The sequence below is a fragment of the Pholis gunnellus genome (genome assembly GCF_910591455.1).
Source record: "Pholis gunnellus genome assembly, chromosome: 3".
NCBI lineage: Eukaryota > Metazoa > Chordata > Actinopteri > Perciformes > Pholidae > Pholis > Pholis gunnellus.
In genome coordinates, this window is record NC_136529.1 from 24632705 (window position 1) to 24746113 (window position 113409).

The 113409-nt window shown below is 40.5% G+C and overlaps 7 protein-coding genes across 7 annotated transcripts in view; 3 read left to right on the forward strand and 4 right to left on the reverse strand.

The window, feature by feature from the left end:
* Window positions 1-1514, forward strand: part of rem1 (RAS (RAD and GEM)-like GTP-binding 1) — a 7112-nt gene extending 5598 nt beyond the window's left edge. Inside the window, exons 3-5 of the mRNA XM_079157151.1 lie at window positions 1-46; window positions 533-743; window positions 847-1514. The exon at window positions 1-46 is cut by the window's left edge and continues 37 nt beyond it. Of these exons, the coding sequence (XP_079013277.1) occupies window positions 1-46; window positions 533-743; window positions 847-1124 (535 nt within the window). The 3' untranslated portion in view covers window positions 1125-1514. The remainder of the gene's footprint in view (window positions 47-532; window positions 744-846) is intronic.
* Window positions 1515-5939: 4425 nt separating this feature from the next.
* LOC306715955 (protein SSUH2 homolog) lies at window positions 5940-17917 on the forward strand. The gene is made up of 12 exons (XM_079186461.1): window positions 5940-6038; window positions 8179-8256; window positions 8336-8411; window positions 8544-8673; window positions 9644-9704; window positions 10241-10362; window positions 11665-11727; window positions 11868-11947; window positions 12811-12903; window positions 13545-13647; window positions 14048-14155; window positions 15229-17917. The coding sequence occupies exons 1-12, from the start codon at window positions 6026-6028 to the stop codon at window positions 15367-15369; spliced, it is 1068 nt and encodes a 355-aa protein (XP_079042587.1). The 5' UTR covers window positions 5940-6025; the 3' UTR covers window positions 15370-17917.
* Window positions 17918-22396: 4479 nt separating this feature from the next.
* st3gal8 (ST3 beta-galactoside alpha-2,3-sialyltransferase 8) lies at window positions 22397-44639 on the forward strand. Its single transcript, XM_079157128.1, has 9 exons — window positions 22397-22426; window positions 33923-34324; window positions 35502-35613; window positions 35705-35843; window positions 38075-38268; window positions 38354-38533; window positions 39533-39578; window positions 40258-40377; window positions 40693-44639. The coding sequence occupies exons 2-9, from the start codon at window positions 34174-34176 to the stop codon at window positions 40858-40860; spliced, it is 1110 nt and encodes a 369-aa protein (XP_079013254.1). The 5' UTR covers window positions 22397-22426; window positions 33923-34173; the 3' UTR covers window positions 40861-44639.
* Window positions 44640-45769: 1130 nt separating this feature from the next.
* On the reverse strand, window positions 45770-62769 carry unm_sa1614 (un-named sa1614; the record flags this gene model as incomplete). Its single annotated transcript, XM_079157065.1, has 28 exons — window positions 45770-45844; window positions 46123-46248; window positions 46646-46800; window positions 47660-47703; window positions 49227-49290; window positions 49394-49561; window positions 49995-50268; window positions 50811-50918; window positions 51009-51076; window positions 51323-51438; window positions 51525-51610; window positions 52120-52306; window positions 52403-52494; window positions 53467-53600; window positions 54092-54264; window positions 54370-54418; window positions 54866-54953; window positions 55067-55136; window positions 55257-55354; window positions 55486-55566; window positions 56089-56164; window positions 56289-56374; window positions 56971-57100; window positions 57591-57640; window positions 57807-57881; window positions 58706-58851; window positions 58950-59022; window positions 62644-62769. The coding sequence occupies 28 exons, from the start codon at window positions 62767-62769 to the stop codon at window positions 45770-45772; spliced, it is 3018 nt and encodes a 1005-aa protein (XP_079013191.1).
* A 2031-nt stretch (window positions 62770-64800) lies between these two features.
* Window positions 64801-95537, reverse strand: fer1l4 (fer-1 like family member 4). The gene is made up of 49 exons (XM_079186438.1): window positions 95344-95537; window positions 93742-93797; window positions 91486-91574; window positions 91292-91391; window positions 91112-91206; window positions 90109-90153; window positions 89747-89911; window positions 89584-89644; window positions 89244-89375; window positions 88191-88253; window positions 88015-88099; window positions 87763-87931; window positions 86721-86901; window positions 86188-86374; window positions 85545-85624; window positions 84390-84515; window positions 84137-84209; window positions 83452-83555; window positions 82990-83098; window positions 81760-81967; window positions 80627-80759; window positions 80429-80529; window positions 80228-80315; window positions 80009-80125; window positions 79763-79915; window positions 79460-79655; window positions 78695-78819; window positions 78040-78174; window positions 77768-77941; window positions 77057-77167; window positions 76542-76703; window positions 76223-76397; window positions 75724-75836; window positions 75496-75633; window positions 74964-75003; window positions 74293-74393; window positions 73592-73726; window positions 73398-73517; window positions 72939-73066; window positions 72675-72845; window positions 71753-71907; window positions 71264-71445; window positions 70036-70121; window positions 69614-69712; window positions 69098-69215; window positions 68176-68299; window positions 67382-67683; window positions 66896-66996; window positions 64801-65559 (listed from the first exon to the last, which is right to left on the reverse strand). The coding sequence occupies exons 1-49, from the start codon at window positions 95420-95422 to the stop codon at window positions 65379-65381; spliced, it is 6171 nt and encodes a 2056-aa protein (XP_079042564.1). The 5' UTR covers window positions 95423-95537; the 3' UTR covers window positions 64801-65378.
* A 3464-nt stretch (window positions 95538-99001) lies between these two features.
* On the reverse strand, window positions 99002-99570 carry LOC306694308 (uncharacterized protein; the record flags this gene model as incomplete). The annotated part of the gene is made up of 2 exons (XM_079157094.1): window positions 99002-99334; window positions 99448-99570. The coding sequence occupies 2 exons, from the start codon at window positions 99568-99570 to the stop codon at window positions 99002-99004; spliced, it is 456 nt and encodes a 151-aa protein (XP_079013220.1).
* A 2774-nt stretch (window positions 99571-102344) lies between these two features.
* LOC306715884 (nuclear factor 7, ovary-like) lies at window positions 102345-103664 on the reverse strand (the record flags this gene model as incomplete). The annotated part of the gene is made up of 1 exon (XM_079186363.1): window positions 102345-103664. The coding sequence occupies one exon, from the start codon at window positions 103662-103664 to the stop codon at window positions 102345-102347; it is 1320 nt and encodes a 439-aa protein (XP_079042489.1).
* Between the last annotated feature and the right edge of the window lie 9745 nt (window positions 103665-113409).

Below are 113409 nucleotides of genomic sequence, written 5' to 3' on the forward strand. Positions count from 1 at the left end.
GGAATCCACACTCATCGTCATGGATACCTGGGAGAACGACAAACTGGTACTGTGTGTGTGTGTGTGTGTGTGTGTGTGTGTGTGTGTGTGTGTGTTGATGAAGTACAGCTGTGGACCAAGAGGAGGTCAGTTGTGAGGCAGAGGATTATGGGTACATGGCGTCCTGCAAAGGGACCTCATGGTGGATTTCAATTAGATTCTCTGCTTTGAATAATTACGTTACATCATCATCAGAAAAAAGGATCCCAGGAACATAAGCTTGTTTTGTTGAGATCACAACATAAAAACGAGTGTCGGGGATGCATTCGCTCAAGTGTTTGTCAAGTGATTACATCACCCAATGTGTCCAAATGTTGAAGAGGATCATTATTGACTATTTCGCTCGGTTGCTAACCTGTTTGATTAATTGCTCCTTCACAATAAATCCTTCAAAGAACAGGAACATAGAAGAACCAGCTGTTGAAAATCTGGATTTTAAAACTCAGATGTTTCTTTCCCTCCATCTTTGTGTCCACGACTCTCTACCTGTCAGGAGGAGGAAGAGGACGACTCCTCTCAAGACGACTGTCTGAAGGTCGGGAGTGCTTACGTCATCGTCTACTCCGTCACCGACCGCGCCAGCTTCGACGCCGCCGCTGAGCTCCGTATCACGCTGCGACGCACGCGCCAGGCCGAAAACCTTCCCATCATACTCGTGGGCAACAAGAGCGACCTGGTGCGATCCAGAGAAGTCGCTGTGGAAGGTGGGGGTCAAAGGTCACAAGGTGTAGATAAATACAAAATACAGGTACAACGTTTGATGGATTCTATTTTGATCATTTGTTCTCTTTCACGCGCGTTTCCCAGAGGGCCGAGCGTGTGCGGTGGTGTTTGACTGTAAGTTCATCGAGACGTCGGCGTCTTTGCAGCACAACGTGACCGAGCTGTTCGAGGGCGTGATCCGGCAGATCCGCCTCCGTCGAGACGACGCCGAGGCCCTCCAGCGCCGAGGCTCCGCGTACAAGCGCAAAGAGAGCCTCAGCCAGAAGGCTCGGCGCTTCCTGGACCGACTGGTGGCACGCAACAACCAGCGCATGGCGGTCAAAGTGCGCTCCAAGAGCTGCCACGACCTGGCCGTCCTCTGAAGACACGTATCCACCAGGAGCGTCACGTTTAGACCTTCTTTGACTCGCTGAAGTTTTTCCTCTGGCTGTGATGTCGTGGACGACGGCGTCTGCAGGTTATCCTCACGTTCAGAGAGTCGACAACAAAAATGATCAACAGCGAACGGAGTCAGCGGACGGTTACGTACGCCGCTGTGAACAACTCCGTTTCCTGTTTGGTCTGAACGTTTTTGTGACTTTTCCTTCAGATGACTTAAAGAACCAGACTGTGAAGGATCATCATTGATGGGTTAAACGTTGGATGACTGTGTGTGTGTGCGTGCGTGCGTGCGTGCGTGTGTGTATGTTTGTGTGAGAACAGGTGATGTCCTGTAGTTTCCATTGTGTCCACTGTGCTGTTCTCCTGAGGTTTCTACTGTTTTCACTTGCAGAATAAAGTCTAAAAGAAACAGACTCAAAATCATCTTTTAGCAGACGTCTAAAACAGATGACCACCACTATGATGAAACATCGTTTTATTACTTTTACTTTCTCTCTTTTGATTTTATTATTTACAAGAGCCGGGGATCGAACCACCGAAGATCGAAGGACGACCCTGCTCTCCACTTGGCCACAGTCGCCCACCCTTACTATCTATAATTTACATTTCCCTGTTCTGCTATTGTTTTTGTTTGTTTATCATGTGATTTAATGTAAAAATACTCATCAAAACTTTCCTTTCTTTAGTTGTAATCTCCTTCGATCGCCGGGCCATTGCTGGATGTTTACTGTTGCCATGGTGACGCGTGGTCCTTAGCCACAGTTGAAGAAGAGGCGGTTTTACTGAGCGGTCGTCATGGTGTCAGGGTTGCATGCTGAACTCCACTGTAGGGTTGACAAAACACAGGCCGAGTGTTTGGCTGATGGATGAGACAGTGTCTCTTATTGGGACTTTCCTGCCCTGAGTTTAGCCTCTCAGGCTGCTTACAGTACAAAGTGCTGCAGCAATGAGTCCTGAAACGTGAAATGTGTAACATTTTTGCACTACCGGTTCCCTCTTCTTGAAGTCAATGAGTTTTTATAATAGGTAAATAAGGTATGTGGTTACCACAAGCTTAAGATATGTGTCTTGAAAAGCTACATGCTAACAAGTGGCTAAATGAGACGACGTCGTGCCGAACATTATAGTCCGCGTTTAGCTTTGTGGTGGTGGTGACTGTGGTGTAGTTTGTTTACAGCCTAACGTTAAGCTTTCTACTTCTGATGAGTGCACTCACGCTTCAGAAATCATAAAAGTGGTGTTCATTTGTGGAGATTGTCTTGCTGAACAAAACGTGTAAGTATCATAAACTTGTGTTTGCCACGGAGTTTATTTTCTGCAATATACCATAATCCAATAGAAAATCCTGTTGGCAGCGACTCTATTGGCTTAAATATAAGAATGTTTAATTCTGAAAGTTACATTTGAGCCAGTCTAAAAGTCTTCAGTCTACAGGCCGCACTTTAGGCACAGCGGTGCTTTGAGATAAATGTATATTGACCACGTTCACCATCTTTATTTAGCGTTTGAAGTCATCAACCAAACTATTGGACTTATTCATTTTAAAGAAAATTCAATCGTGACCCGAATCTCTGTTTTACATTTCATGATATTTCACTCAAAGCCACAAATCTCAACCTGTCAGTGGAAACGTTAGACCACAGTCATTTCTTTAAATATAGAATCTGAGCTGCCGTGAAATGACACCAAAAATCAGCAGCAGTTTATCTGGAAACCACATCAGGCACACTGGTTGTCCCAGTTTTTACTGATCAAATATGCTATCTACTTATTGATCAGGCGTTTTGGTCACACACACACATACCGTGGTTGTACAGGGGCAGATGGAGGAGGAGTGTTTAACATTGATTTGATGAGGGTAATGGAAAAAATGCATGACTCTGCTTGACCCGGATGACACACGCACACACACGCACGCACACACACACACACACACACACACACACACACACACACACACACACACACACACACACAGAGTGATGTGTAAACATCCTCTCAGTGGAGGAGGACCAGAGGCTCAGAGCTGTGAGTTCAACTCCCTCCTGAATCTGTTAAGAATAGAAACATCAGAAGATCCTCCTCAGTGTTTTCTCTCTGCGATGTAAAACTTTTGATTTGATGACACCTGATTGGACCTGCATTTTATTTCCAGTGGGTGTGATGAAGCGCCAGCATTTGCATTTTGGCTGATTTTGTTGAGAAGTAGGTCCGGTTATCAGCTTTTGGCTAATGGGTACACGGGGACAGAGTTTAAACCTGTTACACAATATCAAATTTAGGATTGATTTCTATTAATCTGGTGTGACTCTAAGGTTAGCAGTGGAGTATATATTTTAGTAATTTAGCTAACGGGAGAAAAGGCCCAATCGGAGGATTCATTTACAGGAGGAGGTGCGTGGGCCTTTTCCATGGAAGACGTTTTGATTTGTCATAGTTGGAAAAGCACAGGTGTCGCTAACAATGGCTCTGTTCTATTCAAGTGATAAAGTGAAGTGAAGAAAGAAATGAATACGAAAATAGATAAACGTCTCGCCACAGCAAGGCGATTAATGACCAATGGCCAAAAGAATATGTGCCATAATAGCTGATGTTGCACTGCCAGGCTTTGTGAACAGAAGATGTTGGATTGGATTTTCTAACACAAAGTTACTTCACAGTAATAAATCATACAATCCATTACAGACCCAGGCTGAATGCGCATGACTCGTGACACAAGAACAAATTCTAAAGAATTAACGAATCTGTTGTTACGAGTTGTTCTTGCATGAGGCCCATTGTGTCTTCTTTGTCTCTTGCTTTGGACCAAAAAAAACAAACTACAGGTGTGAAAGTGACATTTGATGATGCAAAGTAAGGAACATAGAACAAAACAAAAAAACAGGAACTGATTTTTCTCCTCCTTATAGTGACGTTAGAAAACATTGTAAACAGCAGCTGCAAAGAAACCTGAAAGCTTCACACAGACTGAGAGAAACTCTCTGCAGCGTCACGGACCTGAACCTTATTCTAAAGGTCATTTCAAACATTTCAAACCCTTTGAGGTGCGTTTGATTTACAGCGAGAGAGCAGAGAACACAGATAACCAAACACCCCTCAGTGTTTATTTGCACAGTTTCCTCTCTGTCTGTCTGTGGTTCAGTGTAAGAACCTCAGCACTGTACTCGGCCTCTTTACTCAACACACGTACGCACTCTGACGCTGCCGTGAGAAACAGGAATGTAAACTGAGGCCTCTTTGCCAGCAGCAGTGTGTGTGTTTGAGTGTGTGAGAGACTCTGGCTCCCCCTGCTGGCTGGAGACGAACTACTCTTATTTGTATTATTTAAAATTAAAATAATGATACATTACATTAACGAACATAAAAAGTACATTTAAATTCATTTAAATAACAATGATACGTGAATCCAACAAAAATAACAGGTGATGAGCAAAAAATAAAACAAAATGACAATAAGTGTTTTAATTGCAAGACAAAAAAATCAAAGGAGAACCAGTTTCCATAATGTATGTGGTCTTTTTTTCTCTGAAGATTTTTAACCCACAATCAATGCATGTGCATTCATTCAACGCATACTTTTCAAGTCAGAGTATGATGGGGTGATGCCTTAAGGCACCTGGTGGATATAAACCCAGACCTGACAGAACACGCCTTACTCTGCACCCACGCACTGAAAAATGCTGTCAACAAACATGAGTACGTGTAGCACAGGAAATAATAAATACACAACGCACCTGATACAAGCCTTAAAGTGGGTCAAGCTTTATTACCTGAGCTCCTTCATTACTTCGTGCTGCATTTTGCTAAATTGATGTAATAAATCAAATCACCACACATTTAACATGGAGTCTGGTAGATGTTCAGGTGTAGAGCAGAAGAAAAGGTGGTAGGGGGGGCGGGGTCTCCGATGACCTGTGAAATATTTACCCCCAGGATACACAAACCGTCCAAACACGCCCGAGACAGAGAGAGCAGCTCAGGACCTGTTGCAATGATGCTGAAGAAACAATCGGAGCTCTTATTAAACACTCATGTGTTGGAACTGATCATTGAGTCAGATCAGTTTCAACCCCATGTTGAGTTCACAGATGCTGATGCTAAAGCGACACAACACATCTCCACACACAACATTTCTGTCTCAGCAGCAGTTCAATGAATAAAACAATGTTCAGTAAATTCCTCTAATGTTCAGTTTGCAGGTGTTCATATTGTTTATTTAGTCGACATACCTGCAGAATCAGTGGCGTCGAGTTACCGGAGCGAAAATCACAGAGGGTACCGTCCGTGTCCTTCAAAATAAAAGCCTGCAGTAATTTCAAATATTGACTCAGTAACCTTTATGTACAGAAGGTGGTCCAGTGTGCACTGTGTGTCCAAGATAATAGATTCTGAGATAATACGTATTGTGATTTGGAGTACAAACAGTACATTTAATAGAGGTGTTATTTCGTATGATTTAAACTAAAGGGCAGTTGTCTCTTTTAGCATTATTATAGTAATATGCATGTAGTTTGCAACATCAGTGGTAATAATGATGCACCTTTCTGTCTTGTAATGTGGAACTCTAACTGCTTTATTTATTTAACTTTGAATGGTGGGATGTAAGCCTGTTTCTATTTTTACAATATTTAATTTTTTTATATATGAGCATATTGGGTACAAAAAAAAAGTCTGTATGGTTACACGTCTGTGTTACTTAAGTAGTAAAAAATTGGGGTAAAACTAAAAACTGGTCAAGTTAGTTAGACTTTTATTTTTAAAGGATTCACCGGACGCAGTGTTTTAATTTTCGCTGTCTGGACTGCAGCGTTAAAGGGCGCTGTGAAGCTGACGGAGATATTATCTGGATTCATTGATACTTTACTGGTCAGACAGCAGCAGGATGAGCAACCCAGGTATGATCCGACACACACGACAGAACACAACATTACACGGGTCACCAAACTGACCACAACACCACACAGCTGCTGCAGGACTCTGGCTGAGAACCAGACACGCACGCAGACCATGCGTCAAACTATTTTTTTAAAATAAATAAACGAACGTCTTTTCACACAACTTCAACACAGTTTTAATACGATTTTAGTTTCTCAGAGTAAATCTAAACCTGGATTTAACGAGTCTGAGTGCATCAGGTTTTTCTTTAGACCTGGAGACATGGTCTACCACTCATAACTGGGGTTAAACCCCTTATAGAAATTCAGTTTTAGATTTTAAACCGACTGAAGACTGTTGCTACAAATAATACATTTTGAATAATGAAGACATGTCAGTTTATTAACTGAACTAAATTAATTAAGTTATCTTAAAATCATTATTCAGGTCAGAGAAATCCTTCATTCAAACTGTCATTACTAGTTATTTTAAATTTGTAGGGGTTTGTGATTTCATTTTTTAATTGACAGCTTTATTGATGGTTACATTGAAATAATGAAAGTCCATTGAAGATTGATTAGAGCATCTTCCTCTGGACAGTTAAATAAACCCTCTACGACTGCAATGTGTAATGCTTGTAATGAAAAAAAGACCCCTTCTTTACTTTCTCCACTCCTTCTCTAACCCATATTTAACTTTCCTACTTACGCCACACCTCCTCTAATCTCTCTTCTCCTTCTTTGTCTTCTTTCCCTCTTTAGTATTTACCTCCACCTATCCTTCTCTGCCTCCTCTTTTCTTTCCTCTCCTTTCTGCTTTTGTTATATATATTGTTTTATTGGTGAAACACAGGCAGAGCACAAATGTTCTGTATTCAACATTTTCAGCGATAATGACAGAATAAAATAGGAGGAAATAAAACGAGAAAAAGAAACGTACCATGCACCCTCCACCTATAAAGTATAGGTTTGAAATTAGTTTAAGATGTAAAATAAAATTAGGTCTAGTAAAACTGAGTATCAGTCGTCATTTGAGTCGAGGTTAACTCCTTTTCCTCCTATGTTTCCTTTCCTACATCTTTTCTTTCCACTCCTTCTCTACCTCCTACTTCTCTTCTCCAATTACTTATTTACCATCTCTTTTGTCTAGCTCCTTCTTTCCTTTCCTATCCCTTTCTTACCTTCATTACTGCCTCCTTTCCTAAACCCTCCTTTCCTTAGGCTAGCTGTTTCCCCCTGTTTCCATTCTTTGTGCTAAACTAAGCTAACTGGCTCCAGCATTTAACGTACAGATACGAGAGCGGTATCTATCTTCTCTCTGCAAGAAAATATATTTCCCAAAATGTTGACTATTCGTTTAAAGCAGGGGTCTCAAACTCAAGGCCCGCGGGCCGAATCCGGCCCGCCACGTCATTTTATGTGGCCCGCGAATCCGCCAGCAAAAAAAAAAGAAAAGTTAGTTTTTTTTTTTTTTAATTAAAAGTTAGACTTGATAATAAAAATAGCCCCATAGTCGAAATAATCAGATAGAAAGTCGAAGTTATGAGATAGAAAGTCATAATTATGAGATGGAAAGTCAAAATGATGAGATACTTAAACACAGTCATAGAAGCAGCTCTTTGGCCAGTTACTCTACATTTGACATATAAATGGATTGTGAGTACATTAAAGACTACTTTAAACGTGGCTTTACAACACATGAAATACTTCACGTGGGATTGTGCAAACGCACCCTTGAAAGGATTTTAAGCTTTGAACAAAGTTATTGTAATAACTTGTGTTTGTTATTTGTCTTTGCTATTTTCTTTAAAAGTTTGAAAGAGTAATGTGGGTTTCTTAACCCTAAATTAAAAGGATTTAAGTTATAATAACAGAAATGTGCTTAAATATATTTTTACATTTATATAACTGCATGTACAATATTATATTTGTACACTTAAATAAACAATAATCAAATGCAGAGACAGTTATTTACCAATATGTTAGGAGTAGTTACATTTACACAGTCTTACATTTACAACCGGCCCTTTGAGGGAAACCGTAATGCTGATGTGGCCCAGAGTGAAAATGAGTTTGAGACCCCTGGTTTAAAGGCATTGCACACTCTTGCCCCAACCTACATTGGTGTTTTCACTTATGGACTGTTTCCTGTTTATTCCAGCAGTGTATCCTCCTCCCACCGCCCCTGGGGCCAACATGTTTGGTAACATGCCCGGCTATGAAGGCATGGTTGCAGGAGGTAAGAGGAATCCAACCCACAAAATTCTTCCAATTTAATTCATGATGTTGCTACTTAAAGTATGTCATTGTTGCTGCAGGCGGTTATCTGCCCCCTCCTGTGCCTTTGGAGCCTGTAGCCCCGCCCCAACCCGGCCCTGATCCTGAGGAATGGACGTAAGATGTGACATCACCTTTCTCACCGGCCAATCACGTGACACTCAGGCTGGCCTGTGGCTAGATGAGAAAAAAAGGCTGCATTCAGAGAATATTTGGATTAAACTCATGATGTGTTTGTGTGTGTTGTAGCATCCCCACTCTGCCGGAGGATATAGCTCGTGAGTCGTTCAGGAGCTTTGTGTCCACTCACTCCTGCTACAGTAAAAGCCCTGTAACCGACGGAGTCATCACCAACATGGAGCCGTTCAACACATACAGGGTGACGTGATGTTCACACACACTCCTTATGATGCTGTTAACTGGTCGTTTACTGGCGTGCTTGTTAAAGTGTGTTATTTTTTTAAATAAATGTTGGTTAAGTCACTACCTATCAGTGGCGGTAACACAATGGTGATTGAGCCAATGGCCCACTGATGAAAGCATTGAGATATTTATATATTATTATTATTATTATTACAAACTGGGTGACTGTGTTGACATTCCCAGAATATTTTTTTCAATTTTGGACGCCGTCAAAGACTACAGACTGCTAAACTCTGACCACAATTCCTTTTGTTCACACTCAAATCAGATAATCAACCAGGACTGAAAGCTGCTGCTGTGATACTTTCACTACACAGACCATATTGTTTTAAACCAAAGGTTTTTCAAAGTGTGACACGCCAACAGCCCTCTATAATACCCCTCCCCGTGTTGTTCTTTGTTTTACTTCTATTTGAGGGATAATCAAGCTCTAAATTCTGGATTTACATTCCTGAAAATGCTTTTTGCATTGAGTCAGTTAAGTTGCAATGGGCTTCAACTTGAGCTGAATTAACTAACTGTTAGCAGTTCTTGTTTGCCACTAACTCATGGATGTACTGACAACTATCACTAGGTTACTTTGATACTGAAGAAAACTTAAAATGTTCTCATTCTCAGGCAAGTTCTGAAGTTAAGAAGACCGTCTTTCTCTGTGTTCTAAGTGCATTTACGGACATTTATCTGGAGATACTGATATCCTAAAATAATATTCAGTGCGAGAATCAGACTTCTTCTGATACAGTTTCCTAAATCTTTCGATTTGAATACAACCATCGCTGTGATTATTACTAATTAGTGTTTGTAATGTTATATTATTGCTGTTACTCTTTTATATTCATACCACTGCTGTCTCTGTCAGCTGAAATGTTATTAACACTGCACACACATGCGGCGTCTCTTGTTGAAGTGTGTTTTCTGCTCTGTAGTATCGACTGGAGACGTTCACTGAGAACAGGAAAACTGAACAGGCCGAAAAACCTTATGAAGGTAAACAAACACAGACATTTGTGCAGAGTGAACCTAATTCTGAGCTTAAAAGGTCCACTTCACGTTATTTCATTCATGTAAGTGTGGTGACTTTATTGGTACCCTTGCCATAATGTTTTCCAGGAAGTTAAGCTGCCAGTTTCATGGGGTCTCTAAGCCTTAAACTAAGTCTGAACCCTAAAACAGCCCTTTGTTTGTGTGAATTTGATTGTTTCTTGTAATAAAAAGGTTCCCTTCAATAACCAGATCTCACACCCTGGTTGTCGGAGTGTCCTATAGTCCCTACTACAGAACTTCAAAACACTGACTCCTGCATTTCCCATAATGCAGCTGGAGGGTGTCTGTTATTAGACCCTCTCAGCCTGTTACACACCTCTTGTAGACTTCACACCTGCTTTGTAGTGCAAGTTTTCTGTTATACATCGTCAGTGTCCGAGCCCAAACTGAGATAACTCTTATGACACCACTGAGCCAGCAGGCGTCAGGTGTTTTTTGATTGACAGTTCGCTGTGACGTCTCTTTTGTGTGACTGACAGGTGAGCAGGCTGACTTCTACACCCAGCCGGCCCCCCAGCCCTGGGACATCCCGGCCACGACTCCCAGCTTCTTCACCGACCACAAAGAGAAGATCCGCGTGCCCTTCACCTCCTCCATCAAGGTGACTGGTGAACAGAAGTTGTCCGTCTGAAGTTACCTGCAGTTGATTCTACCTTATAATTTACAAACATACAGCTGACAGCCAATCAGAGAGCAGGATTCACTGAGCTTAGAGTATGAATATTTTTGAGGAGGTTGGAGAGGTCTTTGAGAAGGTTCCAGAGATTCAAGGGTTCACTTTGAGGATTTTACAGGCTTTTGAACAGGTTCCAGGAGTCCTTGAGAAGATTTAAATGGTGCTTGATGAGGTTCAGGGGTCCTTTATAAATGGTCCAAAAGTTCTGAAAGCTGCCTCACTAGAGTCTAGAATCACAGATTATCAACTAAGATTTATCAATTCTGACCCCCAACAACACAGCTAGATGACATTTTTTGAAGTGGAACTTTAGCCCACTACTCTGAGCTGATTCATGTTTGCCTCCAGTCTTTCCTTTGTTTTGCCGCCAGCTAACACTGTGACGTAATCATGACGTCAGCTGTTAAAGAGTCTATAGGAAATCCCTTTCTCTGAAATGATCTGTGATTGACCAAAATCTCCTGTCGCGGGGCAGATTTTCTAGTCTGAAAACAGAATCAAGAGGAGGTGCAGAAGAGTAGTTATCTGGCTCAGACCGTTTGAATTACAAAATTCTGAAAAGTTATTGTAGAATTTTTGCCCAATGACGGCACAAAACAATTGCCAACCCCAGCTTTAACTCAAACATAAACTTAACAGCAATTCATTAACACAATATGAAGTTATTATTAGCTGTGCTTTATGTTACTTTCGCCCACCTGGAAGGAAAAATAAGAGATGAAATGAGATGGCTGGTAAAAGGTGGCGTTACTGGTGTTCTACTGCCAACCAACCGACGGAACCAGCAGCACCCAACAGTTGTCCTCCTGCCTTGTGTAACATTATAGGCTACTCAAATAGAAATGTTTAGAAAATCAACGCAGGGCAGGGCGTCTGTAAAGCATAGGAACTTGTGCCATGCCTATATATTTATAGCGACCTTTTCTCAAAATAGTTTCTGAGGTGTTGGAATTTCAAATAACGTTGCTCAATTAGAAATGTATAGAAAATAAATCGTGGTATCTGTAATATAAGCTTACAAAAATGCTGCCTAAATAGAACCAGCAGTATTTTAGGAAAAAGTCGCTGTGGTGTTGGCATTTCAAAACCGATGCCTGTATAGTGCAACATGAGCAGCAACTGAAGCATGTGTCAAATGAGGCGCGTCAATTATCACTTCTGCCACTTCAGTGTGACTCCAACAGACACTACAGTTATTTTGAACTGTGTGTGTATTTCTGTGTTCAGCAATGCATCGCCTGCAACGCTTTGGGGACGGTTCGGTGTGAAGAGTGCAATGGAAATGGAACAGTAAGAAGTATCAGTCAATTGATCAATCAGTAATAATGAACCGCATAATAATTGCAGTTTACAGATAAAGTTAGTCAGAGTTAATTTAATGTGGATTGACAATGAAAATGTTAATATTATTCATGTGTGTGTCTTTGTAGAAACCATGCCATCTGTGTGACGGCTCTGGGCGGCGCGATGATGAAGGCTGCTCTAGCTGTGATGCTACAGGCAAAACAAGGTCCTGAAGGGGGGGCCGGGGAGTCCTGGTTCTCCAGGGCCGTGACTCGTAACATTTTTGTGGCGTGTGCTAAAAGAGGTTGTGAACCACTGACCTAGAGGTTTAACGCTGCTACTTTCTCAGAAATGCAACAGAAGAGCAGCTGCATATCTGAAGTCAAGTAATAATGTTCAGCTAGCTGGACCACGGCGCAGATTCATAGGCTACTTACTCATAGGTAACTCATTTGATAGACAATATTGATATTTAAATTATTTTATTGATTCAAAAATTATAGTTTTTTTCCTATAAAAAACAGTGCTCTTACTGTGTACGGAGATCCAAAATGCGCCGATAGCAACGGTCTTCATAGCACGGTATAAAGAAATAATAGACTGTAGAATGCAGTGGTTCACCAATCAGAATAAAGTATTCAACAACTCCGTGTAACAATCAATAATAATTGCAGCTGCAATAGGATTTCATGTGGAGGGAGCAGTTTTGCTCATGGCGCTCCTTTTTACTAAGTTAAAAGACAGGAAAACGTCACACAACTGTAACAGAAACTCCCAAAAGTTTATTTTGATTTCCAATTAAAGGAATGGTTGAATAAATGAAGGAAATCAATTTAAAAAGTGATTTTGATACTTTTTCAAATGTTTAGCAGAATATGAAGATAATAAACTATCTAACATTAAAAACAGCGGTATGGCCCTTTAAATCACACTGTACAGTGAGTACCCACTGGATCAGATCACAGTAGAATGTGAAACATGTATCATGTCTGACTGAGTGTGCGTGTGTGTGCGTGTGTGTGTGTGTGTGTGTGTGTGTGTGTGTGTGTGTGTGTGTGTGTGTGTGTGTGTGTGTGTGTGTGTGTGTAGGTGTACCAAGTGTGATGCTCGGGGAAACATGGACTGTGAAACCTGTGAAGGAAAACGACAAATGCTGTCTTACATCAAGCTCAAAGTGAAGTGGTGAGTATAGGCTGCTGATACTACAGCTGTTACAGTGGTCCTTGCGGAGGTTCCTGGGATCTTTAAGGGGCTTTCAGTGGTCCTTGAGTAGGTTCCCTGAGTCCTTGAAGTTGTTTCAGTGGTCCTGGAAAATATAACATTGGTCGTTGAAGAGGAATCATGGGGCCTTAGCTTCCAGAGGTCACCTGGGGTTCCAGATCTCCTCGAAGGCGTACAACTTTGAGGAGGTTCAAAGGGTTTCCAAGGCTCTAATAGGCCTTGAGGAGGGTCCAAAAGTTATTGAAGATGATCCTTGAGGGTGTTCAACACCTGATCAGAAGTCTGACCCAGTGACTCTGAGACTGATTGGCTGAAAGCAGCACACACTGAATCATTTTCTACGGAATTTCTTCAAACAATAATGACATCAAAACAATTTTAATATGATCTAATGGTTAACATTCTTCAAACAGTGGCTTTAATGTCGTTTCATATCAAATGGATTCAGTGGACAGTGGTGTTATGGATCAAATCATTCACCTCTGGTGGCATAAAGATAAACTGCATGATGGGAATTTAAATTCATACAAATACGTCTGTACACTGTTTCCAATTTAAATAACTGTGTGTGTGTGTGTGTGTGTGTATATATTTGTGTTTAGGACTAACCATGTGGAGGACCACGTGGTGCAGCAGAACTCTGGTCTGAAGATCGATCTTAAGTCAGTGAGCGGGAAGGAGCTGTTCAAGAACAGCCAGAGCCTGGTACACACACACACACACACACACACACACACACACACTAGAAAACTTCACTTAAATACTCAGTGGTGGTAAACACTGCTCATCATTACCAATAGAATTAATAGAATATAATCCCTTTATTAAATATATGATTTTTACTGTGTGGTTTTGCTCCACTGTCTGTTCTCCCTCAATTAAAAGACACATTTATATTATATAAAATGTCTTCCAATGTAAAGGCACTATTTATTTCAGGCGAGTTGCAGCACCTCCATTATAATATGCTGCAGGACTCTCCTCCGTTTGTTATGTTCCTGAAATAAAACGTTGTGTTTTGGGGTAATTAAAGGACGTTGCTAATGTTAGCCATCTGTTTTATTGCCAGTACTTTGTGTTAGACTCTCGGTCTGTCTCTCCACAGCTCTACCCGCTGATCGGGTTCCCAAACCCGGCCATCTCCGAGGCCTCTGAGCGTCTGATCAAAGATCACCAAACCAAGTACGCCCAGACCTCCAGGATCCTGCAGCAGGTGAGTCAATCAGACAGATGCATGACTGACGGATTCAAGAGAAACTCAAAGACAGGATAAGCATCGCTGTAGCTACCGTTAAGGCCCTTTCTGTTTTCTCTGTTTTGGTCGTTTTTGTAAATGAAAGCGATTTTTGTAGCTTAAATAACCTAACTAATAATTTTAAGTGCTTGTGGAGAAATGCAGATATCAAGTCATGGAACATGACTAGGGATGTCAATATATAACATTTTGATATCACGATTACTGTCTTGCGGTTTTCAGAATACTTATAGGCCTCTAGCTTATGTACTAAATATTTATCATTATCATCAACTGTTTCCTTTTACTTTGTTATTAGTCACCTATAGTGGTAATTTGTATGAAACACACACAATTAAAATGATAAGGAAATAAAAATGTTGACAATGGCAGTTTTAATGAAGTATTTTAAGCTTCTTAGAGGTAGTGTGAGGAGGTTAAATTTCCTCTCTAATATCTATTTTACAATGCTGTGAAAACATCTCTTTCAAACAACTGGATTTATTCAAGTTGTTCACCAAATCTACAAATTAAAAGATGACATTTGAACACATCATCAACACAAACGTTGTGCTGCGATACTGCAAGTATGTCAAAACAAGCATCGTTTTCCCTATCTGCTATTTGTTATTGACTTCAGTCGTGGTAACGAGGGAGAAGCAAGTGCTGCTTTTTCATTTTCCCCATCCTGCTGGTCTCTGTCACAAGCTCGCTTCTCTTTGATGTAATACATATGGTGTTTGTATACAGTAGTCAGGGCAACCAGCCGCAATAAAAATAAAAATAAAACCAGTTTATCAAAAAGTATAAGCACTAAAAGCAGTTGTAATATGATAAGTGAGAGCAGTTGAAGAGTCAGTTGAGGGTGAGCTTTAGAAGTGTCGGCTGGTGTTTCTTTGAACATTGGACAGAGTCAGGCTAGCTGTTTCCCCCTGCCTCCAGTCTTTATGCTAAGCTAGGCTAACCACATCCTGAAAGAGAAAGAGAGAATAAGTGTTTCCCAAAATGTTGAAACTATTCCTTTAACATTTCTCTTTCTCTCTCTCTCTCAGAGGCAGACGGTCGAGTTGATCCCAATCACTAAAGTGAACTACAAGTGGAAGGGCGACACTCACCTCTACTACGTCTACGGCAACGAGAACGAAGTCAGCGCCGACAATTACCCGGCAACCTGCTGCTGTGTCATCCTGTAGAGAGAGAGAGACACACACACACACACACACACACACACACACACACACACACACACACACACACAGACGTGACCTAAACTGTTCTTTTGTGTCGTTTGTTTTTTATGCTATATCCTCCCTTCAGGTTAAGTAGACGGAGAGTGGTTCCCACGAGTAACCGGTTCCCACTTTGGCAGATAAACGTGTATCTCATGTGTACTTAAACAGAAACAGTTTTATTTTTTTTATAAAGAATTAATTTATATTTTCTGAAGTTAACAAAAAACTGAAACATTTTACATACTTAAGTTTCAGTTTTGTAACAAATAGCTTTCATAGTACTGGCATACAAGTATTTGTCTTAATTAGCAGTTAAAATTAAAAAGTGTTCGACATTAACTGAACAATTCTGGAGGGACTCGATTTATCTGTTTGTCTTTTTCTTTCCAAAACTGTCCCCTCAGTTCAGACTCTACCTAATAGATAAATAAATAATACATACATACATAAATACATTTTATCGAGATACATTTTTAATCTTTCACATCAATAACTGAATATTTGATGTCCACATTTAAGAATGAAAAATGTATATATGTTATGGTTGAACCGGATGGTTTTCTCCCATTATTCTCTCTATGTGGACAAAATGACCATTTAATGGAGATATTTTTTCTGTTACGAAACACTTTTACTGATCCCACATAATGCTGATAAGTTCCATTTGCACTATAAGAAGTCACAGGACTTCTTATAGCTAACGGGCACATTCAGGTTTTGGTTGGTGTTTTTTTCCAGTCAGCTGTATTGTTCATCAGGGTATTGACTGTTAAACCAAAAGTAATTCATAAGTCATAACGCGTAGCAGGATGTCTTCAAACATGTGCTGTTTCAGGACTTTATGAGATCGAGGGCGAGAAAACAGATTTTGTTTTTGTTTCTGTGGATTTATGCTCATGAATTTAGCAGGATTTCGGTATGTGTAGCAGCTTTAATGCTGGAACTGTAGTTGTGTTCCTGTAAACTCCTCTGCGTATCTTCACCTAGAAGGGTGTTATGGGTGTGACTGTAGGTCGCAGACGACCCAACGAACACACCACCTGCAGCCTCGACAATGCATTGTGTAGCCCTGCACATGAAAGATTTGTTAATCCATCCTCTGAATTTTGTATACCAAAAAAATATACCAAAAAAAAGAAACTATGGGCTTGTACATAATCACAACATAGCTACTGACTTAAAAAAAAACTCATGGCCTACGTAGATCAGAAGACGCAAATTAGAGTTACTGCTCTTGTCCTCTTGAAAATATGAACGTAAAAAACACTTATGTTGTGTTTACAGCTGAATTTAGTTTCTGCAGTTTCACCTTACAAGACAAAAATAAACTACCCTTTGCCTTTTAACTGCACGTCTGCAGTACAGCTGAGCTCCAGTAGAGGGCGCTCTGGTGTTTAACACAATGCTGACTTCCTTCAGTACAACATGCGTATCTGTGACAAACGGGAAAAAGCCACTTTAGATTTGTAAGTTTTACTGTTTGTGTGTAAATGACAATATTATATATGTATATTAGTCCATACTTTCCATTCTGCATTTCATAATATCACTGGTGTATCACTGGTACTTCCCCTTGTGAGTCTGTGTGTCATCTTGGTAAAATGTGGTCATCGAGGCGGCCACTGTAACGGGAAGTATGACACATGTTTTCGACAGCTGTGGCGGGTCTTTATATTTCTGTCTGTACACAGGTGTAAACTATGCAAAGGTGTCTCACCTGTGCAAGATGCAGTCACGAAACTTTACAGATGTTTAGTTGAGATCAAAAAAGAAGGTTGAGTTTGAAGATGGCCATGGTCCGAGCAAGGGCACCACAAGGAGGAGGGGAGGAAGTAGGGAAGGGTTCATTGCCCCTCCTATAACTTTACGCCCTTGGTCCGATTAGGCGTCGCAGCTGTTGTGATCCCATCGCAAGATGGTCTCAGTTTAAGTTCCATTTGTTTCTAGCCTTAACAATAGTAAAACACTGTTCAGCAGTCAGCTGTTTGCTAAATGTTCTTGAAAAACAACAATAATGTTAATTTGCAGTTTATTGTCTCAAACTAAAGTGATGTATGCTGGAACGGGATTGGTTGCATTATCTGCCATGTAAATGCCTTGAAACCGGGGTTGTCAAAGTCGGAGACTGTGGGCCGCTCACCCCTCTGAGTTTACTTTTATTTTTCATGACTGTTATTTGATCACATAGACAACAATTGAGCCAAGATAGCCTAAAATGTGTTGTTTGAGATAACTTCAGACTACACCAAATACATTTTTAAAAGGTTTGTCCTAAAGCATTTATTAGTTTCTGACTCTAGGAATGTGGGATAAGTTCCCCAACTGTTCAACCAAATCACACACATTCTTTGATCTTGTTTTGATATCTAATGTAATACATTTTCGCTTCCATTCACTGAGCCTCCCCAGAATCTGTTAGGAGCGCCTCGCCTCCCACTTTGAAAAACTCTGCCTTAAAACAATACTAACAACCATCTCTGCTACTAACCTGAGGGACCTGCTGGTGATATTACTCTGTGATACTCGATAGATTATTAATCGCTTGTTATCCTGTTGAAGCTGAAAATAAACTCTGAGACTCACCTGCTTCTGTCACATCGCTTCTGTTTACAACTGAAAACAGTATGGAGCCACAAAAATGTATCAGACAAGTCAAAATATCATTAAATATGAACAAATATTACTTAATTAAAATGTGAAAAATGCATTAAAACTTAATTAATTTTACTTTATTATGTATCTTCCACTAGCTCTTTATTTTTAACCCCTTCATATTCCATTCTGTGAACTTCCAAGTAGTATTAGCTAATGTTTTTGGCGTTAGCTTGCCTGATAGTAAGAAGAACATTTAGTTAAAGTGGTTTAATCTGTTTTATTTGACTTAACTGATTGGTGGTGAAGAGGAAAAATATTTGAAAAATAAATAGATATTTGCTTTTTTTTTATTTAACCACCTGACTGTAGGTTAAAGGGAAAGTATGAAGCCTTATATGTAGCCTTTCTTTACTTGGAGTCTAAATAATGGAATCCCAATCTAATTTTCTCAGTTTTTATGTTATTGCTTTGTTATTGTTGCTGTTGGGCCCTCATGGCCTGGACGAGGCCTTCACCATGTGCTCTGAAACAAAGGGATCTGATTTAGGCCTGCTTGTTCAACAAAAGGCCTGATCTGCGTTTGAGATAAAAGCAAGCTCCAAGGAATGTTTCACATGGCCTTAGATGCGAAAGCAATAAAACACTGCGACCCCGTCGGACAAATAGCCACAGACACCCCAGGACCCCCTGTGGCTCAGCCCTGCTTTCCCTGAAACTACAAAACTCTGCTTCACCCCCAGCTCTCTGCCATTCCACCCAATTCAATTCGCAAGTAAGGAGGCAAGAACAACTTTGCTTTCAAAAGAACATAGCTTTGCTGCTTTTCAAAGAAAACCCGAGGGCAGTCTAACATTTGCTGGACGAATAAAGACTGTTTTGTTTTGTTTTTGGATCCTGAGGCAGAGAACCGATAACTTTCTATGCCCGTTAACGTCAACGTCGACTTTGTGCCGGGTATAAGGCCCGAGAATCCCTTTGACTTCCGAAGAAATTCTCTGCCACAGAGAGAGTTTATCGCGCACAGCTTGTAGCTGCCCAGCCTGAGTTTAAGAGAGAAACTCAGAAGGACCACCAAGAAGTCATCTCACCGTAACACGTTTAGGTTGGTGTCTGGGCTTAGTTAGGTCATAGTGTTTATTACCTTGTTTGTGTTTTGTTATAAGTTACTGTATTGTTATAAATGTGACTTTGTCATTTAAAAGACCACAACCGTCGGTTTCTGTGAGATAAGTCAATGGTTTCCGTATTCAACGGCTGCAGTGAGGCTCTGTGAAACTACCCCTCCCTTTTATTTGTTCATCCTCTTTCACTAACACACACACACACACACATTCTATTATTGTCACTCATTTAGTGTTCTTATTTGCTGATAACTCAAACACGCTCCTTTTCGTTCCCAACATTGCTATATTTTGAAACACAAGTGGTATATATGTACATGAATGTGCATGTTAGATTGGTAAGAGACATTCATTGACACATATATGTCTTTTAAATATATGGCCTTACAAACACACAGACAAAAGAAAATAAGATAAGGAGCTATACTGAAGTGGCACTGTAAGTGTTAACGTTTGAAGGATAAGAGATAATTCACCCTGATCTGAAGTTTCTCAGGAAGCTGAAAAAATGTTCAGAATGTCGACGTGTTGGAGACTCGAGGAGGAAGCAGATATCGGCTGTCCGTGAAGGAGGAAGTGCAGAGGAGAGACGTACTTTCATTTTTCAGTTTGTTTTTATTCTCCATGTGTTGTAGATTACACAGCAGGTTTCATTTCTCAATTCTCAATAATGAAGTCATTTTATTTGCAAATACATTTTATTTAATTCGTTTTTTAGAGACGACTCGTGTAACAGATGTATTTTGTGTTGTTCAGGGTTGCGATTAAACTCTTTCTGAGCATTAATTTAGCAGCAAAGAACTTCATCTATGTAAAGATATAGTGGATTAATGAGTCAGGAATGAAGTCACTCTGTGGTTATCTGAGCTTCTCTGTGCTTTGTTGAAATAGTCAGGCAAACAGGTGCGCACATGTTAGGCCATGTTAGCGTGCCCCATGTCAGCACTGTTGCCGTTGTTTGCGCTGTTAGCGACGTTAGCTGCGGGCCGACGACTCAGCTGTCACAATGTTACGAGCCGTGTGGAGGAAACAGATATGCTGTGAATTTCAAATTGAGCACCTTTAAAGTATCAAAAGTCAAAGTAAACAATATGCAGAATGGCTCCTTTAAACAATGCTGTATTATTATAGGATATGATGCTATTTTAATGTCTCTGGTGGTTTGTTTTTTATAACATACAGGAAATGTAGAGAATAAGGATGAAAGGTGAGCTGATTCTCATCTCTGTGTGTCTCTGTTATCTCTTCTCTTCCTGTCTCTGTGCGGTCTGACATTCTGCGGATGTCACCATCAGATCACTCTGAGATGTCCTTTGTGTCTGCAGCCCATCCCAGCATGCACTGCAGCAACAGTTTGTTGGAGATAAACTACATCATGGTCCTCTTCTCTTATGGTAATTTTCTGCCTGTGCATTGTTTCTCCTCCCTCTGGCTGCTGAAGGCGAGCGGATGAGTCACGTTTCCTGGCAGATAACGAAGATGTGTGTCTCAACTGATCTCTGAGGCTGTTAACGTGTTCACATTTGTCAGATGAAGAACTACTTTTCATCCATCCTGCGTTTCACAACAAGTCCAATTATCACTGATTTAATTACCCCTGCAAGAAATAGTTGTTCATGTAATTCCCTCATATCTTTGTAAATGTTCAAGTGTTCTGCCTTCAATCTGGCAGATGACAATGAAGACAGAAATACTGTATGAGATACTGTATCAGACGGCAGCAGCTTTGCTGTAATAGTAGATTTGGGGAAGTTTACGCTGCTGCAACCCCAGCCAATGTTACCCAAGACTATACTTTACTAAAGTAGTTCTAATCCTCAAAGGCTTTTCTAACATTAAACGTGAAACAAACTGTCAAACAGGATGATGTTCAAACTAAATTAAATTTAGATTTTTCCTTGTCATGCAATAATACTAGGACAAACTAAGTTTTTGCTTGGGGCTCGTTAGTTTTAGCTTTTAGCTTCTGTCTTTTAGTACAATATTCTGTTTGCTTTAGCTTTTGCCTGTTTGGAAATATTAAAAAGTCAGCGAGAGACCGCATTTTCAATCACGCATGTTGCTAACGTTAGCCTAATTAGCCTGCTAGCTATTCAATTCAAATTTAAAAAATGTATGAGTTTTTAAATCATCCAGTTTAATATCAGTCTGCATTAATTTATGTTGGAAAGTCTTTATTTATGTAAAGGAAAACACTAAATTCAGGTGCCAGATGACAATTACAAATATAATGGGACATAATGCAGTGAGACTCTCAAGCATTCTGTATTGCTTTCAAATATTTATTCTCCTTCAGAACAACTTTTCTCATTTAATGTTATCTCTGCTGAGTTAACACACCTGTAGGCATTTTTGTGTCTTTAAACCTCTTTAAATGTTCTTGTGGCACCTGTTGACCTCAACGATCAATTAAATTAATCTTTTTTTTTAATCTATAAAGCTCTGGAATTTAATAGCTCATATGTGTTTCAGCAAGATTCAAGCTCATGTTTAAAACATTCTTTGCATTCCAAAAACATATCCCACATATCTGTGTTTTCTGGGAAATCAGGACATATTTCTGGGGAAAAACTTTGTTAATGTTATGAGAATAAAGTCAGAAAAAAAACTCGTCCTGCACTATTAAACCCAAACTAACAGAAAATTCTGTCTCTGTGAGCCACATCGGTGAGCTCATAGCTGGCTATGTAGTGTCTGCGCCTCTCTCGTTCTCTCTGTTGTGTAGTTCCACTTTAATAAAGATAATGCATACGTTATATGAGAAATCTGCTCAAATATTGGTACAGGGACATGTCCCATACCGTCCATCTGCAGACCGATACGCCCTCGTGTGAGTTTGAATCCCAACTGAAGGCGAGGCTCATCTACAGTACAGTGATGATCAGTTCATTGAGAGGTTTGACGAACCAAAATCATTTCCATATGTCATCCAGTTTTTATTTGTTTATTTATTTATTTCAGTTGATTGACGGTTGTGATTTATCGTAAACTGCCGTGAGGCTCGATTTAAAACTGTTTTGGAAATCTGCCATTTTTTCTTCTTGGCTGAATTGTTTGTCATTAAATTTGATTTATTCATTTTTGAATACGATTGCGAAACACATGTACACATCTGTAGGCTACTCCCCCCTCTTCCTCCTCCCCCACATTGTGCCTCCTCTTGCCCCCCCCCCCCCCCCCCCCCCCCTTTCCTCTCCCCCCCGGTGGGCGGGGCCTCTCAGCTCTGCATCATCATCATGCCCCCACAACTCTGCAGCTTCACAAAGAGAAGAAGAAAAACCATCCGGACGCTGCGTCTTCATGTGAGTCCTCCTCGGTTTGTTCTGAACGAAGCTTTGTGCCGTTAAACCGGCTGTTTACAAGGTCACTGTGTGTCTGTGTCTCTGTCTGTGTATGTATGTGTGTGTGTGTGTGTGGACCCGGGTACAGCTCAAAGTGTGTATGTGTGTGTGTGGTGGAAACTTAAAGACTTGAAAACTTCGGGGAAGTTTCCACCAAACTTCATGCAGATTTCAGCTGATGTTGCAGCGGGTCGTTCTCGGCTTTGCTCCTGTCTTGTTTTGTCGTTGGTTGCTGTGAATGTTGTGTGTTAAAGATAAATAAGGTGGAGACCGATAAGAAAAGAGAGAGAGAGAGAGAGAGAGAGAGAGAGAGAGAGAGAGAGAGAGAGGGGGGGGGGGGGGGGGGGGGGGGGGGCGTCACAAATTGTTGTCAGACTTTCTGTCTCTCTGGCGTTACTTTCTCTAAACGTCACATGCTGTAATGTGTTTCTACAGTTTGTCTGTTGGGTCTTTGGTGTATAGTTTCTATACGAAGTGAGACTACCACCCGCACACTGCACACAGTGCTCTTATGATTATCTGTTACTTCTACAGTTCCTAAGTACCCGTTAGCTGGTAGCCTGTAATTGCTTTATTGGAGCTTATGCATAGCGGAGGCTACAGTTTGTTGTAGCCTATTCAGTCTATTTTAACTTTATTTAACTCCTGTAATGATTAGTCAGTCAGTTGTTATTCATCATATTTAAATATATATATTTATCATTTATTTGAGCAGGGTGGACACACTGAGACATAAATCGTTTGTTCATTCGATCACTTTTATTTTGTATTTATTTTCATATCGTTCAATCGTGGTCTTTTGAAATAATACAGTTAAAGTCACGTGGATAAACATGTATAAAAGAGTATGAACATTTTATTTAATAATATCTTAACATATATTAGCAATGTTTCCTCTATTTAAACAGCGACTCCCTCTTTAAAGTCTGTGCTTTGTGCAACAATATCATCTTTAATATCACAATCCAAATCATGACCATGGCTGTACTGAATTATACGAGATAAAATAGATATATTCCTTTATATAACGTCAGGAAAAAAATACATTTACGGCATCACTGGTCGTCAATCAAAAATAATTTGCATTATATTTGCATATGCATCAGGAGGTGGCACTGGTGTCTGTCTAACAATAGACTTCCACATTCAGGTGGCACCTGCCTTCAGGAAACGGTATATGCCGTCGGAAAGGAAGTGGCATACCACTCCAGATATCGGTATGTACCGCTGAACAACAGTAACATACCACTCCAGATATCGGTATGTACCGCTGAACAACAGTAACATACCAGTCCAGATATCGGTATGTACTGCTGAACAACAGTAACATACCACTCCAGATATCGGTATGTACCGTTGAACAACAGTAACATACCAGTTCAGATATCGGTATGTACCGCTGAACAACAGTAACATACCACTCCAGATATCGGTATGTACCGCTGAACAACAGTAACATACCACTCCAGATATCGGTATGTACCGCTGAACAACAGTAACATACCAGTTCAAATATCGGTATGTACCGCTGAACAACAGTAACATACCACTCCAGATATCGGTATGTACCGCTGAACAACAGTAACATACCACTCAAGTCCCAGAAATAATTCACAAGTTAAAAAAATGTGTTACCAGATGTACAATCAGAGGAGCGGCAAATTGTAAAAGACTATGGTATAGTTGATCCTAACCAACTGGCAACCTTTGGTGCTGAAAAATTAAGACAACACTGAAGTGCAATAAACTGCAGTTCCTCAAATGGCCACTTGAGGCTGGCTCCAAAAGCGAGTCAATCCCCATAGACCGCCATGTTAAAATGCCTAACTTCACAGCAGAAATAAACATGTTCACAGCCTGGTACAACATTTTTTTTTTATCTCTGTCGATTATATCCTCGTTCATGACCACTGTATGGGGCAGATTTTTAGTTATAACTCACTTGTGTTTACTAACTACAGTAGCATGGTTTGAGTTCTTAAAATATTTCAAGCCGATATGAAATGATGATGAAGGACGTCGCTCATTTCTTGTTTGTGAGATTTCAGATGATCATTTGAGAAAAAGCGTTGAGGCAGAGACGAGGCAGGATTGAGGTTCAATGACTTCACTGTTTTCCATACATTAGCTGGATTACCTTCACTATCAGTTAAAGAAATAATGCAATAATTAGATTTTGCTTTCCTTATCGAGAAAGAACATTTATTTCTCGGCTGTCTAAAATATTCCGTTAATGAGTCAGTTTCTCAGGCTCGTTAATAAATGCCTGTCCACAAATGTTTGAAATTCCTTTTTAGTGATAAAACAAGATAAAGCTTGAATTGTTTTTCATTCCTAATGCAGCCAATGAACACTGGCTGCTTGACCAGCCCAAAAAAAAGGTTATCCATAGTTTGTCTTCTACACTTTTTTTCCGACAGAAACACTTAAGATAAGATCAAACTATTGATCTTAAGAACTGTTACAACAGCAGCACAAGAAAAAAAGGCCGTCGCAGTAAACCTTTACAGACATTTCTAGAAAACATCTTCAGTATTTGTTCTGTTTGTTGTACCCAGCTGCTGACAATGGTTAATCTATCTATCTATCTATCTATCTATCTATCTATCTATCTATCTATCTATCTATCTATCTATCTATCTATCTATCTATCTATCTATCTATCTATCTATCTATCTATCTATCTATCTATCTATCTATCTATCTATCTATCTATCTATTTGTACTTTTATATATTACAGTTTCTCTGTACTCCTCAGCTGCTCTGTTTAGATTTTATTGTATGTTTTTGTAATTTAATCTCCGACACATTTCCTACAAAAACACTTAAGATAAAATGTATTGATTCCCTGATAAGATGAAGTGTATCGATTCACAGTTAAGATCAAACTTTATTGATCCCAATGAGGTTGCAATTCAACATTACAGCCGCACAACAAACAGCAGAGCAGAGAGGTATTACATATTTACAGTACTTGTATAATAATTCTTCAGTATTCCCATGATATTTATTTTGCAGCTTAATATGCTTCCCTGTTGTCTCCTGTAATATTGTTAAAGTGTTCGTATAGAATCACATTCTGTAAAATACTAATAATGAAACTGGTAACATTTCCATCGTCTGTAGGGTCAATTTTGACTTAACTCTACTCTAACATTTATCTTGTATAACATCTATCTTTTTAATATTTTCTGATAATATTGTTTTATAATATCGTAAGCTTGTATAGTTATCTCACTGTAAACCTCATGCCATCTACTGTTTACTGATATATTTACAGTCTCAGATTAATCTGTCAATTACTTTCTTTAATTAAATGACAAATCGCTTCGTCTATAAAATATTTAAGAAATAGACAAACGTGTCCATCACAGTCCAAGGTGACGTCCTCTTGTTTTGTCCAACCAAAAGTCTAAAAGTCAAAGATTTTTTTTAATCGCAAACAACAGAAAAAACTACAAATCGTCACATTAGTGAAGCTGAAATCTGAATGTTTGTTTGAAAAATGATTTAAACAATGACTTGATTATTAAAAGAGTTACAAATGTAATGTTTTTATCCATCCAAGGTAATCAATTAATTATCTAAAATAATTATTGCAGCTCTAGTCTAACACAAGACAACATCTTTGGTCTATTTTGATATTATTACATTTGACTATATCATAATACTTATATAATACTTGGTCTCTGGAACATTTTAAACTTATTGTACTTCACTGTACTTTTCCATTGTAATACTTTTGTATATTTATCTCTGTTGGGTCTGTTTTCATCTTATTGACCCCATTTTCTTCTTCCGTACTCTTATCGTGCATTCCTCTCCAATGAATAGTGACTTTGTTTTGTATTTAATTGTATCTACTCTTACAGTCTGTAATGTTCCCATGATTGCTATCTTGCTTTGTGGTGAATATTTTATCACTTCTGTTTCATGTCCTGTAGTGTTTATGTAGAAGTGTATTTCTGGTCCTGAGTGATGAATTTAGACTATACAGTATGTATTTTGCTGTGAGTCTGCAAACATATTTGATTGCTTCCTTGTGTGTTAACAGTAGTCCTGAAGTACTTGATGTGAGGTCTGACGCTGTGTTTATGAAACCGAATACATGACATAATTATAGATAGAGAGGCTGTGTGGTGGGCTGAGAGTCAAACCGCCTCCTCTCTATTTGGAAAGAGATATAATTAAAGAGAGCCTGAATCTAAATCTGAACGACAGAAACTGATTGTTAAAAGAAGTCAGTTTTTATTTCTACAGCTCACAATCACAGAGTTCATTCAGAGCATATGACCCTTTTTTTTTAAATCTCTAGAAATCGATTCACGGTATTTAAAAAGTCTACAAAAAACCTTTTTAATAGTGGAAAAAAAGTGAAGCGTCAGAGGAGCAGCAGAGGAGGGATCCCTCAGACAGGAAGTGGGTGTCGTCTTTACAGAGCAGACAGCTGGACCATGAGGACACTCTAATAAAGTAGAGCAAATATATATTACAGAGGCTCAGACAGCGTACGAGTCTGACTGTCTGTCTGAGTCAGTATTGTAACTGGAAGTGGAGTGTGTTTCTGTGTGTATTTAAAAGTGTGTGTGTGTGTGTGTGTGTGTGTGTGTGTGTGTTACATTTACCCGTTCGCAGCTCCACTTGAAGCTTTAAGCTCGACACATTTTCCATTCGACGTCTGGTCAGCGACACTCAACAGAAATAACAATGTCCTGTTTCTGCCGTCTTCGTGGAAACTAAAACATTCATCCGTGTTAAGAATTAAACCTGAAGTCTGCCTGGATAGAAAGACGGGGCTGTGGTTTTTGCTTTTGTGTTGTTGTTGTTTTGTTCACTGTTGAACAGGGTGGAGTGATTTAGTCATATCCTTTATACCGAGGTGATGTCTCTTCCTTAATATTCAGTTCAATTTAAAAGGCGTTTTATTGACATGAAAGTTTCAAGAACATGTCAGAACATTTTCATATTCTTGGCATAAGTTGCTCTTACTGTTTTTTAATGCGGTGGGCTCGTACAAGTGTGCCACGTCAGATTCATTCATCAAAAGGTCATAACTTCAGATAACTGTTTGATCATGAATCCATCTGTGATTAAATGAGCGTGTTCTCATGAGAATTGTATATTCTCATGAATATGCCTGGGGCGTCCTATAGTCCAGCTCGATCCATAAAGGAAAGTCTATCATTTATTAACAGCGTCGGCGGCAGAATTAAGAGACCAGTAATTGGGGAAATAACAAAGGAAATAACGACTATTGTGATATCATGTTACTTTGTACAGACATTCACGTTCCCCAGAGGATGAATCCTAACCTGGTGATGAAGTGTCTTGATTTGTATTTCATTCGCCGAATTAGCAGAAAACAAATCTATTTTATCCATAAACAATTTCTCAATAAATTTACAAAATGTTTATGTAGAACAAGTCTTCTTCATGACACCATGATCTATTGTTGGCTGGTAACGGTTTATGTGATTTGCAGGTGCACAGAATGTTTTTAGACGTCCTTATTTCATACAGTATCATCTCTGCAGTTCTTCAGCGAACAGTTCCTAAAACCCAACTTGTTTTAAACATATTTCCGTTTTTTCTACGTACCAAAACTAGTCTGTCTGTTGTTGTTTTGCTCTTTACTGCCCTTTTTTTCTAATGGACATGCTTGACTGTTCTGTGCTTTCACAGCTCATCAAACATGACCTTCCCCCCACTGTGGGTATTTATCAAGTATCTCACGATCCAGTGACATTTATCCATTTGTGTTTCATCGTGAGTCTTACTCTGATTGCTCCTTCTAGAGACGTTGTTGCTGTTTTTTTCCACCCATTCAGCTGCAAAGTGTTTCCTGACAACTTTAGCTTGTTATATAAACAAGTTTAAATGTCTGTAACCTTTTTATGTAAAGTCTGTCTCCTCAGGACTTTTCTGTGATCACGTCCTTCATGGCTCAGTGTGGAGGATGTGCAGAGTAGAGTCACACTAAATATCCTGTAGATTACAGTGTTAATGTACAAATGTGTTCTGTCGATCAGCAACTGAACAGTTATGGTGACGTTGAAACGCTTGCCCAGGAGGGCAAAAGATTTTCTAATAGTTTAGATATAATATCTGAGTTTAAGTATCAACACCAAACAAAGAACAAGGTCGAAGCATGAACCAATCACGTTGTGTGGAACGAACGTATTAAACATGTACACTACAACAACACGGAGGCTCTGTAGTCCGAACCAAGTGGGCAAACTTTATTACTCCTTTCATCCTTGACAAGGACAACTTGTACCAGATCCACTTACCTTTCACAATAAAAGCCCTAGACACTGTGTAAGTGTTTACCGGAGGGAACTCAAATTCATTTAAGAGTACGTATTTAGCTAAAAGGACACTCAATAAAATAGCCTACTGTAGTTTAGGCTGTATAACGACTTACCTCAGACAGAGTGCCAGACTCTGCTCGGGCACAATAGGATCTCTGTTGGTCGTCTGTCTGCAAACCTTTTTTAGAACTGTCATACATTTTCATCACGGCCGGTATGAATAGTTCCGGTTTGGGTCGTTTGTTCATCACGTCCTGTGTGTAAAGGCCTAAAAAAAGCATGTTTTAATCATGAACGATGTGATCATAGAACAAAGCAACATGTTAAGGATTTGACAATTATTAATAGTCATTTGGGTTGGTGTCAAAAAAGTGCTTAAGTTTGTTAAGGCAAATAAAGAATAATAATAAAACTAACAGTCTAACAGACAGCAGAGGCTAATTATCGTCTCATCAGACTGTGGGCAGGTCTAACTATGTAAGTTGGTTAAAAATAGGTTTTGATGTGGTGCATAGCGTGAGAACTGACACCATTCTTCTTCTGTGGCGTCGTTATTTTCCACCTCGTTGCTGTACTCCCATCAGCTGGAGCAGCTGGTTTCCATTCTGGTGTCAACACAGGTCAAAGGTCACAGAGACAGAGAGAGAGGAAGAAGTCACTGCTTGGTACTTGGCTTTCTCTGTACAGGAAACCATGTGGCCTTTAACACCCCCCCCCCCCCCTGCAAAACCCTAAAATAACATACAGACACTGTGACTCGGCAGACAGATAACCCTCCTCTGTCCTCTAAACTCTACTCGTCTCTTAACACTTAACACTCACTACGTTTACATGAACACTAATATTCCGCTGTTGTACCTTTTTGTCTTTTTAATCAAACAACTACATATTTTCTAACACGGTTGTTTATCTTTTGTTCTCATGATTCGTGTCCATCCGAGCTTTAAAGTCCTCCGTAGTCCCGCTCAGACATGTGTTCTTTTAATACTCTTTGTACCTCGGTGCCAAATGTTTAATACTATTTAAGTGCATTCTTTTGATAACATAGCCTGAGAATCCATTTTGTTTTTCATTTTTATGTGCGGTTTTATTTTAAAAGGGTGTACTTGCATTTTTATACTTTTATATTATCATTGTATCAGCGGCCTACAATAATATCATCCATCGTAATTACTCCTGGGGCAATATATACAGGGATAATCTGACAATCTAACATTTCTGTACCACTTTAAATACGGCACAAGTTAACTTGATTCCACTATATTATCTTAAAACTAGTCAAACTTCTCAAGAGGTGAAGGAATTTGAATAACGCACAGTAAACTCATATGTTGACGCCTCGTGGAAAAAGCAGTTTGAACTTAAAAACTGGTTTGAGGTGCGCGCACGTCTTCGTTTGTCTGATTACGTTCTCGGTACGACAGCTTTGCTCAAAGAAAAGAAAACATCTGTTCAATAAACCAGGAAACGCTGAATGAGCCGATTCGACCCTCGCAGCGACCAGCCGTCTCCCTCCTTCATATTGTCAGCTTTCATTCAAGCCACCTGCCTGGATGAACACATGAATATTCAGCATTGCGCTGTAGATGCAGCGTGTGAGCAAACGGGGTTGTCTTGTTTCGTCCATGCATTCACTAGAATGAGGACATTCGAGTCGACTCTCTGACGAATTTTGTTTTTACGATTTTGAGATGAGAAAGAAGTTCAGCGCTCTTCTGTGTACAATGACAGTAAAAAACCAAAAGCATTAAGTGATTCAACTAAAATGGGAGTCTCTACTCATGATTTAATCATATTCTGTCAAAAAAAAGCTAAAGGGAACATTTTAAAATCACCGGAATCCATGCCTCCAGCGATGAGTCTGATGAGTGTGTGTGTGTGCTTAGAGAGTTCATTCTAATGCCAAGGTCGCCTAACTACTTCTTAGTCGAAACTGTTATTTTGTACCAGGCAGTGGCAAGACCGGGGAGTACCTGACTCCTGTTTTGTATTAGATAATGAGGGGGCCCTACGCAGGTGGAATACACTGCCTCATTCTGACTTTACACTTAGAGACATATTATGATTACTGCACATAGCATATGGTTTAAGCTTCACTAAATGTGTTTACGAATATATAGCAGTGTTTACAAATATATAAAAGTGTTTTCAAACATATAAAAGTGTTTTCAAATATATAGCATATTGTTTAAGCTTCACTAAATGTGTTTACGAATATATAGAAGTGTTTACAAATATATAGCAGTGTTTACAAATATATAAAAGTGTTTTCAAACATATAAAAGTGTTTTCAAATATATAGCATATGGTTTAAGCTTCACTAAATGTGTTTACGAATATATAGAAGTGTTTACAAATATATAGAAGTGTTTACAAATATATAAAAGTGTTTTCAAATATATAGAAGTGTTTACAAATATATAAAAGTGTTTTCAAATATATAGAAGTGTTTACAAATATATAAAAGTGTTTTCAAATATATAGAAGTGTTTACAAATATATAGAAGTGTTTACAAATATATAGCAGTGTTTACAAATATATAAAGGTGGTTTCAAATATATAGAAGTGTTTACAAATATATAGAAGTGTTTACAAATATATAAAAGTGTTTTCAAACATATAAAAGTGTTTTCAAATATATAGCATCTTGTTTAAGCTTATTCTTAATGTGCTTACACTACTTACCGCTATCTTCAGTTACGGACTTCATTCCGCTAATTAATTTTTAACAGAGATCGATGTGTTCCTGTTTTCTGTGTGGACTTTCACATCCAAAGCAAACGTCCAGCTCATCACTTTGTTCTGAACTACTTCTGTGTTAAAGCCCTTTGTACCAGGAAAACGTTTGCACAGTCAACATGACACACAGGAGCTCGGTCTACTGTCAGATAAATCTCCCAACTTTTCCTTCTGAGAGCGTTGAACTTTCCCGCCCGGGGAGAAACATAGAAATATAAAACATGAACAAATATGTGTCAGTGTGTCAGCATCTGTCCTGACTCGTCTGCTCTGGTCTTGTTCTCCCCAAATCACGATTACAGTAGTTGTACAGTAATACATGTTAGGGTCTTAGCAGTAAGCTAACTGCTATCGTCGGACGATGATTTAGCTTTTTATTGGTTTAAAAGGATCTTGTCAACTGGCTACTTGTGAAACAATCCATGAGTCCTGGTCCCGATATCCGTTGGCTATACGAGAACCCCAGAAATATAGCCCCTCACCTCCAGAGGCCTGTCCGTCGTCAGAATGAGATTGCTCTTTAGCTAACGCTATTTGAGATACAATATGTACAACAAGCCAGGTGAAAATGAATATCTTGCATCAAAATATAACGTTCATGTTCAGAAGCCAGCTTTTCAGCGGTGTTGGTCTGTGGATGGCGATGCCGGTCATTCACGTGTCCCTCAGGAGGAAGATATAACTAAAGCTGATTAGTGATTAGTGCATTTGTTAAGCTGAAATATATGAGAGTCTCGTCCATCTCTTGTAGATTAAGTGTAGTTCAATCTTCACAGAGTGAGATTGTATCAACACCAGAATCACCATCATTTCCTGAAATTGAACCCTCCTTCAGTTTGCTGTACCGTTTATTAAGCGGATTTAATTTCGCCAGAGCACAGGAGGTAACTAAGTGATACATGTATCTCTCTCTCTCTCTCTCTCTCTCTCTCTCTCTCTCTCTCTCTCTCTCTCTCTCTCCTCTCTCTCTCTCTCTCTCTCTCTCTCTCTCTCTCTCTCTCTCTCTCTCTCTCTCTCTCTCTCTGGGTTGAACTGTGTGCTGCAGAAGCCGTTATGTTCAGTTCACTTTAAAGTGTGACAGAAATGGTGGAGGTCCAGTACAGGTCCAACCTCCGAGTAGACATCACATTTGTGTAACAATGTGCAGGTTTGAAAGGAGCTTTAGAGCTGCTAGTTAATGGGAAAGTAGGGCTATTAACTACACACACACACACACACACACACACACACACACACACACACACACACACACACACACACACACACATGGTGAGAGAGAGACAGGGAAGCAGACGGGAGGAGAGCGAGAGCTGAAACGGGAGAAGTTGAACTGAATCCAGATCTGATTGGTATTCAGAGAGTGAGTTTGTCTGCAGGGAGACATTCCTGCATGAGGAGACGGGAGGTTGGGGTGTGGGAGGAAGAGGAAGAGGAAGGAAGAGGAAGACTCCATTGACCTCTCTCTCGCTTCCTCTTCCTGTGGTTTTCGAGGTAGAAGGCAGTGTGTTTGCTGTTGTTGTAGATGATGTCATCATTTAGGAATAAACTCTTCAAACATCATCATCATCACCATCATCACCAACATGTCTGGTTAAAATGCAGACTTCCTCACTGTTGCTGTTTTTGGAGTTTCCTCAGAGGGAAGAAAAGCTTTGGTTTTCTTATCCATGTTGTTGCTTTGCACAATATTTATCCATACTTGTTATGGATAATTATTTTGCCATAAATAGTTTGCTATGGATAAATAGTTTGTCATGATTAGTTTGTTATAATTAGTTTGTTGTAGATAGTTTGTAACAGATCATTTGTTTTTAAATAGTTTGTTATGGATGATAAGTTTGTCATAAATATCTTTTTTACGTGTAAATTTCATCATCATTTCTCATTAATAGTTTATGTATTAATAATTAGCTATAAACAGTTTGTTATGGATAACTAGCCTAGTTTACATAGTTGTTTTGGATACTTTATTATTTTTCTTTATGGATAATAATGTGGAGTGTTGTTATTGTAATGCTTCAGTAATCATCCATTATTATGGGTTATTACTATTATTATGTTCTGAAGCAGGTTTCATGACGTTAGCTGGATAACAAAGACCTGGTGAGCCGGTGTCAGTGTAGTGGTTATTATTTAGTTCTAAATAATAATTGGTTTGTTATAGAAACAGTTCCCTTTGAAATGTTGACATATGTTTGTATGTTATGTGTTATATGTCCGTGTCTCTAGATGCAGAATGATTAGTGCCAAAGGTCTGCAGCGACAGGGAGAAAGTTTAGTGTTTTTACACAAATCTATTTTTGTTATGTACTACAATGTTAATTATTAATTTTAAGCCAAAAAAAATGTAGTTTCCACTTATTTTTGATGATGCTGATGTCACAGTTTCTTTCTGTTTGAACCAGGTGTGACCATAGATCCTGTCTCCACCAATCGGAAAGCAGCGAGGTGCACCGGACCGAAAGTGCAGGCTTCATGGAGATGAGGCTGAGTGAAGAGATGACAGAACGGTCGAAAATGTCCAGATGACGCAGTCCAAATATGCTGACATAGCAGGCTGAATGTTTGATTGACAGCTCAACAACAACAACAACAACAACAACAACACCACCACCACCTGTCCTCCTGCTGCCGCCCGCTCATCATCCGTCCAGCCATGTTGTTCAGGAGGAAGCTGTGCGTTGCCGTGATCATCGCTGCCATCCTCTTCCTCATGCTCGCCAGTCAGAGCATCCAGAGGAGACACTTCCTGCCTCTGTCATTGGCCCTGCCCATCAGCTGGGCCACGCCCACTGGCAGGGAGACAGGTGAGGAGCCGATGTCGTCGTCACTGGGGTCAGAAGATCTCCAAACAAACATGTGACAAAACTTAGCAGAAACAGTTTGACCCAATTCACGTTTACGTTAAATTTGTAAAAAAGTAGATTATCCTTAATTTTTTTGCTAACTGGGCGACTGTGGGTAAGTGGAGAGCAGGGCCGTCCTTCAATCAGAGGATCGGTGGTTCGATCCCCGGCTTCGGCTCTGCTAGTCGCGTGTCGATGTGTCCTTGAGCAAGACACTTAACCCCAAATTGCTCCCGTAGCTGTGCCTACGGTGTAGAAATGTGATAGAATCTGAATTGTAAGTCGCTTTAGCTGCGTCTGTAAACTTCTTTTCCAACCTTCCAAAAAGGAGGCATATTTATTAAAAACGGTCAGAAGCAGCTACTAGCACTAGTATAACTAGTAGCAGCATTATAAGTAGTATCAGTAGTAGTCATATTGATTGTAGCAGCAATTGTATTAGCAGAGGTAGTATTAGTCGTAGAAGTAGTACTAGTTGTTGAAGTAGTAGCTGCAGTTGTAGTAGTATTGGCGTTAGCAGCAGTAGTGTGAGGAGTAGATGCTCTAATAGTAGTAATATTAAAAGTTTCTTTAGTATTAGTGCAACACCAGGAGCACTGTCAGTACTAGAAGTCACAGTCGTAGTTCGACTAGTATTCGAAGTAGCAATAAGAGTAACGGTGATAGTAGCAATAGCATTAGTAGTAGAACAACCAGTAACATTCAGTACTATGGGTAGTAATTAGCAGTATTTAAAGGAAGTAGAAGTATTCACAGTTGTAACAATACTAGCAGACGTATAGTATTAACAGTATAATAGTAGTATTGTACTTGTATCGTATATTGTAGATGACAGAGGTAACCGTAATAGCAGTTGTGGTGTTGTGACTGTATCATAAAGATCAACTGTGGAGCAGTAGTATTACTATTAGCTGTACTAGTAATAACAGTAGCCGTGTTTTGATTGTATCATAGAGACAATATAATGGTTTTATCAAGATTATTATTATTATTATTATTATTGAGTAGTTGCAATACTATGAGCAGTAGTAGTATTAGGAGTTGTAGCGTTGTGATTGATTCATATAGATGCTAACAGTGTTAGCAGAGCTCCCATGATGCAGTGTGATCTGACTCTCAGTCTGTTTTGGGTTTTCAGTAGTTGAACCCACGCCGCCTCCTGATGATCTGACCCCTGACCCTCCCAGGATCCCCCCTCCTCCCCACACCACCAAACCTGAAGCCAAGGAGGAGCCTGAAGAGAACTCCCAGTATGACCTGCGGTAACATACAGGAAGTCATGGACTCCGATGATTCCCTTTTTCTGTCCATATGTCACTCCTCTGTGTCGTCCTCTTTCAGGTTGTGTGGTTGTACCGACTCCTGTGTTTCTGACTTGGGGGGGTCAGACTGGTTCAGCCGACGCTACGACCCCAAACAGCAGCCCGTCCTCCAAGACGCCAACAACAACTTTGACCCTGAGGCGCTCAGATGGTGGCTGGTAAGGACAAAAAGCAAGATTTGGACAATATCTAATAATTTTACTGTATGGCATACTATACTACGATTTGATATGATGTTTTTGATGACATACTCTATTATAACTTTGTAAAGGCCAACTATACGATGACTTTTTATGATGACATACATACAATACTATGACTTTTTCATTACTTGCTATGGCATACTATACTAAAGAATCTGCTTTATTGGCCAGGCACTCGTTCAGCGGTCCAGGAAACACACAGACCAATTACATGCGTTGTAAATCATGTATGTGTATTCCTATAAGCGTCGCAACTCCAGTGACATTTTTGCACACACATGGGAGAGAGTCCCAACAGTGGAAGAAGTATGTTGGTCAGAGAAGTTATTTCACATCGCGTTCTCTAAGAAGAGAAATGTGGACAGAGAGACCAGAGAGACCAGAGTCTTTAACCAAGAATGGGAACACTCGTATATCTTCATTCGTCCTACAGGCAGTTTAAAACCAGTACGTCTCATATGTTCAGAGACCGTGGCGATTATTAGAAGCAGCAATGTGAAGCACCACTACGAGACAAAGCACACATCTTTTGAGCAAACGTACCCACTCAAAATATATTTAAAAAAAACAATCTAAGAGCACAAAATGATCAGAATCCTGACACATTAATTCACTGTCCAACAATGAAGTTAACAAAGAGGAATAGAGCTGATGTGGTTTGAAGAACCACAGGTAAAGTCCCTGCACACACATTTATTTTTAGAAGATGAAAATGAAACGGATATTGTGGCCCACCAGGCTCAGGTGTGGCTCATCAGCTGACGAGCAGCGACCTGAAAGACAGAATGAGACGGCAGACAGGACGCAGACCCCTAGTGGAAGGGAGGCGTCGTCACACTATGCTATGACTTCTCTATTCATTTTCTGGCGTACTATACTATAACGTTTTATGACATTTTTATGACATACTATACTGTGACTATATATGTTTTTTTTATATTTTTATGACGTACTATATTATGAGTTTTTTTATTTTTATTGGCATACTGTGTATGACATTTTTGCCATATTATACTATGTCTTTTATTTGGCATACTATTACTTTTTTGGCATGCTTTACTAAGATTTTTTGACATTGTTTGCCATGACCTTTTATGACATTTTAATGGCAAACTATACTATGATTTTTTAATTAAAAACTATACTATGACTTTTTTGACATTTTCATGTCATACTATGCTATGATATTTTCATGACATTTGTACGACGTACTATACTATGGCTTTTTATGACATACTGTCCTCTGACATACTATACTAGGATTTTCTAAAATATTTTTTTACATGCTATACTATAACGTTTTTATGGCATACTATACTATATTTTCATCACATACTATGTTTTTTTCATGACATACTATACTTTAACTTTTTATATAATAAAAGAAGTTTGGTATACTATGACGTTTATTATCAAAAACCATAGCATGACTTTTTTTAAATGTCATGACATACTATACTATGACGTTTTTGTCATTTTGTACTATTATATTTTCTATCATATACTATGGCTGTACTATGACTTTTTTTTTAATGCAATACTATATGACTTTTTGTAGACGTTTTAAAAATGGATAGTAAATAAAGATTTTTAGTTGTCCTCTATTTTTGCTTTCTTTAGTAACATGGTAAAGGATTGCAGGCTGCACACTGGACTTGATTGTCAGTGACTTGTCAGGATTGAATTGATGTGACAACTTGAATTGTTAAATCGGCTGAACCACACAGATTTTTATTAGAAGACCAAATATAAATCTGTAATATCCTGGACGATGGTCGTCTAATGTGTTTCAGTAAATCGTCAAGACCATTGATGAAAATCTGTCTTTACAGAAAATAGAAATGTTAAAAGTCTTGAATTTGATTGTGTAGCTGTGAGCTGTCTGGATGAAGAGCCAAATGTCTGAGTCGTTTTCCTGCATTTATAGATTATGTCCTGCTGCAGGAACCATTAGTAGATTAAAAGGGGGCAGAGGGGGGTGGAAATGCTGCTAACATCATCAGTCTGATCCACAGTACACTGTATACTCTAACATCCAGCTGAAGTTATACTTTCACTGTATAAACCCTTTACAGCCTAAAATAAAATGTTTTTTTCCCAAGCTGTTGGAGAGTGTATTTTTATGGATCTCTACTTAATAAAGCTGTGTTAAAAAAATATTTGTGATATGCTCCATTTCTCCACAGAGTCTTCAGCGGGCCGGTAACGACCAGTCTCTAGAGAAAGTGATGTCAGAGATGTTTAAGGTCATTTCCTCGCCCATTGTGGACTTCAGGCCCCTCCCCTCCACTTGCCGTAGTTGCGCAGTGGTCGGCAACTCCGGCAACCTGCGACAGTCGGGAAACGGCAACCTGATCGACTCCCATAATTCTGTGTTTCGGTACGTGTTCACTGTCCACGCACGCATGTGTTACCTTCCTCATCATCATCATCTTCCTCATCCTCATCACCTTTCTCCTCCACAGGATGAACAAGGCGGTGACTAGAGGATTTGAGAAAGATGTTGGGAATCGAACAACGTATCACTTCCTGTACCCGGAGAGCGCGGTGGATGTTGCTCGTGGCGTCAGCCTCGTCCTGCTTCCGTTCAAACTCAGAGACCTGGAGTGGCTGACCAGCGCGCTGTCCACCGGCCAAGTCAAGATGTATGAAATACAGATACAAATGTCCTCAAAGTCAAGCTAGTATAGAGAGAAATACGCTCAGTTGGGTGTTTCTAATGAACTGATTCAGGATAATCCAACAGCCCAATAGTAGATTCTACCTTAACGAAGGTAATCGTTTAAAAACATTAACAAAATTATACGTAAAATCTAGGAAATATGTACATGAAACAGACAGATGACATGAAACATTTACACCAGACAAGGCAAACGGTGCTAGATAATAGTTTTGCTATTCTTTATATATTTAAATATACATTAAGAACATAATAAATGTTAAAAATGTTGAAATGTATACCAAAAAATATAAACATAGTAACATAGTTGAAATATACATATGAAGCATTTACATCAGACTCGGAAATATAAGATATGAATATATTCAAAATAAAAAAACAAGTACAATTCTGATTGTAGCAATTATTTAGAGAATATATTTTATAATATATAAGGAATGTACATAAAGAAAAAATCCATTACAAGTCTAAGACATGTATACAACAATATATACTGTACAGAAATGTTACTATGAACACAGATATATGCATACATATGTATACATATATACTATACGAATTTTAACCAGATATAAAAACTTGTAAAAATGTTTTTTTGCATATTAATACTAATCTGTTCATTGTACTAATATAAACATACAATATATAAATGCATACCTCACAGCTTAACATCAAAATGTTACATATCTACAGAAATAGACCTGAAATGACTGCAGAGTCTGTTTACCTGCACAGCGGATTTAAATACAAAATTAATAAATGTTTTATACACTCAACAATATGCCTAAATATATCAGCAACAAGTTGAATACTTACATCTGGCAGGAGAAAATGTGAACTTTTTTGTTTTATTAAACATTAAATTACATACGTGCAAACATATAATGAGAAACATAAATACTATATATTCTAAGAGGCAAAGCTTGAACTATATTATGAGCTGTTATTATTTCTGTGTGTTCAGGACCTACATGAGGGTTAAAGACCGAGTGGAGGCTGATAAAGACAAGGTAGAATAAATGCTCCATCATCTTCTCTGTGTACAGTCTGTTGATGTTATTATCGCTCTCTGCCTCCATTTCTATTCTTATTTTGCTTAATGAAAGAGAAAGTCTTGACTTCATGGTTCAGTCTAGTTTCAGTTCTGGTTTAAATATGTTTGCATTGATTCATTTAAAGGTGTAATCAGTCAATTTTAATAGGTTTGATGTTTTAAGCGCACAATGTCTGGAAATAGTTCACATACTGTACATTTTATTACACACAAATATCCTCATAACAGTTATTGTTTTACAAATTATCTCTCTTTCCTTTAGAACAATATAGCTAAACCTTTATTTTTTTTAAATAATAACAAATATACTGCCTCAGTTAAAGAAATTGTATTATTTTCCACAAATATTTTTTATGTTACGTCAGCTGTTTTCAGATTATGCATTTAGAATTATGAAATCAAACTGCGGGTGCTTATTTAAACACTTCACTGCAAAATATGTGAAAACCACCAGAGAGCCGATGGACACTAACACATTGAACATATCACCATGTTAACACTGTGTGTGTGTGTGTGTGTGTGTGTGTGTGTGTGTGTGTGTGTGTGTGTGTGTGTGTGTGTGTGTGTGTGTGTGTGTGTGTGTGTGTGTGCGTGTGCGTGTGCGTGTGCGCGTGCGCGTGCGCGTGTGTGTGCAGGTTCTGGTGGTGAACCCGGCGTTCTTTAAGTATGCTAACGATCGATGGACTGAGGGTCACGGTCGCTACCCGTCCACTGGCATGCTGGCCATCATCTTCGCTCTGCACACCTGTGACCAGGTAAGGGGGGGCAAACTCACTCTGTTGGTGCATTTAGGGACACGGAGACATTTAAACGACCAAATTCACATCCTTCTTTCATATCCATGGTTTACTATCTTTGTCCGAGTCTCCCTGAATGCACCTCGGATAGGGAGAGTTATCCAAACAGTCTTTGCTCTCAAACGCATCATCACGAGAATAGAACTGAAAGTCTTCACACCGCACTTTAAAATGTACGAACGCAGGACATGTTTAGTGACGGACCTGACAGACATACTTGGTCAAGTAGTGATTTTGCAGTACGTCACGGCATCACTTCCTGTCTGTGTTCAGGTGTCTGTGTTCGGTTACGGCGCCGACCAGCAAGGGAACTGGCATCACTATTGGGAGGAGAATCGCTATGCTGGAGCCTTCAGGAAGACCGGAGTCCACAGCGCCGACTTTGAGACGCAGATCATCCAACAGCTCGCCAAGGAGGGCAAAATCAGTCTGCACCTGTGACACAACCACTGATCTGCACACCTGGTACTGGCTGATCCCCTAACAGGCCTACAGCGCTGATGATCTACTGATGGACTGACCCACATATAGACTTAGACGGGCCTACCAGCATACAGACCCAAAGACAGACCTACAGACCCGCTGACTGACCGATAGACCTCCAAACTGACCTGCAGACTGATGGACTGACCTACAGACAAGCCTACAGACATTTTTGATCCACAGACTAAAGGAGTGACCTAAATATAGACTTACAGACATGCTGACCAGCCTACAGGCCTAAAGACAGACCCACAGATCTGCTGACTGATGAATTTACCTGTTGACTGACTTACAGACGGGTCTACCAGCATACAGACCTGCTGACTGACCGATAGACCTACAGACAGACCCACAGACCTGCTGACTGACGGGCCAATCTACTTCCTGACCAGCAGATCATCCACCACCTAATCGTTTGTGACCAAGAACCAGCTACATCTCGTCCGGTATCCAGCTGAGTCTGGTTGATTGACTGGTGTCGGCGCACGCCGCTGTTGTCCAATTTGAGCCGACTGGCTTGCTGGCAGCTTGTTTTGGGGAAATCATACCTGTGTCAAAATCATCATATTTGCCTTAAGTCAGACATCCGGGAATAGCGGACTGAAGCCGCTGTTGGACAGCCACATTTTTACGCACCTGGATTACCTGTGAACGGGGCCTTTTGGGGATGGGAGGAGCTAAAGCCTAGCACCTCCACCTGGTGGGCGGAGCTCAGATATCCTTCCTGTGCAGACTCCTGCTGGTTTAAATGAGTTCCGGCTCAACTTGAACTTACAAACTGTTTTTGGGATCGCCCACTATTTAAACAGACAGACTGTCTGCGACTGCAAGGATTGACCACGAAATGTTTGCTTAAAGCGGGAAACAACCACAGACTTTTAAAATGTTTTCTATTGAATTTATAGACATTATACAGGTATAACCTCTTTTTTTGTACTATGAAAGCACTTTGCCCCTGAAGAAGAAATGGCACAAAGAGGCCATTATGTTGCTTCTCTTGTCCAACGAGGTTACAAGACATTTTATATTTTATATCATTTTTAATCCATCCATTTATTTTAACGGACACTTGACGTAATCCGTCCTGATCTTGATTTGAACTGGTTATGGGATGATGTTTTAAAGTTCACTCTCACGGCAAAATTTTTGGAACGTGAGCCAATTCTGTCTTGACCATATATGGAGCTGAAGGAGCCTGTTTGAGGTTTTTATCCTGTGTTTGAGTTTCTACATGTGGTCCAGTCTGCAGGTTTGCAGTTGTCTTCACTGATTACAGCAGGGCAATTTTTGTATGTGTAGTAGCAAAAAAAACGTTAATGGTAAGCGGTAAAGTTAAACTCTACGAACAACGACTTTGGATGTAATTCGGTGCTGCAGCTGCAGACTGTTGAACTTCATGGAAAGTCGTGATGTAACTCCTCTGAGTCACAGCTGATGGGAGCGACAAAGACGAGGAGACCCTGCACGACTTTGAACTAAAGATTTATTTAAAAAAACTTTACAAGGACAATGTCAAACAATCAGTAACACCACCAGTGTGTGTGTGTGTGTGTGTGTGTGTGTGTGTGTGTGTGTGTGTGTGTTGCATGGATGAGTGGAAAATGTAGTGCAATGTAAGTCCAACCAAAAAATAATAACCAACCACGTGAATGAAGAGAGACTGACCAGTCCAGCAGGTAGCAGAATAGTCAAGTCAGCTGTCTGACTTCTTGTTAAAGGGAGACGACAGCATGCAGAGGGCTGTCCCACCTGTACTGTGAATGTACAAAAACTGTTGCTGATTGTCAATCACAGTCATCTGAATGTTCGTTTCAAGACGTTTTCACACTGAGAAAGTTTGAGTCTTAATCTTGAGTTTGGTCGTCCGTCCTAGACCACGTTTTTACACGATGGCTACTCCGCAAATTCTGTGTTTGGAAGAGAAACATATCGGCGCGTCGCTCCGAGCATACATTTTGACCTGCACATGGATCATACCCTCATGGTAGATGATGAAATTTGCATATGGCGAAGGTAAAATTTGTTTTTTAGAATGTATTGATACAGTAATTAGTTAATTCGTCCATCTTCCACACGTTTTTTTTCATGAATTTTGTCCGTTTTTCTTTCAAATGTCACTTTTTAATTGGTTTTTACCCAATTTTCGCTGTGGAAAAAAAATCATCAAGCATATTTTGTGGTAGATTGTGTTTTCAACATTACCACAGATATTTATTTTTAGCAAAATCTTATAAGATATCGCACACTGTAGCTCCCGATTTTGTAGAAGTTATCCTCAGAAATGCATTGAAGGAACTTTTGTTTAGCGGTTTGACCTGTCGCACTAGTAAGAAGCATCTTGTATATCAATGATGTGTTTTTGCTTTAATCTCAAATTTAGATTTGAGATTAACTTTACACAAAAAGTACAACTAACTTCCCATATTGTAGAAAGTGAGATTTCCATGTCTTCTTTTGATTATATAGCAGGTCTAGGTGCAACATAAATACTGTGTATTTCTCCGCGGATTGACTGTTTTGATACTTTCAAACAGCCCGTATTTAAACTGTGCCTTTAAACGAGCCATCATGACGTCAGTATGGTTATGATGTCATTCTCTCTTGTTTTCTTGCTAAAAATGCCACAAATGTGGTCGGGGTTTCCAGTGGGATTACTAATTGTTTTTCGAGCAGATCACCACTTTCAGGCCAAATCGGGTTAATAAACAGCCAAATTTTGCCGCTTTTCTTCCAGATTCAGACCAACTTTCCAGTGTGAAATCGCTCCGTAAAGAGCTCAGTCTGCCTCAAACAAACTTGTTGGTACAACATCTACAATGAAGGGTTAATAGTTGTTCCGAACAGCCTCGCTGGACGGCAGATTGTAAAGCCTCATCATCCTGGCTGCCACCCACCCACTTCCCGGAGCTCCGTCCAACAAATCTGTCTTCATGGTGACAAATATGATTAGATGCAGCTGTTGGAAAGAGAGGTTTTAGGCGATCCAACAAGCACTTAGTTTGAGGCAGACCAAACCCTCTATGAATAATCATAAATGCTGAATTTTCATCTGGAGGCCGTTAACACGGCTGCAGTTTAGAGTTTAACCCGGTTTGTCTGGAACAAGTCCAATGGTCTCTCTTTAAACTGCTGAGTCAACAGAATCTGAAACATCTGCTGCCTGTTTTTACAGGTTTTTTTTGGCTGAGATTTAACACTTTGTTGGCTTCTCCAGGAAAAAATATTTCCTGCTAGTAAACTGGGAAGTTATCTGCTTTATGAAGAGAGTTAAGCCATTAAATGACAGAGCAGCAGCCCTCCAGAGGCCTGAGGCGGACTCCACATCCGGATGAAAGGTTTTGGAATTTGCAAACGTTAAAGTAAAATGATTTACTTCCTTCACACTGACAAAAATAATGAAGTTTGATGAAAGTATACATCCAAAGTTGTGCTTATTATATTCCCTGCAGTCTGGAAATGTTGAGAAAATTCCCATTAGGAATGCAGAAAGTTTCAGATTAAATCTAATCAACCAATCATGAAGTATGTTCAGTTGTTATAGCTTTAATTCAGCTCATCATGTTTAAACTGTGACTGTTGATAAAAGAGAAAGAAATGCTTCACTTTTCACTTAAACAACCTGCGGATCATCGATTGATTCCTTCATTCATAGTTACCAAACAGACTGTGATATTTGAAACACAACATGAAGCCACCGCTGTCACTTTGAATGAAATAAATAAAAGATATTTAAGGTGTCTTGTTGTTGGTTTTTTTAAAAACTCTGGAGGTAAATGTTGACACAATCAAACCCAGGTGAGAAAAGTTCTGCAGAGAAATGTCTATAAAAGTAAAAATGTCCTCATGGCAGTGTATTGCTGCCACCACAATAAAACATTCAGCTCAGTTTCAAGTGAAACTTGTTCAGTTATTACTTTTTCATTTAAATACCAAATTATTCAGTTTTGTTATTAACCACAAATCAATGTATTTTTCTATCATGAAACTTCTCGTTATGTTGTTATAACAAACATTTCTTGCTTTAACGAGCTACATTTTGTAAAAACAAGAAAAGATTTGTGATAAGTTACATAAAAGTTTTTGTAAAGACGGTATTATTTGGAATGTAGTGATTAACAAGAAAATATGTCAATATAGCATAAAATGCTATCATGTGAAAAATCTTGTTTAAATGAGAAACTGAGCAAATACATTGTTGTACCAGTGGCAGTAATTTGCTGCTGTACTTACTCACTGAGGCTAGGTGATATCTTTAAGGCAGCTGGAAGCGTCAGCTGTGTTTCATTTCAGGCTCCGCCTCCTCTGATGTCACCTGAGTGACTGGTGTTTATCCTTCGGTCTTTCAGTATCCCACAATCCTTTGTGCTCCGGTCACTTGTAGGACCTTGTTAGCCCCGCCCCTCCAAGGTGGCGGAGCCTGAGATGGGACAGAAGCGCTCACTGATCTCCACCAGATCAATTACATTAAAATACGTTACAATAAATTAGAACAGAAGAAAAAAGTTTTTCAATTGAACTTCAAAATAAAAGTACAGTGGATTGTTTTATTTTGAAGTGAAGCGTCTCCAGTGGACTGAGTGCTCTTAATAAAATATTATATATAATTTAAAATAAATAAATAAAAGTTTTGTCAACATTCTGTGAACTCACAGGATCCTGGAGCTGGTCAGGACCAGATCAGTCCAGTCCTGGGACAAGAACCTGAAAGTCTGACCTGGGGTTCAGCTGCAGCTGCTCAGTACTGATCTGGTTTGGTTCTCCTGCAGCTCCAGGTTCTGGTTCTCCATTCTAACTGATGTGGTCTGGATCTGTACTGGTCCAGGGTCTGCACCGCTCCTGGTCCGGTCCGGTGCAGACCAGGTTCATGTCAGTCTGAGAGGAGCTGGACGAAGGAACACGGAAACAAACCTCTCTGGTGTGGTTCATCCTCGATGTAACCGTGCTGCACACACACACACACACACACACACACATTTATATTTTTACTGAACATTTAGAGAAACTTGAACTTAGACTTCATAACAGATTCTGATTTAGTTATTATTTTGTCTCATTTTTATGGTGTATTTTGTATTTTTATACATTTTTCTTCAAAGCCTTCTGATGCTTCAGCGCAGTCGTCATCTTTGTTGTGTACAGTTACATGTTCTTGTCAGAAAAAAGCACCGTCACCTGACAATTGCATTTGCACCAATCAGAGAGAAGGATGGTGATACGTACCCACCAATCGCTGTCCTCCTTTCCCAGGACCACCAGCACCTGTCCCTCAGAGAAACTCAGCTCATCGTGGTGGTCGGCCTGGCAGTCGTACAGCGCCTCGACCCGGCGGCTTGTCGCACCCCGAGGCTGATGGACGTGAGCAAATAGTTTGCGTACTTTTACATCACGTAAATAAACTTAAACACAACATACGGTGCAAGAGGAGGCAGAAAACATTTGAAGCCTCCACCTAAATAATGCGGAAATGTTACAATGTTACAGAGAACACAAGAATGAAATAGAAAGTAATATGATTACATAATAGTGATGGCAAACTATTAAAACAGATATGTGTATATATATATCTAGATATATATAGATATATATATACATATACATATAATAACAACAAAATAATTATAATACTAAACTTATATAGAAAACAGTAAATGTATCCACAAGTATATATACAGCGCATATAAATATAAAAAATAATACATTTTGAAAAGAAAACGCTGAAAAATGTCCTCCTACTAGATCTCACCAATGATCTGCGAGGAAGCGGCTGGGGGGCGGGGCGTCGGCTGTCATTCTCAAAGCTCTGAGAGCGCTGATTGGTGGGAGACCCGTTGGGCGGGGCTTTTCCAACAGGTTGCAGGAAGTGGGAGGAGCAACCGTCACTGTCTGCTCTCCGAAAACCTCAAAGAGACAGAATGTAAATATATTGTGTATGTATTTCAATGTTATTTAAAGTATTTAATATACAGACTTAGCTAGATTTAGATTCTAGCTGTTTGGGACCAGGCTATTTGAGTTTGCTACAGTGTAACACCTCCGGTCTGTCTTTCTCCACATGTTCTTTAATGTACTGTAGCGAGCAACAGCGAGTAAGCTGTACCCAGCATGCCGTTCGGCGGTGTAACAGTTAAAACACAGTGTGAACATAATAGTAATATAAATGTCCCGTAGATCTCAAGCAATGTATATTTGCTTGAAAGAAAAGAGAGAAAAAATTAAATATGATAAGAATATTGTAGGAATGCAAAGAAATGTGCAGAATAAACATCTGGAAATGTAACTTGCACTTTTATAATAAAGTAGGACAACCGACAGTTATTTCCATTATCAATTCTTCTGCAATAAACTTGATTATATTAATTCATTATTTAGTCTATAATATGCCAGATTGGGGAAACTGTGATGATCATCTAAAGTCAAAGGTGACATATTAAAAATGTATACAAGATATAAAACTGTTAAATATAAATATTAAACGAGTGTTCATCAAATAGTTGGCAATTTATTTTCTACAAATTTTCGCGTAATCGTTGCAGCTCTTAAATAAAGTCTAAAAAACACAGCAAACTAAATACAAACAACAAACTCATCTGTTTTAAGTATTAAACTAGAATTTACAGTCTAACTTTATCGGCCCTCAGCTATTCCTCTCCCTTAGTTTAAAGCTCCAGGGCCGACGCAGTGAGCTCATCATCACATGATAGATTCATCAGACTCCAGACCGATAAAACAGACGTGTACATTTCTGGATAAGAAGTACCTCTTTCTGCTCGTTCATTCAGCGAGCTGAGAGGAGAAGATGGACTGGAGAGACAAACAGAGAGACAGACAGAGAGACAAGAAGAAGAGAGGAAGACAAGTTTAATATCTCAATGTGAATGAGCTGTAGTTCATCATCCGTCCACCGGAGGTCAGTAGAGGCTCAGCTGAAGAAGTTTCAGCTTCAACACCGACTGATGAGAATAAACTCCTGACTTTAAACCTTTAAGGCAGAATCAGTAAAACAATGTATATATTATTGTATTATATGTATTATTAAATATCACTTATGACCCTCTAGAAGTTTGTGTCGTGTCTGTATCTCTGCCTGTATTTTCTTACATTGACGCTCTCTGAAGTTTCCACTGAGTGAAAGACTAATGTGTGTTTTTATGGCTCAAACTTTCCATCAAATGGAAATATTTAAATCTGATTCAGCATTTTTCGACACATTTCATCAGAATTCAAGCAGCCATATTTCTGAATCTTTGGACACTTTGGCATCTCACGAGAATTTAAGATGAAAGTTCAGAGAGTTTGAACGAAGTTTGGACAAATAAAGATTTGGATTATAAAGATGAAGCCACCAGAGTGGGTTATAAAAGATTAAAGGAACTATTTAAAATATTGTCTCCGCAAAAACAATATATACAAGTAAACAAAATTAAGCCACATTTTGTGACCCAAAAAAAAGGAGCTGCTCCCAACTTTATTCCCTGATGTACCTGAAGCGCCCCTTCATAAACACCTGTGTTAATACACAGACACCATTAAACACTGATAGTGTTTCTTCTATTGAAGGTTTCTGATTGATCTGTTATTGCACAGACCTGTTGTGATGTCCATAACTTGATATTTGAACAGTGTGAGTTGTGTTTTATGAGTGGACTAAAGGCTAAGAAGTACATTTTAGTTTTAAGTGGTAATCTCAATGATTTGTATTTAAATAAATATGTGTTGAGTCACCGTCTATCCCTGAAGGAGGTAACACAATGGTGATAGAGCCTATGGCCCACTAGTGAAGTATTGCAATATTTATATATATTATTTATATATTTGCAGTTTTATGAACTGTGTGTCTGTGGCGACATTACAGGAAAAGAAATGCCGTATTACAGTTTTTCTCCATTGTATACACGTAAAAATGTTCAACGACGCAAACAATGAAAGCTCATGATTCAACAGAAAGACTGTAAACTCGAACCAATTCAATTGTTTTCACTAAAATAGAAAATATGAATCAACCAGGACTGAAGTGGTAAGGACTGCCACTGTTAGATGTCAGTCCTGGTTGATTTAGAATTTCTATTTGAGTGAAAACAATTGATTTGTTTCGAGTGTAGAGCCTTTAATGTTGACACATGAGCTTCAATTGTGTGAATATGTATTGTGTGTATGGAGCATTAAGCTGTTAGTAATACTTCAAATATATAAATACTGCAATACTTTCATCAGTGGGCTCAATCACCAATGTTACCTCCTTAACAGACTTAACAGACATCTATTTAAATGAAAATCTTTGAGATTGACAGATTTAAAATCAGTGTGATTGTGTCTCAGATACTCACACACACATCTTAAAGGAGGAGTCGGGGCCGCTGTAGATCCTGGGACTGGTTGGCAACCCGTAATCTACCCACACACACACACACGCACACACACACACACATATGCTTAGTTAATAACACAGCAGCACTTTGACGAATTAATTGCAGTGTGTCCTCTCAGATGTTACCGTGCTTGCTGGACTCGGAGCAGCTCCTCTTGTGTCGGGCGGCGATGGGAGGGGGAGGCGTTGACTTTCTGTTTCCTATCAGGGGGAAGAAGACCTCCCCCTCTTCCTCCTCTTCATCCCCAAAACCTTCCCCCCCAGCGGGAGGCGGAGGGGGAGGAACGTTGGGAGCTGGAGGACGAAAAGACAGTAGAGATGGAGGACTGGGTTTTGTCTTCAGAACCTGGTCCTTATCATTGTGGTCTTTATTTATTTAAGAGAGTTATGAGAATAACAGGACTTTTTAGTTATAATGCTGTAAAAATGTACATTATACTGACTTTAACACATTAAACATTATAGTACGGGCTAACCCAACCTTCCTCTAATGTCTTTTAACCAGGTCTTTACTAGCGACTGATATTTTTTTATTATTTTATTATTTATTTCTACCATAATGTGAACACCATCTTTTATTTTTTCAGGTCTAACAGTATCTTACGTAATATCAGCACAAACACCAAAGTGTGAAGGAGAAGAAGAAAGGTGTGTTGTTTTTGTAGTCAGGCAGCAAACATTGGACAACGGAAACCTTCCAGATATAATAAATAAAGTCTGAGCTCACCTTTGACCCTGGGGGGCAGCGGAGGCGCGGGTGAGGACGGAGGAGGAGGAGGAGGGCTGGTGGCGCAGCCAACGGGCCGGCTGTGGAGCTCCATAGCCATGGCGAGCCTCCTCCCGACGCTGAGCAGACCTCCTCCGCCTCCTCCGGCTACTCCAGCGGAGGAAGGGGCGACGGAGGAGGCGGACTGACTGAAGCTGAAGGCACGGGAGGTGAAGGAGAAGGAGGAGGTGAAGGAGGAGGACGAGATGGAGCGCTCCTTCTTCACCGGACCGTTCTGAAACAGAAGAATAAAACTATTGTTAAATTATTATTGTTGCAGTAAAAGGTTTAAACCTCAATGTGAGCGGATGGACTGAACTATATTTTGGTAATCAGAGTACTTTATTGATCCCCGGGGTATAAAAGTATAAAGAAATATAGGAGAAAAATGAAATAAAGGATTTTGTAAAATATGAATAAAGGACTAATTAAATGTAAAACATATAAAACAATCAAGGCTTACACAAATGCCAAAATAAAATATGTCCTCAACTATAAAATAAAAATTGCATATTTATAAAAATACAATAACTGCAGTACTCATCTTAAAAAACATTATTGCCATGATGAAAATAAATGTTTAATAAATATTTAATAAAAGTATTTTTTTGTTTCGATTGTGAGATCTGAGACTCATCATAATAGTAATAATAATAACTATTAACCATTCGACTGCAGAGACAACACAGGATGTAATAATCAACAAATATACTCTTTTAGATCTAATAATAAAGAATAGAGCCGTTAAACCGGCAGGCCGTCAGTTGACATTGTTACCTTGTCGTCGAAGTCATCGTCACTGTCGTAGAGATCGTCGTGACGAAGCCTCCACTCGTACTCCACGTGGACATGATGGTCAAACTGGTTGGACTGGGCTTTCTGCAGCTGCTCAAACACAACGCAGTCACAGTTTTAAGTGTATCGCTGACATCGACAGTCACACGAGGAGGCGAGTGATCAGAGCGAGGAACTCACCAGCGCCTCACACTGGCCGTGCTTCAACCTGCGGCTCATGTCCAGAGCGGTCTCTCCCAACTCGTTCTCTGTTCACACACAAACGGTTAAAATATTACTGAGACGTCAAAACCATCAGCAGGAGAAGTTAGTGCGTGTTTCAACATTTGTGAGTGAAGATATAAGACTAAACATGTCTTCACAAAGGTGTCCCCACTTTCTAAATTGTTTATGGGTCCTCACATGTACCATGTACAATCGTATGTGTGTGTGTTTGTGTGAGTGTGTGTAAGTGTGTATGTGTGAGTGTGTGTGTGTATGTGTGTGTGTATTACTCATGTGTGTGTTGGCCCTGGCTCTCAGCAGCAGTCTCACACAGTCGCTCTTGTTGTGCAGGCAGCTGTAGTGCAGCGCCGTGTTTCCTGCTGATGTCTGCGCGTCCACGTCGGAGCTGAGGACAAAAACAAAAACACACGCAGGTGAACACGCAGGTGAAGACACCAACACACACTGAGGTGACATCACTCATAAACCGACCAGTTCTGAGCTAAGAAGTCCAGGATGTGCAGCGACGTCCTGTCAGCCAATAGGACGGCTAGATGGAGCGCCGTCTCCCCTCTCTCCTGTTGGCATAGAAACAAACAAAAGGTGTGTGTACCTGTGTGTACCATTATGTGTGTACCTGTATGTGTGTGAACCTGTGTGTGTGTCCCTGTATCTGTGTGTACCTGTATGTGTTTACCTGTGTAAGCGTGTACCTGTATGTGTGTGTGTGTGTGTGTGTGTGTGTGTGTGTGAACCTGTGTGTGTGAACCTGTGTGGATCGGCACCTGTATATGTGTGTGTACCTGTGTGTACATGCATGTGTGTTTACCTGTGTAAGTATGTACCTGTATGTGTGTACATGTGTGTGTCTATCAGTGTATACCTGTATGGGGGTACATGTGTGTGTATATGTATGTGTACCTGTATGTGTGAACCTGTGTGTATGTATCAGTGTGTACCAGTATGTGTGTTTACTTGTGTATGTGTGTAAACCTGCATGTACCTGTCTGTGTACAAGTGTGTATGTGTGTGTGAACCTGTGTGTATGTGTGTGAACCTGTGTGTGTGTGCCTGCATCAGTGTGTACCTGTATGTGTGTGTGCAGCGGCTGGCTCAGCTCCATCCTCTGAGCGTACAGTTGGATCAGACTGTAGATGTCGCAGCTCTTTGTCGCCTCCTGCAGGCTGAGTCGCAGCGCTGCAGAAGAGCTGTGGCTCCGCCTCACAAAATAAACATCCTGGTACTTGGACAGGATGAAGTCTTTACGCTCCCCCCTGCAAACACACACAACACATATACAGTATCAACTTTATTAAAAGAAACTATTCTTTACTAGAATAACAAAATCTGTGCGTGTGTGTGTGTCTTACATGTGGCTGTGTTGAGAGGGCTTCAGTGATGGACTCAGCAGGTTCGCCTCCAGTATTTCATTAAAACCAGAGTTACCAACATTTCTGGCCAACTGGGAGACAAAGAAGACAGGATTTTCTCTCTACCTGCTCGCTCGTACAAACAGCACAGACAATAACGTTAGAGCCTTTCAGGAAAGTATATGTAAGATCTGAATTTAACCTCAAAATTCAGAACTGAAAAGTCAGAACTGACTGAAGAAGAGGGAAACTGCTAAAGTAAATCCATCAGAGGGAAATCTAACTTCCTACAACTCCAAATCGTTCTGATTTACATGTTTTGTCTTGTTAGCTGACAAGCTAATCCAACAACAATCCATCCTGTCAACTGGGTTTAGTTAACTGGAGCCGGGATCCCATTCAGTTTCACCATAGACCATTTCAGGTGACTCATAGTTTGGATGGACATGAACCATCAGTACGATGAAGATGATCAACTGTGTTAGAAAAGATCTGGTTCTTTGACAAAGACCTTAGACTGTATATAAGAAGTGGATTTAGTCTTGTGGACGACCTGTCAATCACAATGTAGCCCCGCCCTAAAGCAGACCCTGCTTTATGGTCTGTTTGACTCTAAATGGACCATCATTTACTAAATGAACATCATGCTGTATTGAAGAAGACTTGAAACTAGAGATTGAGACCATAAACTCATGTTTACAATGTTTAATGAGGTAATAAATCAAGAGTCATTTTCTCATAGACTTCTATACAACCAGAGTCGCCGCCCCCTGGTGGACAGTAGAGAGAATGCACGTTTAAGGCACTTCGGCATTGGCTTCACTTTACAGAGCCAGAGGTTGCTGCCTGATAAAGAGTCAAAGTTGTGACCGTGGACATTAAATGTAAGTTGAGATATAAACTATAACTGCTTCAGTAAGAAACATCCAATCACAGAGCTTTACATTTAGTTGTGTGTGTGTCAGCTGGTAGAAGCTAAACATGATGGTGTTTTCTGTCCTAACCCAACTAAACCCAGCTGACTGCAGGATGGATTAGCTTGTTAGCTAACGGGCTGGACCTACCAGCAGGTCTGAGGTCCCCAGAATGTCCAGACTCAGAGACTGGATCCTGGAGACGTGGACCCCCATCTCCCTGTGGATCCCTGAACACTCGATACAGGTCAGGATGCCCAGGTTGGTCGAGAGCCATCCAGGATCTACAGAGAGAGAGAGAGAGAGAGAGAGAGAGAGAGAATTCAGGTTTATTATTGTATCCATTAGATGAGTTTCACTGACAGACAAAAAATAAAATCAGCGCTGCAACTAACAATTAGCTTCCATTAACAAATAATCATTTGGTTTATAAAATGTGAAAAATGTCCATCAGAGTTTCCCAGAGCCCAGAGTTCAGACTGCTTTTTTGTGTGACCAACAGTCCGAAACCTTAATGTATATTTGGATTCACTAGGTTTAGTTACATAGAAGAAGAACAGAAGTTTTACCAAAAGAGTTTTGTTTTAAAAATAACAAATGATTAATAAATTACCCAAACTGTTGCAGATTTGTTTTCTGACCGTTGACTAGTAAATAAATCGCAAAATCAATCAAACTTTACATCTGATGTTTTGTATGACGACCCGCTCTGCCTCCTAACCCGCCGCCGCCGCCGCCGCCACACCAAATGAAGATGTATTAATTGATTGATCACCCGGAGCTCCGCAGTCACAGCAGCTGCTGTTTCCTGGCAACCGTCTGATGTCATCAGTAATGGCCCGGGTCAGATCCTCCACGCTGCTCTCACACCCTCCTCCCCCTCTCCTCCCCCCGTCCAGGGCCACGCTGAGAGCCTCCTGCTTACTGTTACTGAGCACCGAGATCCATCTGAACACACAGACAAACACACATCTTAGCACGTGAATACAGGACGACACCAGTTATCAGACTTCGTCAACAGCTCGTCAGAACAAAGTTTTATTTTTGACTCACGCCACACACTCAGCTTCATCCTCTGCCAGGAAGTGGTAGGTCCGATTGTCTGGAGGACAAAGTGTTTGTTATATCAATCAATTATAGAGCGCTGCACAATCGTAACTCGTCTCCCATAACAATCATGGAGTGAACAAACGTGTCGCGTTTCATCTCTTACATACAAACACAATTATGTGTTTAATGAACATATTTACATCACAAGCTAATATCATAGAATCATATGTCTCAAATGTTATTTGGCAATATTATATTTATACGATTTTGATAATATGTTAAATTTACATTATGATTATATTAATCATGCAGAAAGTAAATGTATATATAGATCAATATTTCAGATGTAAAGCACGGCATCTGTGTATGTGTTGTCGTTTTCTCACTTAAGTTTAATTATTTTCTATCTCTATTTATGTGTAAAATATGTGAGTCTGTGTGTGTGTGTGCGTGTGTGCGTGTGTGTGTGTGTGCGTGTGCGTGTGTGTGTGTATCTTACGAGAGATGAGGTCGAAGCATTTCTTGTCCTCCACACTGGGTTTAACCTGACAGGTGAGCAGGTTGAGTCTGGTAGGAGGTTTATTAGGCTGAGAGAGAGTATAAAGAGTATAAAGATTATAAATGATTATAACTTTAATGTTAGAGGTCAGAGGTTACAGCTAATACACACACACACACACACACACACAGGTGAACTCACAGTGGCGTGTGCGATCGTCAGGTAACAGTTGTGAACTGAACATTTCCTCTTCTGCCACATTTTCCTCAAACTGAAACACAGACAGAGACACGGGTTTAGTACTACAACTACTACTACTACACTACTAATACTACTACTACTAATATAGATGGTCGGTGTTCAGTGTGTACATTAGTGTGTTTTTTATTACCCATCACTCTTCTTGTAGAGGAATCCTGTTCTTTCCGTCCCGTACTGTTTGTCTCCCAGCAGCTGATGCATACTGTACATCTGCTTAGGCAATGAGTCCTACACACACACACACACACACACACACACACACACACACACACACACACACACACACACACACACACACATTAATTACCAGTAATAACAGTATTATAATGTCAGCTGGTGTCAGTGTTTGTGTCTCTGACCTGCTCTGTGTTGACGACCGGCCTCAGCTGATCTCTGAGAGTCACGAGCTGCTTCTTCTCCTCCTCCTGACGCTGCTTCACCTGCAGACAAACAGCAGCAGATCTTTAGATTAAATGTGCTTTTATTTTGAAATAAAGGTAACCTAAGTGCTGGACGCCTCCAAGTAGTAAACCACAATGTACAAATACTCTGTTACAAGTAAAAGTCCTGCATGCAACAAGTTACTTAAGTATAAGTACTTAAGTATTGGAATCAGAGTATATTTTAAGTACCAAAAGTAAAAGTACTCATTATGCAGAGTTACTAATTTCACAACGATATTTATTATATTGTTGAATTATAGTTATTGATGCACTAATGAGAACATTACTTACTATATTATTTACTTTATTATACTGCTGGATAGCTTGTGTATTTCACCAAGGGATCAATAAAGTTAAACTTTATGGATTATTATACATAATAATTTATTTGTTCTTACATTGTGTATTATTTGGAGCCAACATCTTCACCCACGTCATCAAAATCACAACACCAACTCGCCCCCCAGAGGCTGCGGTGTGAATTACACACACAATGTTAAAGTGTACTTGATGTCGTACCGTGTTCAGAACTCCATTCAGCTCCTCCATGTACTGCTTCAACCTCTGAGTTGTGGACACACACTCCAGCAGGAAACTACACACACACACACACACACACACACACACACACACACAGAGATACAGTAAATACAATCATGTCAGTTTACTGCATGCAGGCGTATGTGTGTGTGTGTGCGTGTGTGTGTGTGCGTTCTCACTTGTTGTGGCTGTGGTAGTGTTTGATGAGGTTCTGCAGAAGGTCGACTCCTCTCTTCGTCTTTATCTCGTTGACTTTAATCAGATACTGAGAGACAGAGAGAGGAGTGTAGTCATCGAACAGAGAGAGAGAGAGGGAGGAGGTGCAGAAAGAAGAGGGAGAGAGAAGAGGAAGAGGAGGAGAAGGAAGAAGAAAATTAGGTAGGGAAAAGAGGAAGAAGAAGAAGACGAGGAGGAGGAAGGGGAAGATGAAGGTGCATAAGAGGAGATGAAGAAGAAGAGAAGAAGGAGCAGTGGTCAGATGAAAAGACAAAGTAGATGACAAGGAGGAGGAGGAGAAGAAGAGAAAGGAGGAGGGGGAAGAGGAGGGAGAAGATAACGAGGAGGAGGGGGAAGACAAAGATGGATGAGAGGACAGGAAGAAGAAGAGGAGAAGGAGCAGTGGTCAGAGGACGAAGGGGTGGAAGAGGAGGGAGAAGTAGAAGAAGTAGAAAAAGAGTTGAAGGAAGAAAAGAAGGACTGAGAAGAAGAGGAAGAGGAAGAAGAAGAAGACAAGGACGACGAAGGGGAGAAGGGGGAAGATGAAGTAGAGAGAAAGAAGGAGGAGTAGAAGGAGGAGGAAAAAGATGAGGAGGTAAAGGCTAAGAGGCAGGAGGGGTCAAAGATGGAGGCGGAGTCACTGACCTCGCACATGCTCAGTTGGAAGGAGCGCCTCTCCTTCTCCAGCTCCTCTGCAATCTCTCCTCCGCTGACCTCATTCCTCACCATCCCATACTGACGAGCCAACTCCCTCTTCTCCTTCTCCACCTGCTTACTGCACACACACACACACACACACACACACAATGTTTTATTGTCTTTTCGAAAGAAGAAGTTCACAATTTAAATGAATACTAAACTTCTTTTTTTATATTATATTATATTACAAATAGTTGTTTATCCCGATGAAGCCATGCTTCACGTTTAAACAATCCTGCACCTTATTAAAAACATTCCGTCTCATTGTCCTGTGTGTTGACGCTCCCAGTCCGTTGATGGGTGACTTTGTTTTACTACTTTCACCACTTTCACTTTTATCGTCACATTCTCTTGTTTTAACTACACAGAACTCCAGCAGACATATTCAGGTTCCTCAAAAACACAGAAGAGAACTTATCCTGGTTTTCTGAAACCATAAAGACGATATTTACACGCACAAACACATAACCAGGATCCTCCGAATATAGACAATAACAGAAGTACTGTTGTGCAAGTAAACGCTCTCAGAGAGCTTGAGATAATTCAGTGTGATCGTCATCACTCACAATCGGCTCTCGTAGTCCCTCCACGCTTTGTCAAAAGGCTTCTTCAGATCCTACAAAGAGAAACAGTCATTTCAGGGGACAGACAGCGCCATCCTCAGGCTACCAGGAAAGAATATCATGATAATAATAATATGTGGTAAAAGGTTTTATCTGTCCATCTAAAGTGTATATGCATCGTCCAGGGGACATGAAAGTAAGTAAAGATAAGGTCCTCACCCCCTTCACCTCCCGCAGGTCTCCTTTAACCACAGAGTCCAGGAAGAAGTTGATGTTGTGGAGCATGCTCTTTAACTGCACACACACATAAAAAAAATACAATTATACAAAACTTCAAATGTCTACAAACATTAAAAGGGAAATATAACAATGGATAACACCCAGCATGTTGTTAATTCAGCAGTAACGGGGGAAGTGGACACAAACAGCCAGATAGGTTTAAATAGACGTTTTCCCAATGGAGTGTTGAATGGACAAGGTAAAAACTAATTAAGGGGTTCTTAATTTGAGAGTTTTTTAATGAAGTTAGAGTGAACCGGTTCAGACCCAATTGTTTTTAATTAGACGTTGGAATGGACCAGAGCCAACGTGCCTTTAAGAGGGTTTTTTGCCCCAATACAGTTTGGTATTGACCAGTAAGTAAAACCATGTTTTTGAATTGGATTGTTTCTCAGTGCAGTTTGTTCGGACACAGTTTGTGTGTATTTTAATCAGAGGTTTTTCCGATAGAGTTCGGAATGAGCCGATTCAAATTATGTACAGGTTTTCAATTAGAGGCTTTCCTAATGGAGTTTGGAATTGAGTAGTTAACAATGAATAGAGTTTAGTTCCAGTTCTTCAGAGGGACGTTTTAAATACAACTGTAGCAGTTTTTATCAATGGAGCTTTGAATGGAGCATCTGTAGAATCAGAGGTTTTAAATGGAGTTTGGAAGAAACCGGTTAGGACTCAGTTTGTCATCACAGGTTTAAAGGTTTAAATTAGTGGGTTTTCCAGTGGATCAGTTGAGGTAATGTCGTCGTGGTTTCAGACTAAACTGGAGGGCGTGGCTGATATCCGATGCAGGTGTTGTGACCTCTGACCTCTCTGACGTCACGCTGCTGTCACCGCTGACTTACTAGGTTCTTCATGGGCGAGAGGAGCTCTTTGGAAAAGTCGGCCAGTCGGCAGAAGGCGGAGCCGACCTCCGTCTCCCCGTTTGAGTGACAGTTGACCGACATCTTCTCCATCGAATTAATGTACTGCTCCAGGTGAGACATGTGGTCTGAGAGAGAGATATGGTGTTAGTGCAGGAAGTAGTGTGTGTGTGTGTGTGTGTGTGTGTGTGTGTGTGTGTGTGTGTGTGTGTGTGTGTGTGTGTACCTTGTCCTGACGTGTATTTGGCTTTAGCAGCTTTCTTCATCTTCTGCAACACCAACCGGTCGCTGTCCAAAACCTGAACACACACACACACACACACACATGCATATTTTATATTTTGTACATTCAAGTGATGTTTTAAACATCAGTGTGTAAATCTGCTGAATATGCGTGTAGAAGCACTAATTCACCTGCTGACTCAACACACACACACACACGCAGAGGACGAGCTTTGTTCTCTGACAACAGGCCGCTACATTCCTGTGTGTGTCAGTTCACACCCAAAATCTCTGTCTTTATTGTTTCTGGGTGAATCAGACCACGAAGGCCTTTTTCACAGCAGACATTCTCACTCTTAGTCATTGAGTGAAAAAGCACAGCGGTTATTAATAACTGCTAATTAAGTTCTACCAGGACAGCGTGACAGTGAGGCAGCATGCACAACACAAGGACGCTGAAACTGAAGCAGCTAAATGCAATTCAGACATCGTGAATATTTATTATATACACCTGTGATTCACCTGCTGTGACATGTCAAAAACACTTTTTAAAGGAGTTGCGCATCAATGTGATGAAGTACTTTATTTTAGGTGTTTAATTAATTTATGTGATTTCTTGACGACCCCACAGGTACATTAGTGGAATAGCAGATTAACTAAATCCTAAATTAGATTAGAATTAAAAACGTATTTTCATTTTTTTTAACAGTTTGACAGATAATATAGATTTAAGTCAATTGATATTAAATTGTACGAAATAATGGTTTAATGTCACGATCCGATCTTAAGAGTCTAATGTGACAAAACGCAGTGTGAGACTGTATATTTGTGTTACTACCTAATTAATTTATGTGTCCCTATGTAGAGGTAGTGTTTGGTTTGTCCTTTCTGGGCTACTGTAGAAACATGGCAGCCGTCTCTGTGAAGACCCGCTCCGTACGTAGATATAAACGGCTCATTCTAAGGACACGAAAACACATTTAAAACACAATTTAAAAACATATTTAACAATAATATATCCGATTTCTGCCAATAGATTCCCCTAAATGTTTAATGCACTGCAGAGCTATTCAACTGTCAAGCATTGGACTGATTTGAATAATAATCTAATTAATAATTTAGGGGTTATATATACATTCTATGGTATTATCTAGGGAAATAGAATGAGATTGGTAATTTTTGTGTATGTGTCCAATCTGTTCTGTGAAATGCAGCTAAATTAAATCATTGTTACCTCTCCCCATGCTGTATCTTTATCTCTTTATCTTGTGGACACATCAATGAAACCATTCGATTTAGCTGAATTTCATATAGTTCTCAGCTTGGAAACGTCTAAAGAGAAAAGCTTTACAGAGAAGTACAACAACGTTTCCGCTGGTAACAAACCGTATCTCTCACAGTCTAACCACATTTCCTCATAATAACTAACTGTATATCAACAAAGTCAGACATAAAACGGGACTTGTATCCATAAATCCTTTGTCCCGGTGCATGCTGGGAAGCTTTCCTGTACACCTGCTCCTGGATTGTAACGCTAACTTTACCTCATCCTGGAGGCGTTTCTGTAAAAGAGCCTTTAGGTGCACAAGCAGGTGGATGAAGAACAGCAGAGATTTATTGCTGTTCTCTGCGTAAAGCACTTTGTAGAACTTGTTCTGCGCACGTTGTGATAAATGAGGACTTTGGGATCAGAACAAATGCTCATCAGGGAGCTGGAACCACAGATCCACTCAGTCCAGTTCGCTGTATCATCATCATGTAACACAATCAGGGTAACGCAGACAAAGTTTTCTCATAAAAAAGTTCTAATGTCCAATTTTCTATAGCTTCCTGTGAATGCAGCATCTGTGTGCAGGTTGCAGATTAACTCACAAACCTCATTAATATTCATCTCTCTGGCTCCTCCTCATTACCATTACATAACAATAGCAATGAATACTAACGTGGTTTAATCTGTTGGCGAGGTAACATATGCCGTCGCTGTTGAGGGTAATGGGGAGGGGGGGGAGGGGCCGAGGGGGGGAGGAGTTAGAGTCTCTGTTTTTCAGGACAGTCGAAGATCTGAAGTCTTCGGGTCAATGACTCCACTGACCAACAATTTGTGTGCATGTATGTATGTATGTGTGTGTGTGTGTGTGTTGGGGGGGGGTTTGCTGCCCGCTGGTCTTAAGTGGCCCCCCCACACAGTCCAACACAGAGAAACAGACATCTCACAGCAGCAGATTTTTCTCAGCTATTAGTCGATTAATTGGTTTGCAGATGGACAGAAAATAATTCAACTAGTTTAATAATTGATTGTTTCTTGGACTTCAACGTCAGTGTCGACTCTGGCGAGGCCGGATTAACACGAGAGGAGACCCCCTGAGGCAAAGAAGAGCCATGAAGCGTGTCAGAGTATAATCACTTCTTACTGGAGGAACATTCTCAGTGACTCTAACTTGGTGCGACTTTAAGGCCTCTGACGAAAAGCATTTTATTAACCTTCTTAATTTAGGAAATAACTTTCTATCTCTGGTGATATTTAAAAGAGCTCCAGCGTTCATTGATGACAATGATGTTATTAAAAGATATATTGTTCTACTCTGTGCAAGATGCAAAAAGAAGATCTTGATCTTCGCAAACAAACAAAATCCTTACAACGAACAATTCAAGCAGTACGAACCAAACTATAAAAGTTTGGTTCGTACCAAACACATACAGCTTTCAGACAATGCTTCCTCAAGGTCCTCCATCAAAATGATGATTTATTATTTATTGCGGCTATTATTATATTTGATTCCCTAACACAGGGACATGTTCAAGTCCTGAGTCCTGCATGTGGTGTAGTTTAGATTAAACACTTAATCTAAACAAAACCGTAAAAAACCTTCATCATGCCTTTGTTGTATATTTCAAGTACAAGGAACATAAATACTGCCCATCCCTGATTGTAACTGTAATTATTACCGCTCTAGGGTGGATGACAGCTATTTTGGATTTCCTGGAGTTCAGGTTTTTTACCTTAAAATGAATCATTTCAAAGAGGACACCTTTAGGGAGTTAAGAGTTTATGTTCCCTTATATATATTTTTTTCTGGAACTGTTCTGTAATCTGTGACAGATTAATGGGAAATGTACTTCTTTGTTACGGAAAAAAACTAGTTTGTTTATAATTGTTTGGTTGTGTCTTTATTGGGAAATGTTGGATTTTATAAAATTTCCAGAAGATGCAAAAGATATTTGTTGAAGAAATAATATTTTTGTGAATAATAAACTGTGATTTCCAATCACAGATATAATTTCAATACGGATACATACATATGTCCCTCACAAGTGTTAGTCAACTTTTGACTGCAACTTTAAGTTCTCACATATTTTCAGTTTCAACTTGTTGCATCTTTTGCAGATATGTCCATAAAAAAAATAAATTCTTGAAACAATAATGCAGATTTGTAGAATATAAACTACATTTCTAGAAGACAGGCTTGATAATCAACCGGATTTTAGTCAATAAAAAACGGTATCCTACATAGTGCACACAGAGGGGAAGTTAATTGGGGACCCAGCAGCTATTATTTTCTCCAGGGCCGCTGAGCAGTTCAGACCGGCCCTGAATAACAAACACAGCTGGTCTCAGTCATCAGACAGAACATCTGTTAGTACCGCCACTACTACTAACTAGTAACTAGTACTAACTACCTTAACCTGTCAGTACTGACCTCCTCCAGCAGGTAGACGGTGTTCCTGCAGCTGATCATCTTGGAGGTGAAGGAGGAGGTGGTGGGGGAGCTCCAGTCCTCCTGAACCTCCTGCAAGAAGTCGGACACCGACACGCACTCCGGCATGGTGCTCCTCAACCCGGGACACAACGGGACACACCGGGACAGGACCGGGACAGTCTTAACAGAGGTCCTGAAAGATCAATTCCACACAAAAGACCGAGGACACCAGGCGAGGATCTATGATGATGAATAATAAAATAATGTTAATTCAATAATCCACTATTCAAAGGTGAAATAATCCCATCAGCGCTGTATTCACATTCCCGTGAAGAGAGATGATCATTAACAGGCTGATAACAAAAAAAAACGGTAATTAAAGACCTGATCCGGTGATTCTTCCGTCAGTGTGACTTCACCGTGAACCGCAGCATCAGCCGCTTCTTGCTCCGAACAAAAGATGGTAAAAAAATCCAGCAGGAAATAAACCCGAACCGCGCCGGTTCTGCAGAAACCCAGGAATATTAAGACGGTCCGGGGTCATTAGCGTGTTAAAAACCACCGAGTCTCTCCCCGGTAGAGCCGCTTCATTCAGAGAGACACCCACAAACCCGCCCGGGTTTCTCCGTGCGTGAACCGGCTGACAAAGAACGGAGCAGCTGAGCGGAGAACCGGAACCTCCGGACACCGGGACCGGGTTCAGATGAGGGATTCAAACCGGTCTCTGCTCTCCGCACCAGAAACAGCTTCAAGCCTTTTCATCATCAGCTGATTTTTTTTTTTCCTGCTTTTTCCTTCTTTATTCAAACCGCATGGAGAGGCGCGTTCACGGTGCGCGGCGGTGGCGGCGACGGTGCTCTCTGCCGCGGGAGCGCGCCCTGCTGACCGTAATCCCCGTTACACCGGTGTCTATTTAGTTCATGTCATACCTGCTGACAGTGAGTGAAAACAGGGTTCTACTGTAAATGTTCTAAACCACCTTCAAATGTGACTTATTTTACAAAAAGAATGAAAGAAAAGATAAACACAAAAATAGGAAAGAAATCTCTATTTAGGGTTTTATGAAGAGACTCTTTAAAGAATAAAATCTCTGATATACTTTCCACAACGAAGGTCGCATGGAACTTAATTGATGAAGAACCGTGAAGGGGGAAACGTTGGGAACCTTTATACTCTCTAACCGACATTCACAAAGCTCCTCAAAGTTCTTACATTTTCTCCGCCCATCAGCGTTCGCGTTGTTAGAAAATGTTAGATGTGCCTGAACAGGCGAAAATAAATAAGAATAAAGTTGAATTACTTTAGTTACCTGATAAAAAGCTCAGTCAACTAATTAGAATTAATCACAAACCCACAAAGGTGAACCTCGTGGTGGTGCTCGAGGAAAAGGTTCGGAGGATCACCACGGTCAGTGTGGTTCATCCTCTGGGGACCAGGCATGTCAGTACAAAATGTCTCAGCAGTCAATCCAGCAGTTGTTGAGATATTTTATATTTTAGTTTAGACCGGTGTGGTGTAAAAAAACTTGTGTTACAAATTTGTGGCACAAACTGAACCTCGTTCTGGTCTTCTGACATCACTTCCCTTCTGGTCTCCGAGGCGACGAGCCAAAGTGTGTCTCAACATGATCCGACATCATCAGAGTCTCACAGGAAACAATCAGAGCGAGCGTCTGTAAACACTTTGTTTCCTGTTGCGCAGCCTGAAGACGAGGATGAAGGCTGACTTTTATTTCACTCCCCTCATCTTTATGAATCCAACTGTGGAGACTCATTATTTTAATTTAAGCATCTCAACAGGAGGAAACCGTTTTCTGAAGAAAGAGTCACTTCCTGTGGTCGTTTATATATTTCTTGGCTCAGGATGCTGATTGGTGTCCTGGAGTCCACAGACTCATATCTGATTATCTACTTAACAAGTTACCATGAGAGTTGCCATGGCAAATACTGCTCTCCAGAGGATTATCCCTCTAGATTTTGATGACCACATGACTTTTCCTCTAGCGCCACCCTCAGGACAAACGTTACACTTTTAGAACAGCTAAATCATCAGGATGTTTGTTCATTGTCTGTAATGAGCACTACGTATATAAAGTGGTACAAATGAGTAACATCAGCTACAGATCTGAGTGAGTGCAAAATAAATACAAAATATGAATGTACTTATTTATTTTATTTACCTTCAAAATATAAAATGTGCAACTACAACTATATTTAATCAACAAAATTAGACTTTTATACAACAGAGTTATGTTTATGTTTAGGAAAGGTGCTGATTTATCCACTAAGATATAAAATTTACATAATAATAAATATGTGATTTAAATCTGCAGTCATATCCTGTAATTTCTTCTTGTGACGGAATAAAACAAAAAATCCCTGATTTTTGCTCCCATGACCCAGGATGTGTTTTTATAAACGAGGATGCTGGGTAATGTAGTGCAGAGAATCATTCATTGCAACAACTAACCTGATTCTCATGTATTACTGCTTGACAGATCATGTATGCTACTTCCCACTGGTTTCCTGAACCAATTTTTGTTCTCCAAATGTCTTAAAATACACATGTTTAGATGAATTAAAGGCAACTGAAAGCATTTTTTTGTAAGCGCAGTTTTTAAGAGTTTTACTGATCAGCCTTCGTAGTAAATATGACTTCAGCCGTTAAGTGGATCAGTTCAGGATCAGGAACCTGAGACAGCCTGTGACATCCAGGAGGAGGTGATGAAGATTTCTTCACCCTTTGACGATGAGGGCGGTGATCTGCTGTGGCAGCGTGTAGACGATGAGGCCGAGGAAGAGCGCGAGGATGGCGAGGATGACCAGAGCGATGATGAACTTCTTGAACTTCTTCCAGATGAGGAAGATGAAGGTCTTCATCGGGTTGACGAACCAGTTGAAGCTGGTGGAGGGACGACTAGAGGGAGGACAGGAGACGGTTTACAGCTGTTAGCACCTGGACTGAGTCGACCGTCGGCTAAAGGTCGGATCACACCGGCATTTTAAAAAAGCAGACATTTCGATGCTAAATCAGTTCATTTCAATGGAATCACTGTCAATCAGTGGATTCACTCTCGGAGCTGAAGTACATCTGTGGATTTTGCTCTGTTCAGACAGTCGGAGAATCCAAAATGGAGGAAGCAGAAACTTCAAAGATGTGTGTCACCAAACTGTTTTATGTAACCTCCTTTGTCATTCAGTACAAACTGAACAGAGACGTGATTTACAGAGTCGTTGGTAAACACGCAAGGTACATTTACTCAAGTATTGTACAATTGTACTTTCCGTAAGTTTTTCCTTCATTTCAGCAACATAATATAATATAATATAGTTTTCCCTCCTTTATATTTATTTGAATACTTCCATGAAAAGGGGAATTATTTTTAAATGCATTACTTTTATTTGTAGCAGCGTATTTCTGCTGCATTTACCAGAGACAGTTCAGAAAGGAGACGGCCCACTGAGAGTCAGTTTCCTGTTTCTGTGTCACGTGGGTTTAACCACGGCCACGCCCCTTTAGGAGACTAACGGCAGGTCCTGAGTCTACTAACTCCAATGGGAGAAGTGAACGTGAACACAGATTATTATTACCGAGTCTTTCACTCTACTGTATAGTCACCAAAGAAAATATTTGACTCACTTTGACACTAAAACAGCATTTTTTCAGACAAACAAATCAGAATATGAATAGAATCTGCTTTCATCCATCCACACGACGTTCGCCACATGAAAACGTCATGAGCCTGAGGAGGCACTTAGGAGATAGGAAGTGTTTACCATTTCAGACCATTGGCAGAGCTTGTAATGTGGCATCTGTGTTATAGAGCATCTTTGCCTTTACTTAAGTAAAAAATCGGAGCACTTCTTCCTCCACTGCAAACACGTCTTTTGTGTCTGCTCGCTAGCTCAGAGACCTTTTCTTCCCCCTCTTCAGTATCTCTTTATTGACTGAAAAGATGTAAAATCCTGAGAATAAAACACCAGAAGGGAGTAAACAGCAGAGAAAGAAGAAGCTTGGAGAGCTTGCGTGTTCCCAGCTCGTTAGCGTGATAGCCGTTAGCTAACCAGCTACAGTATTTCATCAACTAGTGCAGCAGTCACTACGTCACCAAGAACCACATACTTAACAAAGACGCTTTCCCTCTTTTTGGTGTGAAAAAAATGCAAGATCCCATCCTTTAACAGTGTGTGTGTGTGTGTGTGTGTGTGTGTGTGTGTGTGTGTGTGTGCGTGTGTGTGTGTGCGTGTCATACTTTGGTTTGTCCAGAGGCTCTGGCTCCTTGCGTGCCCGACCCACAGGGTTGCCCTCCGCCTGCTCTAATGTCACCAGCTGCAGCTCCGCCTCCACCTTCCCCTTCACACACACACACACACACACACACACACACACACACACACACACACACACACACACACACACACACACACACACACACACACACACACACACACACACACACACACACACACACACAAACAAACAGGGGATTAAATTAGAATAAATATTTAACATGAGTGCTGTAATAGAAGCCTTTCAACAATGACCAGCACGAACAAATAGAACAACCCTCACCTGAACTCTTAATGTCTCACATGTTGAGTTCAGTAAAATGTACATTTCTAAAGCATTAAGGTCAAGAGTCATTTTATACTTATTTCACTGGGACTTTAAAAGCTAATTTATAGTTGCTGTGTCTTGGTTTTGTCGGCGTTATTAGTATATTGTATATTTTTTGTACCATTAGCAGGAAAGTGTTGCCGCTGCTGTCAGTGTACTCAATGTCCTCCTTTTTCATGTCACTCCTCTTGTCCTTTGGCTTCTTCTTCTTCTTTCCCTTCTTCTTGGCCTCCTGCTCCTCCTTCTCCTCCCTCTCGAAATCCTCTGCCGTCTTCAGGCGGGTCAGCGGCCACCAGCCCTTCATCTTCTTGGCGCGGAAGATGGATAATCGAGGGCTGGCCCGCTCCTTCGCCATCTGAATCGTGCATTTACTGGGTGACTTTGCCGCTCGCACCATGTCATTGAGACGTAGCTCTATGGAGCCTGAGGAGGAAGAGGACATTAGTGTCAACATTTGCTCTGTAATGTAGAGAGGATACACTGGTGAAGCTGTTGTGTCCCATAATGCACCATGAATCTTGAATAAAAATGCGACATGAAACATAACTCAGGTCCATATTAAGGCCAGTCTGAAATGTTCAATTTAAAGACTCAGTTCCCCCAAAGTACATACAAATGTTTTGATTTAATTTGTCCATGTTTGGAGATATGGAGGTCTAAGATTTCTGGAGTGAAGTGCTCTTTGAGCTGCTTTTTACGGTCGACCTGAGAGCTCAACGCACTATCAATTAAAGGAGCAATGTGTAGGATTTAAATAGACACAACAGAAGCAAATTAAGAAAATAACATCTTAGGAAGTGTTTACATTACCAGCTAATAGAAACAAGGGCAGATAAGAAAATATGTATAGACCTCATTATAAGTCTGTTTCAGTGAAGGTAAATATGTGAAATATTTGAAAATGTATAGTCTCACCCAGGAAATCGTTGGCAGCGATGCGGTCGTAGTCCCAGACCTGCAGCGTCAGCACAGCCGGCTGTCGAAACTCTGACTCCTCCAGAGAGAAAAAGGACTCCTTCTTCTTAAACACCACCTCTTTCTACGGGACGAGAGGAGCAGATTTACGCTCACTAACAACCAGACGGACTGTTAGCGTCCCCTCGTGTTCATTACAGCCAAATTATGAACACTTATCTATTCTAAAAGTGTAGAGTTTTGTCCTGAGGAAAGATCCTGCGGTCATTAAAATCTAAAAGGCTCATCCTCTGGAGAGCAGGGGTGTGATCAGGAAAGGCGACTCTTGCGGTTGCAAAAAGAAGTCAGATTGTATAGAAGTCTATGAGAAAATGACTCAACTTCTCTCTTGATTTATTAACATTATAACATGAGTTTATCGTCTCAATCTCTAGTTTCAAGTCTGCTTCAATACAGCATGATGTTCATTTAGTAAATGATGGTCCATTTAGAGTCAAATAGATCATAAAGCAGAGTATGCTTTAGGGCGGGGCTTACTGTGATTGACAGGTCACTATCACAGCGTTGTCCGGTCTGTGCGTGCTCCGTGTTTTTGTCTTACACCTTTAACCCTTTCACTGTTTGTTCTCAGTAGTAAAAGTTAACTGTAACATTTTGGTCACCTAAGAATGTTTAATTCAGCGTTTGGTTGCAATTAGCTCTAACCTCTCGTTTCACTTCTGGTTGCAAAATTCCAAGATGGCGGCTTCAAAATGGCAGACCACAAACCAATGGGTTACGTCGCGGTGACTACAGCCACTTCTTATATACAAATCGTATTGATAATGTTCCTGCTGTGGGACTAATAAAGCTTAATCTTACATTATCTTATACATTATCTTATACAGTCTTTGGGTGTCACCAGGTGTGTATGTGAGAGTACCTCAGTGGGAAGGTAGTCGAAGCGGAACACATATCTCCAGTTGAAGTTTCCTTCTCCGGTCAGAGAGTTGAAGTGGACGTCAGTCTCCTGTTTTTCTCCTTCCAGTCCCTTTATCCATCTGCAGAGATCAGAGCAGAATAAAACACACAGAATGGAGCTGCTAACGTTAGCCTGAAGTTATATCATCCAACACTGTGGGGAACTACTGCACAGTCGCCATTGACAGGGCATTTTATAACGCAACCTCACAAAATATACAGTAGTGTGAAATGCTCCATGGCTGTTAAAGTAATGTTTGGTTATTACAGTAGATAGTAAGCTCAAGAGTGATGTTATCTTCTCAGATTCTTTTATTTTGATCGTTCTTAGAGTCTTCAAGGGAAAAAGTCACAGATAATTAAACATAATTTGGTGTAAAAAGTTTAGTTTCTTCTTCTCTTCTGTTTTGTTCCATGTTAATAATTGTACAACCCTTCTGATTAACCTCGTGTGTGTTTGTGTGCTTGTGAATCTAACCCTTTCATGTAGATGTCAGAGCTCGGGTCTCCGGTGAACGGGTTGACATCGTCCAGAAACACGTCGTCCGTGTTCCAGACGATCACTCGCAGCTCGTACCTGTCGTCATGAAAACAACAACAACATTTACATCTGTTTTATGTCTACGGGTTACTTATTGTAACTCCTTCTCTATTCTACTATACTCAAAAGATTAGTTTCCACTCTATTGCACTCTATTCTATTGGACTCTACTGCACTCAAAAGATTCTATTCTACTCTACTGTACCATATATAGATTTTATTCGACTATACTATGCTTGATAGATTCTAATCGACTCAACAGCACTATATTAAATTAGCCTCTACTGTACTCGATAGATTCTATTTCACTCTACTGTACTATATAGATTCTATTGGATTACTGTTGGTGTGTGACCTACTGTTCAGGTAGGCGGGGCTTGATGTCAACAGGAGGCGGAGCCGGGGTATCAGTTGGAAACATGTCAACCCACATATGAAGGTAACCCTGGAACACACACACATTGCTGATGACGTGTAGTAATACAAGTAGAAGTACAACAACAGCAACATAACTATTTATTTTTCCTTCTTTTTCATGCAGACTACCATCCATTTGACATTTATTTATCTATTACATGAATATAATATAATGCAAAGGACAGTTTCATTATTAACTTAATTTCTATTGACTGTTTCAAACGCTTTTTATGTAACAGTAACCTACTGTACAACCCTGTGTCAAATACACTATAATACAGTCCAGTACTGTATATAAAACCCAGCTTACTGTAGTTCAAAGTGTAATTACGCTATAGACTAAAACAGTATTGAGCTTATTACAAATACAGTAACGTCAGTAGTGCAAATAAGCCACTTGGAGGTGGATTCAATGCATTTTTGAACAGGCCTGAAAATAAACGGTGGGCTATAGTAAATGCCGAACTGGTAGAAAAGTTTGAAAACAGAGGTAATCATGAAATACAGTATCATGGGAGTAAAGCAAAAACTAAAATAGAACTAGAAAGGAGCACTCAGAAGAGTGCAGATCTCCGCAAGGTGTGTCTGCAACGTTTCAACGTTGCTGTAAAGCGTCGTAAAACACAAAAAACAAGCAGCGACGTATGCAGGCAATCGGCTCGAAGTTGTGGTATTAGACATGTCATACAATCTTGCCAAAAACTAAATTAAACTCACTAAGCTGTCTGTCCTCATAGTGGTACTGCAGTGTGTGTACTGGTAGTTGCATAAGTGGTTAGACACCACAAAAAACAATAAAAGTGAGCAAACTACCAACCGTTGATGTACGCAACCAACGGGCTTTAAAGCGTCGTAAAACAAACTTATTCAAACTCAAAAACAAACGCCGATGTATGCAAACAACCAGCTCGAAGTCATCGTATAATACACTTCATCAATTTTGCCAAAACCAAAATCAAACTCCAAGTTTAAATTGGCAACTTAGCAGCGACTGAGTTGCGGCGAGGTGCTTGTGCTTTGCTTTGTCCCCATGTGTCATGTATGAAAAGACCCAAAATAAACACTGTATGCGGTGTACTTGATTACTAAAAGCAAATTATTTAAACAGCATTTGCAAGTAAATTATTCTGTCCCGAGCTTTTTGATTCACTAAAAGCGGTTTCACCGTACCTGTGGCAGTCCAGGTTTGTCCTGGTTCAACAGGGACCGGATCTCCACGTGCTCTGGGACCAGAGGAAGAGCTCCAATGATGAACTCGTTCATCTCCCCCCAGCGCCGCAGCACGCTCAGGGCTGAGTGCTCCTCCATCTCTACCTCCTCCTCGGAAGACCGCTGGTTCTTCTTTAACAGACCTGACAACAACAACAACACTCTGGTATAATACAATACTGTTACTGCTGCTGATGCAACTGAAGGTTGCAGAGTATGACGGAAGCCCTAGTAGTACTAGTAGTACTGTGTCAGTAGTAGAAGTAGCCACAATAGAGCCTAGTGGTAGCAATACTAGTAGTGGTTCATGATCCACAGACGGACAATGATGGACTTCCACTTATTTTCATATATAAGGACACCTCATAATACACGTATAATCTCCTACCTATGACTAGTCTAGTTCTGCCTGTCTGTCTGTCTGTCTGTCTGTCTGTCTGTGTTAGCTACCTTCAGGTACTGCGTCTGGTGGGATCTTGAAGATTTTGTTGAGTACTTTGACCTCAGACAGTCTGTACTCTGGAGACGGGATGCCGTTAGTCTTGCAGAGCTCAGCCAAAATGGCCGACGGATTCTTCGCATCGCGCCATTCATTGTAGCCCTCACTGTAGAGAGACAGTCAAGTAGAGGGACACACAAATAGACATTTAAAGAAACAGGTACTCTAAATCTACTGACAAAGTATATAACACATACAGTAGTTCCTGTATTAATATTTCATAATTATACTATTGATGTGTCATAGTGGTACTAATCTTTTGGTTTTGGTACTAAATAGTCGTAGTTCTGGTACAAACATTTCTTTGTTTTCGTAAAACTTGTTCTAACATGAAGTAATGTTGGTTCTCACGTGCTATAGATCTGGTACTAACGTGCCACATATTGTATTTTTGATACGATTGTGTTGTAGGACTAGTACTATTTCGTTTTTCTAGTTTTGGTACTAATATGTCATCCTACTGGTACCCTGATGGTGTCACATTTTGTAAACTAATGTCTCATAATTCCAGTACCAACATGTTGTCATAGCGTTTCACAATCCTGCTTCAGGACGTTGAGGTGCTGTTTGTATTGTTTATAAGTTCTAGTTCTCACATGTTTTAGTTCTGGTACTAGAGTCACAGTTTTGGTAGTAACATATGTTATGTTATGTGGCAGAGGTAGTACTAATGTGTTGTAGTTTTAGTAACAATATGTCCTACTTTGTCTTGGTTCTATTTTCACATCTCGTAAAACACACACCGTGTCTCATTTTTTAATCATGTCATCGTTCTGGTGCTGATGTGTGACGCTGTTGGTAGGAACGTGTTCTAGTGACTTGTTCTAACATGTTGTAGTTGTGAGACTTCAGTGTTGTAGTTGTGATACTAACGTGTCGTAGTAGAGAGCCAGACCGCAGGAGGCTCTGTGGCGGCTGTAGAATCGGTTCTCCAGGTCGACCCGCGTCTCGCCGATGACGTCGTCAGCCCCAATAAGATCGTGGTCCATCACCGTGACAACCAACTCTGTCTCCAGCGGGAAAGACACCGTGAATTCAAACACTCTGAAAGACAGTGTGAGACACGCAGACAGTTGGACAGACAGACAGACAGACGGAGAGTGTTGAACAGGTACAGGTAGACAGACGGGTACTGACTCTCCGAACGTGGGGTTGAGCTGTTTGGGGATGTATCGATCGACGGTGTCCAGACTCTGCTGTCCAGCTCGGACCACCAGATACGGGTCGGATTTACCGTTCGGGTCTGTGGGAGCCAGAGTGGTGGCCTGCAGGACACGAACAGAGACAGTAGAAGACACAGTAGAACTCACAGTAGTATACAAACACTGTAACAACTTTGTTTATACCCAGTTAACCCATAATGCAGCTGTCGGCAGAGACATTGTGAAAGGCAGAATATTAATTTGGTTGTTTCTGTCATGAAAAGTGTGGATTTTAGCAACTAAGTCTCACTTCTCAGATGTCTGATCAACGTTGAAGGCCTTGAATGTAACAACAGTTCAAATGTAATCAGTGTAAAGGAGATATACAATGTTTGGACGGGTTCAAGTGAGTGAGACAAAGACAGTCTGTGGATGGAAACAGAGAGACAAGTACCTTGACGATGTAGACTCTGACCAAGACTTTGAACGGTGAGTTTTTGGGGATTCCCTTGGTGATCTGACAAGTGGTGTCTTCTTCATCTCCTGGATCAATCGGATAAACCAGGAAGGAGCCCTAGAGATGGAGAGGATGAAGTAATGAACACTTCACATCAGAGCTACAAGCAGACAGCTTCCCATCCACAGTACCTTGTATTTTCCCATCAGCCTCTCCTCCTCATCCTCATCGTCATCCTCAATGTTTGCTTTGCCTTTATACAGCGGGAAGGTCTGCAGCCTGTCCTGAAACTGACTGAACTCGGACTCCAGGTCGCCTCCATACAGCTGAACACACGAACAGACACAGAGGCAGAAACTTAAAAAAATGTAACGTTAGTTCAAATCTGTTCTTTCAACAAACCTTGAAGCACTCTTTCTTCCAGAAAATAAAAGGGTTCTTATTGGACCCCTTAGTCTTACAAAGATAATTTCTTCCAAAAAAAAGGGTTCTTCAGAAGGAAACGGTTCTTGGTAGAACCTCCTTCAGGAAGAACCTCTTTGGAAACTCTTATTTCTAAGGCCCCGATCACACCGAGACACATCGCAACAGGCGCGGCCGCTTCAAAAACGCCCCTGTGGTAAAGCGAGTCGGGCAAAACAGCTGATGAGCCTGTGGAGCGAGGGTGCGTACGCAACCAGGTTGATCAAATGTAAATAAAGCGGAAAATGTATTCAATACATACAGCTCTTGCTGTTGCTCTGTTGTTGGAGGAGTGAGAACATTACATAGTTCATCAAACTTAAAGATCGTTAATATCAATGTCCGCACTTTCCACATCTACCGGCATCAAAACAGGAAGTCAGTAATAAAGCTGACAGACTGTAAGCTGTCAATCACAGTGACCTCTCACCTTTAGTGTGGCAATTTTCTTGCGTTTGGGAGGCTTAACCTCCACCACCACCATGTCCTCCTCCTCATCTTCAATATTCGCCATGGTCAGATTAGCCCCATCTGAACAAATAAATAAAACACAACCATTGTTTTTCATATATTTCTATGTTCATTTTGTAGTATGTCTGTTTGATGGTTCATATATATTTGTTTTGGTTCTCTCCTCATGTTTTACCATCTAAAATCTGGTGGAGAGCATTCCCAGAAAAGTGAAGGCTCTTAAGGCAGCAGAAGATTCCTTTGGTTTTGGAGTTGCATGTTCAATTATCACAGACACACTACTACATACATGGCGACATAGTGTACTTATGTAATGTGAACACTGATTCTAATTATCTGCCCTCAGACTGATATGAGCAGAACGTAAATGATCACCTGAGAGCTTAAACTTTTATAAAAACTGTACGTGGTTCCTATTCACTTCAATACAGCCATAGTGTTATGATTTATCACAGCAGCATCTAGTGGACGTTAGAGGAACTGCAGCTGAACACACTTCAACTCTGAGACTTATATCAGCTGTGTTGTTGCTTGAAAATAATTCAAATCATAAATAATTTCATATTTTTACTAAATAAATAAATATGGCAAAATGGGACTGAAATGTTAAAGTAGAAGTTATAACTGTACCGGTCTCAGCTTGTTCCTCCTTCTCCACGTCCTCAGCAGCCTGCATAGAGCCAACACATCAGACACGGTGATTAAAGAACTGATTTATAAATCACTATTAGTCTCTTTTTAGAACACTTTTCAACTGTAAAGAAATTCAGTTTCAACATTTAGTTTGTTCTTCAACTTCTCATTATTCTGTCTTGTTTCACATACTAACTGTTGGTAAAGTCCTGAAACAAGTAATATGCAATTTTCTTGTAATCATGAAATTATGAGATAAAGATCTCATAACTACGAGAAAACATCTCCATATTCTTTTGTGAATGCAGATACTGACCTGAGATCAAATGGATTCATCTCATCATATTTGCTGATTTCTTTAATCTAATTTCTCTTCAGACTTTTTGCACATTGGAAGTAGGTAGTTCTTTATGGTACAAGCATTTTACCTCATTCATAAATGTACCTCTCTAATTTATCCTCTATGTATTCCTGCATTAATGTTTTTAACACATTTATTCAGACAGACACAGGTAAATAAGTGTCTCACCTGTCTTTCCATCTCCTCCAGTGAAGCGTAGTATTTCGACCACCAATCCAACTCCTCCTTCTCTGGCGTCTCCTCCTCCAGCTCCTCATGCTCCCCAATAACCTTCCCAACCTTCCCAATCAGCTTCTTCAGAGGAGCCTGAAGGGGTTTAAGTGTAAACATCAACTCATTCTTTAATCCTTTATGGTTGAATCTGTTTTTTTTCACAGAGGAGATTAATATACGTACATTAACCAGCTTGATGGGGTTGATGGGAATCTTTGACTGTTTAATTGACAGGCCGCTGAGTCCGATATTCTTCACTGACATCAGAGCGTTAAGCGTCTTCGTATTCTGCCGCACTGGAGAGACACAGAGAAATCTGTCCATTAAAACTTTAGGAGGGAGGTCAACTACGAATCCCAGAGAGCATGGTTGTGAGAAACATCACAGAGCTTCTCAGTTATGTGACTGACGGCGTTATGAAGTGAGAGATTGATCTTTGTAGGACACATTGGAGGTTTTCAAAACAATTCACATGTGGATTTGGCTCAGTGGTAGAGCAGGGTCGTCCTTCAATCAGACAATTAAAATAACCCCAATTAGCCCCCGCAGGCTGTTTCTGCAGTTTGTGAAAGTGTATGAATGGGTGAATGATGATATGTAGTGTTAAAATCCTTTAAAAGTCTCTATACAAGTACAGTCCATTTACCATTTTACCACTCATGAATACCATCATAGCTCTTACCTTTTGTTTTTGGTTCATCATCTTCCTCTTCTTGCTCCCCCCCGAGCTTGCGCGGGGCGTAGTCTATGAGGCTCTGGACCACGTGGGTCCCGACCAGAGCGAGTCGACCGAATGCCCGATGCTCCATCACAAACACCGTCAGAGGAGGGTGGAGGTAGGCCTGCTCCGGCAGCTCCTGATTGGACCGAACACAGGAAGATGAAACAGGAAAGAGAAGGTTAGCCATGTCTCTACTCAATATGCATGCAATGGATATTCACCAGGTGTGTCCCGCAATTGAGTAAAGGTATATCTTTAGCAGCCATAACTAGAAACTGACCACGTTGATATAGCGGACCATCTCTTTGAAGTTGGAGTGAGTCTTGTAGCTCTCGATCTCTTCAGACTCCAGCTGTTGTCCTGCACACTCCACCCTCACCAGGGGGCGCTCCACCTCAAACAGCTGCACCCGCTTCAGCTCCCGCAGACCCCAGAACAGCACCTGAACAAACACACAGGTAAGACCCAGTTACTTCACACACCCAACAGCCTGATGACCCGAGCATGCATGTCACACAGAGTGAGTGTGTGTGTGCGTGTGTGTATGTGTGTGTGTGTGTTTTATCCATGTTGTGGGGACATTAATCAGTTTACTAAGTCGCATTGTGGGGACTCGCCAGCCTTTTGGGGACAAAATGCAAGTTGTGTCCCCAATTTGGAATATCTGATTTGTTTGTCAGTGGTTAATGTTAGGGTAAAATCTCCAGGAAATGAATGCAAATCTATGTAATGTCCTCAAAAATGAATAAATAAATAAATGTCATATATATATATATATATAGATGTGTTTGTGACCTCGATCCTGAAGGTCTTCAGAACAGGTCGGACTCCTTCTGGGATGATGTACCATTTCTGCTCCTCCAGGTAGGTCAGCTCCTTAGGGTCCACACTGCTGGGGAGGCAAGGCTGCAAGGAAAGGAAAGGGTTTTCTAGTTCACTATCTAGAATGAATTCATAAACACTGTTTTCTTTGTGTGTTATAACAACTCATTTTGGTTTTGTCCATAATTTAAAATCAGTAAACGTAACATCTTACTCAGCAAGTTAATAGCAGCCATTTGAGAAAACGGCAACATCACTAAGAAGAAATCTGACAAGTCAAGAAATAAGAACAGTGAAGTGATCAGTGTGTTGGAAACAAACCAACAGTTTATACAGATTATTTAAACCAGCGGAGCTGGAATGAGTTTTCAAGTCGGGTGGCATCCTGTTTTGGATGACGTTTCCCATGACAATTTCGTGAGACTGTGTGTTGGATGTACCTCGGATCCTCTACATTTTGTGCGTATTAAAGTGAAAGATATTGGGAGCATTTCAATTGCCTCTCCACGGCTCTCAACATGGCGAAGGCGAGCCGGCAGCTTACAGCTAACGATGCTAACAGCGCTAACAGTACAAACTACAGAAGCAAGGAGAAACTCCATAATAACAACGTTGTCACTGATAGAAATGATGGACAATGAAGAGGTACAAACAGAGAGACATAGATTGATCGACAGGTGTCACCTCTCCAAACCCAGAGTAGTCCAGCTCGATGAGCTCGAAGGTGGCCAACAGCTCACCAGCCGGGGCCTTGCCCATGCTGATGTCATAGTAACGGAGGCGGGGCTTCTTGTAGTGCTGCTCCACAAACTTCAACTCCGGCTCGGCAAACGCCCGACCCAGAGGCTGCGGACTGCCCTGCACACACACACACACACACACACACACACAAGCTGTTATGACATCACTGAAACAGCAGCAGAATGTGTGAGGGAGAAGAAGAAGCTCAGCGTCACCATGGCGTCGTGGTCGTAGATGTTGATGATGATGAGAGGCGGGTCTCGTTGCAGCTCCTCCCTCGTCCCCTCCAGCAGAACTCTGTTGAACAACAAACACTCACACCAGGCTGGAGAGAGAGTCTCATTCAACACCTGAACACACACACACACACACACACACACACACACAGACAGATACACAGAATATGTATGAAAACAGTTCATATTTCTGGGGCTTTGAGACTACAAATGTATAACCTGCGTACAAACTGGACGTGTGGATTTTGAAAGACACAGTTACAGGAAGGTTTCCCATTGCATTGTGGGAAGTGTACGATCTAGTGGTATTCGTACCCATACTAGGAATTGAGGAAGTTATGATATCTCCACCTCTGATGGACAGATTTTTATAGAAACTAAAGAATCCCTGGAGATATATAAATAAACTACTACAACAGATGCAAAACATCGTTCACGTAAAAAATATTATTGTAAAATATACAAATACTAGACATCGAAGACTCCTGACTGTTTGACAGCAATCACAGTTTTATTTTGAAAAACTAATTAGTACTATTGATGTTTTAGAGCAGGTCGAGGCATGTGAATTGTAGGAATGTTTAAACCAATAGGTTATTTAGGACCTTTTAACCAGCGGGACGGTTGTACCTACCCTGGTGGTCTGGCACAGTGTAGAGAAGAGGACCTTGGCGAAAGGATCTGATAGGCCGTTGTCATCGGCAGCAATCAGGCCACGCCCCTGATACATGTGACATCTTAGCTGGAAGTACCTGCTGTCTGCAGAGAGAGAGAGAGAGAGAAAGAGAGAGTAAAGGGCCGTCCACATCAACAATAACTATATTTCAATCATTATAAAAACTTATCTAACTATAAAAACAACAGCAGTGGCGCCCGATCACTTTCAGAGAGATTTGATAAATGACACTGACAGACAATCAAAATCTATCCGAATTTAGGGGGCAGCAAGTTCATAAAGTTTTTTTTTTGCGATTTTACAAACGAAAAAAGGAAAGTCCTTTATGGATGTTGTATCTGCTGTTTCTGACCAAGAAACCAAAACTAAAGAAATTATGATTATTATTGCCTCCTTGTGATTATAATACAAATAGCTAGCATATACATGTAGTTCATATAAATGTGTAAAAGTAAGCCCTACATGTCTTGTAAACGTACATTTTTAACTTCTCTAGGTGACAGAAGTGGACAGCTGCATTGTTCTGCTTTGCGTGACCGTTTACAGAACGTTAATCGCTCATCAGCGTGGATACTCCCGTCGTTATCGCTGACCAGGACAGACTGCTATTGGGTCCAGGTAAAGATTCATGATTGACAAGTCAAATTAAAACTAATCACTGGGCTTTTATTTTGAAGGAGAAACGTTTCTCCACTCATTCTGACAACAGACAGAATGACTCACCCTGGCAGGACAGACTGACAGGAAGCTTCCTCTTCCCAGCAGTGACCGGCCTCCTCTGCTCCTCCTCCTCTTCCTCATAGACCGGCAGAAACTCTTCCGGCAAGCAGTTGGTGACCTCTTTACTGTACTTGGCCAGACCGAGCCACAGGTAGACCTCAAGCTTCGCGAAGATCTCACTTGCTGAACCTCCTGGCGACTGGATATACAGACAGACGGACAGACGGACAGACAGACGTTTTCAGAGACAGAGCGGAGAATGTCATCGATGATTTTAGAGATGGACGTCAGCGTTAGGACCGTTACCTTCATGTAGAGGGTGGTGACTCTGCCGCAGTCCCGCCCCCTCTGCTCCTCCACCAATGAAAAGAGGATGGAGTAGGCGGGGATCCTGACGTAAGCCAACCGCTTGCTTCCACTCAGTAACCACAGAAACGCGTCTGGAATGGTGGTCTGGGGCTGGAGAGAGGGTGGTGTGTCAGACATACTGAACATACTGCAACCTTTGATGTCTTTGTGGTGACCTATAGAGACCACTTTATGACCTCTGACCTCTTTCGCCAGCAGGCGGAGTTTCTTCAGGAGTTTCCTGCTATCCATCAACCGCTGTTTGACCATCCGCCTGGTGATCCTCCGCCTGAACCTCACTGCCTGTCTGGCCAGAAAGACCTGGAGACAGGCGGACATTAAGTCAGAAAGACAGACAGGAAGACAGTGAGACAGAGAGACAGGTTCATGGAGGCACATGGAGTTAGGTGAGAGGAGACTCACCAACTTCTTCTTGATAAACTCCTTCCTGCATCTGTCCAGGTTGTTGGGACGAAACGCAGACCTCCTGTCTGCGAAGACATTAAACTGCCTGCAGAGAGACAGACAGGAGGACAGAGAGAGAGAGACAAATGGGGCAAATCAAATCAAACCAAATCAAACTTAATCTATTCTAATAAAAATATTCAGTAGGAGGAGACTGACTTGCATGCGGCCACCAGCTCCAGCAGCACGTCCACCAAACGCTCCTTCGCGTTACTCCTTGGCCTCCTCGAGAGACGTTCTACCTCATCAAGACCGAGCTCCTAAAAGAGGGGAGGGGAGCAGAAGAGACGATGAAATGTGACCACAGCTTTTTTAGGCATTGTGTGATAATAAAAAAGTAAATTAAAGATCACTCGCCAGCCTGTCGGCCGTCTTGTTGAGCCAGTTCGCCTGATAGAGACGAAAGTTGTGATCTTCAAACTGACTCCAGACAAACAGACAAGGCTTCTGTTTCTCAGAGGGAGGCTGGAGAGGAAGACACTGGAACGACCTGAGAGACAGACAGACAGGTAGAGAGAAACAGACAGTAGGGCAGACAGACAGCAAGAGGATAGAGTTTGTGGAGTAGTTACTGTAGATCTTACTCCACCAAGAATCGCCACCGTATCATTGTAAATGGTAAATGGACTACATTTATATGTAGTGGCAGGCCACACACATCGATGGCAGCGAGTTACCATGCAAGGTACTGGTCAACCTATTGGGACCAATCAACCCTTCGCTAAGTCCCGCCCTCGAACATGAACTGGCCAATCATAGCGTAGCATCGTCCAGCCAACTTTATGGCTGTGCTCCATAGACTCTCATGCAGATTTTGGTTTAGACTTCAGATTTGGGATCACCCAGAGGTAGCTGGATGATGGGGTTTGGGAGAAGGGTGTCTCTTATTTGATGGAAGGATTGTGTCGTAGATAATTTACATTTTTAGACGTACATTAAGTCCTGTGCATGGGTAACAAAGTACAAAGGTGTAGGAGACACACACAAATCATTTACACTCAATGACATTTTTCAGTTTCAATACCATAACAATCTTTCCATAATTAATATTTCTTCAGTTAGTGTACCCACAGGAGTTAACTTTGAGTGGAGAGGGGACAGAACATGTTCTATCGCTGTTCTTGTGATTTTGTCATACGAGAGTTGGGATACACCTTGTTTTATAACGGGCAACCGTGGCTAAGTGGAGAGCAGGGCCGTCCTTCAATCAGAGGCTTGGCAGTTCGATCCACGGCTCTGGTTCCACTAGTCGCAAGGCGATGTGTCCTTGAGCAAGACACTTAACCCCAAAATTGCTCCCGTAGCTTTGCCTACGGTGTATGAATGTGATAAAATCTGGATTGTAAGTCGCTTTGGATAAAGGTGTCTGCTAAACGACTGTAATGTAATATACATGAAAACACTGTATCATACATTTTTGGCGAGCTTTGCGCCCCCCCCATGCTCTAAGCACACCACGGTTAGTGGTCGTAGGTGCAGTGGTTACATACCTGTCGTACTCGGTGGGCTGGGGTCTGGCGGGAGCAGACAAAGATCTGGACTCGGGTTGGGGACTCAGCACCTCCTCTCTGTCCAGCTCCTCCTCTGACTCCAGCAGGCCCTGCCCCTCCTCGTTTAGATCTTCCCTGCTCCTCCTCAGCTCCTCCCTGCTCTGGCTCTTCTTGGATCTCGCAACCTCCACGGCTTTCCCATAATTCCCTGCCAGAAACAAAACAGCTGATGGAGCTCAAAGGTTTGATCTTGGAAATTACCTGAACCCCAGGTGGCCAAAGGGGTCTGGCTGAGCAGCCTAAATCCGGCATCATGTGCTAACTCTGGCCCAAAGCAGGCTCAATGCACTAACTAGAATATATATATATATTTTTTTTAATCAAAGTTAAAGACTGACTTGTCCATCCCCCTAAAACTGAGCCAAACTCCAAATGAGCCAGAACCAGCTCACATTTAGTCCTCCGGTACCAGAAAAGCATTGTTCATTCATGAACAATGCTTTTTCTTACAATTACAGTAAGTTTGTCTTGCTATTAATTTACAAGATTTGATTAGATCTCAACAATGTTGTTTAAAAGCTTGAATTTCAATTGCTACTACAAATATGCCTGCTTGCATTAATACTAGCTATTTTTGTATTAATGCAAGCATGATCCACAACAAGAACTGTCCTCTTCTAATGCATTCGAACACTTTTATTTATTTTTTTGTCTGTTTTGGGGTTTTTAACCACTTCAGGGTGAATGTCATGTTTGACTGTGTTTATGCCAAGTGAAAAGCTGCAGCAGATCAGTTTAGTTTATACAAACTTGACGTATCAGTGTGGATGTGCTCTGCACAATAATAAATCATGTCAACTTTCAATACCATCCAACCAAAAAGCAGTGAAACAGTCCTTTAACTGTGCAGAATAGAGCTGAAACGAATAGTCAATTGATTGATTCAACAGAAAATGATTCAACAGCTATTTTGGTAATCGATTTATTGTTGACATAATTTTAAAGAAAAATTGTCAACCCTTACTCCGTTCCAGCTTTTGAAATTGTGAGAGTTTGCCACTTTCCTTAGTCTTGTGTTATAGTAAAAGTAATATCTTTAGGTGCACTGTTGGTCAAGTTTTTAAAGAAAATTACTTTTGGTTTTGGGAAATCGTGATGGATCAGTATTTTCTGACTTAATTTAATAATTGTCCTAGTACAGAAACCCAGGACACAGAATACAATATTTACCTATGGAGAGTTCAAAGGTCATCGGTCTGGTTCCTACAGACGGGTCCATCATAGTGACTTCAAACAGAGACGCAAACAACAGAAAGTCCTCCTGTGGTCCCGCGAAACCCTGAGGACGAAAAATAAGAAGAAAATCTGAGAGCTGCAGGACTTCTCTCTCTTTTCTACCTGGAACACCTCCTCTTATGCAACTCTGTCTTGTGGGGTGAAGTCTTCTGGGTCCTCTTCTTTGTCTTGTGTTGTATATCTTTCCACTTGAGCAGGTAATAAGTATTTTTAAAAGTCTATCTTGTCATCGCTATGCAGATGATATTCAATTATACGTTAGGGATGAGAGGTGAAAATGGAAAATGTTTGTTCACGCGTAACAATAATGAGAGAGCTTTGATATACGGTAGTTGCCTTCAGTCCAAAATGGCGGAGGCGTAGCTGAATGTAAGTTTCTTTGCCGGCGGCACTGACCTCAGGGAGTGGGTGGATCTCCTCAATCTCCACGGTAACAGCCTCTGGTACCTCATCTCCAGCCTCCCCACTATCGTCGACCAATGCGCTGGCAGATGCAGACGCTACGGCAACAACAAGTAAACAAACCAATGAATGAACTACAAACACATGTGGAGGTCTCCAACCAAGTCGTCCAAAAAAGGCCTGTGAGGCGACTCATGTAAGTCTGTAACACTATGATCAACACTGACAGTGCTCACAGGATTTTGTTACTCTGCACTTCTTTAGTAACTGAAATATCAGACTTCACTAACATTTGTACCGTAGCATAGCATCATTTCTTCATTTCAACATCCCGGCTTTGAGACAAATCATTTTAAAAGCAACGGCAGTTGGAATAAAACTCAAACATTTGGAAACTCTCTGTTCTGAGATCCTTCCTCTGAGTCAATAAATTAGATAGTGAATCAGACGTATTTGTGAGTTGTGAGGAGGTTACCAGTCACCCCCTGCTTGTGCTAAGCTAAACATGTCCTTGTCTCCGTACTGGACACTCAGAGAAGAAACTGATATCCATCCATGTCCTTGAACTAAAACATTAAACTGGTTCTCCTCTCTGTTTCACCAACGTTCTCAAACGACGACTAAAAACCACACCCTCCCCTTTAAAGTCGTTCCTCCTGCTTCTCCTCAGTAGACTGACCTTCTTTGTTCTTCCCCTTCTTGCTGCTCCTCTTCTTCTTCTTCAGACCCAGCTTCCCCAGCGCTCCCTTCACCTTCAAAGACACACAATGAAGAGTCACGTAAGAGTCAGTGAGGTCATGTGAGATTCGATGAGGTGATGTGCTGAAACCTGGTGGGTATTATTAAGGTCACATAAATAATGCTACAGGAAAATAGCTGCTGATAAATAGCTGGTTAAAAGACTGCGTTACCATACAATAAGTAGGACGTACCTTTCCTAAGGCGGCAGAGCTTGTTTCTGGGGTGACTGCAGTAGGCGAGGAGTAAACTTCCACACAGAGAGCGAGAAGGATCCGACCGCGGTAGAAGATTCCTTCACCCAGACCCTGGTTCAAGGCCTGGAGAAGAGAGAGGGTTCGTCCAATTCAGTCTGGATCAGTTTTGTTTTGTTTTTTTCTAATACTGTAGATATTCTATAAATTGGAGGTGGCTTGAAAAGGGCAGGACTAAAACCGTAGACTGTATAAAATATGGTTGAAGTCTCCGTGACGTCACCCATTACTTTCTGAAGAGCTGTTGTGAAGCTCAAAGTTTGTAGCTCCTGGCTGTCACCATCTTGGCAGTGACGACACAGCCAAACTCCGCCTTTGCTAAATGGGCAAAGAGATGGATCGTCGGTTGGCCTGGTGACGCAGCAGAGGAGACAGCTAGCGCCCTCAATTACGCCTGACTTTAAGCCTTAATATAATATATTAAACGGGTGAGTTATCTAAAAATTCATCCCTCTACAGTTGTCAAAGACAGCGATATTGGCTATAGAGGCCAAAACATTTTTACACCATGTAAACGTGTTTATTTCTGCTATAAAGTTGGGTATTTTGGGGATTGATTCCTTTTTGGAGCCAGCCTCAAGTAGCCGTTCGAAGAACTGCTGTTTCTGGCAAATCCGCATTGACTTAATTTCTCAGTGCCATAGGTTGCCGCATGGTTACAACCAATGTTACGGGTGGAGAAAAAGCAAAAACTTTAGATTTGACATATGGCTCAGCCCACACTGGCCAACTTTGGATGAAACCCCGCCCACTCCCATATGATGAAAGCCTCGTCGCAGCATCGACTGTGCAGTGATTGGCTAGTACTCATTGCCTCGACGCGTTCTTGTGATTGGATGCAATGCGGAATTATAAGTGACTACTTTTTTTCGGCTCCTTATTCCGTGACCAGTGTAACTTTACTATCACGGCACACGCCTTTTCTGTGAACTTGATGTTAATTAAGCCATCAGCACATTACAAAATCTGGTGAATCAGTGTTATTGACTGGTTATCTGACGAGATATCCTCAGAAAGAAAGCAAACAGGGGAATTTTCCAAATTGTTGAATTATTGTTTTAAATGTCAGGTTTGATTTGTTCCTCTCTGGTTTACCTGGTGGACGTCTCCGAGGGTCGAGTTCTTAGGAGATCCGTACAGGTTCAGCCAACTTGGTCCAAAAGTGGGGTTAAACCCTGCAGACAGACAGATATTTTACCAGAAAAGCTGACATTCAGAAAATGGAGTCTGGCTGGTCTCCATTAAAGGCTTACAATGCAAATTCAGCATAACATAGAAAATGTACACACACATAATTTCATACTACTCAGCAAAAAAACACTTTCTATTTTGACACCAACACTATTCTCACTTGCTGATTCCAGTTGATTAATCAAGTTTAATCTACTTCTAATTAAACTAATGCTTCCTTCAGATGTTCTACAATAAAAACCTACCAAGAAAGGAAGGAATAACTGTACGCCCTTTGAAACACTGAAAGCCTTTTATAGTAAAGTGTTTAAGCAGGAAATGTTGCGTTCATTGAAAAATAACCTCAGCAAAATAGAAGGAACTGGAAATCTGAACAGTAGACAGCATCAAGAGCAAATAAAAACAAGAGCAGATCAATTACAGGAAGTCGAATTAAACATACTTATAAAACAGGTAAATTAGAAATAAAGGCCTGTCTGTGCCTCTGTCAGATGTCTCAGAGTTTCATTAAAGTAAAAATAGTTTGTGTTTGAACTGCGGGTCGTACCGTTCCTGGTAGGATCAGAAATCTGCTGCAGGTCCAGGAAGCGCGTTGCCAGGGCGATGTCTCCCATCTTGGCGTCATCGAGGACCTGGACTCTGATTCGCTGAGCCAGAGGAGGAAACTGCTCGATGAAGGAGATTTCCTCGTTCCAAACTGGACAGTTGGTGGCGCTGGCAACCGAAGTCTCCCCCTGCAGACACAAACGCACACTACGATTAGAAAATATCTGATTTGGCGACTCCGAGTTGTAGCTTAAAAAAACAGTTTGTGTTTTTGACCACAAAGTTCCAAGAACTTTGGAACCAAAGGAACTGAACTAGTAACAAAAAGTTTCATTTGTGTATTTCGGTTTCGGTTTCCACAAATTCTGAAGAATCTTGTTGAAGTTGATACTTGAAGTACATTTTGTTGTTAATACTTATGTACTCATATTGAAGTAGGATTCCGGACAAGTTTCTCAAAGGTTTCTTGGTACTTGCTGCTACCCCCTTGGGGAGAATAAATATAACAGCACATGTATATACATGTCAGAGTACCTGTTGTCCAGCAAAGGTCACGTGTACGTAGGGATCAATGAAGATCGTCCGGTCAGTGGCCTTTGACATCTTGGCCATTAGCCCCGCCTCCATGGTGGGCAGACCCTCGGCCCTGTAGATCCGAACACGGAACCGAGCCCACGGACGCTCAGAAGCCATACCACGAGGAAGCAGCAGGTTCCTGCAAGAAAAACACAGCGTCAGAACCCAAAGCCAACCGCACCAGCTGTTTAACCTTAGAGTCAATTCAATGTAATTTGCTAATAAATGCGATGGGGAGGTCAATAGTGGCCCACACCTCATTTTTGTCAAGGCCACAACTACAGTATGTTTATCTGGCTGTGCCAATTCACCACTGTTATTTGATGTGGTAAAAGTAATGATGATTGATGAATGATTTGTATGTGCAGACATGATATTGACCTCCACCGCTATGCAGATGACACGCAACTCTATGTCCCATTAAGGCCTGTCCTGTAGCCGCAGCACTAGCAGCATTCATTAACTCTCCTCTAGTCTTGGCACCTTTTCTAACAATGTATTTTAGTATTGTAGTATTGTATAGTGTATTTTTTAATGTACGCCTCTAACAATAGAGGCCTTAAACTTAAGTGTCATTTTTGCTTCTGACTCGTCTTTTGATGCCTGCTTTGCCAAACGAAGACAACTTACCGAGAACAGATCACTCCTTTCCTCTAATTCCTGTCTATGTCTGTGATTTGCTTGAGACCCTTTAGCAGTGCCCTACTAATGATTTCAAAATCCCGACGTGTCAGCAAAGGTGACCAGGCTTTTGCTATCCGGGCCCCTCAGCTGTGGAGCTAAGTCTCTTCCTTTAAATCTCTTCTTGAGACCAACTTTTATCTAATGGCTTTTGTTGTTTTCTTTATTTTAATGACTTTCTTTATTATTTACTTGTATCATGTTTTAATTGTTAAGTACTTTGTAACATTGTTTTTGAAAGGTGCTAAAGGTGGTAAATAAATAAAGTTATTATTATTATTATTATATGACGATGCATTGAAGATGTGTTATTACTGACTTTTCGATGTCCTCACTGGCTCCAGACATGGAGGCCGGTGGCAGACTGGGCATGCTCAGAGCGTCTCCCTTCATCAGCACACTGAGGCTGGCCTTGACGTAACCCTTGATCCCTGACCTGGTGTCTGCCGGGTCGGTGAGAGGAGCCCACTTCTGGTAGAAGCGATGATCTGGAGGAGTCGCAGAGAGGTCAGAGGTCAGTGAGTACTGTGCGGCGTTCGGATCGGTGCTGCAGTGTGAGTCGTTCTGGTACCTGGCTGGTTGTACACGGTGGAGATGTCAATCTTAAAGGTTCCAATGTGGGTCATCAGGAAGGCCAGAGCCCGCCTGTGGAACACCTGAGAGGAGGGGACATTTTGCAGGTGGTCAACAGACCACAGCAGTAGAAGCAGATGAGAAAAAACAAAACAACCAAACAGTAGAACCGACCTTTATCTCTATGACTTTATCCAAGAGGATCTGTGGAGCCTCCTGAAACTCAAACTGGAAGTTCTGAAAGAGAAGAGGAGGTCACCCACATACTGTACTTCAGAAGCTGTAGCTTTCAGTTATCATGAGAGTGAGAGTGAAGATACTGGAAACATGGGAAACTTGACGACCTTATGAAATCCATTTAATCCCAGGCTAGCTTGTCAGGAAGGGGGCTGTGCAGTTTTTTTGTATGCAATGCAAATGTGTTATTTTTCTCCTATTCTAAAATGGTGTATTTGAATATTTCTGCATATTGGGTACGACTGGAAAGCTGAGACTCTTATGAATTCAATTAGCCCAATTTTAATAATGTGTGATGATGTAAGTCCACACACTCACATAGTGAAACCATTTTTTCACATCGCTGTAAAAAGCTGACCTGTTGTTACCTATATGATAATCACATGAAAATGTACTACTGAAAACAAGAGACCATGGGTATGTGTGGCTTTCCGAGGTTTATTGACGATAAGGTGGTTTCTGAGCACTTTTTGGAACAGAAGCGCTCGCCATACAATCGCTAAAATACGTAATTTTTGCACCAAATTTCAAAGGTTTTTATATCAAATAACAGCATTATGGTGTTCCTCAAGGTCTTGGTGTTGCAATGTGGGATTTTGGGGGGATTTTTCAGAATTTTTATTAATTCTTGAGTGGTAAGAAATCGTTAAATTTAGCACCAAATCTGTGTAACATATGGTATCAACTCAAAAACGTATGCAAATGTGAGACACAAGTGAGCATTGGAATGGCCGTTATATTCTTCCATCATCATGTTCACAATGTATCCTAATTAACCAATTGATTAATTCAATATACAACTGGAGACAAAGTGCTGAGCTACATCTCAAATCTGCATCTTCAGCTTCCAAGCTTTCAGATGATCTATACCACGCCGATGTAACAGATACTGTTATGTGACAGATACCTCTATCCCTCTACTAAAGTACTGTATATTACACTATCCTGTACTGTACTATACTCTTCTTTACTGTCACCTCTCTGCAGTACCTCGTTGTAGAAGGGGCAGTTGGTGGATTTCTGTGTCGCGGTGCGTTTTTTCTGATCGCCTACTCGGATGAAAACTGCAGGGTTGATGTTCACTCCAACCAGCTTCTGAGCCTCCAGGATGTTCACATTCAACTGCACACAAACACACACACACACACACACCTCAATGATGTGAGTGAATTAAAGGGTTTCAGGGCATGCTGGAGGGATTACCTCAGGAGCCTTCCAGGAGCAGCTCGAGGATGTAGCCGGAGAAAAGGATGTCCGGGCTGCCTTGATTAGCCGGTATGCCACGGTAACATGGACGCCTCAAAAATAAAATGTAAACGAATAAACTCACCTGGAAGCTCTGGACTCTGGGCATCGCTGCGGCAACACTTCTGTACATCGGCCTGCAACGGCTACAGAGACACACACACACACACAAACATTGTTGACAGCAGATCATGAGATGACAGAACTCAGGTAAACAGACAGACAGACAGACAGTAAAGTAACCAGACCTCAGCAGAGGAGTGAAGATAATGTCAGAAGCCTCCAAGTCCATAATGTCATCATCAAAATCATCATCATCGTCATCATCATCTTCATCCCCGGTCCGGACCAGGCTCCGCCCAAGATGCCGAGCCTCTCTCTCCAGCTGACCTGAGCGAGCGACAGTCAGCTGACTGACAGGAGAGAAAGAGAGCGAGAGAGTAGTTAATACTGTGCGTACGTTGTTGTTCTGTCAGAGGGGTATAGAGAGGAATATTTGGTTCCAGGGGATGAGGATCACGATTGGATGTTCAGACGAGAGTCCCACTGATAGTTCTGCATGTCTAATATTTTGGATGAGGATGAACGTGTGAGTTGTGTAACTTCTCACCTTTCAGGGTCATTAAATCCATCATTCCTGATGACCAGAGCTGATCTGAGGATGAAGGAAGAGAAAATAATCATGTGTTCAGTCTGGTCAGATCTAGAGGCCTCACACTAATTTTCGAAAGCACAATAAATGCTGAAACCCTCTCCGTGTGAGTTTGTTTTTTTCTAGTTTCCCCTGCTTCCAATATTTGCGTTAAGTTAAGATAAATACGTCCTGGTGCCGCTTTCACAAAGACCGACTTTGACTACAGTAAATGGTAAACTGTTTTTGTAGAACACCTTTCTAGTTTTACGACCACTCAAAGCACTTTTACACTACATGTCATTCATATATGGATGGCAGGGGACACACCATGTCCTACCATCAGGACTAATCATTCACACCTTTTCATACACTGAAGGCACAGTCCTCGGGAGCAATTTGGTGTTAAGTGTTCTTAACCAACATGGACTGGAGGAGCCGGGGATCGAACTGCCGAATTCTTCTGATTGGAAGAAGACTTTAAATGGTGCCAATTTGCCAAATTGTAAACAAATACAGGCTATTGATAACTCAGCAGCCAGGCTCAGGGTAGTTTCTTTGGACAAATGAGAAGGACTGACAATATTAATAATGGGTTAATGCCTCGAAGAACTCTGTCCTTTCTTATTACTTGCTCCACTACATTGTTAGCAAAGCACCAATTATGACAATTTCTGAGTTAGCCTGGTAGTAGGGTGGCTAACTAAGTCTTTATTTTGTCAAAACTGTCTAACTTCCATTTGACTGATCTAAAGATCTCTGTGAAACCAGTGGATCTATCTCAGCACTGGACACACAGACATCTTACGACTCTGGAGAAGACAGGAAAGAAGAGGATTTAAATGAACGTGGGAGTTCTTCTTTAGTGTGCAAATCATAACTAAAAAGTTCTATTTTCCCTCCTTCAAACAACGACCAGAGAGTTGCTCTACAGATAAGTGGAAAATATGTTTTCCGGTTCAGTTTGGACACGATGTCTTACTCATCATTGTCTTCGACTTTCAGGAAGTCAAGCCCCTCCCAGTTTCCTGCTGCTCCCTCAACTGGATGATATCGAATGTCCAACTCGATATAAATCTACAGAGAGAGAAGAAGAACCCAGATGGATGTCAACCGACGACAAGTCTTAAATATGTGTGTGTTTATTTGTGTGTGTCCTCACGTCAGTCAGGGAGTAGTTGGCATCAGTGAGCGGTTCCCGCAGCAACAGCCTCCCAGCTGTCACGACATGCTGGAGGCTGATGACCAGCTTACCGAGCAGTCTACACACACACACACACACACACGCACATTTTATGTTTGACAGACATGAAAACAATATATGTGTGTGCGTGTGTGTGTGTGTGTGTGTGTTACCTGTTGGAGAAGACTTTACTGCAGTTGTAAACACTGATGGACAAAACTTCATCTCTGATCACTTTACCATAGTGAGGCCACCGGAAATGCTGTGCACACACACACACACACACACACACACACACACACACACACACACACACACACACACACACACACACACACACACACACACACACAGACACACACACACACACACACACACACACACACAGACACACACACACACACACACACAGGTTACTTTCTTAGAATAGCTTATTAGTGTATGTCACATGAAAACAAAAGGTCTCTGGTGTCTGATGTGAATGTCTTCATTGATATTTTTCTCCACCTTTGACCTCGCCCATATATTGTCTCATGTGAAGTGAATACACACATCAGGAACAATTTAGAGTTTCTTGCTCAAAGACACTTCAGAGGCAGGGATTGAACCCCCAACCCTGTGATTGACAGCCAACACATTGAGATACAGCTGCTATATATTAACATCAATATCAGGCAAACTGCTAACTTTTGTTTACAACAAAGAAACACTCAAACTAGACGAGGAGGAAGAGACCATTTCTGTCTTGACACTGGATATTTCTCATCACAACTATTAGTCATCATGTGCTACAGTAGGTTTAGGCACGGACGGACACACACACACACACACACACCTGGTCACACCTGAAGAACAAACACAAGCCTTACTCAGAGGCTGCACAGAGAAAAATAACTAAACCTAGATACTCAGAACTAACTGCTGCGTTCACGTCATCTGAGCTGTGGGCAGTGTTTATGTCAACAAACAGGTGCCGATGTAGTGAAGTGTGGAAGCTACGGTTCAACAAATGTGTTCTCCTTTTTGTAAAATCACACAAGTCTCCCGTTGACTTCTGTTCTGATTGAGACATGTTTTATTTACATTTGTACAGCTCTAGACACGACAGTACCCATGAGCCTCAGCGGCTGTCGTGTGGTTCACCCCATCGAGTCACGGATGATACACCCATCGAAGTACAGTGCGGCTCTATGGATGACGATTTTAAGGTCGGTGCACCACTTTGGTTGAGGCTAAATTATCTCAACAACTATACAATGTATTGCCATAAACTTTGGTTCACACATTCATGTCGCATTCGGGACAAATCGTAATAAATTCCCTCCAGTTTTCATCTACTGTAGTCTTGTTTAACAAGACTATAAAGCTGTGTCCGAATCAAATAGCAACCTCCGGTGCCAAAAACTGCCGTTCCTCAAATGGCCACTTAATTCTGGCTCTAAAAGCGAGTCAATCCCCATTGACCCCCATGTTAAAATGCCCAATTTTAAAGCAGAAATTACAGCCTGGTACAAAAAATGGTTTTGGTTTATAGCTAAATTTCCTGTTAATTACAACTGTACGGGAGGTGAATTTTCATACAACTCAGCTGTTTAAATTACATCAAGGCTTATAGTTTGGCATAATTACAACCTGGTGGGTGCTTAACCCCATCTTAGTCCAGCCTGTTAGCATGCTAATATTAACTAACTAGCACTAAACATAGTAGAGCTGAGATACTGACAGGTATTTAGTCATAAAACAAAGTATTGGTCAAAGTAGATGGTTCTAGATGAGAAGTCAGAGGATCATTTAAGTTATTAAGAATCCCACTTTGAGGAAGATGAAAGTCAAAATGTCTTGAAAATCAAATCATTGTTGAGCTGCTTCAGTCTGAATCAAACTGACATTGCAACCCATAGAGCCACTATAGTTGCTATTTATAATTCCTCATAAAAACTGTTAATTCAAGAGGATGAATTGTGTTGTTGTTGTGGGGCACAGTAGAGTGCAGTAGAATCAAATAGAATCACATCTGTAGGTGTGTACGTGTTAAAGGAGCGGCTGTGTGTGTGTACTGTAGGAGTGGTACAGTTTCCTATCAGCTCCATTAAAATAGTTTCTATCTAAAGCAGACAAACACCTGCAGCTACCTGCTGTAACACACACACACACACCTACACACACACACGCACACACACAGAAACAGGACAGATATGACGGAGGTCATGTGATCTGAAATCTCAGCTGCGTCTCATCCTCACAGCTGCTTCTCCCTGAGCTGACCGTCTGTAGACTTCTCTCTGACATCCCATTCTCTTCAATACCACCGAAGTCTAATTTTAGTGGACGTTACAGAGGAATTGCGGCTGGTTCTAATAATGACATCATCGTTCTGTGATCTGATTGGCTCTGAACGTGTCCGTCTGTAGTGAAGTATGTTTACTGACCTCGTTGAAGATGGCCAAGTTCTCACACTGCAGGGCTTTGGTTTTATGGGTGAAACCTGGAGGACAGACAGACAGACAGACAGACAGACAGACAGACAGGTAATACAGCAACAGCACTGATGTTAACTGGCTGGTGAAACTCACCCAACCATGGAGGCAGTGGTGGAAAAAAGTACTCACATCTTTAACTTTAAGCAAAAGTAGCATTACCATATTGTTAAAATGTTACAAGTAAAAGTTCTGCATTCAAAAATGTAATAATACTACGTCACACATTATAAGTTTGGTTTATGTTTTGCATTAATAATCAGAATCTGCAAAGTAACCAGTAACTTATATTTTTGCTGATGAATGTAGTGGAGTAAAAATGGATGTTATAATTGTACTTAAGTACAGTACTCGAGTTAAGTTAAGTTACAGCTTCAGAGTTGAGTGTATCCCATAATTCACCACGCTCAGTTGTTGGTGGTGTTGAGCAGAGAAGATGTTGTGGTTATAGATATATTACAGGACAGAGAGGAATCTACAGAGTTTTTCTTATTTTCTATCAATTGTATTTAAGAAACTTTGAAGAAACACACATTTCCCTTCTTCACTACTTCACTGGAAACAAAACACAACATGACGATTGTGCGGTCTGAATTCAGATGTTCAAGTTAAGTGCATTATTTGTGACGGTGCGTTTCTTTTTATTTGACCTACCATCACCTGAATATAACTGTAATACTGCATGTTTGATCTTCCTTATTTGTTCGTTATGTGGAAATTATATAAAAGTAACAAAGAGATGAGCTCATTGTGTACTTTAATTCATTTTATGAATGTATTTTCAGTATAAAATGTCTTTCTTTGTGTTTCGTTGCTGCGTAGCTGCAGTGGAGGGACACTCGTCTCATTATCACTCTGTGTTTTTACCCAGCAAATACTTTTCATCTGTTGTTGAAACAGGAAAAACACATGTCCACTCATACACAAGTGTTAGTTTACGATGAGCTGAAGGACTCGTATTCATTACTTAAAGATTAAACAACCAAGCAGGATAAAAGAAAGCAGTGGAAATGAGTTACACATTGACCAGCTACAACAGTAACATTTTACAGTACTCACTCATTAATATATTCACTAATTTATATATTATAACTATCTGAAATAAGAAATTCTACCAAAAAAGTCCTTAATACTAATACTAATAGGCTTGAACTCATTTTTTAACGGATCTGGTGGAAGTGCTCATATTGTGTCCGGGGAAGCTTATGAATAAAGTTTTATCTTTATTATTACATCGCCAAGTAACGTCAGGTAATTAAAAAATGTAGTGGAGTAAAAAGTACACTATTTGCCTCTGAAATGTCACAGTATATGTCAGTATAAGTATAAAGTAGCATTAAATGGAAATACTCAAGTACTAGAGTACAATACTTTAGTAAATGTACTTAGTTACATTTAAAGCTGTCCAAAACAAACCATGAAAACAATCCAGAGACCAGAAGTACATTAAATTCAGGGTAGTCCACATACTCGTGGCCGTAGAGTGCGAGTTTATACAAAGGAGAAGTTTTCTCCGCTTACATACAAACAGACAGGTGAGTGTTTGTTACCGACCTCTGAAGCAGAGTTCCACCTTTCTGTCGTATCGTCCCGGCAGGTTGGAGATCTTCCTCAGATTCACACTGATGGACATGATGATCCTGATCACTGTCTGTTCACCGGTCTACCTGTTCACCTGTTCACCTGTCTACCTGTTCACCCGTCTACATCGTGTCTCTCTGAAGTCATCTCATCAGCTCTCTTTCCGTCATCTTTCTTCAACGGTTGGAAACTAACTGCTGTGTGTGTTTTCTGTCCAACAGTGTGATGGGAGGAAGGTGTGTGTGTGTGTGTGTGTGTGTGTGTGTGTGTGTGTGTGTGTGTGTGTGTGTGTGTGTGTGTGTGTGTGTGCGTGTGTGTGTTAGGGCAGGTCCTCTCTAATGTTTGAGAAAGCAAATAGAGCTGCTCAACTAGTTTCTTCCTTATAAAACACACACACACACTGAATAAAAGTTACTCTTTTCTTCATGAAGTCTGGTGTTTGTTTTCATTGACGTCTGTTTCTCTGTGTGGAAGAAAGAAGAAAACAAAAAAAGGAAAGGAAAACAAACTGTTCACTTGATCATTTTACTTAAAGTTTTCTACGTATCTACAATGTTGTAAACGCGACTTACTGGAAAAGACAAGTCAGCTTGAATCACCTCCAGGCCACACCAGAAAAAAACCCTAATCTGACAGCCACATCATGGACGCAGCTGATATCTGTTATCTATAGTACAGTATGACTTATTAAAGTAACACCGTTCAGTTTCTTGCTGTAGTGCAGTTGTGAAAGAAGTATTTACTGAAGTAAAAGCACCAATACAACAACAAAGTACAAGTCGCTGCCTTCAAAATATTACTTGAAAAATAATTAAAATCAATTGTACTTCTTATGAAAGCAAAAGTTATATTTAGTTCCTAATATATGATTATGACATTTGTAATACTGATGCCTCTGTGTGTAAGTAGCATTTTACCAATACCGCTACTTAAGCTGGAGCTACTTTTAACTACTTTAGGTATTCAAAGAAGCTTTATTTGTCATTCTGAACATTAAAACCCAGCTAAAGACTCCCTCACTCCCTCTCCCTCTGTGTGCCTTGCACATAGTTGCGACGATTAGAAGAGCTTGAACTCTCATCGTTACCACGAAATGCCAGTTCCTGCTAGGAAGCAGGTTGCATTAATGAGGTCTTTTAAAATCTCTCGGTTTTCCTTTACCTTAGCATTGTGGATGCTAATATTCAGTCTCCGCTGTTCGTCCAAAGCCAATGGATAGTCCAGTTTTGAAAAATGTTTAAGCTTAGCTATAGATTCTTCCATTTTGGCGGTCAAAGTTAAATATAAGACGAAGAAGAGACGCGTAGAAGAAGCGCAGCGGCAGAACAAGCATGAACCAGACCCGCGGGCTCTCGCGCGCCCCCTTCGGTGAGGCAGAGGTACTGTTTGCCTCCCCTCTGCTTCTTCACTGCGGCTTAATGTCAGATCAGCAAGACTGAATAAGTTCTACACACACGTGAAATACATGACCTATTCTATGGAAAGAAAGGACTTATAGTAAAGGTGTCTACACATATTACAGTGTTGACAAACAATGAGAAAGCAAAAGGCACGCGCTCAACCCAGTGTGAGGGATTGCGCAATCTGAGGTGAGGCAGAGCTCGTCGCCGCTTGTTTACTCATGGACTTAACTTGGTTGTTGGTCTGTCTTTCTTTTAAATATTCTACAATTCAACATTTAATCCCAAAATATAGAAAGTATAAATTAGCTGTGCTGTAAACCTTCGCTGGAATCACATGTAATTTAAATATTCTCAAATCCTGTGTTGTTAATGTAACAGTATACTCTGAGGTCATCATGTGAAAGGTGAGGTCATCTTCTGTCAGTAAAACGCTGACCTGTGTGATATCAATACTGAACAATATTCTCTTCTCTAGAGTCAAAATATCATGAGATTGTAATCCTGAAAAAACCCCAAATATTTTATATTTATATTCTTGATATCTATCTAGTTTTACAATTTACCTCACTTCACAAATTCATGGAATAACTTTTCCTTTTTTTTTAACAAAGTAGGAACTGTTGAAGAAACATAAATCTATAATTTGAATAAGATTATGAACTTTACACATTTGAGATCCAGAGTCTCTCTTAGTCTCCGTCCCTTCAGGTCAGAGGTCTGGATCTATTGTCCCACAGGGCTCTGTGAGTGAGCTTCCTCTGGTTTCACACACTCTGTCCTTTCACTGGAGGAACAATAGAAGTGTGTCTCATTATGCAACACATTAGATACAATGACTGATCTCTTACAAGACACACAGGGTTAACTTTAAAGTTTTTACTTTTCAACACCTGAAACTTACAATTTTTTACAAAATTGTCTTTAAAATGTATTTTTTTTCATTTGGTTTGATGAATTGATTTATTCCTTATAGAGTGATGTATCATTGATAATCCCTCTCCATCAATAATGTTAATTGAACCACATTCCTATACTTAGTTTAACCATAAACAGGTTTGTTACTGTTGATCAATTACTGTATGTTCTGAACCTTATCTTGATTTATCATTCAAAGATATGATGGATGATGGAGACCTCTATCAGTTATGATGAAATGAATAAACGATGACATGAGAAGACATAATATTCAGTTAGAAGTGTTTTATTCAACAAGTCACAATGAGCCTCATGAAGTATGAAAGCTCCAACTAGAGGTGATGATTCATCACAACAACAACTTGTAGATTTCTACAAGACACACTGTACTCAGAGAGAGTAAAGGAACAACTGTCTTTATAAAAGACAAACCGTTTACATGATGTGAGGACACAGTACTCACTGTCTTTAAAAACACTTTTCAAAATGGATTTCAACATTTGCACTTAGTGAACGAAGCAAATAGTAAAAGCTGACCTTACAACAGATCACATTCTTCTTAGTAAACACTGAATTCAATTGAATCCCAAAATGTAACTTTTCCATTGTCACTGGAAAACTGTGACAGTGTGACATTAAACAAACCTTTTACAATAAAAGGATAAACATATTGATCTTAAAACAGATCATTTTTCAATAATCACATGATGTCCATAAAAAGGACATTTAACATTTTTGATCTAAATGATCAATATTAATCAAGAGGTAACAAATATCACTAATGTATAATATTGTACCAACACATGACATGTCGTAAGGAATAAAAGTATCACAGGAAAATTGTGACATTAAGCAAATCTTTTAGTAAAATAAAAATAAACATTTGGATCTAATAACAGATCAGTTTGGAGTAATCAGAGAGATTAAAGTCCTTTAACATGTGTCAACAAGAAGAGTTAAAGTTTATGATCAACATGATCAATAACAATTAAAAGACACCGATGGTATCCATAGCTTTTACCACTCCACCAATACATGAAGTACAGTGATGTGTAATAATAATTGCTGATGCAATCAGATTGTGTTCATGCAACATGCATGACAAGATGTTCTCTTTCTGAACTTGAAAGATAAAGTTGCGTCATTTCCTCAGGAAATATCATCTTCCACAAAGAAAACAATCACAAGTAAACTTCTGTACAAACAGAAGAACAAGTTGATCAAATCTGAGAATCAGAAGAATTCACTTCCAGTAATCTTTGACCAATGTGGTCGTCTCAGTTAGTCTGGTAGTAGCTCCAGTCTGTAGGTGTCTACCACGGCCTCCAGAGGGCGCTGTTGACTGGACTGTTGTCTTTGGTGATGCTGGTCTGGACTGTGGAGCTCAGAGGAGAGAAGTCAGCCTCTCTCAGGTTCTTATCAGAGGAAGACTGCAGCTTGTTGATGTGGTTTAGCAGTCTTCTCTGCTGTTGATGCTGCTGCTGCAGTCGTCTCAGGACACAAACTGTCATCTCCAGGATGTCTGCTTTCTCCAGCTTGGAGTCTGGCTGCTGTTTGAGGAACTCTGGATCCAAGAGAGACTTGAGCTGCTCAATGCTGCTGTTGATTCGCTCTCTGCGTAACTTCTCCACCAGAGGCTTTCTGATCTGCAGAAAGAAGAACAAAGTCATTAATAATCTTATTCTGGAGTATAGAGTTAGCATGAAGAAAGACAACGTCTCATTGACGACATTTACATCTTCTTGAATCTTCAATTTACCTTGTGGGTCAGAGTCAGATGCTCCTGAGAATCGGTCATTGCTGCAGTGATTGTAGGTGCCATGTCTGGATCTCTGTGCTGTAGAGGTCTCTGTAGAGAGAATCTGATCTCTGCTGGCTTCATCCCTCCTATTTATAGTCCCACATCTCCATATGAATGTGTGGGTCTGGGTCTAGTTGGGGTTTCCCACAGTCTCAGCCAATCAGAGAGCTTGGTGAGACAATGAGGGAGGCAGCACACTTATTGCTCTTTATTCCTGGGGGACAATGGTTAGATCTCAGGGGAACAGGTGGAGGACTGGGGGGGTGATGGAGAGAGACTCTCAGAGCTCTGTGTGAATCTGGGAAAGTGGTGACCCTGTAGAGAGAGCAGATCTGCTGCCTGATGCTGGAATCAATGACTTTGACTGAGCACACGCTCATCATCACATCACACACGTGGGAGACTGATAATTAATTGCATCTTGGTTACAATGTCTTGTATGACTAACATTTTACTAAACTAAACAATCAGTGAAAATAGATCTTTTTGTCTAAGTTTTATGTGTTCCGACACCTGAAGTACCAAAATATTCTCTTCTTGATAAATTAAGATATAACATTTTCCATATATTTTGCTTTGACTTTTCCCCTAAGCTTTGAAAAATCGAAATACTGCATTTTAGAATATCAGTTATTTCATGTATTACTAACACTATAACTCATATGATGTATTCACAAACGTGAAGACAACAGTAGTTTTCTGTCCAGATGTTTCAGTCTTGTGACTTGTGTCTTGTGGTCAGTGTGGGTAGAAAGTAGGTCTCAGTTTCCCACACTGGCTCCTTGAATGCTGGTCAATGAACAACAAAGGACGTTGAATGGAGCCTTTGTGACTGATACTGGACGTGTGTTGTCGTAGAAACAGAGCCTGACGTCACTAACCATCTGGAGGGAAAGGACACCATTGGCTGACTCTGACAGTCTGTAAAGTTTAAAATCATGATGAAAGTTTCACAATAATTGTTTGGCTGAATTGATTTAGCAAATTATTAAGTCAACATTAAGAGATCTTGATCATATCAATGTTTTGTATATTTTTCTTTCCAATAAGAAACGGTTTAAATATGTCCTCTCTGTAGATGAGGGTGGGAGGTTCACACAGCTGTTCCCTGAAGTGTGCCAAATCCCTTTGGAGAATAATCTGCTGCTGGTGATCAAAGTTTAACATAATAATCATGTGAAACTCTGATCTCCAGAGTTTTCCCACTCTGTCCATTATGAGAAATTAAGCTCTTTGCCTAAATCCAAATAGATCTTTTGATTATTCTTTGTTTACTCATGGACTTAACTTGGTTGTTGGTCTGTCTTTCTTTTAAATATTCTACAATTCAACATTTAATCCCAAAATATAGAAAGTATAAATTAGCTGTGCTGTAAACCTTCGCTGGAATCACATGTCATTTAAATATTCACAAATCCTGTGTTGTTAATGTAACAGTATACTCTGAGGTCATCATGTGAAAGGTGAGGTCATCTTCTGTCAGTAAAACGCTGACCTGTGTGGTATCAATACTGAACAATGTTCTCTTCTCTAGAGTCAAAATATCATGAGATTGTAATCCTGAAAAAAAACAAATATTTTATATTTATATTCTTGATATCTATCTAGTTTTACAATTTACCTCACTTCACAAATTCATGGAATAACTTTTCCTTTTTAACAAAGTAGGAACTGTTGAAGAAACATAAATCTATAATTTGAATAAGATTATGAATTTTACACATTTGAGATCCAGAGTCTCTCTTAGTCTCCGTCCCTTCAGGTCAGAGGTCTGGATCTATTGTCCCACAGGGCTCTGTGAGTGAGCTTCCTCTGGTTTCACACACTCTGTCCTTTCACTGGAGGAACAATAGAAGTGTGTCTCATTATGCAACACATTAGATACAATGACTGACCTCTTACAAGACACACAGGGTTAACTTTAAAGTTTTTACTTTTCAACACCTGAAACTTAAAATTTTTTACAAAATTGTCTTTAAAATGTACTTTTTTTCATTTGGTTTGATGAATTGATTTACTCCTTATAGAGTGATGTATCATTGATAATCCCTCTCCATCAATAATGTTAATTGAACCACATTCCTATACTTAGTTTAACCATAAACAGGTTTGTTACTGTTGATCAATTACTGTATGTTCTGAACCTTATTTTGATTTATCATTCAAAGATATGATCGATGATGGAGACCTCTATCAGTTATGATGAAATGAATAAACGATGACATGAGAAGACATAATATTCAGTTAGAAGTGTTTTATTCAACAAGTCACAATGAGCCTCATGAAACTCAGTCAAACATCATCAAAGAAAAAAAAACTTCAGATTTTGCCTCATAATCATTTGTTTTTGTTTTTCAGCATCAACATAGTTGTCTGTACATCCATGGTTACAGTGCAACAGACCTTGAGAAAAGTGAAAAAGAAAAGTAAAAAAGTATACAAAAAACTCAATATACACACTAAAAAACCCAACAAAGATGAATTAACAGTAGATTTCCAAGATTGATTCATGTGTGTTGTTGCAAGCCTTTCCGGTCTTTTCCGGTCTTTTCCACAACACTGTAAAGTCTCTTGATTTCTTGTGTACTAACTGCAGAAACAGTCTCTATACCATGAAGATTAATAGCACATACTGCTTACAATTAGCATGTCGTTTAAATTTAGGACATAACAACACATAATATTCCCAAAAAGAAAAAAGACAATAATTGAAAAATATATCCTTTACAGATGTTTGCCCTGTACAGATATTCCTGTGTTTGAAACCTGGGGGGGGGGGGGGGGGATAACTGAGATGCCAAATTATAGCATTTCTAAGTACTCTGACTCAACCTGAAAGTATACATTACATGCAGCTAAAAGCCTGTGAAAGAAGGGACTGTGTGCTGTTCCACAGTTACAGAGACCTTCATTGGTAATATCTTCATAGGGAGTTCACTCCTGTTGGCAATGTATGGAAACAGTTTGTCAGTGAATCTGTGTGTGAAGGTGTGTATGTGTGTGTTAGTGTCAAGATTAAAGAATGACAGTTTTCCTTTGTCAAAGTCCAGATGAACTCTGATCCTCCGGAGCTCCTTCTTCACTGACAGAACTTCATCTGGGAGCGGTGGGGAGGCTGCTATGTACTTTCCATTAAGGAGATGTATTTCCCAGAATCCAGTCTGTATTTCTCCCTTTCTCCAGACAGACTCATTTATCACACCTATGCCCCAGGAATGAACATCTATAATGTCAAAGTCCCAGCTGTGAGTCCCAGAGTTAAAACCCTCAGAGTCCAGAACAGACAGGTCGAAATCACACCTCTCTGGGTTTTCAGGAAGCTTCTTTTTCTCTCCCCATCTCACACTGGTCAGATCTTCAGACAGGATGCATCCTGGATGAGCAGTGTTTGGATCCAGAATCAAACGAGTGTAGGAGACCATGTCCTTCATCTTGATCCAGATGTTGAAGGTCAGGTTGCCCAGGTGTTTGGCCTCGTCTATCAGAGCTCCTGAGAGCAGCTGTGGATCCTCCAGCAGGGGGCGCTGCTGGACTCTTTCCACTGCAGCCTTGTAGTTGTTCAGGAATGAGACGTCTTCAGCTCTCAGCGCGTCCTCTGTGGCTCTGACTGTGTCTGAAAGAACTGCTATCTCTCTGCTCAGAGCCTCCATCTTCTCCTTCATCACCTGACTCTTCTGCTCCTCTTCCTCCCTCAGAGCAGAGATCCTGGCCTCCTCTTCCTCCTCTAGAAACTGGTGAAGCTTCTTAAACTGCTCCTTAATCTTCCTCTCTGTGCGTCGGGCCTGGACCTTCATGTGTTCTGCTGTTTGATCACAGTTTCCTTTAACTTGTTCAAAGAGCTTCAGTTTCTCCTTTAAGGGCTTCAGGGATTTCTGGGTCTCTTCTTTGAGATAGTGTGCAGCTTCATTGATGGGTCTGAATGTGTGACTCTCTGAAGCTCTCTGATCTCTCTCCAGTATGAAGGCCTCACACAGGTTCTTTAAATCCAGGTTACGAGGTGGATCACTCTTTGATGATCTTCTCTTACAAAGTGGACACTCTAGTATTTCTTTCTCTCTCCACCAGTTCTTCACACAGTCTTTACAGAAGCTGTGGCTACACGACAGAAAAACAGGATCTTTAAAGATGTCATGGCAAACAGTACAGCAGTGATCCTTTTCTGATTGAGAAAACATTGCCTGCTGTGTTTTCAGCTTCACTCAGAGACACGACAGGTGTTGGTGAGTCAAGAAAATTGAAAGCTTTACGTTCACCTTGAGTTGTTCCTGCTTATAAACTCGAGTTTATAATAGGAAATCAGCAGCAGATTGAAGCGCCAGCATTCGAGTATTAAATCCCAGTGTTTCCAGTATGTCCTCCGTTGTGTGACTTCTGTGTTTAATCTGCTGGTTAAAACACAGTAGACACAATGAGCAGCAGTGTCATAGGATGCGCATCATTTAATAATGCCTTCAACTTTTGAATGAGTAATACAAATATACAGCCATCAGGTGTACCCGACCACGCCTTCAGTGAATTACTGTTCCATATATCTGTGGTGGAGAAAACAGGTATTTAATTAGCTATTCAGCTTCTACAATGTGACAATGTCCTAACACCGCCTGCATGGGAGACTGGGCTCATTTATCCTAACCGGTCTGACTGAACCTGAACCTGCCAACCAGCGGACTCCTCCCTCCCCAACCAAACAACAATGAACACAGGTGCCCACGCAGTTAATGAGCAGGTGTGTGTGTTTGTGTGTGTCACATAACAAACACTATTTATAGAGTTGACGTTTAATATGTAGTGGTGCACAGAATGATGTCACACAGGCTCAATCTATTAATTAACGTGTTCTTGTATTTCTTCTTCGAAATACCAGCTTAGGGAGAGAGTGGCTACACCATCAAAGTATACGTCACTACATATTCTCCTACTAATTCATTGTCCAGTCTGACATACTGTGTCAATTGCTACTAACAAACCTTGAGACTCTACGAATTTCGGATGAGGATCAAGCCACCACCTTGGTAAAGGGTCTCAATACTCTAAATGGGTACCTAATGACCTTTAATAAAGGTAATCATACTAAAGGTAAATACAAAAATATGACTTTCGGTATGCAATCGCTTCACAGCGTTTTCTGCTTCCATGCTGACAACAGAGATTCTCATTATCTCGCTTAATCACCATTATTAAGTGGATTCAAAATACCACAAATGTACAAAATGAACAATTACGACGCCTCATAAACTCCTTGGAGGGAAATATGGTAACATGAGTGACGCGGGCTCCCTCACATGAGGGCTCATTATCAAGGCTACCGCTCCGCGCTCATGCTACTACAATGGCGGCCGGGAATCTTGCTAACTAGCTAAACTTACGCAGTTAATACAGTCACAAATACAAACTTACAAAACCTAACGCAGTGCCACCACCGTACAGTACGACGTTGTACTTGCGCTGGATACCCAAATAACATCACCAGCTTACTTTCAAAATACAAAAATATGACTTCAGGTATACACTCGCTTCACAGCGTTTTATGCTTCCATCTTGTACGCAGACATTGTCATGATCTCACATATTCACGCGAGACTTCGCTGAGACTCCCCTGTCGTGGCCGATGGTATGTGATTCAGCGGCATATACCGATCTCCTGTTCCAACTGCAAACACCGTTTCTGAGGAGCAGGTGCCGCTTGGAAGTGGAAGTCCACTGTCAGACAGGCAAAGCAGTACCGCCATACACACACACACATGTATATATATGGCATACCACTCTGATTCAATGGTTCACCGTTTTCTAAATATTAAACTGAAGGTGCAAGCATGCTTTTGCTCACTTGGGCTGGGGACGTTTTGAACACAGTCCCTGAGTCTTTCCATTTCTGGGTGAGTCATGTCTACCATCTAGTGTTTGGAGGAGGAAGTAACACATGTGATCATCAGGTGATTCTGCAGAGAGACACATACGAGCAATACACTGCACATAACTCTGTCATCTACCCACTGTGGCACTAAAAGTAACTTGAGAAAAGATTATGCTTTGGCATTTTGAGATTGAATAAAAAGGGCTAGACGCCATTACAGTTATTGCACCGGCCCATTTGTTTTGTAGTCAGGGGGTGACTGGTTCATGCAGGACTCACTTTCGTTTCTCAGATTCTGTGAATTCATTCAGAATCAGCTCAAGACACACCCGTTTAGACTGACATTTGACTAGAAAATTCATGTCCTAGGCCTGCTTTTAAACCATGTTTTAATTTTGTACTTTCTGTGTGGATGTAAATTATTGGCCCTATGGTCACAATGTGTTGTTTATGTGTGTAATTCTGCCCCTGTTAAGCACTCTCTGACTTATGTCTGTAAAAAGCGCTCTATAAATAAATCTTACTTACTTTACATGAGTGGATGCCAAATCTAATCCATCCAAGTGTAACATATTTCCCACACAAGTGGATTACCTCGGGCATGTCATTTTCATGTAGACATAAAAGATAGTTAACTATAAAACTATTTAAATAAAACACCTGAAACTTAGTTATTTGAAAAAAATAGTGCAGCAAATTTGTTTTTTTAATGAACATTTTCTCATTTGTTTTGACTTGAGATAAAATAGTCCTTTATTAGTCCCGCAGCCGCGGAAATTTACAGGATTACAGCAGCAAAGTGGACAGCGCAAACAAGAGACATAGTAAAAAACATTGTCTCAAAAGTATTATTATAAATAAGTAAACTTTAAAGAATATTAACTAAGTAAAAGATAAATCCACAATAACTAAAATATAACTATAACTAAAAACATATATACAGACAGAATAATTGTTGTATTGCACAGTGTATTTATATCGCACAGATTTATTGTGTTTGGTTACTTCATATTATTACACAATTTGATTTCACACCATAACAATTGGGCAATTCGTTTTCCTCAAGAGTTCTTAAATGATCTGCATGAATGTCTTTGGCTCTCAAAGACTCTACTTCTAACTTCTTTAGTCTGGAACGCTGATCTTTCTGCAGTGCAAAATCTACATACGTATGGCCCAGAGAAACTTTCAACAAATCCAGCAATACTGTGTGCACCAAGGTTGTCAGCGACCACACACTGAACTGTGCCTTTCACTTGTCTGCCCAACTTTCTCAAAATATCCCACTCCGTTCCAAAATTACGCAAACCACAAATGTTGTGCTTCCTCCTGGATGTAACAAGAGGATTACATATTTCAAAATCGTCAATGTATAATATCAATGAAATGCTTTCCTGCTTAGACAACAGTCCATTTTCTTTGAAGAAGGCACCATCAAAGAAAGATTTGTATATGTGCCCACAAGTTCTCTGTGGCAGTTTTCAAATTACCAGCCTGATCCAAGATTGTCTGGCAGTCAAGAATTCCTGCAAAGATTTTAAAATGTAAATATATTGGAATGACTTACTATTCTTTCGGTCAAGTATATATTCCACTGGTTCCACTACCTTAAAGTGGGTCTTATAGTAAACCTTTCGCCTCCAAGCACTGGAAAGTGGACTCTTATCACTAATTGCTTTTTTAACAGGGTTTGTCTCACAGAGTGCGTCAGGCTAACAACTGACTGGTCAAACTGGCATCCATTATCTTGTAATACTTGGCTAATAGTCTTTTGAGTAATCGGCACAGACAAGAGAACCAATCAAATGGTTAAACTCCTGCAAAAGCTCAACTACAGCTGCATTAGACACAAGAAATATGTTTTCTAACTTAAGCAGGACTGAAGCAATTTTAACCTCAATATCCTTCTCTAAGTTTTGAGAACCCCCATTGTCAAAAGCAGAATTTAAATTGCATTGCTCTCTACACTTTCCCCATCTGAAATATCACTGGCAACACTGGCACAAGATTCTTCAACAGAATTTATCCCAGGCTTAAAAGATACTCACTGCACCAGAGTGTTTTCTGTATTTATGACTTTTGAAGTTATCATAGATGTTGGTTTTATATTCACAGTTTTGGAACATACATGTTACAGTCTCCTTTTTTTTTAAGATGCTGAAAGATGTGTTGAAAATATTCCCTTTCAGTAGAGAGTTGATTATGACCACAAATCTGGCATGTGAACGTGGATATGGCTTTGGTGACTGCTCGTTGGGCAAGGTGATTTCTTGATAAATGGCTCAGCAGGGCATTCCAGTTTGAATAAGTGCATGGATATGAATGGCCCCGTCCGTAAAGCCTATGATTCAGTTTGTAGTGCTTGAGCAGTTCAGATCTTCTTGTAAGCTCCTTCCCACAGTCCTTGCATCTCCACATGAAGCGCAACACTGGGAAAAACAAAGAGATGGGCTTTACTGGGCATATCTTTGTGGATTTAAATAATTTGGGGAAAACGTGTGGCCAATCATTTTATCAGAAAAGTCCATCTCATCAAATGTAGCCAGCCCTCTCTGAATATATTTCCAAGTCAAAGCAATACACACATGCCCATATGAACATTGAAAGTATTTGTAGTCGTTGCAATTGTTTCTTTGTTAAATACAGGTTGCAAAGACATTTTTCCTAAAGTAATTTCAATATATATATAAATATACAGTCCTTGTTCTGTGTAGAACTGAATTAAAAAAATGCAGATAAAGTTAAAACGAGACTTCAGCAGAGTTCAATGAGTGAATAAAATATAGAGGGGATCTTCCAAAGTTAGACATTTTAGTACCAAATTTAATTTGTGTTTCCCCAGATAGTGGTGTTTCTTTGCTAAGCTGGGACAGAAGGATCGTAACAAATAGAGGGAATTAAGTACGAAAAATACTATATTTGGAAGATAACCACTGGATTTGTCAAACTCCGATTGAAAAAGTCTATTAGCTTTGGCTGACCTCTGGAATTATTTTTGTAGTATTGTGAATTATGTCCTCCATCATTTACATTGAAATTAGTTTAGAAGGTGATCCGTTTGTGACCAGCATGGACACGTGAAACAATTACAGTGATCAGCGCTTTCAATGTACATATAAAAAATATGAACTTATCCTTTTAAGTATAAGAATGACGCAACAAAAAATGCAAAATAGGAGGGGTGCCAGGAAATTAATTATTTTAAACTTGTTAAAGTCTTGTTTATACATGTTTTATGGTTGAGGCTTTGTTTTCAGGTCAGCTCACATGTCAGGGCCTTGTATAAAATAGATTTGTTCCACTTAAAAGGCAGTTGTTCAAGCTGCCATGGGTTACAAATGTGCGTGTTGTAAGATACAATTCTTGCAAAACTATTAGTACATTGACAAAAGTTTTGTTGAAGCTAAGGTTGAAACAGTCCCTTTAACAATCACCTTGACTGTAACTGTTTAAATTACAGTGTGAGTTAAATAGATTTTTGACTAACTAATTATATATTGTAATGTGTGTTATAGTTAAAACGGCCAGCAGGTGTCGCCATCTCACCACTAGGGGGGTTGTCTGTGTATGGTATTCACGCTTCCTTGTAAAGATTATCAGAAGATGAAACAAACACTTATTTCATACCTTCTCATCCACTCTCATCTTCTTTCATCTACTCAGCTTTCTTCAAACTGCAAGCAACATAATAAAAATGTTCAATAAAAATAAACAAACAGGGAAACTCACATATCACGGAAAGTGCAAAAGGAATAAAAAAGATGCCGCAATGAACAGCTTCTCGTTTCATGGCAGAATGGTCTTGGGTCCATTCTTTTTTTAACTAAGCTCTCTTATGTATTGTTTCCTTATTTTTAAATGAATGCTAGGTAATAAGCACTTATAGCCAATAAAAACAAATACTAGGTGTGAAAGGAAACAATAGAGTAGCAGAAACATCAAATCAAATTGCTCACTAGTGTGAATTCAAAGTGGTTCCATTATTCACTCTTCAAACAACTGCAACGGACACAAAATACAGCCAGTATGCTAGTGTGTAATAGCAGACCTGGGGTCATTTTATGACCTATATTTCTATACGTGCAGACTATCAAGTCTAATTACTACGGGACGAGAGCGTCCTGTCCGACGGTTTTGAGTGTGTGTGTGTGTGTGTGTGTGTGTGTGTGTGTGTGTGTGTGTGTGTGTGTGTGTGTGTGTGTTTGAAATTAAGAGCTACGGTCTCAGAAACATACTATTTCTTTGTCATCCGCTAACGTGAGTAGAGCAGAAGAAAGCCGTTGCTACCAATGAGGTAAGTGTCCAAACAGAAAGCGCTTCTCACCTGACCTGATAAATGTCATATATTTACAGGTAAACTGTCTTTAAACAGAAACATGTTAGATATAACATCTGTATTCACTTGAGAAGCCGTAGTAACTGTAAAATGTAGACATTGTAGTCGGTAATAATAATTTCGCGCTTCTATTTTTAAAATGGCGGAGCTCATTTAAATAATTCTGCTGAAGAATGCTAATCTAAAAGACAGTCCGGTTCTATGAGAGCTGAAGTTAGTTATATATATATGATTTGAGGGAATGGTTATAGCAACGTAGTTAAGGAATGAGCCAGTGTCAGGGAGAGCTAATTACATGTAGCTACTGCTGTTTGAATGCTAATCGCTGCTAGCATGCCAACATATTAGCTTATGTTATTAATACTGCTATCCCTCTAAAGCCACGGGTTCAGATGAGAATGTTTTAAGCTATATCTTTGACAAAATAAGAGTTCAGTCAGTATTCACCGTTGAAGTTTCTTTATTAACATTTCTGTGAGAAATGTGTGTGAAGTTGGAATCCTGTATTAGCTATTAGCTTGCTATTTGTGTGTGTGTGTGTGTGTGTAAAATACACACACACACAATTGAAATGTAACGCTGCATTTTGTTGCACTGTGAATGCTTCTGGCAATGAGTATTTTGATACAAGTTTAATCTCCCTGAAGAAGATGTTTTTTATTTCCACCTGAATATTTTTTTTGCATGCCTACGGATGACTATATATGGTTCTGTCCACGCAGCAACATGTCTAAAGTCCAAATGCTGAGGTGTTTCGTCAACCAGCGACTAACTGCAGCTGCTGAGGAGATCTTTGGTCTGTTTGAAAGAACCATAGCGGAGTACGAGGAGGAACTTTCTCGTGCAAAAGAGGAGAACGAGCGAACACAGAGTCAGCTGCGCGCTGTTCTCATCCCTGAAGTCCGGTTACACAGAGCAGGTTGGTTCACTGTTTATTCTCTCAGCTTCTATATGACAGAAAAGATTTACACGTTGTTCTCTTTGATAACACCACGTGGATTTTCAGCTTGTTGAATTCTAAAATGATTCATATGTTCATGGTCACGTCCACGGTTACGTTGAGGCTGCTTCTGAAGGTTCTATCCACTGTTCCTACGGTGGCAGGTTTACGTACATTAGTCAACTATAACTGCCCACATGATCAGATCTCAGCCGCACTTCATGCAGGATGCAGGTTCTTTGAATACTTCTTAACGATGTTGGTAGTGCCACACTTTTTGCCATGTAAACTATTGATGACCTCATTGCTGCTGGTGCGTTGTCTTTTCAATTTGTGTCGGCATGTGTGTTTGGTAACTGCACAGGGAGAGTAAGAGGGAATGATGGCAGGAAGAAAAAGTGTATGTACAGGAGACTATTCGCTCAATACTAGAATGTCTTTGTAACGTCTCTGTGTGTGTTTACTGTTTTCCTGCAGACGTCCAGCAGCTGTTGGTGGTTAAAGAAGAGGTTCCCCCTGAGCAGCAGGAGGGGAGCTCCAGTCTGGACCAGGAGGACCCAGAGCCCCCACACATTAAAGAGGAACAGGAGGACCCAGAGCCCCCACACATTAAAGAGGAACAGGAGGACCCAGAGCCCCCACACATTAAAGAGGAACAGGAGGAACTCTGGACCAGTCAGGAGGGAGAGCCGCTTCAAGGGCTGGAGGAGGCTGATGTCAAGTTCTCATTCACTCCTGTGATGACTGAAGATGATGAAGAGGAAGCTCAGTCCTCACAGCTTCATCAAAGGCAAACTGAACAGATGGAAACAGAAGCTGATGGAGAGGACTGTGGAGGACCAGAACCAGACAGGAACTCAGATCCAATTAGACATCCAGAACCAGATACTGATGAGAAGACTGGAGACTCTTCTGAACCTGAGACAGATGATAGTGTTGATTGGAAGGAGACCAGAGAACCTCAGTCAGGTTTAAACTATGTGAAACCTGATGAAGTCATTGTCAGTGATTCAAGATGTGGTGCTGGTGAGAAACTATTTACATGCTCTGAGTGTGAGAAAACATTTAGAACAAAGGCAAATCTGAAGACACACATGAGAACGCACACAGGAGAGAAACCTTTCAGCTGCTCAGTCTGTAAGAACTCTTTTACCCAGCATTCAACTTTAAAGGCACACATGAGAACACACACAGGAGAGAAACCTTTTAGCTGCTCAGTCTGTAAGAACTCTTTTACCCATCATTCAACTTTAAAGGCACACATGAGAACGCACACAGGAGAGAAACCTTTTAGCTGCTCAGTCTGTAAGAACTCTTTTAACCGGGGTTCACATTTAAAGGCACACATGAGAACGCACACAGGAGAGAAACTTTTCAGCTGCTCAGTCTGTAAGAAGTCTTTTACCCTTCATTCAACTTTAAAGGCACACATGAGAACACACACAGGAGAGAAACGTTTCAGCTGCTCAGTCTGTAAGAACTCTTTTACCCATCATTCAACTTTAAAGGCACACATGAGAACGCACACAGGAGAGAAACCTTTTAGCTGCTCAGTCTGTAAGAACTCTTTTACCCAGCATTCACATTTAAAGACACACATGAGAACACACACAGGAGAAAAACTTTTCAGCTGCTCAGTCTGTAAGAACTCTTTTACCCAGCATTCACATTTAAAGAGACACATGAGAACACACACAGGAGAAAAACCTTTCAGCTGCTCAGTCTGTAAGAAATCTTTTAACCGGGGTTCACATTTAAAGACACACATGAGAACGCACACAGGAGAGAAACCTTTCAGCTGCTCAGTCTGTAAGAAATCTTTTAACCGGGGTTCACATTTAAAGAAACACATGAGAACACACACAGGAGAAAAACCCTAGAGCTGCTCAGTGTGTGATGAAAGATTTCGGAACAGGCCGGCTCTGAAGTTACACATAATTATATTGTGTAATGTGTATTGTACTTAATAAATACAAATGAACTGTTCCCTGTGTCACTTGGTCTTTTGTCCTGTAAGTGGAAACTGATGATGTGTTACTATGACTTAAGTATTTATTTGCTACATATTGATATGAGAGCATTTCCACGTTTAAAATAAGGTGATGTTGAAAACTCGGTTAAAAGTGGTTAAAAAGTGAACGTTTTTTCGCCGACTATCTGTAGACGTTGATTAAACTTTCACGTTTAGACCAGATTTCAACGGGATTTCCAATACATTACATTACATTACAGTCATTTAGCAGACGCTTTTATCCAAAGCGACTTACAATTCAGATTCTATCACAATCATACACGTAGGCACAGCTACGGGAGCAATTTTGGGGTTAAGTGTCTTGCTCAAGGACACATCAACATACGACTAGTGGAGCCGGGGATCCAACCGGCGATCCTCTGATTGAAGGATGGCCCTGCTATCCACTTAGCCACAGTCGCCCTTACACATAACAGTTTAAGGTGAAAAATGTACTTGTACTGTACCTTGCTCTGTCCTACAATCTTCACTGGTTTCTGGATGTGGCTGAAGAAACCTTCTGAAGTGCACTGTGATAAAAAAAAATAATAATCTCCAATATTAGATTTCCAAACAAATGAATAGACATTAGTCTCGAAACATTCCATTACATCATCAATACAGTGACTGAAATACTCACACTTTAATACTTTTCCATAAACTTCTTTGAGGTCTTCTTCCAAGCAGTCATCCAGCTTCATCTGCATGCTCGTAAGGACATCAGCTGTGTAGCCATTCCTGCGTTTTTTCCCCAAAAGCAGAAGAGGAAAGTACCCCAT

Bases quoted from the DNA above. Each gene is read 5' to 3' on its own strand.
- fer1l4 (XM_079186438.1), bottom strand. From the start codon at position 95,422: ATGTCCATCAGTGTGAATCTGAGGAAGATCTCCAACCTGCCGGGACGA. The intron at 80,530-80,626 runs GCGAGTGATCTT...CCCCTCTTTTAG, and splicing joins ACAAGACGGCCGACAGGCTG to GAGCTCGGTCTTGATGAGGT. The intron at 72,846-72,938 runs GTCAGTACCCGT...ACTGTCTTTCAG, and splicing joins CTCAACCCCACGTTCGGAGA to AGTGTTTGAATTCACGGTGT.
- st3gal8 (XM_079157128.1), top strand. From the start codon at position 34,174: ATGTTGTTCAGGAGGAAGCTGTGCGTTGCCGTGATCATCGCTGCCATC. The intron at 38,269-38,353 runs GTACGTGTTCAC...TCTCCTCCACAG, and splicing joins TCCCATAATTCTGTGTTTCG to GATGAACAAGGCGGTGACTA. The intron at 39,579-40,257 runs GTAGAATAAATG...GTGTGTGTGCAG, and splicing joins TGGAGGCTGATAAAGACAAG to GTTCTGGTGGTGAACCCGGC.
- LOC306715955 (XM_079186461.1), top strand. The intron at 13,648-14,047 runs GTACACACACAC...GTCTCTCCACAG, and splicing joins TCAAGAACAGCCAGAGCCTG to CTCTACCCGCTGATCGGGTT. The intron at 14,156-15,228 runs GTGAGTCAATCA...TCTCTCTCTCAG, and splicing joins CCTCCAGGATCCTGCAGCAG to AGGCAGACGGTCGAGTTGAT.